Raw genomic sequence first — 135,596 nt, 5'->3', positions numbered from 1 at the left:
TTTGAAAAGTGTACACTTGCACAAGAAAACCCACTTTTGTAGGCTACAATGAATACAAAAGGATAGTAACTGGAGAAATGAATTTTCCACTGCCTTCTTGATGTACACCAGCTGAAATATTCTGTAGGAAATACCAATATGTATGACAGATTGCAATCTTTCTGAAGACACAAATCAAGTGACTAGGGTTAAGATTGGTCAATCAGTCTACATTCCTGAGTGTTTGTCATACCTTTGTCATTCAGATCTTTGCTCTTTCTCTCTCCCTTCAGAGATGTCACATGCCATCTGCCCTTCCCTAAAGTGCTTGCCTTTTGTTTGACCAGTCAGTTATTTACCAGCTCAGCCAAAAGGAGATAAATCTGTTATTTTCCTGCAACTAAAGAACGCAATATTGCAATCGCTTTTTAAAACTAACTTCTTAAAACTAGCACCTCTCCCATCCTCCCTGTATACTAAGATTTCAGCCCCACTTAACTTCCCATTAGACAAATATTTGTTCACCTGTAAGTATTTTAAGAGTACCTGAAATAGTTTTGTTAAGTGAAGCACAAAATGTCAAAGAATGACTAAGAGACTCAGGTAATACACATGTTCTGCTGTTGGTAATGCATGGCTACATAGTCATTTTGATAGTTTTAAAGAGTCCGAATAAATATTTGATATACACAAACTTTAGCAAAAGAGAAGTGGTTTTTTTCTGAAAACCTGGAACCATTGAGAACATTTGCTATTTATTATAGGTTATTGCACTATTTCATCAGTCTCAGTTAGGAAACGTATACTGGCATTTACATGGGGGTTACGTTCTAGGCCCCCACATGCATAAGTGTAAGTTGCATTAGTGGGGATCACCCTTTAAGAAGCCTCTAAATGCTTGTTTTTCCTCTGCTCTCCCTCCACAGAAGTATGTCTTCAACTAAAGTTTAAGCTCTGGGGCTGGCTGGAGGCTGACTGGCTGCGCTACCGCACATGTCAGCTGCTAGGCAGGGAGGCTGAGTAGCCTAACCAAAGCCCTCCGGTCTTTACAGGGCTGGTCTTCACAGGGCTTCCTCTGCCCTCACTGACATCCTCTTTGGGCTCTGGGGAGGGTCCTGTCACGAGCCACGATGACTCCAGTTCTCTCCCGCCATTTTCAGATTTGAATATTTTTATTTTTCTATTTCATGGCGCAGAGCTTCTATGTGGTCACATGTAAGTTGATCATACATAAACGGGGAGATGCCTGTATATTACTTGTGATTACCCATCCTCAAGTCAACACCACCGGTAATCCTTGTAATGAGACCCAGGGCCACAGTTCAAGATAGTTAAATGCATGTGGGGGAAAGATGCCTTCAGGTGTGCCCGAAATTATCACCACGTGTCTGTGCATATTATTTACCAGTCTGCTGAAATCATGAGATTCGTGCTCCCTTCTGGACGACCTTCCAACAGCCAGAGACAAAAGTGAGTAAAGCAACAAAGGCACATATTGCCCTTGTAAAGGTAAAAGGACCCCTGACCATTAGGTCCAGTCGTGACCGACTCTGGGGTTGCGGCGCTCATCTTGCTTTATTGGCCGAAGGAGCCGGCGTACAGCTTCCGGGTCATGTGGCCAGCATGACTAAGCTGCTTCTGGCGAACCAGAGCAGCACATGGAAACGCCGTTTACCTTCCCTCTGGAGTGGTACCTATTTATCTACTTGCACTTTTGGGTGTGCTTTCAAACTGCTAGGTTGGCAGGAGCAGGGACTGAGCAACGCGAGCTCACCCCGTCGCGGGGATTCGAACCGCCGACCTTCTGATCGGCGAATCCTAGGCTCTGTGGTTTAACCCACAGCGCCATCTGCGTCCCTATTGCCCTTGTACAGTTGTCTAATTTCTAGACACAATCTTCTTTATTATCCATCTATGCAAGCAAGCAAGAGGCATCCTAACACACCACTCAGAGTTGTTGTGAGGATAAAATAGTGAGGGGAATATGTATGCCATACGTACATAAATATGTAAGCCAGCCTGAGATCTTTGGAGGACATATAAAATGAAATAAATCTAGAGTTTGCACTGTCACCTACAGTATTACGGTAGCTGGTTGCTAAACTGGCAGAGAGTATCCTACACTATGACTCCCTCAGCAATTTATCTTCATGCAATGATCTCAAATACGTATAAAACGGCAGGCGAGACTGTTACACCAATTTTGTGCAGCATGCAGCAGAGTTCAAACAGCTTGGAGATAGATACCTTTTATTCTGTACGACAACTTGCTACCGTCTTCACAGTTAACCAAGTAGATGAGATGCTTTGAATGCATGAATAATTAAAAACTATTTAATGTGAACACAAATAAAAGGAGATGCAAGAGAACATTCCAGAAATGATTTGGAAATGCAGTTTAGATAGCAGAAGGGCAGCCTGCCAGAGAATGCCTAGATCAAGATGGAGTCTCAGATCTATTAACTTATTTTCATTTTATTCTGGAAAGTCTTTTTGAAAAATGGTTATTGAGTACAGTGGTACCTTGGGTTAAGTACTTAATTCGTCCCGGAGGTCCGTTCTTAACCTGAAACTGTTCTTAACCTGAAGCACCACTTTAGCTAATGGGGCCTTCCGCTGCTGCCGCGCCACCGGAGCACAATTTCTGTTCTCATCCTGAAGCAAAGTTCTTAACCCGAGGTACTATTTCTGGGTTAGAGGAGTTTGTACCCTGAAGTGTTATGTAACCCGAAGCGTATGTAACCCGAGGTACCACTATATTATATACACTCCTAATTTTAGTGCCCAAATATTTTCATAATATACATGTTCATGGCCAGTGGGCTACAATCTCTGGCCGACTCCCTGCTCTTTATAGAATTTGGTAAACAAACCATGGTTTAGTGTTACGTGTGTCTGAGGCTGTACCACTTCAGAGCTTCACATCACTGAATGCACATAGAAAATCTCCAAAAACTAGATGTCAGGCATAACACGAGTGTGGTAAATTTTGTACGGAGTTGTATTCAGTCATGTCAGCTTACACCTGCACTAGGCAGGGTGGTATAGACTAGGGGCTCAAGAGTAGGGAATCTGTGTCTCCCTCCATATATTGTTGGCCAGCCACTTCCAGCAGCCCCACTAGCATAGGCAGTAGTCAGAGTTATTGTCCAACAACATCTGGAGGGCAACATGGTCCATACCCTTCAACATTTCTCCGATGAAAATAGGGACATCCCATTCCATAATGATAATTTTACTATTTATATCCCACGCATCTTACTGGGTTGCCTCAGACACTCTGGGCAGCTTCCAGCATTTATATAAAAACATAATAAAGCATTAAACATTTTTTTAAAAATCCCTATAAAAGATTGCCTTCAAATGGCTTGGGAGTCGAATAACTGCATACCCTCCAAAATATCTCCAGTGAAAAGTGGGACATTCCAGGATCAAATCAGAAACCGGGACGGCTTCTCTAAATCAGGGATGTCCCTGGAACATAGGAACTTTTGAAGAATATATTCCGTCAATTGTAAAGACAATTTTGACTTTACATTTTATGCTCACGCTATGGCCAGCTAATCTATTATATAACTTTTCTCCTCAAAGGCAGGATAAACATTTCTTCAAAGTATTTCATTTCACTCCACAACAAAGCCCCTTGGGTCCTTTAAGGTGGAATGTGTTAATATTATGGGATTGCAAATGGAAACATTGCTACTAAAGATAGGTGGTTTGTTTTGAAGTAGCTGGCTTCTGTTCTACGTTAATAATAACGTTTCTAGGAGAGAGGGGGGAATGGATAAAAGCAGATTACCCCAGGGGAAATGTTTTGTATACATGAGGGTCTGTTTCTCATTTCCATCAAGCCTGCTGAGAGAAAACACTGCTGTGTCCGCAATCCCGGAGGTGTGGTTCCTGCTGAATATGCTTAGTCAAACCAGTAGAATCTGCTACTTAAGGAGCTCAACCAGCTTGGCAAAACCATTTCACCTCATGCATCATTTTGAAATAGAAGAAGCACCACCTTTTTTTCCCTATTGTCAACAAGACAAAGTCAAGGCTGGTTTACAATCAATCATGTTCTATTGTGGTCTCCAGCATATGGACCAGATATTCTTCTCCCATAGCTGTCAACATTTAAAGGAAATTCCCTTATTCTGAATAGGATTCTTCGCAAGAAAAGGGAAAAGTTGACAGATATGTCTTCTCCACTTCCACCAGGGATCAATAAAAGAGATCTGCAACCAATCTACTCCGTGTGGCAAGAACCCCAACATGGAGTGAATTAATACATTACGTGAAAGAAGGAACGTGTAGGCTTTTCCTAAGTCACTTGCGATTGTGAACAACCCCATTAAAAGTCAAATAAGAATTTTAAGGCCCAAATGGAAATAGAATAAATCCCAATTTGAGGCACAAAAAAACCTGTTCGTCTTGCTTGTGAAGGTAGTGGATCTGTAGATCATTGGTAGTGCTGTATGAATGGCATCAAGAATATTGGAAAGGCTATCTCATGTGGAGGATGGAGCAAGTTTTAAATTAAAAGAGGATTTTGATAGAACATTAGGACAGAGGAAGTTGCTAGCTGTTTGACAGTGGAACAGCTTTCCTCAGAAGGTGGTGGTCTCTCCTTCAGTAGAAGTTTTGAAGCAGTATATGGGTGACCAGCAATCAGGGATGTTGTAAAAGTAGATTTCCTGCTTCAGAAGGGGTTTGGATTAGAGTAGTTTTGAGGAACCTCCTGACATTATGAGCAGTATTCAACAAAGCCACCGCATTATTGCAAGGACTTCAAGTCCACACAATGGGGATCTCTTCAATCTGTTCTGGGTTTCCCCTCAGCCCTCTGGATATTATTATTGCTATTCTTATTGTTATGGTTATACATTTATTAAGCATCCTTCACCAACAGTTCCAGGTAAGGTTACAACAATCTAAAATTCAACGTTAAAACAAATCAGAGTCATGGGAATAGAGTGGATCCCCAAAACACATCTCAGAGGTCAAAGGCCAGGGTCAAGAGGTGTGTCTTCAGCATACAACAAAAGCTGTACAATGGAGGTGCCAGCCACACCTCTGTGGGGAAGGAAATTCCACAACCTAGGGCAGGCATAGGCACACTCGGCCCGCCAATTATTTTGGGACTACAACTCCCATCATCCCTGACCACTGGTCCTGTTAGCTAGGGATGATGGGAGTTGTAGTTCCAAAACATCTGGAGGGTCGAGTTTGCCTATGCCTGACCTAGGGGCTACCACAGAGAATGGTCACTCGCTGGCCTCTACCCTCCCCCACCCACAAATTTCTGCGGGTGGTGGAACTACCAAGCTGCCCCCACTTCACTGATCTTAATACTTGAGAGGGTCTGTATGGAAGGAAACATTCTTTGAGATATTTGGGGTCTAAGTCATGTAGGCCACTGATGTGAGCACCTTGAACTAAAGACTCTTTATGGACTAATACGTTGTAAGATAGAAATGTTATGTGACGGCTAATGTTACCTCTTGCACTAAATGGTTAGGAAACTTGAAAATGAGGTACATTTTCTGTGGCTTTTATGTGCAGTGTGCAGTGTGTGTGTGTGTGTGTGTGTGTGTGTGTGTGTGTGTAAATCTACATATAAAACAACACCCTTCTCTAGGAGGCCTAACTTGATTAAGCAAGCAACTGCAAAATAACTTCAAGTCTATTTCACCTTGAAGAACCAGAGGAAGTACTTCCTCAAACGTGAGTCAGTTTTTTAAAATAGGATGCAGCCTACTAGGAATTTATCTCCTCCACACCTACATAATAGAGCATTCAGAGTTCAGTCAAACCTGCTATTAATAACACATCACCACTGGATTTACTGATACACTCCTGCAGCCATTATACCAATGTAAACCAGTGATACAAACATGCTGCATTTGATAAAACCATGAAGTATACTTCAGCCATGTGTAATAACACCTCCAGCATTATCAATTACTTTTGGAAAGAGATGATATAAAAGGGATTGGGGGGTGGGGTTTAACCCTTGTTTTCTCCTGAAACTGCACTTCTACAGCTGCTTTTTCATTTGTGTTTGATTTCAGAATTTATCTCCATCATCACCACCATCACCACCATCACCATCATTAGGTACAGCGCCACCTGCGTCCCTAAATCACCATCATTATCATCATGTATCCATCTATATCCCGGGGGATGCAGGTGGCGCTGTGGTCTAAACCACAGAGCCTAGGGAATGTTAAATAAAAATGCACCTTTTAGGAAACTCTAGCTTCAGCAAATGTAAGTTAATGAAATGAAAATTAAGACACAAGAATTTAGAGGTAAAATAATGAAACAACTCTATTGTGTTTAATACAAAGCATATAAGAATTGGGTTATAGTAAAATTGAAATCAGGGAACATGATAAAATGGAAGATACAATAAGTTATGAAATAAGTTAACAAATTGCTGATGTTTTATATGACAGAGAATGCAGGGTTTGGAGGATGTGGGGGAGTCCTTTAGATCTGATGGAAAAAGAACATGGAAATTTGTTATTCTTCTATTCTATTTTCTTATAACTACCCTTTATTCTTTTTTCTGTATTTCTTAAAATCAATAAAAATATTATAAAAAAAAACAAAAAACCACAGAGCCTAGGGCTTGCTGATCAGAAGGTCGGAGGTTCGAATCCCCGCGACGGGGTGAGCTCCTGTTGCTTGGTCCCTGCTCCTGCCAACCTAGCAGTTCGAAAGCACATCAAAGTGCAATTAGATAAATAGGTACCACTCCAGCGGGAAGGTAAACGGCGTTTCCGTGCGCTGCTCTGGTTCGCCAGAAGCAGCTTAGTCATGCTGGCCACATGACTCGGAAGCTGTACGCCAGCTCCCTGGCCCAATAAAGCGAGATGAGCGCCGCAACCCCAGAGTCGGCTACGACTGGACTTAATGGTCAAGGGTCCCTTTACCTTACCTATTTATATCCCACCTTTTTCCCTGACAGGGTCTCAAGGTGGATTGCAGATAAAATCATTAAACATCTCCACAGCTTGACCAAAACTTATTTTCCAGAAAGTTTAAAGTGTGTTTGGAAATCCGTACTCTGCTTACATTCACAGCGAATAAGTAATATATCGGAGCGTAAAATAGGTAAATAAAACACAGCTTGGATATGCATGCTGCTTTAGAGATATAGAATTGATGCCTGAAGACATATGAAACATCATTAATGGCTAATGAAGCTGGATAATTATTTTAGTGAGGGAGCTCTGTACTTTGCGGTGACAGATTAGTGTGCAGGTCTGTTACGTTCCTCCTCAGAATCCACACCCAGCTCACGTGAAGTTCTACAAGGTGGTAAGAGTGGGCTCCCTTTTGCCGTTTACATCTTTCTTTTGTTCAGACTGGTAAATTAAGGCTGCTAGAAGTGTGACTATTACTGCTTGGATTGTAATGGGCATTGGGGGAGGTAGGACATGATAGCCTTTTCACTTGTGGCTCTGCTTCAGCCAAATTAAGCAACAACAACTGCTGGAAGAAAAAAAGAATGTAAAAGGCAGTCCATAATAATTTAAGTAGGTTGAATTGGACCCTATTTGCAAAATTTTACAGATGCGCTTTCAATTTCGCAAGATTCAATATACTGCCTTTGGCTGTACTTGAGGGTCGATTTCAAAAAAAATCTGCTCGAAAAACGATTGCCGGTATGTCCCTGTGGAGATGGCAGTGGCTCATGTGCTTCTGGCTTGCACTCTTTTATAAAGATTTGAGGAGTGATGGGTCGCTCAACCATTGATACTGTTTCCATTCTTTAAGCAGATCAATAATAAATAATAAAATTTTATTTATATCCCGCCCTCCCCAGCCAAAGCCGGGCTCAGAGCGGCTAACAACAGTAAAATAAATACAACATTCTAAAATCATTTCATTATAAAATTAATTCAAATCAGATTAATGGCAACCATTGGGCTAGAGTTCTGTGAGGATTGCCAAAGGAGGGGGTCAGGCTGTGCCCTGGCCAAAGGCCTGGTGGAACAGCTCTGTCTTGCAGGCCCTGCGGAAAGATGTTGATCAAGATCAACTTGATCGGGTGACAGCAAAAACTGCAAGGTTTTTAGCGGGCGCAATTAGAATAAGATCTATTATTTGATTATTGATGTAAACCTTCAAAATGTATTTTGTATAGTTAAGTTTCTACCTCTATCTTCAGTACATTTTATTTTATTGCAGTGGCCAGTGGCTGAGGCAAATAAAGATTCTTCTGATCTGATCTAAGTAGAGTGAACATTTGGAGTGTCTATGTGGATTTAAACACACACACACACATTTAACACTTATGCAGAAATGTGATGGAATGGTCCGAAGGAAGGGCCGACATGGAATGGAAATAGGAGGACACTAAACTGGTCTGTTCATCCCAGTGGCGTTTTTTACACCAACAAGGAATGAGAGCCAGGGCCACACAAGACAGTATGTTGAATGCACAAAAGCATTTGAGGCATCTTAAAAATTTACTTTGAGAACAGCCTTTGGGGAGCAGCGTGGTAGGAAGGTGAATTAGGATAAGGGCTACAGTATGTGGTAAAAGGTAAAGGGACCCCTGACCATTAGATCTAGTCGTGACCGACTCTGGGGTTGTGGCGCTCATCTCGCTTTATTGGCCATGGGCCAGCAGGACTAAGCCGCTTCTGGCGAACCAGAGCAGCGCACAGAAACGCCGTTTATCTTCCCGCTGGAGCAGTACCTATTTATCTACTTGCACTTTGACGTGCTTTCAAACTGCTAGGTGGGCAGGGGCAGGGACCGAGCAACGGGAGCTCACCCCGTCGTGGGGATTCAAACCGCCGACCTTCTGATCGGCAAGTCCTAGGCTCTGTGGTTTAACCCACAGCGCCATGTGGAGGTGGGTGTTATTGTATTGGAGCTGCCCAAGTGAATAGCAGATGAGTTGTGGTGTTGGGGATCAGAACGCAGGAGCAAAGGTTTAACCCCCTTCTCCACATGCCAAACTGCTCTTATTTTTAAAGTAAAGGCAAGAGTCTTTAATAAACACACACACACACACACACACACACAATAAATGCATACACACACTTTATACAAGGTTGGTAAAGCTGTAGCACTCCAGCTGTTGCTTGACTCCAACTCCCACCAGCCCAAGCCAGAACAGCTAATAGGGATGACGAGAGATGATCTACAACAAAATTTGAAGGGCCACAGGTTCTCAGCTGTTGAGGCAAGTACTGTACTGAGTAGCAGTCAAAACTATTTCATGATCCATTTAGAACTGCTCCGGCACATGATTGTCTTAAAAAGAGCAGAAAGCATTGTTACTGGTTTTTATCTGTCTGGGCAGAATGACACACCCTATCTGCAAGAAGCTGATTTGGCTACCATTTGCCACATTATGAAAATTAGTGGTTTTCTAGAGAACAGACAGGTGGAGAAGAAAACAAAACTCTACAATGGTTCAGAAATCACTCTATGGGTTGTGTACTAAATTATATCTCAAATGGAAAGTTCTTCAGAACCCTGTCAGTCACTCACACTTAGTGGGCAGCAGCCGTGGTCAGTTATGAGCCGCCATTTTAAATGTGCCACAATTCCCAAAAGCAACACGTTGGCAGCATTGTGAGACATGGTGGCTCACAGATCCAGTTGCCTGGTAGATGTTGTCACTAGGCCTTCAGCAGAATTGGATTTGAAAAGCAGTTTTTTTTTAATTCTACTTATCTACTTATCAAACCTTTATTAGGCATTATACAAATAAAACCATAAAAGAGAAAATAACATATAAAAGCCTTGAAATATATATAAAAAGGCTGCAGTTGGCTACATACATATATATATATATATACGTCTAGAATCAGTGGTTTTCCTTGTTAACCTTGTTTAATTCACTGGATGTAATTGGAGTCAATGATTGCTGGAAGGGTAGGAAAGGAAAAACAGGAAGTGGGTTAGAGAAGGTTTGAAGAGTGTTTTTATATATGTGCAGTGTAGATTACATTAATTTCCTAACAGTTCAGCATATAAAAGTAGCAGACCCTCCAAGTATCCCTATTTTCCAGGGACAGTTCCGGATTTACAGAAGCCATCCTGGTTTCCGATTTGATCCTGCAATGTCCTGCTTTTCCTTAAAAAGGTAAAGGTACCCCTGCCCGTACGGGCCAGTCTTGACAGACTCTAGGGTTGTGCACCCATCTCACTCTAGAGGCCGGGGGCCAGCGCTGTCCGCAGACACTTCCGGGTCACGTGGCCAGCGTGACAAGCTGCATCTGGCGAGCCAGCGCAGCACACGGAACGCCGTTTACCTTCCCGCTGGTGAGCGGTCCCTATTTATCTACTTGCACCCGGGGGTGCTTTCGAACTGCTAGGTTGGCAGGCGCTGGGACCGAGCAACAGGAGCGTACCCCGCCGCGGGGATTCGAACCGCCGACCTTTCGATCGGCAAGTCCTAGGTGCTGAGGCTTTAACCCACAGCGCCACCCGCGTCCCCCTGCTTTTCCTTAGGATATCCCTATTTTCACTGGAGAAATGTTGGAGGGTATGAAGTAGGGAATGAACAAAATGAAGAGATTAGTCTTCCTTTCTACTTTATGTTAGCTGAAATACAAGCAGCAGCACAAACAAGATATTTGACTGTGACGTGTTGTAGCTGTGAGTCAGAAGATGGAAACTGCAAACTTAACAAGATCAACACAATGTATGTCAGTCCCTTACTCCTTTTTGTCGTGCCTCAGCAGGACAGTTGGGAAAGAAAAACACTAAACCTCACATTTCAGTCATATGATTGATTGTTGCACAAGTCATACTTGCTATTCTTCACATTCTTTCAGATTGTAAGCTTCTTGAGAACAGGCACCTGGCTTTTACAAATAAAACCCTTCCACAATGGCCCACATTCATGGTATGGTGCAAATATAGGCCTAATAATTATTACATTCTCAGGGAAGGACTTATGACAGTCCTAAAGAGAGCTTTAAATGACACACACATTGATTCTACTTAAGTTGCACATTGGCCACAATAAGACTACAATAAATGTTACGTGTAAAACATATTCCAGGTAACATCTAAACATATTTCCCTAATGCTAAGATCCTCAAAGGATGCAGGTGGTGCTGTGGTCCACACCACTGAGCCTCTTGGGCTTGCCAATCAGAAGGTCGGCGGTTCAAATCCCTGCAACGGGGTGAGCTCCCGTTGTTCGGTCCCAGCTCCTGCCAACCTAGCAGGTCGAAAGCACACCAGTGCAAGTAGATAAATAGGTACCGCTCCGGCGGGAAGGTAAATGGTGTTTCCGTGCACTGCTCTGGTTTCGGAAGCGGCTTAGTTACGCTGGCCACATGACCCGGAAAAACTGCCTGCAGACAAACGCCAGCTCCCTCGGCCAGTAAAGCAAGATGAGTGCCACAACCCCAGAGTTGTTTGCGACTGGACTTAACTGTCAGGGGTCCTTTACCTTTACCTTTAAAATCCTAAAAAAAGAGAAGGAAGTTGAAACAAGGATTTTCTTTCCATCTTTTGAGGGGAGGGGTATTTGCTTATATCACCAACGTAACACCCTCAGTGAAGTAAGTTTGATTGTCCTAAGCTCATTTATTTATTTATTTATTGCCCAATATATAATTTCTTCCTCATTCACAAAATGAGAAAGCAAAACTATGAATACAATAAAGGGTCATTCATCTATCATCTGTTTTTCTGGAGAGGTCTTTAAACTGAACTTTATTAAAAAAAAATTAAGAGAAATCCTGAGCCATTTTGTACATCACACTTCTGGTCGCTTTACTCATTTTTAAAATACCACTTTGAAAAACTGTGGCTGGAAAATTATCTTTAAAATGATATAGAACAGGAGTACTGTTATGTACTGAAGTTCTCACCCTGGGCCAGCAGGAGGATACTGTAGATAGTTATGCAAATGAAGGATCGAAAAGTGACGTTCAGTGATTGGATAGTTTGTGTGCAAATGAAGGATCGAAAAGTGACATTCAGTGACTGGATAGTTTTAGAAAATGGCAACAGTTACATTGTTCTGGAGCTCTATATAAGCAGGCTGACTGAGCTCCTCAGTTAGTTCTGTTCCAGCTTACAATAAAGAGCTGCTTTGGAAGAACTGCTGTGTGGTCTGATATGTTTGCCCACAACTTAACACTGGCGAAGAGGATGGGATCGATGGACATCAGAGCACAGCCAGATGTGGCCAGCCTCTGAACTGAGCTGAATCACTGAGCTGAATCACTGAGCGAAATCACTGGACAGAACCAATTCAGAGCTGACTGTTCTGGCTAAGAGCACTGTGTTCCATCCATCGCCCTTCACGCCGGCATCGGAATCATGGCTTCACTTGTGCCTCTACCGCCGTTTGCGCCAGCCTCTGAATCATGGGACTCCTACCTCGCTCGGTTCGACTGCTACCTCCAAGCCAACGAGCTGACAGAAGTCTCAAAGGAGCGGAAGCGGGGCCTATTCCTCAGCCTCTGTGGGCCTCAGGTGTTTGAGACGGCCTGAGCATTGGTTGCGCCTGAAGCAGTCCAGGCAACACCATGGGACACAATCCAAGAGAAGCTCCGCAACCACTACGCACCAAAGCCGTCCAAGATTGCTGCCCGCCATGCGTTCTACCACCGGAACCAGGCAGAGGGGGAGTCAATCAACAACTACACCACCGCCCTGCGACAGGCTGCAATGCACTGTGAGTTCCGAGACTTAGACGATGCCCTGATGGATCGAATCGTCTGCGGGGTCCGGGACATCCATCTGCAACGGCGTCTCCTCGCCAAGCCAGACCTCACGCTACAGAAAGCCATTGAGGAGGCTGTGGCCTCAGAAGTTGCTGAACGCTCTGCCCAGGAAATCCGCAAGTCCAGCAGCCCGCGTCTTGCTAGGAAGCCAGTTCCAGTGCATCACGAAGAGGCCAGCAGTGATGAGGCATCCTCCAGAACTTAACAAGTACCAACATGAATAAAATGTTGGGGGGGCCAGGTAGGGCCCCACCCCACATAATCAATCACAATACAGCACCCTCATTTGAATAGCAATGCTCATCAACTCGGGGGGCAGCCCCCTCAAATATTTTCTTGAGGGAACCGAAGGGATCTCAGCCCCTAGGAGTTGGCTCCTATGATATAGAATATGCAAATTAAAAACGGTTCTGTAGGTTTGCCATTTTCATGGAACTACCTATTATTTTAAAGGTAGTTCTCACTAACAAATAGGAAGCTATTAAAAATGATTGCTACTGCAACAATGGTCTTTTGATTGAAAATGGTACTTCTTGGCAGGGATTGCAAGGTCCTCATGATGAAATCTGTCATAGTTTGATTTGCACATTCCTTTGCTGTGTGGCTTGTTTTGTGTGGCTGCGTGCAGTTGAACTTTTCTCAGTTCAAAGGTTAAAAAACAATTATAGCTAAGCTATGTGGAAATGTCACTGAGTTTAACAGGACTTAATCTCAGAAAACACCTTACCTATGTAGGCACAGGCCTGGACTAAACTGGAACGCTGATTTAAATAGGTATAAGGCGGCTTCCTTCTCTTGAAGACAGGAGAGGAACATCTATCTACCTATGGAGATACTTATATATAATAAACAAACAGGTCTTCAAAAGGGCCACATTGAGGACCTTTGAAAATCTAACTTTTCATGCTCTGCCAAAATATAGACCCTGCAAAGGAGCCAGACCACCTGGCTACCAGACCTCTGTCAAAACAAGCATATTCTGCCAGAAGAAGATTTCTTTTAAGTGCCGAATAAGATATGCCTTAGAATCCTAGAGTTGGAAGAGACCACAAGGGCCATCGAGTCCAACCCCCTGCCAAGCAGGAAACACCATCAGAGCACTCCTGACATATGGTTGTCAAGCCTCTGCTTAATTATTTTCCTTATAAGCAGTGGGTTTTATAAAATCAAGTAATTGCAAAATATCTTATTCCTAGAAGCAGCACTGCCATCCCACTGTGGATTTGTAGGGTGCAAGTAAGTATTAAAATGAACAAAGAAAAAAGAAATCTCGCTGCATTGAAAAATCATCTGACTTTTAGAAGACATTTGAAAGCAGCCTGCACAGGGAAATTTTCAATGTTTGATGTTTTACTGTGTTTGATCTTTAAATTTGTTGGAAGCCACCCAGAATGGCTGGGGCATCGCAGTCAAATGAGCAGCATGTAAATAAAATAATAATAATAATAATAATAATAATAATAATAATAATAGAACAACAACAGTGAGATTCCTGTCCAAAGATCCCTGGAAATTGAAACCGAGATCCCATACTGATAGGAACTACTGCTGAAAAAAGGAAGCTTAATCACAAATTACGTTTTATGCACTCATGAATGCAACACATACCATCTGCAGAAAGTAATCCTGGATTCTGCTGTCTGGTGATGGTGATTCACTCTGCATACTTAAGCAAAGTCACACCCTTCACTATCACTGCTGTTTCCAACTATGCAGAGTCAGCACTTTTGGAGGAAATTAACACAGACCTTGGCCAGAAATCATTGTATTTACACAAGAAGTCATTTCCTCTTCACACACTTAAAAAAAAAAGATGATTCAGCAGAGGAAACTCTTCAAAAACATGTTTGCATATGTTTGCACCTTTGTGTCTTCCAGAGTCTTCCTCTAGCGTGCACAAGCTATTTGTTCCCTTTCTGCTTGACTTACTTGCAATATCCGAATCACTACCAGAAGCAAATTACAGCCTTTATCCTAAATGTTCTAGGGATGGCTCACAAATCACGGCAGACTTTGGAAGAAAGGTGGAACATAAATGTAATGGTGGCTACCAGGTTGGCATGCCTGCAGGTTAAAAAAGCAGGCCATGCCTAAAGGATAGCCTACAGCAACCTCTTAATATAAAAACTGCAGGGAGTTATATAGTCCTGCAGAGTTCACAGCTGCTGCTAAAAAGTCAAGTTGTTGGAACCAACAGCTAGCAATGCTCAGTTTGCTGGTTTACACGAATGCAGCTAGGAAATGAGGAATGATGAAAAAGTTGCAACAGGCAACCATTTATTTGTAAAAAAACTTTAAAATTTTACTACAACAAAGATTAAGGAAAAACAGTATTAATATATATACATACATTGTATATGTATATACACATAATGTATCTTGTACAATTAAAATTACATGCTTTTCGGAACAGAAGAGTCTTGATCCCTCATACCAACTTCTCTGACCGCAAGAAATTCTTGCTTTCCTTAATTAAAATAAAAATCAAACTTTCAAGTATAAGAAATAAGCACACTAGTATCTGAAAGTGAAAAAAACATTTGCTTTGCACAAATGATCACTGTTAAGTACAGAGTAAATCTGTTTAGCTAACACTTGTATATGTGCCTTGGTGAACTTTACAACTGTGTAAAATCTTTACCTGAGATATGTGGAAAGAATGGAAGGTGCAAGTTCATGGCGTTTCAATTTTCAATTCCACTTCAACGGAAATAAAAACTGATAATGTCTTAATGTTTGTACTCGCACGGTATTCAACATGAGAGCTCTTCAGCAGAACAATTTTCATGTTACCAAGTATCTTAAACTCCAGAAAAACACAGAGGCAAGCACCAACCAGCATGCAGAGACAGTGAAATAGAGGTAGCCTTGTCTTATAGCTTCAACAGGATCACTTGATTTTAGCCACATTATCTTCTGCAAAAGGCACTCACTTTTTCATTTCTAAGTCTGGTGTTAAAACTGAAATATACTAGCATTGTTTTACAGGAAATGTTTTTTCGTTTTTTAAACAAGCACGATAAAAAAGGAGAGGACTTAGGAAACGAGCTTTGTATCACTACGTATGCTTCTTCTGTTTGGAAAAATGACTTTAAAAACCTTTAGGTACCGAAAAGCTAGAGTCCTCCCAGTTAAAACGCCAGTATTTAAGCAGCACGATGTATAATCAGAAACAAACTGTGAAATACCCAGAAATACACCAGCCTTTTATAACTAAAATAAGAGCAAGAGGTCACAGTAAAAAAATAAGATGATTGGTCACTTAAAAAGTGGTGCTGGGAGGCAGCGGCAACCCATGAATGTAGAAACTTATAAATACATACAAAACGGTCGTACTTAATCCTTTGTCGCTATCTGCTATTAGAAAAGTGTGTGCTTTCTCATGTTTGCTTTTACCGAGAGACAACTGAGCTAATTGAATTATAAGATGTCCCGCTGTTACAGCTTGAAGCATAGGCTTCTTGGCCATTCACATCTAAACTGACTCTAAACACAGAGGATGCTTTCATTAAAAAGTCAGCTGCATCTCTGCGTCCCAGTTCCCTCAGTTTAGACATTAGGGTGCCCACAGTACTTTCAGGGCTATTTCCCCATTCCTGAAGAAGAGCATAGGATGGGCTCGGGACAAAGTCATTCTGACTCCCATTGTTTGTATTATATTTCGCAACCAGATCAGGAAGGCCCAAGTTCATAGCAAGAAGGCACCAGTCCTTGCCCATGGGATCAGGTGGATCCAGAAGTCGACTCAGTTTCCTTCGTGTAAGCAGATTCAGATCAGACACGTGGATATCCATCCCCAAACTCCCCTGTGAATAGACATCTAGACACCCAAAGCACAGTATACTGCTAAAGCTTTCTTTGTAGCCACCCATGGTATTAGTCAATGAGGTCTCCTTTTGACTTTGTGCGCGGAAAAAATCTCTCGGGTGGTAGATCATTATTGGCTCATGGTGTTCCCTCAGCTGCTGAGGACTGAGATAGTGTTTGACTGTCAGGAGTCCTGGTAATGTTGTGGCCATCAGGTTATCAATCGTACTGCACACAGAGTCCAGGAACAAGCAGCATTTTATCTTCTCTGTTTCCAGGCCTCTAACTTGAACCTCAATACCCTGACCATTGTTCACAAGGAGGACAATGAGCTCAGCTCCACGGTTCACAATCTTTGATCCATTGATCCACAAGCGTATGTCTGCATCTCCCTCTGTGCTCTGTTGATGGATCCATCTACAAAGATTCACCTGAACTTTGTGGAATATCCCACAAGGCAGTGGGGTGAGGTGTTCCACAGGAACAATTCTAACACCACCATAAATCATAACTTCATCCTCCTCGTCAGCCCAAGACCTATGGAGGCTATCAGTCTTGATTAAAGCAGGAATGTCAATCATTGTTCCACTGCTGAGATCCCTGGCACAGATGTCCATAGCGTCCAAGATTTGGATGAGTTCTTCTATATCGCTATCTGGGACCAGGCGCTGGATGTCCTCTATGGTGTAACGGCCTCTGTAGTGATGGAGGGCCTTGGGGTTCTCCACGGACAGGAGTCTTCCAAGCACATTTGAGCACAGCCAGCGAGGATCTAGCAGAACAACATCTTGGACTGTCTCGCTTTGCATGATATTGATCTGTTGAACAGAAGAAAAGCCACAAGTCAAATCCAAATACGAGAGGAAGGAATAGTTTTGCAGACATCGCAACTTTAACTGTAAGAGGACTACAGGTTCTCATACGGTCCATTATCTACATCCAATGAAAAATGTGAATTTGAGAAAGGGAGGAGAGCTTCTCCTTGTGCTGGCATACAGCACTTAAAGGACAGGGCAGACCACAAGTTATGGCTGGGTATCAAGCTGAGCCAAAATCCATTCACCTCTTTTGATGGCCAAGCTGCAAAGAATGCAGAGTTACCGTATTTTTCGCTCTATAGGACACACTTTTTCCCCTCCAGAAATTAAGGGGAAATGTGTGTGCATCCTATAGAGCGAATGCAGGCTGCGCGGCTAAGCCCAAAGCCAGAACAGGGAGACGGAGCGCTGCGGAGAGCTCCGTATCGCTCTTCTAGCTTGGGGATGGCTGCGCGCAAAGCCTCTGCAGGGCAGCGGAGTGCCTTCACTCCGCTGTCCTGCAGAGGCTAGAAAGGCTGTTCCCAAGCCAGAATAGTGAGACGGAGCGCTCCGTCTCGCTCTTCTAGCTTGGGAACAGCTGCGCGCAAAGCCGCTGCCCTGTGGAGGCTACAAAGGCTGTCCCTGAAGCCAGAACAGCGAGGTGGTCTCGCTGTTCTAGCTTGGGGATGGTAGCCGCCTGAAGCCTCCAGAGCGCAGCGGGAGTTCCCGCTTTGGAGGCTTTGGGTGAATGCACCTTGAAAGCACCTTGTTTTAGAGGGGAAGAACAAGAAAAAAAAATTTCCCTGTTCTCCCCCTCCTATGGTGTATCCTATGGTCCAGTGAGTCCTATAGAGCGAAAAATACGGTACCTATAGAATTAAAATTGGATTAATGCAGTTTACTTACTTCTCCTATACTGTGTAGCTGCTGGGCAATGTGCCTCAGCTCATCTTCGCTTGCTAACGGGTTAAGCTGATCTTGCACATCATACACAAATTGCTGCAGTGACATGAGCTGGTTGGGTCCATTCACTTTTCTCCATGAAGGTAGCGTGGAGACGATTTTTTCGCACAAGTGTGTCATGGGTGGACATGTCTATGGAAAACATCAGATTGGACATTAGCTCTAATTTGAGAAGTTAAATTGTTATCTTTTCACTTAAAAAATATATATGCCATCAATCACTCATATCCTAGCAGGAACAGGCCCAGTGCGGTGGAACAGAGTCACAGAGCCGCACTTCTGAGACTGGTGTCTTAGCCAGATGGGCCTGTGGCAGGGCAGGTGTGATGCTACACAGACACAACACCAGAGCCAATCTGCAGCCGCCACTGGTGCATCTGCATAGTCTCTACCTGGCCAGGTAAGCTGAAGTACTGTGAGGGCTGGCTCCATGGCTCTGCCACACCTCACTGGATGCTGAAGAATAGAGCATTGATTCTATTTGGCCATGTATACTCCTCTATTGGTAATAATGCTAGAAGTGGAAGTTATTTCCATAACTGATGCAGCCCTGGCAGTACTGGCTTGCATGCTCATTCTGCTGAATGTGAAGGCTGTGCTATTCTGTCATTCCCATTTCAAGGCGATGCATTCTGTAAAGGAATACAAGAATGAAAGAAGCTATCAAATCACAGATTATGCTAAGTACTTAGTCATAGTCACTCCTGCTCCAGACATCATGTAAACTGTATTTTCTTTAAAAAAAAACAACAACCCCAAAGCAAACTGCGACAGCATAACTGTAACACTCATCCCTTTTATATTTGTAATGTGAAAGTATGTCACAGTACATTATCCTCAGTTTCTGACGAGACAGTTAACAAGCCTTTTCTTTTATATTACTAACATTTCATAAAGACAGCACAACGTGTTAGTATGGCTTGCATTAAATCTGTACTGGCATAAGCAGACAGGCTCTTGAAGTCTTTTTAATGGAAAAACCATGCAGTACCACGAACTTTCTGGAACATAACAAACCCCATTTCTTGGCACCATTTGCACAAGTTAACAGAATGAACTTCAAGTGCATGCATGTGCTGCAGAAAAAGAGCAGTGAAATGATCACTAGTTTAGCTGAGTGGTTCTGGCAAAGAAGGACCAGCTTTTCACCACAACATTATAATCTATGAAACACGTGAAAGCAGGAATCAACACACACTGCTTAAAAGGGGTTGCATTCTTCAGAATCCTGCCTCTGGTGAAAACTCATACTGAAACGAACTGTATATCTGATGCCTGTTTGACAGCAAGAAGCATTGTTAAATACTTATTCTGGGAATGAGAAACATTTTATACACCAAAAAAATCTGGTGGCAAACCCAGGAGTAGAAGAGTGTAAGAATTATGAAGCTGAGGAGAGATAGTTGATCTACACAGAAAAGTATGCTTCTGTATGTATACTATGTTTTGGTTTTTTTACAAAAAAAAAAACCCCACACAATTGGATGCCAGACAAATTCATCCCTTTTTCAAATTTGTTGGAAGTGAAAGCGGCTGAGTAAATAAGCACCACTATGGTATGCTGTGTAAAATATTGGACTAGGACCAGTGTTCAAACAACCACTCAGCCATAATACTCAGTACGTGACCTATGGCAACTCATGTGATATGAGAATAAAGTGGAATAGCTCATTTATTCCACCATGAGTTCCTTGGAGGAACGGCAAAGTATAAATGAAGAAAACAAAGATGACTCTCACTGTAAGGTTCAGAATGGTTTGGTCACATGGAATTCAAGTGGCCCAAAGCGTTTCAGTTCAACACTGCAGACACATGTTTAAAAACTTGCTATACTTCAATAAAATATTTATTAGGCCGTTTCTGCAGAATGAGACAAGGATATTTTCTATCTAAATTTACTTGCCCCCTTTTTTTTACAAGGCATAAGAAAGAGCTGAAAGAATTTATGGGCTCATGATCTATTTAATACTTCTTGCTCACCACCAGAGGGCACTCAGGCCAACAAATATAATTTATCCCATACAGACCTTGTTTGTACTTGAGCCATATTTCTAACTCTCTTCCTTCCTTCCTTCCCATACTTATAACCACAAGGCAACTTCATAATTCAAGGTGCACTCAAAATGGAAATACTCTCATGAGGCTTGGGCCAATGGATGTACTAAGAAGACGTGACTTACAGAAATAATTTGACTACGTAATTCTTGGAGGTGGTTGCGGAGAATCTTCATATCTTTAGAACCAGATGCCCCAGCATCCAAAATAAATAACCTGTCTAAAATGTGAAGGTCATTTCCAAACCTGAAAGGAAAAGAATAAAGAAACTATCATTTTACAGTACTGAATCCATCTTTTTCATTCTTATTCCATGTATTAATTGAAGCAGTTTGAGGAAGCAAGTTCTACTAGTATCACATATCTACTAAAAAACAACAACTTGTAACTTGATCCTATTTCTATATACTCAGATCCTTCCAAATTTAGTGGTGCTTATCCCACAGTAAGTGTGCATATTTTTGTGGTACACAGTGCCCTGGTTTAGTTGAAACTACGTTGACCCCCTCATGCATGAGGGAAGGAAATTGAGACCTTCCCACTTTCTATTTTGAATTAACTGCGGTTTCCCATTATGCCCGGACTTAGAAAGCTGTGGGTTACTCTAACTGTACTCACTTCAAACATGATCTGAAAACCATGGCTTCATGCTGCTTTGCTTGACTCAAGGGTTCAAAAAAAATAGAAAATGGACGTCTGTTCAAAATGGAAAGCAAGCAGATGCTTGTATGTGGAAGTAGGGAATGCCTGAGCTCAAGTTTGCTGTGGCACGTTTTCATAATGGAAATCCATTGTTTTAGAAAAACATAAAAAAAGAAAGATTGCCTAGGATTTTTACTGATTTTATATCTACTGATTTTTGTATTTTTTACTTTTGCTACAATAACTGCTTTTGTTTCTGATGTTTTTGATCTGTTTTATATTTGCTTTATGGTTCTCTTTGTTGTTGTCTAGTCGTGTCCGACTCTTCATGACCCTATGGACCAGAGCACACCAGGCACTCCTGTCTTCCACTGCTTCCCACAGTTTGAGAGCCAGTGTGGTGTAGTGGTTAAGAGCGGTAGTCTCGTAATCTGGGGAACTGGGTTCGCGTCTCCGCTCCTCCACATGCAGCTGCTGGGTGACCTTGGGCCAGTCACACTTCTTTGAAGTCTCTCACCTCACTCATCTCACAGGGTGTGTGTTGTGGGGGAGGAAGGGAAAGGAGGTTGTTAGTCGCTTTGAGACTCCTGAAGGGGAGTGAAAGGCGGGATATCAAATCCAAACTCTTCTTCCTCTTCTTCTTCTAGTCAAACTCATGCTGGTAGCTTCGAGAACACTATCCAACCATCTCGTCCTCTGTCATCCCCTTCTCCTTGTGCCCTCCATCTTTCTCAGCATCAGAGTCTTTTCCAGGGAGTCTTCTCTTCTCATGAGGTGGCCAAAGTATTGGAGCCTCAGCTTCAGGATCTATCTTTCCAGTGAGCACTCAGGGCTGATTTCCTTAAGAATGGATAGGTTTGATCTTCTTGCAGTCCATGGGACTCTCAAGAGTCTCCTCCAGCACCATAATTCACCATAATTCATAATGGTTCTCTTTAGTTAAAGATAAAAAAGGGAAGCCATTGTTTCCTTTCTGTATCTGAACCAGTCCAATGAAAGGTGTAGATTTTCTTTATTTGTATGCAAGTACAGCCTTTTCTTTTTTTAAAAAAAGTTTAGCTCAAGGTCTTAACATGCACACAAGTTTTATAATATATTAATTTCTTAGAAAAGCAATAGTTCCTTTTTAAAAAAATACAATCCCCCCGTCTTACCTGTTCCTGATTTCTTTCAGTAGAGATGTATCTTTGTCATACTGGAACTCTCCTCCAGCAGAACGCGGAAGATTGACAATGTCGGCATGAGTAGCCACCAGTGCAACATGGAGTGGGTTTTTTAGCTTTCCTCCAAATGCTTCAGGAGAAAAAAAAACACACAAGGAAGACTTTGAGGGGGAAAGCTTTCTCTTCTAATGGCATGGTTCAAATGTAACATTTTATGGTATGTTAAATTGTTATAATTAGTTGACCATTTGAACTTGGACCAGCAGCTTAACCACGGTTTGTTAACCATGACAAACCATACCTGTAAGCCATGGTTTGTTACTGGTCTATAAACTTTGGCTTAGCGTTATATGTGAACCTGGCGCTCAAGTCAGGGATTGATTAAATGTTTCCCCAAACTTAAGAGGCTGACTGTGGCTAGTGTGATTACATTCATAGCACAAAAAACAGACGTTCATCTTTCCAAAGCAAAATTGATGGTCCATGTCATAAAACAGAGACATATTACAAATCACAATAAATCTTTGTAAACCATCTATTTCGTTTCTAACAAAATATATATTTGGAGAAGGGGCAATGCTTTTTTTCAGCTATAGCTACTTTTTTAAAAGATCATCCATTGACCGCACTAGTCTACAATACTATGGGTGAGATTATTATAGGCAGGAAACAAACGATCTAAAAACATTCATACAGTGGTATGAATGCAAGTTTACAGTACTTACACAAACAAAGAATTCTCACATAAGTGAGAGTTAAGTAGGAAAGCCTGGGAGATACCATGAAAAAGAATGAGAGAGAAAGAGATACAAATGGGATATGAATGAGGTAAGAGCACTGAACACAAATTTGTACAGCCTGCTTGCTTATACATCATCTTGATAAGATGAAAGTATTTTGCCAAATTTCGGAAAATACTGAATTTTACTTTATTGCTATTACCTGTATTGTGGCACATACTCTAGAGGCAATACTACAAAAATCCGTATGAGCAAGGGCCATCATATGCTAAACACATACATTCTTCAAATGCAGAATACAGATAAGCATACTTCAGACTTCCATGGAACATAAGCATGCCCAATACAATCCTTGGTTTCTGTTTTGTGCTCTTTGTAAATTCTATGCAAATCTAAAGGTAAAGGGACCCCTGACCATTAGGTCCAGTCGTGGCCAACTCTGGGGTTGCGGCGCTCATCTCGCTTTATTGGCCGAGGGAGCTGGCTTACAGCTTTTGGGTCATGTGGCCAGCATGACTGAGCTGCTTCTGGCAAACCAGAGCAGTGCACGGAAATGCTGTTTACCTTCCCGCCGGAGCGGTACCTATTTATCGACTTGCACTTTGACGTGCTTTCGAACTGCTAGGTTGGCAGGAGCAGGGACCAAGCAATGGGAGCTCACCCTGTCGCGGGGATTCGAACCACCGACCTTCTGATCGGCAAGTCCTAAGCTCTGCGGTTTAACCCACAGCGCCACCCACGTCCCTATATAGCTGCCTTAGGCCTTCACTAAAAATGGGTATAGTGTCCTTTTAGTATTCATGTCTCTGAATACTAAAGTCCTAGGCTCTGTGGTTTAACCCACAGTGCCACCCATGTCCCACGTGCAAATCTAGAACACCCCAAATCCCTATATTGGTACCAGCGCAAATATGATCTGTATTCATTCTAATGTGTAGCAGATCATGTGCTTTGCATGCAGAAGGTCTATGTTCAATTCAGGTAGAACTGGGAGAGAGCACTGTCTCAAACTCCAGAGAGCCATTGGTAGCCAATAAAGACCAGTGGTGTTGTTAGATGACAACTCCCACCAGCTCTGACCATTGGCCATGCTTGCTCAGCAACATCTGGCAGGCCAAAGGTTCTCTACCTCGATGTAGACAATGCTGACCTAGATGGACCAATTAACTGATTCATCTTATATTCTTATATTCATAACAAGCACTATAGTCTTTGTTAAACTGTCAGTCCCATGATTGTTTAATTAATGGCTTTGTTGCACATTTCAGCAACTTTGCTGTTGACTAAGTGAAGACAGATATCATTACTTTGTTCTTCCCAAAAACTTCCACAGTAGGTGAAGAGTAATTTACCATAACGAAGCTAGATTTATGATGTTAGCTAAACCTATATATTTAATACTTCTCCAAAATATGGAGCAATTAAGTTCGTTGGCATACCCAACTTTAAAGCAACATGCCCAGTTAAAATATTTGACCAGTGATCTCATTTAAGAAGTGTATTGAACAGCAAAGAATTCTAAAAAGGTTAATTTGTATGAATCAAGGCAGTAGAGTCAAAAGAAGGATGGAATGGTTCAACACAGCTCTACAAAACCATGAAGAAATACTGCTTTCTCCCTCGCATGTTGAAGGGCTGGCAGAGATAAAGGACTTGTGGCATACCTATGGATTCTTCGACTGGAACAAGAGATTTTAGGAAACTAAGCCAAAAGGTCACTTGGTTCAACTGTATTTCATAGGGCTCTTCAAGATTAAAAAGTACAACGTGAATTGAGGTGGGATCATTTGCAGCAAAATAGTCGTAGCAGCAGAAATACACAGGATTCCCAGAGAATTCCCACACACTGAAATCACCAACTCCTGCAACAAGCAAATATATATTATCAAGACATTAAGTAGAACAAGTTTTACAGACATTTTTATTATTATTGTTGTTGTTGAAGTATACATAACAATCATTATTGTTATTATTATTAGCTATTATATTCAGAGACAGAGGCTACAATCCTGACCACAGCTACATTTACTGATTTCAAGGAACCAAGCCATGCATACTGGGTGCAAGACTGCAGTCAAAATTAGACAGGTTTACCCACTGAAGAAATTAAAGTCTTTTTTTTTACCACAGTGGGTCTTACACCAGAAGACAAACTTTTCTCCATAACTTTTCTGTAAAAACTATAGAAAACATGGCACAATACACCTACCACTAAAGCTGTAGTTTGTGCAGAAGTACACATTAAGACCACTGCAGAGAGTTAATTGCTAAAATATTAAATGAGTAATTTTACTAGTATTGTCTTGTTTGACAGAATCTGAAGCATACTATTACACAGGCATATTATTGTGCTATATAAAGTGTCAAAACAGGAGGTTTTCTTTTTTAAAAAATCAGAACAGGCCATTTTGTTTCACAAGACAGTAGAATAATAATGTATAATTGTAAACTCAGAGAGAGAGATTAGAATAGTCATAGTTCATTACTAACTGCCATTTTATGCAATACTTTATCATGCAATTTTTATTTTTTTAAATTTTCTGAAGCTGAGAGAAGCATATGTTTATTTCCTGTCCTGCAGAGAGTAATAGGCATTTTTACAAACTTCAATTAATAGGATTTATAAATAAATGCATCTCAGGAAGGCGGGAGCACTAGAAAAATACCTCAGCATTTTAAAAGGAATTGTAATTTCAGATATTAGTAGTTCAGAAATGTTATCTTTATTAATCTGGAGGATTTGAGCAAATACTTTGGCTAGTGTAATAATCTCAATCTGTATTTATAAACAGGATGTCAGGCTACAGTTGGAAGTGACAGTATGCTCATTCCAGGCTGGAATTTAAGCCCCAATGCATACTATCTATATGAATTCCTTCAAAAATTGTGACATTTTCCTAAGCTCATAATTTCTGTGACAAACCCCTGGCACTTTTGACAAATACTGTGTCCTGCAACGGTGGAGATGCAATCTATTCCTCCTTCTCATGGAATATTTGGCTGCTGTTTTTTGAAGCTTTGAAGAATAACGAGTAAGCATCTGAAATATCTACCCATTAGTACACCTGCAGGTTGGAATGACTTCAACCTTTCTTTGGGTACAGGTTGGCTGAATGAGAGCTTCTTAAACAGCAGTGAGTAAGCCCTGAGTAAGGACCTCACAATGTTTGTTCACCAGTGGCAGAGTGAATTCCTCAGACTACAGATACAATGCTCTTATCATGTCTGTTCAACCCTACATTGAATACCCTGGAGAAGACCGTCCCTCATATAAGGGTTTCTTTGCAGGCTGTAAAAGGGCCTATATCTCCTCAGACAGAGAATGGCTCTCTCCAGCTTGTATTCCTCATAGAGATGCTTGTACAGAACACACAGCAAGTTAAAGCACACTTCTGGGATTCCATCAACAAATGCAGCTCCTGCTGAAAATGTAATACCACCACTGGCTTTGGCCAATATCTCTTGGGTCTCAGAGGATTAGTGCTGGATTGAGACACTGACACTGAAGAAACTTTAAAATGGTAATGTTTTTTGAGATATTGTGTTGACATAGCAAATGTTACACCTTATTGCAAGCTATTATTGTGCTGGTAGAGAGTGTGAAATTAGGGATAAAGGTAAAGGAACCCCTGAACATTAGGTCCAGTGGTGACCGACTCTGGGGTTGTGGCGCTCATCTCACTTTATTGGCCGAGGGAGCCAGCGTTTGTCCGCAGACAGCTTCTGTGTCATGTGGCCAGCATGACTAAGCTGCTTCTGGGAACCAGAGCAGCGCACGGAAACACTGTTTACTTTCCCGCCAGAGCGGTACCTATTTATCTACTTGCACTTTGACGTGCTTTCGAACTGCTAAGTTGGCAGGAGCAGGGACCGAGCAACGGGAGCTCACCCCATTGCGGGGATTTGAACTGCCGACCTTCTGATCGGCAAGTCCTAGGCTCTGTGGTTTAACCCACAGTGCCACCTGCATCCCTGAAATTAGGGATAAAGCACTGATATACTTAAAGTGTGCCCCCTCTTAGAGAGGTTTGAAGGGTGGAAACTATAGGGGAGACCTATGTCTGTAGAATGCTCTCCCCAATGATGCTCATCTGTTTTCACTGCCAGGTTAACACTTTCTCATTCCCAGGACACTTGATGGAACATGATCCAGCTGTGCTCTGGGTTACAGATAATTTTTTGTTTGTTGCTTTTCTGTGGCGGCTGGCACTGTTCTATGTATTTTGTTTTTTGTTAATTTTTCATGGGTGTTTCAAACAATTTTGGATTTTTTCAACCCAATGTAAGCCACCTAGAGCTTGCTCTGTGCTTGGCAACTAACAAAATCAACCAATAAATCATTTAAGTGGATTTCAGACTGAAGCGTTTTTTGCACAAAGGACCCAATTAGTTACATTAAAAGAAGAGGATTCAAGTTCATGTTTTACCATTCAAATATGCATTCTGAACGTCAATGGCCTTGGTTGACTGGTCATCTGCTGAGCAGTGGGAATGGTGAGAGGGCGAGACGAAGACTTCCAACATCCCTTTGGTAAGGCCTGGCTCAAACATCATGCTCCGGCTTCTCACACTGACATTCTCACAGCCAGGATACAGATTTGTAATACTTACTGAAACTGGATCGCAGGAAGAAAAGGAGAAGGGCAAAAGAAGATTACAAACCTTGAATTTTTAAAAAGAGCATTGTTACAAAACCATGTGAACAGACCATTGTGGTAGTCTCCACAGAGCAGATTCAAGCGTTGGTGGCAAAAATAAGGCGCTGATGCTATCAGCAGCTGCCTGGAATATTCTCTTTTCAGGTATACAAGTACACAACAATCAATCACAACCAAAGCCCTCCTATCTCCTCTAGAGGTGAATCAGCAGTTCAGAACAGCACCTTGGTGCCAAAGGAGGTCATTCCCAGTTCACAGCTGGGTAGATTACATATGGTTGGAGACCTTCTTTTTTGAGGGGGTAGAGGCACTGGTACTTTACTTGTGAGAGCAATATTTCCCCCCTCACCAATTATTACTGCGGGGATCAATGATTTGAACAAGTATGTTATTACAGTGGTACCTCAGGTTAAGTACTTAATTCGTTCCGGAGGTCCGTACTTAACCTGAAACTGTTCTTAACCTGAAGCACCACTTTAGCTAATGGGGCCTCCCGCTGCCGCCACGCTGCTGAAGCACGATTTCTGTTCTCATCCTGAAGCAAAGTTCTTTACCTGAAGCACTATTTCTGGGTTAGCACAGTCTGTAACCTGAAGCGTATGTAACCTGAGGTACCACTGTATCTAAATATTAAGGAGACTACCTATAAAGCATCAATTTGAATAATAAATAGCAAAGCTGTATCTTTTCCAAGTGGAAGCATGCAGGAGCAGAGCCATTTCATTATCCGTAACTTTTTCAGGATTAACAGAAACCATGCAAATTTAGTAAATATGTATAATTAGTACTTTTGGTATTGAACTAGCCTCCTCTAGTGGTTGAAATAATTAAGGCACCCCTGACATTTCTGAAGGCGCAAGACCGCTTTGATCAACTTGGTGCCCTGTTTTTAGACTACGACTCGAATCAGCACCAGCCAGAACAGCCCTGGAGGGCACCCAGTTGGGGAAAGCTGAAATAAATATAAATACATATTTTAATGTGAAAAACAGTATTATCTTAACTGCACCTTTAGTGCCACACTGTAAAGCATTCTCATCCATCTGAACAGTGGTGCATCCACTCTTGTTAGAAACCAAGTGCTATGCTAGTGTACTACTGAAATATAAAATGTCAAGAGCCAAAAATGAATGGTGCAGACCATCACCACTCCCCAAGCAAAGCTCTGCCATTTTGTGGGTCTTTCCTTCTAAAAAAATCAAAACATTTCTTTCCAAGAGTTTAACACCTGCCATCTTTAAAGCTGGCATGCACCGTATTTTTCCATCTATAAGACGCCCCCATGTACAGTGGACGCTTGGGTTGTGAACGTGATCCGTGCGGGATGCACATTCGCAAGCAGCGTCTGCGCACGCGTGGGTAGCGATTCAGTGCATCTGTGCATGTGCAAAACGCAATTTAGCACTTCTATGCATGTGCAACTGCCAAAACTCGGAAATAACCCATTCTGGTACTTCTGGGTTTCGGCAGCCGCAACCAGAAAAAACGCAACCTGAGGTATAATTTTTGGGGACTCAATTTTAAGAAAATGAGGGGAGATGGCCCAAAGTTGTTGAGCTTCTCTCCCTACGCAGCTGCGGGCAGAAAACACTCCCTAGATCATTTCCCACATGCAGCGGCATCGGCTGGCTGGCGGGTGCATTGCTTCTCTCCCCCCCATGCCACTATCCGTGTATAAGACAACCCCTGTTTTTTACAGGATTTCTGAGTCAAAAAAACTCATCTAATACACACAAAAATACGGTATCTAGCCAGCCCCACCTTCCTGCAGGAAGGCTACTCTTCTGCCTTCTCCATCTTTGCGTGAAAAGTGATCATTGCATTACTGTAACTAGATTAGGCCCATCACGAACACCACAAATTAAAACAGTTGCTGTAAACTAGTAAGTTCACCCAATGCACTGAGGTAAAAAACAAGGACTATTAAGAGCAACAACATAAAAAGCCTTAAAATGGTACCTGATGGCTTATTAGATAAAGGTGAAGGGGGAAACCGGACAGAGTTTGTAGAGGAAAGCCTTGGTCTGCGCCTTCTGAAAAAGCTTCTCAGGAGCCCACACTTCAGAGACTCCACAAGAGTAGTTTTCCCAGATGCCGAGTGTCCAAAAAGCTTAAGTTTTATTCTCGGCTGCAGATTATGAGTAGGTCTAAGATGCTGGATGAAAAGTGCTCTGTGTGTATCCTATAAGGCGAAAGCAAAGAATAAAACAAACACGTAGTTGTGAAGAGAAACGCCAAACATCAAAATGCTTCTACTTCTTTAAGCATCCCATATTTTCCAGAGTAAAGCAGTTGTGCAGGAATTAGTATTCTGATTCAAGTAGCAGAAATATAACAAATGACGGGAGGGATAGGGGAGACAAAGCCCCATGGAACAAGGGGAAGCCTTTGTGCTAATGGGACAACTTTGCTGGATACGACCCTGCTTTCCTCTAGGGAAAAGGGAATGCTTTACCCTTTGGGGATTTTATTAAAATTAAAGTGATATCTGTTAATGAATTAATAACCATTACTAAAAATTATTTTTTTGATCTATTATTTTTTTCATAATATTTTAGGTTCAAGTGAAAAAGCGAAATAAAGTTCGATTCCTCACTCATCTCCTCACCTTTTTTAATCTTGTAAGCAGACTGGCTACGTGTTCGTGTTGCTCTGCTCTAGCCAGATCTTCTGCTGTTTTTCCATCCTGTTAGAAGACAAGTGATTAACTCCAATGACTTCTAGCCCACAAGAGAAAAATAGAAACAAAGATGTTCCAATATCCTCAGGGTGGTAAGAAAATAAATTATGTCAGAAGCAAATGGGTTAAAGGAAAGAAATAGCAAGGAGCTCCTAGCTGGAATCTCTATTTTGTTTTCTTTCTGTTCTTTTTTCTCTTAATGCTTCTTTTATAGAAGCATCCTGATATTACAGAAACACTTGAAGCATTTTTTTTTTACCCCTTTCAGCGTGATTGCTCCCATCTTTACAAAGAAACACGCAAAATGATTTTTCCAAGCCATGTGTTCCTAATACTGCATATGAACAATATGAATCTTTAAAATACAACTACGATGATCTGTTGGTGCTCATTTAAACAGGATGCAAGAAATCATGAATTGTGTTTATATAGCTATGAGAGGGGGAAATGAATTACTTGGTTACTTTGTCTATCATCTCTGGGAGGTCTTAGTGCAGGGAAGATGACAGCGCAGCTTTAAACAGCTTAAGCAAACTCAGGAGCAAATCTGTCTTCAGCATTCTGCTTTTGACTTTTAATTACCTACGTTTCATGAGTCAGCAGTTTGGTGTGGAAATGAAGTATAAGAAAAATTGCTTACTGCAGTAGCCTCTTAGGGCTGCATTCGTGCAACTGTTATACCTTGAGGACCTACCCAATCTGTATTTACAATCTTTTCTGAAACAGAACTGCATTTTCGATTTAAGCAAGGAGAGCTAATGCAGTCCTTCCGATAGTGTGTTAGCATGTCTTCAATTAAGACCACCAAGATCAAGAAAATACTGGAACTCAAAGTGGTTCTTTTCTGCTAACCATTTGAAGACACTGTGCTACCTCATCTATCCAAAACTATGCTTCCATAGTAACATATCCCTTAAGCTACTTAAATGAATGCACTTTATACCCATCCATTAAATAAAACACAAGTGTGGTGAAAGAATGAAAAAAGCAAACTCCCCTCCCCCCCCCAGTTTTTCAATACAACCTTAAGATGATGACCAAGTAGTAATTCTAATTGTTATTAGCTAGCGTGCATGCAAGTGTGGACATAGGTGGAGTTATTCTGGATTCTGGGTTCCAAGTAAAAAGTTAAAATCTTCAAAATGAGGCCACTTTATTTCCCTGCTCTGTAGTACAGTTCATGGAGATTCCTTTGAATATGTGAATTAGCTTTAAATCACTGCAAGTGCTGCAGGGGCGATGATGATGATGATGATGATGATGATGATGATAATAATAATATATTATTTGTACCCCACCCATCTGGCTGGGTTTCCCCAGCCACTCTGGGTGGCTTCCAACAAAGTTGAAAAATATAGGCACATAAATTGCACACGGGACGTGGGTGGCGCTGTGGGTTAAACCACAGAGCCTAGGACTTGCCGATCAGAAGGTTGGCGGTTCAAATCCCTGCGACGGGGTGAGCTCCCATTGCTCGGTCCCTGCTCCTGCCAACCTAGCAGTTCAAAAGCACATAAAAGTGCAAGTAGATAAATAGGTACCGCTCCGGCGGGAAGGTAAACGGTGTTTCCGTGCGCTGCACTGGTTTGCCAGAAGCGGCTTAGTCATGCTGGCCACATGACCCGGAAGCTGTAAGCCGGCTCCCTCAGCCAATAAGGTGAGATGAGCGCCGCAATTCCAGAGTCGGCCACGACTGGACCTAATGGTCAGGGGTCCCTTTACCTTTACCTATTATTTGTACCCCACCCATCTGGCTGGGTTTCCCCAGCCACTCTGGGCAGCTTCCAACAAAGATGAAAAACACAGGCACATAAATTGCACGCAAAAATTCTCTCTTTCTGGTTCTCTTCACAGCAATGTTGTGAGCCTATGACACAAAACTATTTGGCTTGCAGCAGGGGAGCCCTGACAACTATGCAGGTAGACCGAGGGGAGGGGCACACATTTTGGGTGCAAGCTCTATGCGCCTCCTGCAGAAAACCCCCACACGTTACTTAGTTAAAGTGCGGGCAATGATGTGTGTGAAAGCTATTTGGTTCTTCAAGAAGGTCAGTTTTAGGAACATTACTCAACCCTGGCGAGAGCTGAAAAGACAGCAGGTGGTGCTGATTGGAGGCAGTGGCGCAGATCCGTTGGGCAAGCAGTAATTGTTTTACAAGCTCACCTGCAAGCTTGCTGATCCATTCACTCTGCCTCCCACACATGCCAGTACACTGCGAATTATCCTTCTTATTTTTAGCATGAAAGCTTTCCAGAGGAACTAATTTCAAAAAGGCCTAAATATTGTATTTATAGGTTTTCAACACACATTGTCAGGGAAATAGCTAACATGTTACTGGAAATGAAATAGCTGTGTTCTTAGCAAGAATACTGTCGCTAACCGCGTTCCAAATTAATTTATTTTAGGCTTAGTGTCAGAAAAGCCTGTATATTGTGTGTAAGCTTGTATATTGTGTGTAAGCTTGTATATTGTGTGTAAGATTTTTAAAAAACCTAAGTGTCATAGCTCAGAAGCTCTTTTTGTGTGTGTGTGGGGGGGGGGAGAGATTTCAGAAACCTGCCAAACCCATATCCTAGGTCATACTTACAGAAGTTAACGCCTCCACATTTGCTCCACTTAGGCAAAGGTACCGGACAACATCGAGAATTCCATTGTTCGCTGCCAGATGTAAAGGTGTCCTACCATACTATAAAAGATAAAATAAGACTTCTGCTGAAACAATAATCCAGTCAAAATATTAAAATGTTGTGATTGGCTTGCAGACACAGACATGGTCTTGCACTCATTCCTCCTTCCATGCAGCTGAAAGGAGTCGTTTGGTGAACAGCAGTTTCCTGTTTTTTTCCAAACTAGGAATCAAAGTTTATCACTAACTGCGGCTAGTTTAAAGAAGTCTCATTTCCTGAACCATGGTTTGAAGTTAGCTTGTTTTGAAACTGGACCATATCGTATTAAACTACGATTCCTGGATAAAGTGGATTGTATTAAACTATGAGAGGGACACGGGTGGTGCTGTGGGTTAAACCACAGAGCCTAGGACTTGCCGATCAGAAGGTCAGCGGATCGAATCCCTGTGACGGGGTGAGCTCCCGTTGCTCGGTCCCTGTTCCTGCCAACTTAGCAGTTCGAAAGCACGTCAAAGTGCAAGTAGATAAATAGGTACCACTCCGGTGGGAAGGTAAATGGCGTTTCCATGTGCTGCTCTGGTACGCCAGAAGCGGCTTAGTCATGCTGGCCACATGACCCGGAAGCTGTACGCCAGCTCCCTCGGCCAGTAAAGCGAGATGAGCGCCGCAACCCCAGAGTTGTCCGCGACTGGACCTAATGGTCAGGGGTCCCTTTACCTTTATTAAACTATGATTCCTGGTTCAAATGAAGTGGGTAGCTGCAGTTAAGCAAAAATGAAAGGTTTCAAACTTCCTCTTGGCAATATGAGAGAAAGGAGAAGTGGGAGTTTGCAAGACCAAGGCTCCTTATGTGCAGCATTATATCTGAACAGGGTCATACTCTAGGAGCCTCTCAATATACCAGTTTGATATAATCATTCCTCTTGCAGTTTAGTGACTAAACCATTCAGCACACCGTAATCTAGCAAGGCGGTTTGTAACCCAAGAAGTGCACTCCCAAGGCTTAATCTTCAGCAGAAGCAAACAACTTTACAGTGGTCCCTACTCACTTTTTCCTCCTTAAAGAAACCTTTAAAACATCCATGAATCAGTGTTTAGAAACAACATCTGAAAGGAATGTTGAGGTCACAGTACTATAGTAATTCATCTTGCTGTTTGGAGAGGGGAACTATGGATTCACACTAAACACATTAAAGGAATTCCTACACTTGTTGACAACTTTTGTTTGAGGGCACTCTACTGCCCAGTCATGAATACTGCAGTACTAAAATCCTGGATATCTGCATTGTTTTATATATATATATATATATATATATATATATATATATATATATATGCCTGCATATATATATATATATATATATAGGTGCTGGAGGAGACTCTTATATATATATAGGTGCTGGAGGAGACTCTTGAGAGTCCCATGGACTGCAAGAAGATCAAACCTATCCATTCTTAAGGAAATCAGCCCTGAATGCTCACTGGAAGGACAGATCCTGAAGCTGAGGCTCCAATACTTTGGCCACCTCATGAGAAGAGAAGACTCCCTGGAAAAGACCCTGATGTTGGGAAAGATGGAGGGCACAAGGAGAAGGGGACGACAGAGGACGAGATGGTTGGACAGTGTTCTCAAAGCTACCAGCCCGAGTTTGACCAAACTGCAGGAGGCAGTGGAAGACAGAAGTGCCTGGCGTGCTCTGGTCCATGGGGTCACAAAGAGTCGGACACGACTAAACGACTAAACAACAACAACAAATTTTTATATATATATATATATATATATATATATATATATATATATATATATATAATTTGTTGTTGTTGTTTAGTCGTTTATATATATGATTTATATATATATATGATTCTGCTATGACTATATAATTTAGGGATGTCTATAGGAGTGCAGAAACACAAGTGTCTGTATATTTTAAAGCTTGTATTAAGGCTTCTAGAAGTTTTACTTTTAAAATATGAAGTTGTTGCAAATTACATACAAGTCTGTGTTCTTTTTGTAGGATAATTAGAACCATGTATGTTGTTAATTCTTCCATCATTTTTGTGAAATCCTGGCTTTACTGCCAGACACAGAATGAACATTTACTTGGTTAACACATTTTCTGTGCTCCTTCTGGGCAAAGCGGCTTAGTGATATCACCTTATCTGTGCTGCTGTAATTTCATCAAATATTATGACCTTTTAGAGCACATGCACAGTAATATTTCACCTTTCCTTAATTAATCTGGAGCAGCAGCAAAGAAAGAAAGTTAATAAGAGCTTGGTGGTTTGAGAACTACTTGCATTTATAACTCCTGGCATCTCCAGTCAAAGGATCTTCAACTGAAGAGCTGGGAAAAATATTTTCCCCAAACTCTGCAGAACCCTTGTCAGTTAGAGTAATCTCCACTAGGCTGAACAGATTATTTACCTGACACTATACAAGACAGTGACATATCCAATAAACTGCTTAATGTCATGTTTAAGGATCCAGAATGGATGCTTCATTAAGTCCATTATTCCTTGTCAAAAGATTTGATTGTGAAGATGATTTACAGTTAGAATGTTTTGTGCTCAAAATCGAACAGGCAAGTTGAATAAAATTCATGGCATCTAATGATGTCACAAAGCGAAAGAGCTTAAGGTGCAAACCACCAAACATGTGTAACGAAACTACTTGACCTCTTTAGATTTAGGGGTTTGCTTTTTTCCCCAGGGGGAAACTGGTGCCAAGCCACTGAGACCAGTAGAAGATTTTCAGCCATAAAGTCAAGCCTTTAGCTGTATTAACTCTGCTCCCCTGAAAACAGAATTTCTATCATGGTTCTGCATTTAATTGCTCAATCAGTCAGGATTAAGCTAACACAAGAGGGCAGAGGGCTTATTATCATAAGCTTTTTACTTGGCAGCTGGTGACACTTAAATTTAAAAATAATCCAAATAAATGATTGCACAGGGTCAGCCAAAAACCCACAACTTTCCATGGTGGGTTGTAGCACGGAAGGTCATGAAGGGTGTTTAGGTGGTCAGCCTGTAACTGCAATATTACAATGTTCCTTGAAAGGAATGCAAGGACTCTTGAATTGAACCGATTTGTGTCATATAAAAGCTGCATTATTCAAAATATCCTTCACTTCTGTAGCATTATAGAATCCAAGATTTGCCTCCCTCCCTACCTACCTGCCTACACACACACACACACACACACACACACACACACACACACACACACACAGTGTGTCAGCTTTAGGATCTCTAAAGCCATTGAAATTAGCACCAGGAAAAATCCTGAAGTTCTACAAACTCCTACATGGAAAGTCACAAGAGTCAAACCTGCTAAGTACTGTATTTCGCTTTCCCACATACTGCCGAGCCATTTTCACAAAGAAGTAACACCAACACCACAGAGGCATACAATGTTTTTGCAATGCAATTAACAGCAATCTTCTAATGCACAAAGGAACAAGAGTTGCTGAGATGTATTATTTACCAGCTGCATGGAAGCAAAATAAAACATGAGAAGCTGTCTAAGGGATCTAAGCCTTTCCACCTTAGGACCTAAAAGCATCCTTATGCCCACATGCTACCTATCACCAGTGCACCTTTTCCCCAGTTAATTACTAGTTTGCTTAATGCAGCAACTTTCTTGCTCGCTTCTGCTACCTCAGAAGCAGCTGAGCACTGCCAGAAGCTAAGTGGCCAACCTGCCAGGAGGTTGGTAGGCAACGTTGCTGAAAAACAGCTTGAAGGGGTCTATCTGCCTCTATAATGCCAGAACTGAAAACTGCACTGATAAATTTCTGATTGCACAAGAACAGTATGAAGAATTTTGTGTAAACTGGGACAACAGTGGTACCTCGGGTTAAGTACTTAATTTGTTCCGGAGGGCCGTTCTTAACCTGAAACGGTTCTTAACCTGAAGCACCACTTTAGTTAATGGGGCCTCTTGCTGTTGCTGCGCCACTGGAGCACGATTTCTGTTCTCATCCTGAAGCACTATTTCTGGGTTAGCGGAGTGTGTAACCTGAAGCATATGTAACCTGAGGTACCACTGTATGTCTCAAATTCAGATTCTCAGCAAATAAAATGAAGAGTGACTTAACCTGGCATGATGAAATAAAAATACAACTGAATTAATGAACATGTCTAGAAGATACAGTGGTACCTCAGCTTAAGAACACTCTTGTTTATCAATGATTCGGTTTACGAACTCCGCAAAACTGGAAGTAGTGTCCTGGTTTGCGAACTTTACCTCAGTCTCTGAACGATGGAAGGGCACCGGCAGCGGAAGGCCTCATTAGGGAAAGTGCGCCTCGGTTTTAAGAACTGTTTCAGTATAAGAACGGACTTCCGGAATGGATTAAGTTCGTAAACCGAGGTACCGCTATATAAGTATATTAGCTTAGTATGTGAAGAGACGAGGGATTCTCTGGATACAGAGGCTATTCAAGTAAAATAATATAAAATTCACCAAAGGACATGGGGGGTAGACAATCATGAGAACTACCTAATAGGTACTAATTACACTGAACAACGAGCATTCACACTTGAAATGGAACCACGAGCTGTAGAGAAATATCCCCTTTCCTCCCTCAGAGATTAGCAATTACGTTTTCGGTACTCAGAAAATGGGAGTTTTCATTTAATTGTAGCCTTTTTTGGGGGGAAAGAACTGTTTGATCCCTCTCAAGTGAAAACCTACTGTGCATTCAGTGCTGGAACAATTTGTCATCTGGAAAAGCCCTTAGTACAAACACTGTAGGGTTGCTGGGTGTTGTTTTTTTTTAAGTACCTTATTGGTTATATCGATGTTACAGTTTGCTTCACAGAGTGCCATCACAATGGGAATGTTTCCATCTTTGCAGGCCACATGGAGAGGAGTGTTCCCGTGTCTATCCTGGAAATCTATGGAGCATCCCTGTATGATAAGCATTTTAACCACTTCCATCTGACATCTTCGGACTGCAAGATGAAGGGCTATGTGTCCGTCCTAAATACACACACACACAAAAAAGAATGACCAGCTATTTCTTGTATTGCAAACAAAATCAGTAACTGTTTTTAAAACATGTTTCTATCAGAAGCAAATACAATAATATTCAGTCATTTTGAGCACCACAGAGCTCCTTTTGGGCTTTGTGGAACCTGATAACTTCCTAGTTAAGTCAGTGTCTGCAGTTGGATGCAACACTAAACCGTGGTTTAAAATTACTAGAACAAGATTAACCTCCCTCTGGACTGCTGTGCTCCCTCTGTCCTCACATGACTGTGAGGAGGCACATTACTGTGATGCGACTGGAATCTTCCATTTCAGATTAACTGCCATTTGGTGTGTCAACTGAACTCTAAAGTATGGTTAATGTCAACTATGTATATAAACCAGCTTAATAACCCATTAACCAAAGTTAAGATTAATCACACTTTAGAGGTTTCAGAAGGCATCCTAAACTGTAGTTAATTCTAAAGAGGAAACCAGATGCTTCCATTCTTCCTTGTGGAAAACCAAAGAAGGAGGGAAATGCAGGAACAAGAGGCTAGGATTGTTCTTGTATGCTAAATTATCACTTTACTTCTGAACCAGCCCACTGTGGTCCAGTGGGCTGTGGGCTGGATTGTAGAGGAATGTTCTTAATGCCCTGCTTGACCATGAAGCCCATTTGATGATCTGGGGTCATCAACTTCAGAGTTGCGGTTAGGATAAAATGGCAATCACCATAGGTTTTCAACCGTGACCACCTTGGCCTGAGGTACAAATGGTTTTGTTCCACAAAAAGTTACATCCTTTCCTGCCTTGTTTGGGACCCAAATGAAAAAAAGAAATGTTCTAGATAAATGAAAGAGTAGAGTTAAATAGCACAGCTTAGCCCATGTACATTTCCCTGGTACTGAAAGCTACTCCCTTACAGGTGTCAAGAAAAAGACCAAACAGGAACTTCAAAACTACCTCATGAAAAACTAGTTCTGTTTAATTAGCTGCACATTCAGTTAGCATTGTGCAGTGCTTAAAAGGTTATGGGGAAATTTCTATATGAATCTATCACAGACAAAACCACTTGAATTTCTCCACTTTCCACAATGATTCTTTTGCTGTAAGCACAGTACAGATGCAGAGAATTGCAAGTAAGTCTCACAATGAAAACTCTTAAACTGCAAAAGAAACAGCTATTTAAAGAAACCCTGAATTTCTAGTAAGAGAGATAGAATTGCATTTTTCTTCTTCAGTACGTCTTGATGATAATGAATACTGCTGAGTTTGTACTCATTGTGACACTTCTAAGCAGTAAGCGGAGCTTTGCTGGAGAGACTCTAACCTCATATATTGGAAAGAGACCTTTTTGGTAAACGGAGGACTCACAAATACACTAGAGTTTCCTGGATTTCAGATACTTAAAAGTTGGAAATAAAAGATACATTTGCTTGCTCCTGGTATATGGGAAAGCATCTCTGAATTATTCAAAAAGGGGGCCCAAATCTAGGGTTATTGCCAAAGACTTTTACATTTTTGAATTTGTTTCTTATACTGTTCTATTGCTCTATGTCTTAGAAGTAATTCACATTGAATTCAATGCAGCTTACTCCCAGGTAAGTGGGAAAAGGACTGAAGCTTGAACTTCTTATTCAGCTAAAAATGCCTTGTTTCTCTCCCCACTTTGCCTTTTAAGTGTCTCTCTGATTGATAAAGAACCAAACAGAGCTCCTGCTGCAGGCAGGACAGAGGGCTCTGACCATGGATGAGAGCCCATCAATCCAGACTATGGATTATCCTTTCATAGGGTCAAACTGGAGTTGGAGTTGGATCAATCAATCTTCAAAGACTGGATGCGGACAAGGAAGAAACTGCAAACTTCTAGTAATCTATCTGTATGCTGAGCATCGTATATTTTCACCATCTTATTTCTACTTCAAGTATTTAATAAAAATTAAAAAGTCTTGCTATCATTTGGGGTGTTCTGGTTATTTTCAGTAAAACATGGAAGAGCCTTATGTCTCCCAAAATGAACAGCTGAACCACAAAGGAGATCACTATACCGTTATATGAAATAAGCATAGTAAATGCAATTAATTAATTTTTCATAGTGCTGTATCCTACTTCTTAAGACAGCCTTCATTTAATGATTAACAATGACATGCAATATCCAAACAAGTTATGAAAGCTATTTAAAGCTCTTCTCTACTATTCAAAACCTTTATAGACAATTTCTTGCTAAATGCGACTCAATTCAACCATAACTAACCTTGTCAGTTGCATCAAGGTCAGCGCCATGCTCCGCCAAGCATTCCACAATATCATGGTAACCTCTAGCCGAGGCTGTCAAGAGTGGAGTTTCCCCTTCCTTATTTTTAACATTCACATTGCAGCCTGCCTTGCAGAGAGCTTTGGCAACAAGGTAGTATCCATGCCAAGCGGCACAGTGCAAAGGAGTTTCTTCTTCCTATAAAATAATTTTGCAAGATTACTATTAACAAAGCTGACATTATCCTTAAACAACACTTCCAATTTTGACTCAATAAATCTAACTCCTAGGCAAATGTTGCAATCCCATTAAAAGGTTATTAACAGGATGTTCTTCATATTTGTTAATTAGTGCCCTTTAATGCATCAAGCAGGCATAGTGGCCCATGCGCTGGGGTCGATATCTGAAGGAGGAAGCACACACAAGTAGGAGATTTGTGCATAGGCTTCATTCATGCAGATGTCCTTGTCATGATCTCCAACAACAGTGTCCTCCAGCTCCCCAATCGACATGCGGCAGACTTGTGGAACTGCAAATTCTATTAGTTTCATATCTATAGATCACAAACAATCCCAAGAGTTAATTCCCCCATCAACAAACACTGAAAAGAATATTATTACTACTACCATGATTAAATTGGATGATATCACTAGTAATACATGCAGTGAATGTATTAGTGGCCTGCCTCAAGGGATACAGGGTAAATTCCACATAGCACAGCTATGAATGGAATAGGGAAGGGGGACTCTTTATAAAAAGGGGGGAAAGCTTATCATTTATTTGCAGAATTTTTACTTAGGACCAGATAGCAATTTATTAAATCAGCAATGACTATATTTGTGATTGACTGGGTCAGATATGCTTCTCTACCAAGTTGGCAATTGTAATACATTCACAGAAACATTCAGTGAGAATAAACAAGCCTTTTCAATCCATTTTTAATATTTAGGGTTGGTGATTAGTTGGTGAAGGTCCAAAGTTCAGAAGTAGAGCACATGGTTTGCATCTTCAGCTAGGCCTGGGAAGGACTGCTGTCTGAAACACTGGGAAGCTGCATGCTGTTACGTAATCTTGCTATATTTATAGTACTGAAATGTGGCTTTTTGGTATGTTATATTTTGTTTTGCTTTGTTACTATGAAATCGTTTTGTAGCTTGTTAGAAATGCATCCCTGTTTCTTTGCTGTAAAGCCACCTGGAGCAGGCTTTCTTGTGGAAAAGTGTCAGACAAATAAAATGAATGAATGAATGAAAGAAATCTGCTACTAGTACGTGCGTAAGAATGGACTACAGGCCTCATTAGGTGGTTGTCAACTAGGTTTTACTCACAGTAGACTCATAGAAACTGGAACGTTAGGCCCACTAATTTCTACTCTAATTAAAAAACCCGCATGGTAATTTCAAGTACTGAATGGGAAGGAATCCTGGTTTTGCTTAGCAGCAGAAAAAGGCTTAATCTCTACTACTCACCTTATCTTGAAAATTTGGATTTGAGCCAATGCTACACAAGACTTGAACCACATCAACGTGACCATACCGAGATGCCACATGGAGTGCAGTTTCTCCAGACTGAGAAGAAGACAAAACACACATGCCACACTGTTGAATACAGTGGTACCTCGGGTTACATACGCTTCAGGTTACATATGCTTCAGGTTACAGACTCCGCTAACCCAGAAATATTACCTCGGGTTAAGAACTTTGCTTCCGGATGAGAACAGAAATTGTGCAGCAGTGGCAGGAGGCCCCATTAGCTAAAGTGGTGCTTCAGGTTAAGAACAGTTTCAGGTTAAGAACAGACCTCCAGAACGAATTAAGTTCTTAACCCAAGGTACCACTGTACTCCCAACATCATGGATTATATTGGTTAATATAAATACTGGATGGGAACAATCTATAGAGAGAGGTTTGCCCTTTTTCTCCTATGCCAGTTCCAAAGGAAAAAAACCCAAGCAGCAATAATATGAATAATACAAATAAACATAAATGTTCTGCTTTGGAGCTTGTTGTGGGCTACTGCTGGCTGGAAAATAGCTTGGGGTAGCATTACCTACAGGCACCCACACTGACTGGTGGAGAACCCACACCAGCACGTCAACAGATGGCTATCTCTGGCACATACTAACCTTACTCTAACAGAAAACTTCAGGAGTTAGCATAGAACAAGTACTTTAACAGAATTAATTCCTTCCAGTAGCACCTTAAAGACCAACTAAGTCAGTTCTTGGTATGAGCTTTCGTGTGCATGCACACTTCTTCAGGTATCTGAAGAAGTGTGCATGCACACGAAAGCTCATACCAAGAACTGACTTAGTTGGTCTTTAAGGTGCTACTGGAAGGAATTTTTGTTTTGTTTTGACTATGGCAGACCAACACGGCTACCTATCTGTAACTGGAACAGAATTAATGCTATTTAATTTTTAGAAACACTGTAGCCTGCCCTAAACCTGAGCACTGGATGGGTCAGGCTGCATTCACATACACATTTATTTCAGAGTAGGTCCTACTGAAAGGGATGCGGGTGGCACTGTGGTCTAAACCACTGAGCCTCTTGGACTTGCCAATCAGAAGGTTGGCAGTTCAAATCCCCGTGACGGGGTGCGCTCCCGTTACTCGGTCCCTGCCAACCTAGCAGTTTGAAAGCACGCCACAAAGTGCAAGTAGATAAATAGGTACGGGAAGGTAAACGGCGTTTTTGTGTGCTGCTCTGGTTTGCCAGAAGCGGCTTTGTCATGCTGGCCACATGACCCGGAAAAACTGTCTGCGGACAAACGCCAGCTCCCTAGGCCTGTAAAGTGAGATGGGCGCCGCAACCCCAGAGTCATCTGCGACTGGACTCAACTGTCGGGGGTCCTTTACCTTTACCTTTCTTAGGTCCCACTGAAGTCAGTGGGGGTTATTTCTGAGTAGAGAAGCTATACGATGGCACCACAAGGCTATCTAAAATAGAAGTTCTAAAATAATGCTCCAACAGATTTAAAAGTTTGCCCTTACCTTGTCTCTAACATCCAAAGGACATTTATTTAGATGGAGGAATTTCAGAGTTTCGACGTGACCATGTCGAGATGCCCAGTAGATTGCATTAGATCCTGCCTGTCCAAAATATTTGATGATGGCAATCAATAAAACCATAAGCAAATTGCAGCAACATATCCCAACATATTTAAGATAAATGTTACACGATGAGGATAATTATCAAGATCTAACAAATCACCTTTCCAAAGCGGAAACATTTTGTTTAGGTATTCATTCAAATAAAATGAATTCATATGGGTATTAACTTGCTGATACTAATGAAAGGGTGAGAAATGCAATTGCTCTTTGCCAAATTTAGAATATGACTGACTGAGCTGCAGGAATGATTTCAATCTATAATCTTCATTTACAACAATGTAAACAAATGTTCATGGGACGCGGGTGATGCTGTAGGTTAAACCACAAAGCCTAGGGCTTGCCGATCAGAAGGTAGGCAGTTTGAATCCCCATGATGGGGTGAGCTCCCGTTGCTCGGTCCCTGCTCCTGCCAACCTAGCAGTTTGAAAGCACGTCAAAGTGCAAGTAGATAAATAGGTACCGCTCCAGCGGGAAGGTAAACGGCGTTTCTGTGTGCTGGTTCGCCAGAAGTGGCTTAGTCATGCTGGCCACATGACCAGGAAGCTGTACGCAGGATCCCTCGGCCAATAAAGAGAGATGAGCGCCGCAACCCCAGAGTTGTCCGTGACTGGACCTAATGGTCAGGGGTCCCTTTACCTTTACCTAAACAAATGTTCAATCGGTTTCCTTCTAAAATGCACTGCAAATAAGTAACACATTTAGATACCAATCTAAACAATTGTCTCACCTTATCTTGGACATCAATACGGGCACCTCGCTTTAGGAATAACTGAAGCATTTGAATATTTCCACATCCAGCAGCAATCAGAAATGGAGGTGTCCCATGCTGCAATAAACAAACTGTTAAAAACTGATCACTTTTCTCAGTAATAATAATTTATTATTTATATCCCACCCATCTGGCTGGGTCTCAAGAGATTATGGGACAGAACAGCATACATATATAGCTAGTTGATAGTCTCTGATTTAATTTTTTAACAGATTTTATTATATATGAAGACAAGATTGTAAACCGCTTTGATTTTTTAATGATATTTATAAATACATATAAATGTTTTAGCTGATGCAAAATCTGTGTACGAAGAGTAAGCGTCTGCTTTTGTAGAGCTGTGTCAAAATCGCTCTGAAAGCAGATACATTTAACAAACATGCAAAAATGCAATGCAATGAGTTTCTGAGAAAGATTTAGAGTGGGTCTGGTGCACCATGTACAATAGCTCTCTGTGTGTAACAAAACCTATACCAAACATGCAGTGTCTTTATTTTTAATTATTAGGATTATTGTTTTCATAATGTAGTGAGAGACAGCACTGCTAAATTTAGCTTTGTGAACATTGTGTAAGTTTCAAAAAGGATATTGACAAATCATGAAAAACCAATTCACTGGAGCGATGCAAAGACAATGAAAGATTCAGAAGATAAATAATGATTTAAGAATAAAGGCACTGAGTATTTTAATTATACAGAAAAGCAAGTTTTTCAGGGCTGGATGTACACTGCCGGTTTTCAATGAAAAGGAAGAGGAACAGCTAACTATGCAACACCTCATTCTCACAGCAACAACCATCCATTCTACTCACTTGTGTAGGTAGCACTAGGAACCTCCCTCCCAGGGCCACCCAATGAGAGGCAGAAATGGTAGCTTTTTGGGTTTTTTTGGAGGGGAGGCCTAAACTGCATACAACAGCCTTAGATTTTCCTTCTTCTCCACTCATCACTGCTAGCAAATCTGGGCAAGGACATCAAGAATGGAAGTAACTGTCTATAGATGTTGTGGTATTTCTCAAAACGGGTGTTAAAACCTAGATTATATAAATTATATAAATTGATATAAATTATCAAGTGGGAGAGATAGGTCCTTGTCCACACATGCAAATAAAAAATGCCAAAGAAAACTGTGTCCTCTGTAACCTTCCCAGGAAGATTTTCCTGAATTGATATTGGAATGCTCACGAGTTTTTGGGCTGATCTTTGTTTATCAGTAAAAATGATAGCTTCTTCTTCTTTAGCTGCTAAATCTATACAACAACAGCATACCTTATTAGGTTGATTGACATCATAATTGGTCAAAGAGCCCAGAAGGTGCTGGAGACCAGGAACGTTGTCATCATTGATGGCATGAATGATGGCTTTCATTACAAATGAATCTTCCTCGTCCTTATAAATTAACCAGAAAGTAGATGGGAAGGGAAAGGCAAGAGAAAAGAAGTTATTAGCTTTGAGAGGGAGGAGGGTATGGAAAGGAAATAAACTCTTCAGCAGCAATATATTGTCATTTCACAGTATGACTGCCATTCCCAATGGGTAACAAGCTGTTATAACATTTGCTTAAATTCTGGAGGTAATTTACTTTCTCTAATAAGAGTCTCCTTTTTTATGCATCAGCACATATCTTTGACCCTGATTTAAAAGAGCTCTATTATGCATTTCACAATTCATTTTTTGAAAGCTACATCAACATAAAAACAGGAATAAGAAGCATCTATTTCCCAAGAACGACATCTTGAAGCAGAAGAGTGCTATAAATTACTCCTATCTAGAGTTTATAAAGTTTTAAACCACAGTGGCACGAGGCTACAATTCTGCTGGGAGCAATGGTTTTGCAATGGTTTTTGCAATGGTTACGATTTCTGATTCAACATTAAAAAATAACAACACATCAATAAGCAGAGATTTTATTTACAAAAATGTGGAAGTTAGCAAAGTGAGATAAAGAGTGTAAGACAGATAGACTTGCCACTCTGCAGAATTTTTAATACCTAAGGACTTTTAATTCTGAGGGGAGAAATGTTTGCATGATACTTATTAAAACTAGTATAGTGGTACCTCAGTTTAAGAACAGCTGTTTACGAATGATCTGATTTACAAACTCCGCAAAACCGGAAGTAGTGTCCTGGTTTGTGAACTTTACCTCGGTCTAAGAACGGAATCCGAATGGTGGAAGGGCACCGGTGGTGGGAGGCATCGTTAGGGAAAGCGCGCCTTGGTTTAAGAACGGTTTCAGTTTAAGAATGGACTTCTAGAATGGATTAAGTTCGTAAACCGAGGTACCACTGTATTTAAGAACACATTTCATAAAGTACAGAATCAAACTTCTAAAAAGAAATCTACAGGATTTATGCACCTCCAAGTGTAAATCAGAAAGACTCAAAACAGATAACGTACCTGCTTTCATGTGAAAGAATAGAAAGGAAGTGTTGCTGGTTTAAGCTAAACACGCTATACATTATGATGTCTAAATTAAGAACAGCTGTTTCAACTATGGTTTATTAGAGCAAACCAAAACCAAATATCACAATCTGAGCCTGGTTTGTTTCAAAAAACCATAGTTCAAAGTAACCACCCTGTTGCTTAGTATAGACATGGTGAGAAGCTAAAGCAAGTTTAAAACCAGGAAGCAAATGCTTCCAGTTTCTGCATTGTGGAAACTAAAATATGGTTTAGCCTTAAAACCAAAAACTATGGGTGTTACTCGTGTTTTACTCAGCAGACCCACTGAAATTAATGGGTCTAACAGTTATGTTTATTAATTTTAATGGGTCTATTCTAAGTAACATTTAGTTGGACATCCCTATCTGAGAACCACTGTGGTGTAGTTGTTAGTGTGTTGGACAAGGACCTGGAGGAGTCCAGGGTTCAAATCCTGACTCAGCCATGAAGTTCACTGGGTGACCTAGGGCCAGCCACTGCCTCCCAGCCTAACCTACCTCACAAAGTTGTTGTGGGGATTAAATGAGAAGGGACAGAAAACTTGAGCCCCTTGGAGAAAAAGGTGATATATACATGCAACAAATAAACAATATTTTGTGTGATAAACTATAACTTATGATAAACTTTTGTGGACACACATACTGGGTGTTCAACATGGAGTTCACAGCCTGTGGAGTAATGTACATGAATTATGTATCTGGCATGGGTTCACAAATCTGGGTTCTGAGTGCAACGCAGCAGCTGGTCTTGGGAGTTGTACAAGACTTTCCCCTGGTCCTGGGCTTTCCTACAAATCTATAGTCATGCTGCCTGCCGACATCTTATTGGGAATGGCCGAATCTCTTCTCATATCCCTTGGCCAGCTACACGGTTACACTAAAGCAAATAAGGTGGCCACACCTCTCAACTGTATCACACTGATGGCAGCTCAGACAAGCGGAAGGGGGCAAATCTTTTTACACTTTGGTACCCCAATGTCCGCCAGCCAAGCCACTGCTGTAATTAAGGTGATCCGTATGAAGAAGGGAGACAAAATGCCAGCCCAATTTTCTGCTTGATACCTGCTGTTCTCCTCTATCTACTTGAGAGACTTCTGGCTTGTTTCTAGATTTAACCCATTAGTGGTGCTCAAATAGCATTGCAATGAATTAGCTTCGTCCAGAAATATGGAAAGCAGAACTGACTGAGCAAAATTTAGTCATCTATCTTAAATTAGATTACAGGTATTGTCCACATATTGTCTTTTGTCTGTATTTATTGCTCAGTTCCTTGGGATCAATTTGAAACGCCTGCAAGGGACATTACAGTTCCAATTACTGCAGTTCAGAAGATGTTATATTCTATGTTAACCCCCATACTCCCAAGTATTTACTTACCAGAGTGTCATCGCTCCTAGCCACGCTCATGTTACTTCTGGACAAAAAGGATCTTGATAATCTTTGGCATAGCGATATTAAACGTACTGATTGCTTTTGTAAGAGAAGAGACAAATATTTATGTGAAACCATAAAAACTCATTAGAGGAAACATTTCTGATACGAGTTCAGTTCGGCAAGCAATACTGCTTAACTGTTAGTAGTTGAAATCAAGCTAAGTCTCTAAGGTCTGTATTTTTATATAGTCCATTTGCCTCAAGATAATAGTATGGTTACACACTCCATACTTCCCTGAGCATTCCAGGGGTCATGCTCTAAAATATAGTGTCCTATAGATGAAAGAGGCTGCAGACTCACAATGTATCTGCAATAGTTGTTCAGCAGGATTGCTACAGAGGGCAGCAAAAAGATTTGCTCCTACATGAATTTTGCAGGAAGGAAGTGCAGACACCCTGACAGTAGTTTCCAGTCCAGGTTAAGTCCTGCTAAAACCTTTATTCCCCCTGCCCTTGTTGTATCCAAATTGAACCGCCAACTCTCTCCATTTCTTCCCACTTTACCTTGCAGAACGATCCTCTCAGATCTGATTCCCTATAGACAAATTGCCCATCCAAAATATAAAATAAAACAGTGTCGTCTGATGGTGAGTTAGCCAATGGGACCCCCTCCAGATGTTGCTGGACTTCAATTCCCATCAGCCCCAGAAAGCACAGCTGGTGGTCCAGGATGATGATTATAGTCCAACAACTTCTAGAGCAGGTTTCCTCAACCTCGGCCCTCCAGATGTCTTCGGCCTACATCTCCCATGATCCCTAGCTAGCAGGACCAGTGGTCAGGGATGATGGGAATTGTAGTCTCAAAACATCTGGAGGGCCGAGGTTCAGGAAGCCTGTTCTAGAGGACACCATTACAGGCAACTCCCCGGTTGTGTGGGGATTGTGTTCCGGGTCATTGTGCACTTGTGTGAAATCACATGTAATCAGAACACCCATTGAAAAAGCCTGCAAACACCACACTCTGTCCCCGCCTCGCCTCTTTTGGTGACATTTTCAGGTCACTTTTTGGTCTGGAATGATGCAGTTGCACACATATCAGACACACCTAAAATGGTCACTGCCTGTATTTCCCACTGAAGAAAGATCCACTGATCATCAGTGAATGATTGCTAATAAGCATATTAATAAAACAGGGTTGCCAAGCAGCAACACAACCAATATTACCATGTTAGTACTATGTGGCATATGGTTCAACGTGCCACTGTGGAATACTGCATTTGGAGAGGCATCTAATTTTTGAGGGCTTCTGTCATATGGTGAATATGACAAGGCATACTGGACATTAAGTATCTGCCACTGAAAACTGATGTGGCCAAATAACCTTGGAATGCCTTATTATCACATTAGAAAGTCTTGTGAGAGTCAGATCTAGGACAAATTTGGGATCTATTTTTATAGGGTTGAATTCATCAACAGCCGCATCTGCCTTGCATTTGCTGATCTTGATTCCAAGAAGGAGTTCTTTTCTTTGGTTGGACTTATTTGCTAACTCTCTCCCTACTAACAGTTATTATACTCTGATGATAATTATGTACACGTTTCCATATCTCTTTCTTTCAAGTTATCCTACGTGTCTCTTTTTCACAGTTTGCAAGAAAATCCTTGCTGCTCTTAGTTCCTCCTGCTCTTCTTTCATTTCTCAAGATACGCTGGAAATACTATATGATGCTCAGCTGTAATGCCCTGTACCAATTTCACTCTAAAAGTCTAACAAATATAGAATGGAGAATGAAAATGATGGACTATGCAGAACTCGATAGACTGACTGGAAGGATCCAAAATCAACAAGATCAGAGATTTACAGAAGATTGGAAGAAATTTACAGAGTATATACAAAAATTAAGTGATAATCAGATAACGTTTGTAAGTTTTAATGGAGCTCTGTGAAAAGAAATGTTAGAATATTATTAGTTAGAAATGTGGAAGAAGTAAAGTTATGAAGGAATCTCAGACAGGTTGAGGGAAGTCAAAAAAGAGAAATGGGATGTAATTAAGATGTATGAATTGTATAATTTTGTATTGGAAAATGAATAAAAATATTATAAAAAAATAAAAATAAAAGTCTAACAAATATACAAGAAGTTTAAGACTGAACTAAACCAAATCATTTAAGGACCAGATGAAGCTCTCAATAGCTTTCATGTGTTAATATATACTGGCTATGTTGACATGCCATGTTAATCTTTAACCATTCATTCCCATTTGCTCCTTTACTCCTGGCCCAGTTGTGCTGGGGACAATAACCCAGGATGAGCCGTGGGTACCCTCATGCTGCTTGTTTCATGTTAGAGCATAGTTAAGCATCATGATTTCATGTGACCCGCTGTTACATGTACTTATTCCAAAGTCAAAGAACAATAGTTACTATAAAGAACTGTTAGGTCTTACTTTCCATTTCCTTCGTGCTGCGAACTTTTTGAATTTTTCCATATTCACGGCAGATGCTTTTCTACTAAGTGCTTGAAGGGTATCCTTCGGCTGTGAGAAAATTAAAACAACACTTTGAAATGCTATATCCTTCACAATGAAGAAGAATGAAGAAGATATTGCCTTCTACAGGGGCAAAAGAAAGAGGTAAAACTAATATAATAATCTATGCATTGCACACTAACCTTAATCCATGGGTGCTGCAAGCTGTCTTGAATTGTCATTCTCTTCCTTTTAAAGGAGAAAAAAAGTATTTCATTTCATTTATTACTTTTATGGTCTGTATTTTCTTCAAAGGCCTCAAAAAGGCATATACGTACCCCTATTTTTATTCTCACAACAATTCTGTAAGGTAGGTTAGGCTGAGGAATGGGGAGTGGCCCATGGTCAGTTTCAAAGATTAAAGGTAAAGGGACCCCTGACCCATTAGGTCCAGTCGTGACCGACTCTGGGGTTGCGGCGCTCATTTCGCTCTATAGGCCGAGGGAGCCGGCGTACAGTTTCCAGGTCATGTGGCCAGCATGACAAAGCTGCTTCTGGCGAACCAGAGCAGCGCACGGAAATGCCGTTTACCTTCCCATCGGAGCGGTACCTATTTATCTACTTGCACTTTGATGTGCTTTCGAACTGCTAGGTTGGCAGGAGCAGGGACCGAGCAACGGGAGTTCACCCCATTGCGGGGATTCGAACCGCCAACCTTCTGATCGGCAAGTCCGAGGCTCTGTGGTTTAACCCACAGAGCCACCCGCGTCCGTTTCATAGATTAGTGGACACTTAAACGTTATGTCTTCCTGGTTCCAGCCGGAGATTCTGAACATTACACTAGACTGGTTCTAACATATTCTTCATGTGGTTACTTCCACTACGTATTTATACAGCACTGAAAACATGCTAGAACTACCGTATTTTTCGCTCTATAAAATGCACTTTTTCCCTCCTAAAAAATAAGGGGAAGTGTGTGTGTGTGTGTGTGTGTGTGTGTGTGTGTGTTATGGGGTGAATGCAGGCTGCGTTGCTTTCGCTGAAGCCAGAACAGCAAGAGGGATTGCTGCGCAGCAATCCCTCTTGCTGTTCTGGCTTCAGGGATAGCCGCACAAAGCCTCTTCAACAACATTTGATTCAGAAATTTTTTTTTGCTTGTTTTCCTCCTCTAAAAACTAGGTGTGTCTTATGGTCAGGTGAGTCTTACAGAGCGAAAAATACAGTAATAAATAAGCAGATGCAAATTGTATAAAGTGGTGGTGGTAAGGGCAGCAAACTTGACAGTCTAGATCAACAAAACAGGGAAGATCTCCTTCACTTTGAAAGGGATAAGGTTAACTACCAACTAATCCTGTTTGCTTGAACTTGGTATCACAAAATGAATCCTGGAAGAAACCTACTTTGGATCCTTGATTAGTAGTCTTCTTATAAAATCTTTCGCTAAAGCACTGGTGCTACTGAAGAATTCCTCCTCAAAGTCATAATTCACTGCAGACACATTGGCTAATGTTTCTTGTTTCGTCTCTCCAAGAAACGGCGATGCACCACTCAGACTGCAAAAAATAAGTTTGGTCACAATGATATAGTATGACTCCAGGACAAAAGGTTTGGTTCCAGGATTGAGTTTTAAAAGTGATTCTGAAGCTCATCCCAATAGCTTAAGTAAGGCCTCCACTATCTTCTCACAGTGACTGCAACTCTCAGAATTTACATATTTTTGCTTTTCATCATTTATGCTGACTGCATGGAAAAACGCACACTATTAAATAAAATAAAATAAAATAAAATAAAATAAAATAAAAATGTTCCCATATAGAGGAACATAATAATAAATCGTAACATTGAAAATAAGGACAGCAACAAATTATATTTGTAATCAGTAGTTTGAAGCATATATTTGGAAAATAATGTACCGCTATATAAAACATGGGCCTGGATAGATTAGTAACCTTGTCTATAACTTTGTGGAGTTGATTTAATAACCAAATGGGTAAAACAAAGTGATTTAGAGTGTTAATACTTACAGAATATACGTTATTACACCAATACTCCTGAAAAAAGAAAGGGTGTCTATCACTATTCAAAAAGACACAAAAAAATTACAAAACGTTCAAGTGCAGAAGAATTGTGAACTTACCACATATCTGCCTCAAGGCCCAGCGGTTCATAATTTACTATTTCAGGAGCTAAGAGACAAAGCAGAAGCTTTAGTCTATAGCAGAGCAGTTTGACACGAAACGATATATTTTTTTCAGCTATGAAGTATACATACCACAAGAGTAGGGTCTAGAAAGAGCAAATGGGAAAAGCAGATTTTCCAACAGGAATCATCTGTACATTAGTTTACAAGCTGCATTAGTTCACACAAATGCAGATCCACAAACATTTTATCGTTAGTTTATTTTACAATTCATCCTATCACAACCTCACCCTCTTTTAAACTTTTTATGAAACTGATTCAGACTGTTCTGTAAGATATTTATTCATTATGATCCCTTGTATTTGAAAACAACACATTCCATGTATATACTATATACATGGAATGTATACTATATATACTATTGCCAGAAGTATTCATGTTCCCAAAATATATGCAGGGCTGATTTTCAAGACTGTCCAGAAACTTCAGCTGGCCAGGATCATCTCACCAGAACTAAAAATTGCGACATACCCAATTTGTATCTGGAGAGATGTCAAAGTTTTTAACTTATAAAACTATATGCATTAGTTTGGGATGCTTCCATAGGAATCTGTGCATCAGATTTGGGAACGACCTGCCTTCAGTGATTAGATGCAGAGTGGAATCATCCTGGAGGGGGTGCTATTTTCCCAGGAGGAAAAGGTCAGAGGAGCTTTGGATCAAGTTTACTGTGCGATCTGCACATGCCTACCCCATGTCATTCCACTAAACTGATTTCCTTCTCTCCTTTTGCCACTGCTGTTTTTGTTATGTACTGAAGTTCTCACCCTGGGCTAGCAGGGGGATACTGTAGATAGTTATGCAAATAAGGAATCAAAAGTGACATTAAGTGATTGGATAGTTTTAGAAAATTGTTACATTTACGTTGTACTGGAGCTCTATATAAGCAGGCTGACTGAACCCTTCAGTTCAGTTCTGTTCTGGCCTCTGAATAAACAAGAGCTGTTTGAAGAATCGCTGTGTCGTCTGATATGTTCACCCACAACTTAACAATTTTACTGCTACTTTGTCTGTGGTTTTGTTAGGGATTTTAGTTATAAAGCAATCATGTAAATACAAAATTGCTTTTTTATTTTAAAAGTATTGTTTTAAGTTGTTTTTACCATCTTATCCACCTTACAAGCTTTATATTGAAAGGCAGGACATAAACTTTTCAAATTAAAAATATATACAGTATATAAAATGTCCAGGCAGAAAATCATGACTTCCACACAGAGAAAGGAAAGGGCGTTAAATTTGCAAATATTCAAATTCAAATTAGTTTGAATGCAGGTAAATATTACCTACCTAGAAACAGTGTTCAAGAGGATGGGCAACATTTAAAGAGAACTTGTAAAGACTGAACACATGAAATGATCACCACTGCTCACATATGAAATGGAGCCCTAAGCAATACTGACATGTACATATCAAACTGCCTAACAATAATGTGTTTGGCCCTCTGAGAGGCTTATGTTTTTCCTAACATATAAAACACTACCACCCACTCTCGTACCATTTTCTTCTTTTATTTCTGCTTGATGAACATGTACATGTTCAATATTATTTCTTTGTTAATCTCTCTTACACTTGTCATTGTCCCCTGTTCTGCTCTCTTAACATACGGAAACATACAAGCCCCCGGATTCTGCTTTTAATGTTTTCTTGACTGTTCCTAGTTTAGTTTATGGGATATAAGTCACTTTAACTCCTTTGGTCTTGTGTGCAATGTTTTTGTGTGGTTATCTATGTTTATTATCTTCATGACATTTTTTTCTTGAATTAATTTTAGAAATATTCCTTCTCCTCCTGCTGTTCAATAACACCCCCTCCCCCAATTATTCAAATGCCTGGTGTCTTTGCTTTATGTTAACCTGAAGATTTCCCCTTTGTCACAGCCCTTGTTCTATGCTCTCCCCATTTTCTTATTTCGATATGGAAACAACTTTGCTTTCTATGGTTTATTTATACAATGCTTCCTTCTGTCTTCCTTCCCTAAACTCTACAGTAGGAATGTTCTACATTGTTATTGGTATTTCAACATATTTTCCCAGTCATTATGGAGTCTATTTTAAAAACTTGCATTAGTTCCCAACAGTTTCCTCCCTCATGTGGACTATTTTTAGTGCCTGGAAGGAACTTAAAATAAAACATCCATTTTTTCCTTCTCGCCGTCTTTGCTTTATATGTTGCTACATGCAAAGAGATAAATGAACACTCTTTTATGCATTAAATTAACAGCTATTCCTTTTATTCAATCTACGCACTTTTGTCAACAGCTTTTCCTTTCCACAGAATTTCTATTTTTGCATTAATACTCATCCACCTTGCTTAAATTCCTGTATCTTTTTTCTAATATGAACCACTTGCTGGTCTCTGAACTTTTCTTTTTCAATCACAAGTGTCTTGTTTCCTTCCTCCTTTAGTGGCACAATGTTTTTCATCTGTGTTCTTTTTATAATTTGGTTATCTCTCACTTTTTCTGTATTTGTTTATCTTCCCTTTGACTACTGCCTATCAGGCTACTATATTTCCCCCTTCAGTCTCAGGAACTGGCCTGTAGCTCAGTCTGTACCCTTTTCACATATTCTAAAATGGGTGGGAGCAATTTCTTTTAAGAGATCTATATATTCCACACATGCTTTAGAACAACTAGAATAAAAACAATAAACCAGCATACAACCAACTAAAGAAAAAATAAGCAAAAAAGAGCAGCAGCAGCCGGACAGTAATACTAAAAAAAAAGCTTTGGACAAATTTATTTTTATTTAACAAAATTTATATACCACTTCATGGTAGCAAAACATCCAAATGGTTTTCAAGAATCAGAATTATAGAGTTGGAAGGGAACACAAGGATCCTCTAGTCCAAGGGTCAGCAAACTTTTTCAGCAGGGGGCCGGTTCACTGTCCCTCAGACCTTGTGGGGGGCCGGACTATATTTTTTGGGGGTAAATGAATGAATTCCTATGCCCCACAAATAACCCAGAGATGCATTTTAAATAAAAGCACACATTCTAGTAATGTAAATACACCAGGCAGGCCCCAAAAATAACCTAGAGATGCATTTTAAATAAAAGCACACATTCTAGTAATGTAAAAACACCAGGCAGGCCCCAAAAATAACCTAGAGATGCATTTTAAATAAAAGGACACATTCTACTCATTTAGAAGGCAACCGGGCCAGATCCGGACCCCTGGCCTTAGTTTGCCTACCCATGCTCTAGTCCAACCCCTGAAATGGAGGAATCTTTTGCTCAGTCTCACAACCTTGAGAGTCTCACGCTCTCTACCGACTGAACTGTATTAAAAGTCAAATAAAAACAGTTACAAACAATAACATTAAAATATATTTAAAATCAAGGGTAAAAAAGATTAAAAACATCAAGATCTACATGTCTGAATAAGCGTGCCTAAACAAAAATGTCTTAAGCGTTTCAAATTATCCATTTAAAATGGGTGCCAGGATACCATAAATGCTGATCAGATGTCATTAAAAGCTTAGGGCTTTTCCTGGGAAGCTGCAATAAACGTGCAAGGTGAACATACCTAGAGAGAGAGTATTCCATAATTTGGGCACCACCACTGAAATGGACCTCTCTCTGGTAGCCACCCTTCCAACCTCAAAAACCAAAGGAACCAAGGTTTTAGTTGATGGTTATCTGGTAGAAAAGAATCTCCCAGATACCCTGATTCCAGGCCGTTTAGGTTTTTAAAGGCCAAAACCAGCACCTTGAATTGAACTCAACAATGAACTAGCAGCCAGTGAAGTTCTCCAAATCACTGAAGTATACTTGTGGTGCTGACTCAATCTTGCTACCATGCTCTAAACTAGCTGTAATTTCTGGATGTTCTTCCAGAGCGGCCCCATGACACCATGACACATGACACCAAACCTGGATGTTTTTGGAGAACGGGTACAAGAAACATAGGCCACCTGAGTATCCCGCAGCAAAGCAGGGACAAGGAGAACTCAGAGAATGGAGACCTGATTCTCATGAAGCTCAACCCCATCCAGAATAGGCTGAATACCACTTCCCTGGACTGATAAATCATTCATCACTGTCTTTATCTGGATTGAGCTTCTATTTGTTAGCTCTCATCCAGCCCATTACTGATTCCAGATACCAGCTGATACCATGCCAACACCTGGGTCAGATATAAAAGAGAAACACAGCTGGGTGTCATCAGCAGATTCCTGTAAACCTCTCTTGATATTTCTTTTGATGAGTAAGCAGGATATAAATATTTTTAAATAAATAAAGGGTCTCCCACCTGGCACCAGGAATGAGCTCCAGGTTACCAGGCATTTGCAAATGGGTAGAACTGTTTCTTATTTTCAGTTTTGAAGTCAGGCCATCCATCTGTCACAAATTTCTAAGATGGGCATATGGGGACAGGAGGGCTGGGAAAATGTGTGTGAACTTGTAATGGATGTTCCTTTATTTGCATGGCAAATGAGAAAACTGGGAGAAGTACACACTACAGTATCGTCCTAGGTAAATTCTTTTGCTGTGCGATCTGAACAGGTTGTTGTTTGCCCATCCACTGCCCCTGTTCTCAGCACAGACAGTACTGGCGAGAGACGGAGTAGACTGAAGTTTCCAGCTCATGTGGAAAATGGAGGTCAGTTCTGCTTTGGCTATAAGAACCAGTCCACTTCAGCACTGTCATGCAAACACACCACAACAGCTAAACAGGGAAGTACAACACTCACCAACAAATTCAGGCGTCCCAAAAATGTTCTTAAACTCATTACTAAAGTCTATTTTATGCGCTAAGCCGAAGTCAATGATCTTGATACGAGGCTTTGGTACATTTCTATCCAGCAGCATTATGTTCTCAGGCTTTGAAGAAAAAAAGATTGGTTGCGTGTGAGCAGTTGCAAAACACAGGAACAATTTGGGAAAATAATCTCTTCCTGACAAGTAAAACTCATATGCTCTCAGCACCACACTCAACGGAAATAGCCCCATGGCTGTGAAAACACATTGGTTCCTCACACTGAATCCTGACTTCACACAGGGTTCCCAGATGATGATTTATTATATCCAAACATCATAATATAATGGTGGGTCCTGCACAGAACAGCTGCAAGATTCACATTTGTTCTTTACAAAATCAGGAGTATTCCTAAGTACTTAAAATAATTGAGGAAGACCCATAAAAACACACATTTGCACATGCTAATTTGTATATACAAATGCAAGTTTGGAAATAAACATCACAGCAGCAAGCTAATTTATTTCTCATCCAAATGACCCTAAGTAAAATAAATTCTTCAATTAATTTGAGCCCCCCCATCTACCCTAAATCAGCAAGTCTTTAATTAAGTTCTCCTCAATTCATTTTCCACATCCAGTTCAAAACCAGAGTCTTCCTTCAATTAATAATTACTCACATTCATTAATCATTAGGTCTGGTTTGGCACTGAGACCGCACAGGTTCTTTCAGGCGGGCAAAATGAGTAGACTAGTAGGTAGGGGCACAAAATATTTTAGGAAATAGTGCAGAAGCCCCAGGGCATGCTCCGCCACCACCATGATACTCCTTTCAATAGCTACCTTTCACATAAATAATGGGGATTTTTAATATGCTATCCAAGTTCTAAGCGTTGCTTTAGGCACTATTCCCCAAACTTAAAATCTATCCAACATACCTTGAGATCAAAGTGTGCAATTTGCAGAGAGTGCAGATAGTTAACACCATTGAGGATTTGCTTGAGAAATTCCGTGGCCTCCTCTTCAGACAGAGATTCCTTTTCCGCTAAAAAATCAAAGAGCTCCCCTCCTGCAACACTGTGAGAATAGGAGCAGCAGTTATTGACTTTAGCCTATTGATTTTTTTTTTTTCAGCTTAAGGACTTTGTACAGCCATATTAAGAAAGGCAATCCATTCTTAAAAGCTTCCTGCACAGGATATGAACACGCTTGTTTTTGTTTTTTAAATTACAATTCAAATGTTTAATTCAGTCTGCCATGTAACAATGCATGCTTGAAAATTCTAGGCACCTAGAAAATTGACGATTGCCTCTGAAGAATTGTTCTGGTATACTGAACTATTTTTCTGGCTTTATTATCATAGGTTGTACTTTAATTTATGAAAATCAATGAGGTTCATACATTGTTTTGGATGACAGGAAGTGGGAGTATTAGCAAGTCTCCGGTGGCAGGAGAGAAATAGCAATATTATATGCAACTATTGATTTTAAAGCAGAACACAGAAAAGTCACACATTGTTTCCCCATAACTCTATAAACGTTGTCTCCTGCCATCTCCCAACCATTTCCATACTTTGGTTATAATTTTCAGTGCGGCAGCAAACTTTATTTTAAATATTTCTGTGTACCCTTTGCCTGCATAAAGACTACATTTAAAAATTTCTCAAATATTTTGATTGTAAAATCTGTCAAGAAACTCTTACAAATGAATGTGTACACGCATAGTCCTTTTTCCATCCATCACTTTCTGTGATGATGAATAGCACCTGACAATCACAGTATACTGGCTCACCATCACATCTTTTCGTTCTATACAAAATTGAATCGCGACACTCTCTGAAAACAACGGAGCAATGTTCTTGGTTTTTTTGTTCCAAATGTTACTTCTTTGTGTCCTCATCAACATTATTAGCAACAAATATTAAGCGACAAAGGCGGATTTTAAAATGAAACATTGATGAAAACATCCTTGCCTCTTACCACTGTCTTTATCATATTTATTACTTATTTATATATCTCCTTCCCATTCACCAAGTGCTCTCAAAGCAACAACTAACCCATAAAAAAAAGAAACTCTTTTTATGCCTTAACCAATCTTTAGAAGGCAAGCGAGAGGAGGCCAACTAGATGGTTTTCCTTGTGGAGATCCACAACACAGAGATGGAAAAGACCTTACCTATAAGTGTATATAAATTGGAAAGGTCTGAATGGAAATCAGTCTCTTCCCTCAAGGAACCTGGTTTTAGGCTGTCTGTGGCTTTAAAAATTAACACCATTACTTTTTATTGTGCCTGCAAACTAACTTGTAGGCAGTCAAGCTTCAAGAGGCACAATATGTGCTCTGTGATCAGACCCAGATAACAGTGTCGCTGCATCATTCCGAACAAGCTGAACTATTCCAGCCTTCCAAAAGTAGCCTTATACAGAACATAGTATGCAAGCCAATCTGGAAGCTACCAAAGTATGTATAAAACAGCCAAGCCCGTATTTCTATTTACTTTAAAGCTCTAAACCAATTGTAGTACTGTCAGGGGTAATCATGGGTACCTTCATGTCACCACTGGGGTGTTGTGCAGGCATTAAAACAGCCCAAAGACAAAGTGCCATTGGTGAGATGTATCTGGAAAGTCCCATAACAGGTTGTGAAGGCAACAGCCTCCTCTGCTGTTTGTCCCACACTCCATCTTCCCTGCAAGGAACCACTAGCATACTGTACCTGGCACAAAAATCTCAACAATGGCCTTATCTTTCACTATCTGAGGCAGTGAATTCCATAATGATTTCTTGTTCATATGAAGAGATGTAGAGATGAAGAGATACAACCCACACGCAATCACTGTCCTATGGCTGGCTGAGGTGTTTCCCCCCCACTCTTTTTATGTTAAAAATGTGGCTGACATATTTACAGTGGACCCTCGAGTTATATACTTCTCTGGATACATCATCTTCAGGCTGCGAAAGCGGCAAACCCAGAAGTATTTTTCCGGGTTTTGCTGCTCACGCATGCGCAGAAGCACTCTGTGTGCCACGCGTGTGCGCAGAAGCAGCGCCTCTGGTTATGGATTTTTCAGGGTGCATATGGACCCCCGGAACGAATTAAATCCGTATCCAGAGGGTCCACTGTATTGTATTTTTGTTGTGTTTATAAACTTGCTTACAGTATTTGATGTACTGTACATTGGCAAGAGAAATTATTTTATGAGGCAGCTAATATATATATGAGTAAATGCAACATGCCCTTTATGTGCAATCAATTCTACTTTATAGCATAGCTGTGATCATACATTTGCATGTATGTAGGGGAATATGGCGTGCTCCGGTCCATGGGGTCACGAAGAGTCGGACACGACTAAACAACAACAAGAGGGGAATATGAAAATTTCATGTGAAAGGCAGGCATGCATATGGGCGTCCCAAGGATGTACAGAGTGTTGCTTTCCCTAGCAATCTGAACTAGTCCTGAGTGACCATCAGTCGCAGAGCATTATTAATTATTATTGCTTATGCAGCTGCATCATTTTTAAGCAGCTAGAGAGACGCGCTCATACCCAGAAGAGCTTAGTCTAAAACTGGACAGAAGACACAAGGAGGGTAAAGGGTTGCAGACCAAGATTAAAAATACTCCAAATGTCAATCCATATAATACTCAATTCAGTTCTCTGCCCTCCACTCAACTTTGAATAGCTCAAGAATCCAAATATCCCACTCGTTAGGGCCATTCACTGAATATCCTTTCACAAATCTGTGGCCTCCAGGTCTGATGGACTACAACTTTCACCATTCCTGAGCACTGGTCATACTGGCTGGGGCTGATGGGAGTTGCAGTCCAATAACACCTGGAGAACCACAGATCCCCCATCCCTAATTTTACAGAATATAATTTCATTTTAAAGTTTGCTAGTATGACAATAGCCCATGCTACTTTCATTTTCTACTGCAGAAGTTTGCTTCGTCCAAGATACATTACCTTTGAATCTCTACATCATACGCTTATTATGAATAGCTGCACTGTATAAAGGTTGCTATTTATGTTAAGTGTATAATGTATACCCTGCACCTGTGGCTCCTAGAAGCAGTGAGCATGCAACAGTGGCCACACACAAGGAAATGGCTTTGATTGGTCAGCTAAACCTGGAGAGGGTAGTCTATGGGACTTCCCCTGCATGCGAAGAAAGGCTGTGGCGGATTGAGCAGTCAAGACCAACAGTGGGTCCAACGGTCAAGAAGGCACATGTTGTAGAGGGAACTGAGGGGCAAATGCGCCTTGTCAACCTGGGAAGGTAGCCCATCTAGGAAAAGGAAAGCTCTGATCCTAAACCTCTGCTGCCTTGCAGCTATACTCATTCATGAGAAGGGTTTTGGCAGCGAATCTGGAGGAAAAAAATCTGTATCTGCTAAGGAGTAAACTCCACACAAATCCAGAGTGGGATCCCAAAGACGATTGGATGGTGTCTCATACGCCTCATTTCAGCAACTCGTTTCTGCAGCCAAGCTAGTATCAAATGTACTGTTCTGCTTCCCTTTTGACCACAACAGTGAAGCTAAGTGTGGGGCCACCCAGGACCTCCATACACATTGCCCAGGCTTGCACCCCAGAGAGGTCACTTCAGTGCTGCTAAAGCAGCAAAAACAACATGGGAGGCAGGCGCTGTGATTCTCCAACAGTTTGCCTTCACCCCCAGAGGCACACTTCATAGTCTCTTGAGACAGATAGATGCGAACAATAAAGACTGTACATACCGGTACTACAGAAAAACAACTTAATAGATACAATTAAAGCAAGACAGTAATGGACATAACCTATGGTTGGATTAGAGGGGATTGGAGTAGTATTGAAGAAATGAAGAGAGGAGGAAGAAAAAAATTAGCGGTAGCCATGGGCAGCAAACAACCTTTGCTTCTCAATGTGAAATGCAGGAAAGGTGAAACCATTGTAAATGGGCAGGCATTTCATCAAATAGGCTAGAAGCATGAAAAAAAAAAAGCCTACATCTAAGAGGTTTACCTAAGCAGGGTAACTGCTAACACATCCCACATTTCAGTGCACTGCTGCTTTGTGATTCATTATAATGCCACAGCATGCACCAAGTTAAGCTTGAGCAGTTTATTCACCTTAATGGAACTAAAAAGCAAATTATGAAATTAAAATGTGAATAATCTCCATTTCACCCAGATGAAGCCAGTGGAATGTTTAAAATTCTGTTTTCAGAAGTTCACTTCTTGAACATCTGCTATAAATATTTCTGAAAAGAAATGCAGCACAGCAAAATGGTGCTAATTAGTTGATGATTAACTTGTCCTTTGAAGAAATAACTTGTCCCCTACATTAGCCGCCATATTTTTTCCACACAGGAGATTTTATTTGCAGTATATTTATGACAACAGCTGAGGGCAAGTCTAATTGATTATTTTCCTTCTGGTTCTCTAATAGGGATTACTGAGTAAATTCTGCATAGCTCCTTAAAGAACTGCATGCTCTTGAACTCTGATTAGCAGAACATTATAGTGAGTGCCACCCACAGTCTCTAAATACTTCTAACGAACATAGCATATAATTACATTAAATTCAGATCATGTATGAACCCTGCAGCTTTCTCATTCAGCAGCAGAAAAGTAACCTTTCCAATGCAATTTCTCCAATTCATACCTGAAAGTTTATACTGACTGCTTCCCAAAGCATAAAATAACACAAAGATCACACTAAGCAAACAGCAGACACTAGTAGTCACTGGCACATGCTGTAAGGATAAACAACTATAGAACCAACATTTCAGCAACCTAACATTTCCTTTTTGTTCTAGTTTCATCCTTAACATAAAACATTTTCCAGAAACAAGCTCTTTGAGAATTGCTTTTTCTGACATGTTGGTTAATCTCTTGTATGGAAGAAGCACCAGCAACCAAGACCAGAACTCTGATTACTGTATTGGAGGTAGAAGCAACAAGAAGCCATGGCAGAGTTGGTTTTTCTGAGACCTATAAACCCAGAGCAAAACAGCTGCAAACCCAATAAAACCCCTCAGTATTTAACACACAAGAAAGCTGTATCTACAGTACTCCCTCTCTGGATCACAAGAGGTAATTATATTTTTATGCATGCATAAGGAGTTTACAAATGGAATCAACAGAAAACATACATGTGGAGTTGGCTATAGGTTCTAGTGCAAGGTTTAACTGAGAGTCTTCAAGAAGATCAAGCACTGTGTTTAACAGTAAAAAAAGAAGATGCGTGCAGTCAACACTTCCATCCTCTGGGAGGAAAAATATATCACACAGCACTAGAAAATAATTATTTTTCAAAAGAAGCAAACAACTCTTTCGCAAGCTTTGGGATTAAATGCTACATCCCATAAGATATAATTATAGATTTTAAACAGCAACCTTGAAACAGATTAGCTTCAAAAACCAGCATCATCATTCCTTAATGAGCTAGTAGCATTGTACTTACATGCCTTTATTAATGAACTGATTAAATAATTAAGGCACCAGCTAAATAGTTATTGTCCCATGGAGCATTTTAAGCCCAGTGCATTTAACAAAATTAAAATGGCCTACACTGGAAATGGAGAGTAAATCAGAACAAAACAGAGATTAGCCTGATTGGTTTTGCTATTGGGGAACCTATCCTTTTTCACTGATCATTCATGGTGAAAAATGAGGCCTGAACATTTAGTTAATAGCTTTTTTCTTGCTTGATGAGATAGAAAAGCAAAGAGTGATAAAGTTGGCATAGGCGCCGACTTTAGCCCAAGATTGAGGGGGGTTCAGCAGGTGTCACGTGTTTGTGACATCATGTACAAGATGTTGCTTCATCAGGAGGGGGCCAAGCATGGACCCGGTGCAGCATGGCTTCAATGGCCAGCAGCTCCTCCTCTCTGGCTCTCAGGAGGAGCCAGTCACAGAAGCCACACCGAAATCAGCTTCTTCTGCCCTCTCAGGACTGCGTGCACTCTCATGTTAAATGTGTATCCTTTTCAGATTCATCCTATGTATACTGAACACTAGATGAAATCCCTGCCCCCATGGGGCTCAGCAGCATTAACTAGTTAACTAGCAGTGTTAACTAACTGACTAACTAAGTCAGCTAAGCAGCGTTAACTAACAAGAAGGAATAAATTATAGGGAAATATTCAGCAACAGCAGACCAGATGTCCGACAGTTAACCTTTATTGAAAATTGTATTTTTAAATGAGTAAGTTTGAAAAATGGATGGTTCAAGTTTCCAGCCTGACTCCCCAAACTAAATGAGTTCGTTTTTCATGCATTTGAGATATTTACTTAACAGTGCTTCGTTTCTGTCAGGAGCCAGTACCAGGAGCAAATCAGCAATAAAAAAATACCACTGGTGTCAGAGGATTCTTTATTCAAAGAAACCAAATCAGTGTAGGCCTAGTGATCATACTTGCAAGGACTAAAGGTCCCTGCTTTCCCACCGCTATGTTAGGCTCCTCCCTCTGTGCCTTCCCCAGCAGCCTAAGGCTCCTTCGCTTTGTCTCCCTTTGCTCCGCCCTCTTCATTTCTCTGTGTGTCCTGGGAGACCAGAGAGGAAGGGAGATGGCCGCAGCAGGAAGCACAGACCCCTTGATTTTACAGCAGCCTGCTTCATCTCTGTCCCCTCTCCTCTCCTGCCACTGAGTCTGGAAGGCTCTCTGCCCAGCCTCTTCCTGCTCACTAAACTCTGTTGCCTCTTCAGCTTCTGACTCCTCCTTCTCCCATCTGCTCCCTCTGACCATGCATTGATGGAGCAAAAGAGTGCTTCTATTGCTCCACCAACAAGCAAAATGCAAGAAACTGGAAGCTGGGGGCAGAGAAACCTAATTGCCACATGTAGGTAAAAATGACAGGGATTTCCACTTCACCACTCAGTTTGATTCTCTTGTTTTCTCACTGTTCAACTCTCAAATCACTGATCTGCTGTAAAACAAAATAAATTTTCTAACTCACCTCTGTGCACACACACACACACCACAATTCTTTTTCACAATTCTACCACCCAGAACTACCACCTTCAATCTGCAGGGTTATAATTGTTACTTCAATAACATTTCACAGAAGTACTTTCCTGCCCTTTTCCCAGCTCCATTCGCTAGCTTCTCTCAAAAAGCTGCAGGTTTTTTATTAAGATCCGTACCACGGTTTTTTCCAGCACAAACTGACAGAAAGTTGCATTTCCAAAAACATACATTTCTGATTTTCAGAAACTGCCCCATCCCCTAAAAAGCAATTTCGAAACTACTTACAGTTCAAGAATAAGAATTACATCCATTTTACTTTCATAAACATCGTGCAGAGTAATCACATTAGGATGCTGGATTTCCTTCAATATGTTTACTTCTCGTTCAATGTCTTCTCGAGTCACTCCTCGGCGGCTGGATTTTGTTCTCCGTTTCTTGATGAATTTTGCAGCATACTGTGCCCCAGTGCTCTTCTCTCGACATTTCCTTACTACTGCAAACTGTCCACTAAGAAACACAAGACAGTAGGAAAGGTATTTGTTAGGTATAGTACAAAAATATTTTCTATTGCTACACACAATAGAAATGACAAAAATTCGGCAGTGGTATATGCAAATTTGCGTTAGTATTGGAAAACTGATAAAAAATTATTCGGCAAAAAAGAAAGAAAAGACAAAAATTAAATATGAAAGGAACACAGAAATGTGCTCATACCTGGTGACACCCCGGTCCATTTAGCTCACTTGGTGCTATCTACGGATTCAACCAATGGGCTGTGAGCTTCCCCCAATACAACCACTCATTTAAAAAGAAATAAATCCCTAACTGCAATGTGGAAAAAGTTTGGGGGATGGGGAATCACCAGAAAAGCAATTTAGCACTAATTAAAATAGGCTTTGAAATGCTGCTCATAACAAAGGTTAGAGTGAATGTGTACCAAACTGATACCACCTTTTTGATACGTCACTGCCAGAGTCAAAACCCTGACGTTTAAACAAAATAGAGCAAGGTTTTAAGGTGGAATCCAGTGTAGCACCAAGTCTCTCATTCCATCAGCACAATTATTTATCCATGCACAGTGGTGCCTCGCAAGACGAAATTAATCCGTTCCGCGAGTCTCTTCGTCTAGCGGTTTTTTCGTCTTGTGATGCAAGCCCATTGACGGCTTAGCGGGTTAGCGCTATTAGCAGCTTTTAGCGGCTTATCGGCTTAGCGGATAAGCAGATAAGCGGCTTAGAAAAAGGGGGGGGGGGAAAAACCCGCAGGAACTCGCAAGACATTTTCGTCTTGCGAAGCAAGCCCATAGGAAATTCGTTTAGCGAAGCACCTCCAAAACGGAAAACCCTTTCGTCTAGCAGGTTTTCCGTCTTGCGAGGCATTCGTCTTGCGGGGCACCACTGTACAAGGGAGCACCCTCTCACTCAGTGGAAATCCTTGCACTGAATACCACCCTTAAGAGCATCTATACCTGTGGATAGTGCACCCAATCTTCTAGGGATGAATCCTAAGGAAAATACAGGATGCTGACCATTCGATGCCCCAACGTCCCATAACGAGCACAGTAAGCCTGCAACTTGCTCTCACTTTACTTAGGGGATTGACACCTGCAACCTTACATGAGTGAGGTGGGGGAAATAAATAAATGGAGAACTGGGAGAACCCACTGCCCTCCGTGCCCCATTTATTTACAGTCATGGCAAAAAGAAAGTACACCTTCTTTGAATTCTGTGGCTTTACATATAAGGACATAATCACCTGTTCCTTAGCAGGTCTTAAAATTAGGTAAATACAACTTCAGATGAACAACAACAAAAACAAAAACTAATAATAATAATAATAATAATAATAATAATAATAATTTATTTGTATCCTGCCCTCCCGGCCTAAGCCGGGCTCAGAGCAGCTAACAACAAGTAAAAATAGCACAATGTACAGTGGTACCTCAGGTTAAGTATTTAATTTGTTCCGGAGGTCTGTTCTTAACCTGAAACTGTTCTTAACCTGAAGCACTACTTTAGCTAATGGGGCCTCCCGCTGCTGCTGCACGATTTCTGTTCTCGTCCTGAAGCAAAGTTCTTAACCCGAGGTAATATTTCTGGGTTAGCGGAGTCTGTAACATGAAGCATATGTAACCTGAAGCATATGTAACCCGAGGTACCACTGTACAGTGGTGCCCCGCAAGATGAATGCCTCGCAAAACGAAAAACCCGCTAGACAAAAGGGTTTTCCGTTTTGGAGGCGCTTCGCAAGACAAATTTCCCTATGGGCTTGCTTCGCAAGACGAAAATGTCTTGCGAGTTTTTCCGACTTTTCCCCCCTTCCCCCCCCTTTTTCTAAGCCGCTAAGCCGCTAAAAGCCGCTAAGCCACTAATAGCGCTAATCCGCTAATGGGCTTGCTTCGCAAGACGAAAAAACCACTAGACGAAGAGACTCGCGGAACGGATTCTTTTCGTCTTGCGAGGCACCACTGTACATAAAACCACAAAGTAAATTAATTCTAAAATCAATTCAGAATCAAATTAATTGCAACCATTGGGTTAGAGTTCTATGAGGATTACAGAAGGAGAGAGGGGGTCAGACTGTGCCCTGGCCAAAGGCCAGGCGGAACAGCTCCGTCTTGCAGGCCCTGCGGAAAGATGTCAAGTCCCGCAGGGCCCTAGTCTCTTGTGGCAGAGTGTTCCACCAGATCGGGGCCATGGCCGAAAAAGCCCTGGCTCTGGTTGAGGCCAGCCTAACCACCCTGTGGCCCGGAATCTCCAATATGTTTTTATTTGAAGACCTTATGGTACTCTGTGGGACATATCAGGAGAGGTGGTCCCGTAGGTACGAGGGTCCTAGGCAGACCCAGTGTCTGCCTTTGCAAGCGGACCCCTAGAACCAAACCCTTGCAAACGCAGTGGGCCCACTGTAAATGAATGAAGCGTGGTAATTCCACATTAAATGCCCAGTGTGGAAGCATCCCATGATAACCAAAACTCCAACGTAAAGAAGACTGTTATTTCATTTGAAGGGTGTATTTCATTTGAATTCAGTGTAACCGGTACAGCGATTTAGTTACATGTTGATATAAATTTCAAAGGTGTCTAAGATCTTCCTTTGTTCATAAGCAACAGCAACCCAGGGGGCAACCATTTTGTAGATGAGCTCAATGACTGAGCTGCAAAATAAGCGTTCAGGTGGTCCCCTAAGGTTCCTTGGACCTAAGTTGTTCCAGGTTTTGTGAGTTAATACACAAACCTTGAACCTGACTTAGCAGGAGATATTTGTAAATATTATGGAAAATTTGACATTATTTACTGCATATGCCCATTTCCCAGTGTTAATTTGTTTTTGTAATGAAGAAATATCAACAATATATATTACTGATTCATACAATTAAGGACTTGTGGGATTTTTATTACTATATAAGAGAGCTGAAATAAGAGAGCTTTCCATGGGTTTTTGTGAGCTGAAGTGTGGGAAGAAATCCTGAAAGCCATTTTGCTAAAAATTAACTACAACATTAGTGTGCTCTCATTTCATTACTATGCCTTGTCACAGCTGCCCGTGCTGCAAATACAGGAAACACTCTGCAGGTTTCAAAAGTATAATGCCAAGTGTCATAGGTTTTATTAGAATTGAAGAGATAATTTAAATAATAAAATAATAATAATAATAATGCCTAGCACTCTACTTCAATAATATTAACTAGCGTATATAATTCCGCTCATGGGAGAATATCAGTTGAAGACAGTGAGAATCACAATGAAAGCACTTTGCAAGAATAAGTGCTGTCTTTTAATAACAGTGATTTGTTTGTGATCCTGCAATTCTCTTTGAATTGGTGGATAATTGCTACTCTAAATCTCCTCTGTTCAAGGTGCTTGGCATCGGCCTATACAAGTGTTGTAGGCGTAATGATTTTTCAACCATCTTTCTGACCAGTTAGCATATCATCTGACAGATAAAATTGTGTTTTAGCATTTAGACCAGGAAATCATAAGCTGCTGCTTAAAACAAAGAGTGGGGAGGAAGGAGGAGGTGAAGAGGGAATTCACAAATTTACGTAAACGGGCTCTGCGTCCCAGCCCTCTTGTTGCTCTCCAGCACGGATACGGGGCACATATAAAGGATTACTAATTAGCACAACATGGGCAACAGTAACTCCCACTCCAGACCAACTTCCTTCTCTTTATAGAAAAAGACAAAAAGAATCAGACATTGGAATGTTTATAAAGCTATTACTACTAGATGAAATTATAGTAAGTTGTATTTATCATTTCCACCCCCTGCACTGTAATTAATTTAGAAATTCCGTAAGACTTTACAATACCAGTTTGTTAGAAGAAATTTCCCTGGACAAAAAATTTAAGCCTATATGTCTTAAAGGAAGATGAAGTCCCATCAGTTAAATGGATTTGATTGTATTTAGTTCTGTGCTTCATGGTCCGGACGATACTCAGAAGTTGCTTGCCCACTGAGGTGGATCCACAACACTACCTTTCTTGCAGCAAAATCAGTGCCCTTACTGAGAGGGTTAAGATGGGACAGGAGGTCTGCATGGTGTAGGCAACAGGGACACCGGACTGATCCTGCTGGTGTGTGCACACAGCGCTGACCTTCCTGTCTCCTCACCCTTCCCAGTAAGGGGCAGTGAGTCTACTGACAGGAGGCTGGAGGAGGTGCAATATGGGGCATATTTTTTGAGTTTTTGGGTTTATGTCTCTGGAAAATTATTATGTCTCATTTCTTAGGAGGAGGGGAACAATGAAGACAGGCAAATGCACACAGATCAGTCTTGACCAAATAGAGATTAATCTGTTAAGCGACAATGGAAAAGCTATTGTTCTGCGAATAGAACTTTAGCAATAAAGATGGTAAGGGACCTCTTTCAAACCCTTCAATTTAAAGCCACAGTTTTCTTAAAAACAGATGATACTGTCATTTCTTTTTTCTTCATTTTTTTGTCAACTGTGTGAAAGGCGAAAATTAACAGAGGCAGCTGGAACTTAGGGAAGTTGAAAAAGGAAAATGCTAAGAAGTCAATTCATGATATATTCATAGAATGTATCACTCCCCCCCCCCCCCCCGGGAGATATACACAAGATTTCCCCTTATTAAAAACACTCGCTAGTCTAGTAATATTTACAAAATGAACAAATATTTTAAAACCGGTTTACACTGTGTCCCACATCTGTCTGAAAGGAGGACAAAAAATCCCAACACAATGATAAGATAATACAAAATAAATGCAGCTGAAATTGAAAATGAACAAATTAAGTGACATGCTGGATTAAAAAAAAACAGCAGAAGCCTCTGTACACAAATATGCTTTGACAGAGGTGCCGAAAAAGTATAAATAGTTTTGGCTTAGTTTGGAGGGAAGGTGATTCAACATATGGGATAGCACCATAGTAAAGGCTCTCCCCCTGGTTGTACCACAGCTTCATTCTCTTTATGATCCAGTGCAGATGCACAACTGCCAATCTCTTAAACATGCTTTATGGGGTGGGCTTGGCTTGTGAGCTACCTTCCCTTCTGTCTGACTTCTCCATTCTAGCACCAACTCATCCCTCCTTTCCAAACATTAAACATGATATAGTGTTACATCTAAATTGGCACCAACAGCATTAGCTAGAACTAACCAGAATTTGAAAAACAAAATAAAAAACAGCTTAAATCTTCATTTAAAGCTCTGGTTAGTAGTACTAAGGTAGTGTACAGACTGTCTTCCCCAACCTCACATCCTCCAGGTGTTTTTGACTACAACCATCATCAGCTAGTATGGCCATTGGCCAAGGATGATGGAAGTTGTAGTCCTAAACATCTGGAAGGCACCAGGTTGAGGAAGTCTGATGTAGCCTTCAGTTTGTGTTGGTGTGAAGTCTGGCTAACACTTACAAGAGAAGGAGGATTAATATGGAAGAAGGGAGGGTGTGCACAAATGCCCCAACTCATTCTCTTGACCATGGGATCAGCATGGTTGAGGGATTGTCAATATTACATCTGTACGGAGCCTATACATTCAGGCGATGTATCCATAAGCTCAGTTATGTTTGAACCTATTTCAACATACAAATCATGCTTTGTAAGGGACAGACAAATCAGGACATCAACCACAGTCTGAAGCTGGTTTGCAAACCAGTTTCTGCTGCTGACATATGTGATAGGAATTTTATGGTCTTAGATATATGGCAACGTTCATAACCACACGTACATAGATCAGCACAGGAAAGCCAACCTGGAACCATTTTGATTCCTAAACTGAGCAAATGTTTCTCTGCATGGTCAAAATGGAAAAGTCTCCCCATTGTCTCTTTCCTCACAAATCCTGTCTTAAGGACACATTTAAGATACAAGGTGTGAGCCTGTGACCTGGCTCAGGAAATAAGTATTTTACCACTACAAAAGAATGGCCAGGCTCCCCAGGAAATCCAATCAAGTAACCTGCCAGACAGGAGATAAACAAGGACAAGAGAAAAACAACATTTAAATTTCTGTGATGTAGGTGGGATGTATCTGAGGGGTGGTCTTAGGTTACACCCCTTCTGTGATGTATGCATAATGTTTCTGGGGGTGGTCTTGATCTACAGGGTGGCAATTTCAATAGTCTTTATAAGGCCTTGCAGGCCATTGTTCTGGGTCCTCTTCCTCTCCTGCGTGTGAGGGGAGCACCCTGTTGCAACAGATCAATAAAGATCAAGCTTACTAGCTGCTTTGCTTCTCAATATTCTCTGGTTGGCCTCTGTTATTTTCTCCTACCAATAGGGAACCTATGTAAGGACTCTATATGGGCTCTTGGATACCCCATAAGAGAAAAGGGCATATTTTTATTTACAACAGATGGCGACCACGCACGAAGGGACTTTTGGTTACCCGGATTCTGGAAGCGAGGAAGGACTGGTTATCCAGCGCGCACCAGGCAGTTTGCCAGGAGGAATAGCCAGTCTTCCATCGATCCCAGGGTCTGGAAATAACTGGAGGTTCAGCGGGGCTAACCAGAGGAAGCAACGCTTGATCAGGCCGGCCTTAAACAACCAGTCAAGAGATCGTGGGATCACCAGGAACAGCGCATGCGGAAGTGAGTATTAAGTAGGAAACACGGGTAGTGGGTTGGGTTCTCTAAACCACAGCAACCAAAATTCTTTAACTCTTCCTTTTCCCTTCAAATCTAAACTTTCTATTTTTTTCCTCATCTAAAAATTGCCTTCTCCTCCTTTCTGTCCCCTTAATTTCAACACCAGCCCTAGCCCTTCGGAGTATGCCCAGGCAAAAGTTGTGTGTGACTTCTTTCATTTCCCTTCTACAGTCTATATGCTGACCTATTCCTTCGGAGTTTTGCCCAGAAAAAAGGTCATGCTTTTTCTTCTGTACTGAAAACTATAACTGCCAGGTGCAGCCGCACCTCTGCCATGGCGATCTTTGTTAGAGATGACCTGTGAGCAGAGAAAGCAGGGGCACCTGATTCCTTTCTTTCTTTGTCATTTCTGAGTCCCAATCTGGCACTGCGCTACGCAAGCGTCCAGTAGGAAACTCTCAGGTTAGATTGTAAGAGGCAGGAGGTTGCTGTGGGCTCCCTGGCTGAGAAATGACCAAAGGGGGGGTTTGAGATCGCTGACCGCACTGTTAGCTTAGTAGCCAGGAAAGGCCAACAGCTGTACCAGCCTAGTAAGTCAGGCCAGACGAACGGCGGTGTGTCACAGTACTAATTCTCGGAGTGAATTCACAAATCGAAATTAGAGCCACGCTTCTCAATCTCAATGGGCTACTACAGAGACACAAAGTGAAGAACTCAAGAAGTTTTGTGCCACACATGTAACAAGATTCGGAAATGCTGTTCTAGATACTGCAGGAATGAGTGTGCACTAAATAATCAAATACAAGAATCCTTGCATAATATTCATGTTGAGCAGGATGTAAGGAAGGTGTAGTAAAAGTATTAAGGGATGTGTCATAAATCTCTAGATTAATTTGCTGGAATTTTAATGCTGCCTGATGCCCAAGGCTATGAATTATAACACACCAAAAAGCCAATATGAAAACATTAAAAGCATTGTCCTAAAAAAAACAAAACCCACTTACGAACTAATCTTATGTTAGTTGTATCCACCTTGTGAAAGTGATAGAAAGCAGAGTTTAAGTGCAAGTAATAATGAACAAACAAACAAACAAACAAGCGCTTCAAATTGCACATGTAAAACACTAACTGGTGCTATTTAATCTGTTTATATTGCAGTAATTCTTACTGATAATCTGGCCAATACATTTTATATTAAATATCAGACAGGTACATATTGTGAATGACAGATTGTGGAACATTCCCTAATCAGAACAAACTGGTTGCCTAGTTTGATAACCTAGAACACACTGTAAACATGTAACATCTGATAATAACAATAATTTCACGACCTGCTTTTTTCCAGTGGGGGGAATTCCTACAGTAGGAGGGTTTACTCCTACAAGCTTTACTGCAACTTGTTGCCCATGAGAAAGAGAAAGAAAGAAAGAGTTTGTGTGAGTGAGAATGAATCTCGTAAGGAATCTGTACACCTTTTCACCACCACTGGGCCTGTGAGGGTCTTTGCAACTATGATTAAGCATTTTGCTGACTAAAATCACTCGCATTCAGCCAGTGAATGTTAAACTGGGCTTGTTAAACTGTAGGAACTTTGTTTTGTTTTACAGCTTTTGCCTTTATATTGATGCTTTTATTGAAAGTCACCTTAATCTTAAGCCAAGAAGGAGTGCTAACACAAACATTGCCGTAGCTAGATAAATAAATGGAGCACACTCATTTGTTTACTTTTTCTCACACACCTTCCTAAAGAGACAATAGCCCTGGTAGACAGTGTATGAAAAAGAGCAACTGATGTTGCTCGCAAGCCCTGCTGTTTGGAACTTTTAACACACGAACGCACACACAGAGAGATTCGAGGCAGATCAAATTTCCAAAGTTGATCAAAGAAACATTCACCTCAGCAACATGACCACAAGTAAAGTCAGTTCTGATGTCAGAAATAGAAATTAGAAAGCCAGCATTTTACGGTCAGTGTATGGAATTAGTTCCTTGAATAGTAGGCTGTGATCTACCAGTGGGCCTTGTGCCAGAGACTGTCAGGTGCCTCCTCACCTGCTTGTTGTCCTCAAGCCTTTTGGTTGGACCATTGCCAGCACCAGGCAACTCCTTTGCATGCAGACGGCCAGGAAACAGAGGGGTTTGTGGGGAAGAGGATAGAAGGAATATGTTCCTCCTCTAAGGGATGGAGAAGGTATTGAAGATAGGTAAAGGTAAAAGTCCAGTTGACTGACTCTGGGGTTGCGGCGCTCATCTCGCTTTATTGGCAAAGGGAGCCGGCGTACAGCTTCCAGGTCATGTGGCCAGCAGGACTAAGCACTTCTAGCAAACCAGAGCAGCACACGGAAACGCCGTTTACCTTCCCACCGGAGCGGTACCTAGTTATCTACTTGCACTTTTGACGTGCTTTTGAACTGCTAGGTTCGAACTGCAGGGACCGAGCAACGGGAGCTCACCTCGTCACAGGGATTCGAACCGCCAACCTTCCAATCCAAGCCCTAGGCTCTGTGGTTTAACCCACAGCACCACCCGTGTCCCTACTGAAGATAATACAGTATAGGAAAGTACAGTACAGTACAGTACAGAAAGGAAGGGAATTGAAGGAAAGCTATCATAGGAGGAAGAAGTGAATGTAAAATGAACAGGGAAGAGCAATGAAAGAAATTTGCCATTTGGGGGGAAAAGGTATAAGTTGAATGTGAGAAGGAAATTACAAGAGCTTGGTAAAAATACTTTGAAAGGGATGTGGGGTTGGGAAGGAAAATACCAACAAAAATGCCTTCTCCATTTATGAATCTGTGGATTCTACCTAAAACGAGTAGAGGCAAAATTCTCACCACAGCCTTCCTGACTTGAGGAAATGGACAGGTGCTTATTTCTCAATAAATATGCATAAATTGCTCAGATAATTTAACTATGCCCAGCCACATGACCATCTATCTGTGCCTTTGGCAATAAGACTAATACATTACAAACTGCAGTGAAACTACTGTTGTGCTGTGAATGGCCACAATTGGTGTAATTTTCACCATTTGTATTTTCTGTATTTCATTTCCTCCTTGACCTCCCTGTTCACAATTCCTACTGATCCACAACTGTGTCTGTATATACCCCTGTAGCTCTTCATACATCTGATGCAGTGGCCAGTGTTAGAAACTGAGATATGAAAGCAAGGAGCTAAATGGCACCTTAAACCGAGATTGTGGGTGCAATAACGGAATGTCTAAGCACACTTTTTTTTATAACAATACAAAGCTGAAAATGAATAAACTGCAGCTAAAATAAAATGTTAATTTTTCACATGGTCTAGTCCTTCCCTTGCCCTCCCCACTAATATTCTCAAGAGGGTCTCTTCTCTAGTCTTCAAAGTAGCTGGAAATGGGGAGGCAGAAAAAGGTCCTCCTTTCCTTCCACTCTGCAGTTTTAATATGAAATCTTAGGTGCAGTACTGTGCCCAGAGCTCAGAAACTGCTCACGCTAATGAAACTCCCTGTCGCAAAATGCGCCTAGAACAATGGGAGTTTTGAACACTGGCAGTGGATTGTAGTCCATAAACGTTTATTCAATAATAAGTGTGTATGTCTTTAACATGCCAAAAATGTTGTTTTTGCTGCAGGAAACTATTACAGCTAAGCCTCTGGAAATTGTTGTTAAAGCTTCTCTGTTCCCTTTTTTTTACATCCTCTTTCCGTTTCCTGTATCTCGTAAGAACTTCAGCATATATGTTTCTTCCAGATTATCATCTGTGTGTGCTTCAAGACCAGGCAGCTCCTAGGAGCTCACCAAACATTGGTCTTCTGTTGTAAGCTACATGTTGAATTTCAATTAACTTCCTACACCAGGGGTCAGAAAACTTTTTCAGCAGCGTGCTGGTCCTCTGTCCCTCAGACCTTGTGGGGGCCCGAACTATATTTTTTGGGGGGAAATGAATGAATTCCTATGCCCCACATTCTACTCGTGTGAAAACATGCTGATTCCCGGACCGTCCGTGGGCCGGATTTAGAAGGCAATTGGGCCAGATCCGGCCCCTGGGTCTTAGTTTGCCTACCCATGTCCTACACTTTTAAAGTGTACAGTATATATCTTGCTGTGCTTCATACATACTCACAAGCATTACCTAGTTATGTAAAGAGGGGACATGCAATGTTAAAAGCCATTTCTTAATTTGTGCTCGGTCAGTGCCACTGTGCAATTTGATAGCGCATTTAAAATCAACATTTTTTGCATTTGAGCTAGAACACTTTCAGTTAAATATATTTAATGGCAAGACCCACACAAACTAATGGACTGGTTAAGCAAGCAACTAAAATGACACTGCCAAGAAAAACATGAGTGAAGGTGTGTGGAGGTACATAGCAATTCACATAATGCAGCCCTCCGAAAGAAAGAAAAATGCTCAAGCACTGGGCACAGTTCCACTTACGTTTATCAAATCTGAAAGAGGTGTGTATTTTCTACAAGGACTGTAGACTCCTGCTTAAAGGTTTTTCTGTCCAACAAAAAAACAACTGCCTCGGCTCTCACTCATAGGTGCAGTACTCAGACCTTTGGCCTAGTTATTACCATAGGTTTAATCCAAAATTCACTACACAGTCTAAATATCAATCTGGTAACAAGGTGCACACTTAGCAGATTAATACTAAGGTCTAAGTAGATGGCTTGGTGTTAAGGTAAGACATTATCCCAACACTTAACACACACATACTGAGCTCCCCTTTTGAAGAGCAGGCACAGTCTTACATGCAGATCATTGATCCACAGGACTGGGCAAGCAGGCAGGAACATCTTTGAGTAAGCAGAGTTTATTCACACCACCACAGCCAGCAGCACTGTGTCCTTGAAGATGGAGGCAAGGTTGACTGTGCCAGTTCACTGTTCAACCTAGGCTCAGGTGCCTACCTGGGATGGAAGTGCTTTGCTAGCAGTAGGTGAGACAGGGGCTAATTTGGACACTCCCCAGTTGGCGCCTGGGACAGCCAATGTCTCTGAGGTGGGGCTTTCTCCTGACAAGCTGCTCAGCCCCTCCCCAGCATCCTGATGGGTACCTCCCAAGCTCCTTCAGACCAGCCCTGCCAAGAAGTCCTCTCCCAGGAGTCACGATGCAGGCAGCCCAGTGTGCACTAACTAAAAAACTTAGGCAACTTTTAGACTTCATGAACATGTAGACTTCATGTACAGAAATAGGTTAGTTGCCTAACAGGTCATTTCCTAATCTCATTATACGTTGTTTGCCTCTATTATACAAAGCAATAGATAAAAGCACAGCAAGACTCACTTTTGCTTTCACCATAAGGTACACCAAACTAAAAATGTAAAGCAAGTCTGACTGAAAGCAAATTTGACTGTGGATTTTCCAGAAAGCAAATTATCAGTGTACAATTACAATGCATTACTGTTAATAATATTCCTAAGAACAACAATTGCATAAACCATCATGGAAGGGAAATTAATGTCTACTAAAAGTATTGCTTGCATAAAAGAAGGAGAAAAATTTCTGAATCATCCTATATTTATTTTAATAGACATACATGCATAATTGTATTTGTATGCTGCATTTCCATAATTCAAACCATGCTCAAGGCAGCTTACAACATGTAAAAAATACATAATTCTAAATGCTACAAAAGTAATCACGAACAATAAATAAAACATCAAAAAATACACAACCAAATTGAAATTCCCATATAAATCATAATATTTTTTTAAAAAAGAAAATAAACAATTAATATCAATAACAGCAACAACCCCTCCCCAAATAAAACTCCCTAAACAATATCGAACATAAGAGTCTGGACATACAAGGAGCATAAATAAAAGAAAATAAGGCAAGTATTATTTAGGGATTAAGACTTCCAACTTGAAGTCATGGCAATTACCCTGTTGTATTGACACCAACAATGAGAGACAGATAAGACAACTAAATGCATAAAATGGAAAATAAACTCGACATTATTTCCTTTAAGCAACAGGACTTTCACTCTGAAGCAAGTCAGCAACAATATATTTAATTTAATTAACTGATTTAATTCATACACACGTAAATTTAATAATTTTTATTTAAACGTAAGGAATTATAAAAGTTCTACAAGAAAGAACAAGTAAGCTCATCAATTATTATCCTGTTACAAATGGAGGGGAGACAAATAAATGACACATCAACTACGCTGCAAGAAGGCAGAATAAAAAGGAACCATAAACCATAATAAGGTTCAAGAAGATAATAGTAGTACACTACTAGAAACTATTTTTCTTTTAGAAAAAATATTCTTACCATTAAGTCAATTATATCAATTCCATCTTTTACGCAAGTGCATTTAAGACGGCTCAAAATCTTTTTAAAAGGGTTTTTTTTACACAATGCAATCACATCCCATGCAAGGGATTTTTTCCAGAGGCAGCGTATATATGCATAATCGCATGCAGCCCAAAGCTGCTGGTAGACAAGAGAGGGAACCTTCGCATGGAGGACTTCTGGTGACTCTGATGCCTTTTCTCACTCCTCCATACATGATACCAGCACTGAGAGGGCCGTAGCAGCTTGTTTTCCTTCCTCTCCAAGGTATCACAGCAAGGAGGAGAGAGTAGGGAATGGAAACCAGCCTCCCTTAGTTCCAAGACAAGTGGGGAAGAGGTGGAGGCAGACAGAAGAAGAAACCCCATTCCGTTCTCTTCAACCGTAGAAGGGAGGAGAGGCAGGCAGAAGCTGCAGTTCCATTTCAGAGGCATTCCAGCTTTTCTCTTGAAATGTAAGATGAGAAAAAAGTGTCTTGCCCAGCACATCTAGTGTGTCTTCTCTCACCATCAAATCATCACCAGAAATAGCCTATTCCCTGGATAACAGTTGCCATGTCAGGTGGTGTGGCTTCCAAGCATGCTGGAATCTCATTATAACAGATTAAACGGAAGCATACTGCGTTGCTTACTTATGTTAATCACTGGGAGCTGTCTGTCCTGCAGACAGATTTTTTGAGCCCTTCTCTCCATTTGTGGCATGCAGCAATGAATGGCATTTTATGGATTAAGCTCAGAAATGGACCTCGATAGGAAAAAAAATCTGAGGTGATATCCACTGTAGACCCAATGGAAATCAATTTCCTTGATTACGGTAGGTCTTCTCCCAAGTATGGCTGATGTTGTGTATCTCCCTTGGTGACCTTATGTATAAAATATCACTCCTTTCATGCAAATTTACTAGCTAATAATAGGCAGTCATAGTTGACTAAGAATGAGGGAGAGAGAGAGATGATGAAAGCTTGAAATGAAGATAAGCGTATCTGTGTCTCTCTCTTCTCCTGAGATTTCAATTTAAGATTAAACACACAAATACTGATAATCCAGCTTTATTGTATTCTGCATTTGGAGCTTTGCTAAAGAAGTGTGCTAAATATAAGCAGTATACAGCTGTCCTGAACTTGAAACAAAAATATGCAGAGTTTTACAGAGATAAGGTTTCCCACTGCCACCTTAGCGCTCAGAAAATTAAATGCAGGAGTCTTTAAAAGAATGAATTTAGGGAATTCTCTTCCCTCATCATCAATAAAATCACATCTTTAAACAGCTGGTCCAAATGGGATGACAACTCAATTTATTGTGAAGTGGAAGGCGACAGTAGTACTTTTTCTTTTTTTTCAGAAATTTAAGAATAGTAAGTAACCCTGATGTTTGTAGAATGGTTAGCATTGGTGTTCCAAATATTATCAAACCTCCTTAACCTGTATAAGGTTATTTAATGAAATGACTGATTAGCCTAGAATTGTTGTTATTTCAAACCATGGTTTTGAAGACTGATATAAAATGTTTGAATTTCTTTCGTTTCTCCATTAATTGGGGACACTGTGGTTAGCATTAACCAGGACTGACTTGGAAATGGAAGAGTGCAAAAGCCTGTGGCACATTCTTGGTCCTTCAAACTTGGCATATTGGGATCATGATGCTCAATGACTCTTAAACCAGGCTCAAGTCAGAAAACCATAGTTTCCTGCTTTTCAAACAAGACACAGAAAGACCTGAGATCATGTGCTACTTCCTCACCTTTAGCATAGCAGGAGAATGGAAGCTTGTATTTCCAATACAGCTCTCTGTTCTGTCTTATATCAGGAAGTATTGTTTGTTTAAACCAGTGTTTCCCAAACTTGGGTCTCCAGTTGTTTTTGGTCTACAACCCCCCCCCCCAGCTAGCAAGACCAGTGGTCAGGAATGATGGGAATTGTAGTCTGAAAACAACTTGAGACCCAACCCAAGTTGGGGAAACACCTGCTTAAACCCTAGTTAGGAAAAACAAACCAGGATGAGAAATGAGAGTTTGATATTTGGTGGTAGGAAACATCCTATGGAGATTCAGTCACTCCTCTTGGTGTGTTGTGCTCATATGTTGTGGTGGTGGTAGGAATCTCCAGTTATTTATTTACTTAGTAAGTCTAAACCCACAAAGTAGAAAAACTAAGCAGCCTACTTGGTAAAATAATTACTTTTATTTCAGGTACTGGAAAAATAAAATAAAATAAAAATACATACTTAGAATAATAGAATCATATTTGGAAGGGACCAAAGGGTCATCTAGTCCAACCCCCTGCCACAACCTTCAGAGGGAGTCCGTTCCACTATTGAAAACTTCTTAATGTCAGAAAGTTCTTCTTGATGTTTAGTCGGAATCTCCTTTATTGTAATTTGAAGCCACTGGTTCATGTCCTACCCTCCAGAGCAGGAGAAAACAAGCTTGCTCCATCTTCCATGCGACAGTCGTTTAGATATTTGAAGATGGCTATAATATCTCCTCTGGGTCTCCTCTTTACCAGACTAAACATACCCAGCTCCTTCAATCTTTCCTCATAAGACTTGGTTTCTAGACCCTTGATTGTCTTAGTTGCCCTCCTCTGCACACATTCCAACTTGTAAACATCCTTCTAAAGTTGTGGTGCCCATAACTGGACACAGTATTCCAGATGTAGTCTGATCAAGGCAGAATAGAGTGGTATTACTTCTCTTAATGGGACTTGGGTGGCGATGTGGGTTAAACCACAGAGCCTAGGGCTTTCCAATCAGAACGTCTTCAGTTCAAATTCCCGCGATGGGGTGAGCTCCCATTCCTCGGTCCCTGCTCCTGCCAACCTAGCAGTTCGAAAGCACGTCAAAGTGCAAGTAGATAAATAGGTACCACTCCGGCAGGAAGGTAAATGGTGTTTCCGTGCGCTGCTCTGGTTCGCCAGAAGCGGCTTAGTCCTGCTGGCCACATGACCCGGAAGCTGTACGTCGGCTCCCTCAGCCAGTAAAGCGAGATGAGCGGTGCAACCCCAGAGTCGGTCACGACTGGACCTAATGGTCAGGGGTCCCTTTACCTTTACCTTACTTCTCTTAATCTGGACACCATACCTCTGTTGATGCAGCCTAGAATAGCATTAGCACTTGCATTATACCTACCTAGTTATCAAATAGGAAGGGGCCACAAGCTTGTATTGTATTTTTAAAGCATGCAACTAAAAACAACAACACCCACTCGCCATTCTCTACCTCTTTTCCCTTTTCTTCCTAATGTAACACTGATGTCTCACAACAAATGAAACTGATCTGTAGAAAACGTAACTTGAAAAGAAGAGACATGGCACATACTTTTGTAAACCAGGAAATCTTTAATAAAAATATATTTAAAAACAAACAAACAATACTCCAGCATTAGGCATCATCCAGCTACCTTGCATGGAAACAGCAGCAACAAATAACAAAAAGAATTTGCAGCCATATTCCTAACAAGCTTTGAGAATGGTAAAATTTAATACCTAATGCCTGTTTCTCAGTTAAAGACACTAAAAGAGAGCGACCTTACTAGTAATTTTATTCTAGCCATAAACTCAGTTGCTTCAAGGCTACTGAAGACACTGAAGTTATTTTCCAAATTCCTAAATGTATCTGTTCTTGGGATAAGACTGTTGCTAGGAGGATACATAGCGATTCACAATATATTCCCAAGGAAAATACAGCATCTTTGTGTGCTTTGAAAATGGGGGTATGTGGATGTTGACCACCATGTTGATATGCTGCTGTTACTCTCTAAGACATCCATAGGAATTCTCCAATTCAGACGACTATATTCACATTATGAGGAACGGCTAAGGGAGCTGGGCATGTTTAGCCTGGAGAAGAGGAGGTTAAGGGGTGATATGATAGCCATGTTCAAATATATAAAAGGATGTCACATAGAGGAGGGAGAAAGGTTGTTTTCTGCTGCTCCAGAGAAGCGGACACGGAGCAATGGTTCCAAACTACAAGAAAGAAGATTCCACCTAAACATTAGGAAGAACTTCCTGACAGTAATAGCTGTATGACAGTGGAATTTGCTGCCAAGGAGTGTGGTGGAGTCTCCTTCTTTGGAGGTCTTTAAGCAGAGGCTTGACAACCATATGTCAGGAGTGCTCTGATGGTGTTTCCTGCTTGGCAGGGGGTTGGACTCGATGGCCCTTGTGGTCTCTTCCAACTCTAGGATTCTATGATTCTACTGTACAATAATCTGTTTATGGAATTAGTTTTCTCTTTTAAGCAAAAAATTCATTGTTATTGTTCTCTAAGCAGGTCATTAATGACCTCTGCAAACTGGAAAATGATGGAATTGTAAATGGCATGCACTTTATATTGGCTCCATGTACTGCTCAATGCTATGAATGCAAAATTTGAAGTTGAGGTACAATTCCCAAAGTGGACATTAGTTTAACACCATCAGGAATCAGTACACTACTGAATTACCCCTGGTTGAACACAGGTACTTTAGAGAACTGACTGTAAAAACAGGACAAATCATACTAGAAAAGAGAATACAGTTCCAAAGTACAGCAGACGTGCTATGCTGGAGCTGAGGGTGGTGTGGTAGGGGACACATATGGGTCAACCGAATAGATCATGTTACAGCCATCACAACAGAAATAATTTCCCCGCAGAATGTATGCACTAGTCTTGGACAGAAAGATGTGTGTATGTGTGTCTGAAGGGATGGCGATGCTTTGGAAATTGGTGCTGGAGAAGACAGCTGAGAGAATGTTGTTAAGCAGGCAAGTAATCAACTATTTGAACTCCATAGGTAAAGGTAAAGGGATCCCTGACCGTTAGGTCCAGTCGCAGATGATTCTGTAGTTGTGGTGCTCATCTTGCTTTACTGGCCGAGGGAGCCGACGTACAGCTTCCGGATCATGTGGGCAGCATGAGTAAGCCGCTTCTGGCAAACAAGAGCAGCGCACGAAAATGCCATTTACCTTCCCGTCGGAGTGGTACCTATTTATCTACTTGCACTTTGACATGCTTTTGAACTGCTAGATTGGCAGGATCAGGGCCTGAGCAACGGGAGCTCACCCCGTCGCAGGGATTCGAACTGCCGACCTTCTGATCGGCAAACCCTAGGCTCAGTGATTTAACCCACAGCACCACCCATGTCCCTTTGCCAGTGTGGTGTAGTGGTTAAGAGCGGTAGTCACGTAATCTGGGGAGCCGGGTTCGCGTCTCCGCTCCTCCACATGCAGCTGCTGGGTGACCTTGGGCCAGTCACACTTATTTGAAGTCTCTCAGCCCCACTCACCTCACAGAGTGTTTGTTGTGGGGGAGGAAGGGAAAGGAGATTGTTGGCCGCTTTGAGACTCCTGAAGGGGAGTGAAAGGCGGGATATCAAATCCAAACTCTTCTTCTTCTTCTTCCTTTGAACTCCATAAAAGGTAAAGGTACCCCTGATCGTTAGGTCCAGTTGCGAACGACTCTGGGGTTGCACGCTCATCTCGCTCTATAGGCCGAGGGAGCCGGCGTTTGTCCACAAACAGCTTCCATAGTTCATAGCAGTATCCAAATTACAAAGTGGTGCCACAAATAAAGTCATTCTGCCAGCAGTCACACACGGGAGATCTACTGTATTTGGGACAGTGTCCTAGAACTCTGCTGAGAGGCAGGTGAACTGAAAGGCAACATAGCACAAGGACAGAACTTTGCACAGCAAGTTATATTTGCACTCAAATTTGGTTTCTAACCTGTCACGGTATATGAACCAACTCTGTTGAGAAGTTACTGGACTTAACTGAGGACTACTTGCCAGGAATACTAGCTAATATTTTAATCTTCTTTCTTTAGATTTAAGTCTCCTAAATTAAATTTATTTATATCCGTTATGGGGGAGAAATACTTGTCTGATAGCTGAATTTTAGGCATAAGTCGGAAGTCATCCTCCTCCAAGCACATCTATTTAGCCATTATTGTTTGCAAGGCCTGTTTCATCTACTTTTACTCTACAACTGTCAATTCATTTGCTCAATTTACTCTGCATTTGATCAGAGGATATACTGTGCACTCCAAAAAACGTTGTGGCAAACAATGATAGGAAACATGAAAGAAAGTGGTGGGAAATCTAACAGCTGTAACTTAGATCTCCTACTGATGCTAATTCACTAACTAAAAAGCACAACTTTAAAAAAAGAATTTATGGCTAGAGGCCTAGCTGATTAGATGTAGGGAACAACTGTGATCACATGGAACTAAGCAATTAGGTCAAAGCCTGCTCTTTAAATTGAGACAGATGAAGGTCAAGGAATGCATGAATGGAGACAAAAGAAGATTTATTCTGTCCTCAGAAGTTATACAAGACTTCCAGCAAATAATAATTAGAACTTTTGAAACTTTATGTAAGTAACAGATACAGTTTTGTCCTAGAACATATAAAATAAAATACACTTAAGATTTCCCAGTAAGCCAGGAACTGACAAACCAGTACTCAAGCAGTCATATGCCAATTCCTCATAGCTAATGTTTTCTGAACATGGATGCACTAATTTTTTTTTAGTGGCTATTAAAATCAAAGAAAGAAATTTCCCGCGTACATATATGGTTGATGTGCCTATTTTTCTAGCTACTGAATGATGATGATGATAATTTATCAATAAGGCTTACTTCCAAGTAAGCAGGCTTAGAACTGCAGCCTTAGAGACTAGATAAGGATGCTCTGAGACATGATGCAGAATGCATCCACTGGTCCATTCACTGGTGGATTTATCAAACCCTTCATACTGTGGAGTAGAATATGATTTCTTTCAGCCACAGCAAGCAGAGGAGGTGGGTGAGGGATGAGATGAAGGAACACAGGCTGTACACAGTGCCTCAGATCAAAGAAACCATGGAGTTCCTACACATCACCATTTCAGTACAAGGGCATGGGACTAGGGTAATAAGCATGCTATAATGGGGTCAGAACAGCATACCTAAACACTTTTGTAGGAAGAAGATTAATGTAGGATCTTGACGCAGATGGTTCTGAGGACCCGTGAATCATGAGAATTTGTGAGGGATAGCAAATTCATGGGACTTATGAGGGGTTTTTTTTAAAAAAAAAATTATTAGAGTTTCACAACATGGTGCAGTATAACACATCAAACAAACACGAATATAACAAACAAAACTAAGAAAACACAGTTAGACAATCTAAATGGCAATAAAAGGGAGTTAAATAATGGTGGGGTAGAACATTGTGCCAACATAACTGAGTCCCTCTAAAAGGAGTTTTGAGATCACGACGGTACCAGTCCCCTTTCTACCTTGCTAAGAGAAAAGAAAAGAAGGGGAATTAAATAGATTAAAAACTCTTATGGTTTCAGAGCTCTCAAGCACTTAACTGCACACTTCAGTCATAAACACTGTCTTGAGAACTAGCATTGGGACACGGTTCATATTTTCTTTGTGGCGCTGCCAATACAAATGAAAACACACATACAGACAAGTGGATCGTTTCTTCCCCCCACCCTCAAACATTCCATAGGGGACAATCAGAACAAATGCCACAACATTCCCAAGGCAACTCTAGCTTATAATACTTGTTTCAGAAGATGCTATAGCATCTTCTTGTTTTCTTCTGAAAACAAGAAACAAGCACAGCAAGATTAATTCCTCTAGCAAATGCCAAGTAACATTGTTATGGTTAAAAGGGGTTTGGGGTTTGTTTGTTTGTTTTTTGCTACACAACTATTTTTTCAACAACATATCATGATTAAAGGTAAAGGTAAAGGGACTCCGACATTTAAGTCCAGTCACAAATGACTCTGGGGTTGCAGCACTCATCTCACCTTAATGGCTGATAGAGCCAATGTTTGTCCATAGACAGTTTTTCCGGGTTATGTGGCCAGCGTGTCTAAGCCGCTTCTGGCGAAACCAGAGCAGCGCACAGAAACGCCGTTTACCTTCCCACCGGAGCAGTACCTGTTTATCTACTTGTACTTTGATGTGCTTTCAAACTGCTAGGTTGGCAGGAGCAGGGACCGAGCAACAGGAGCTCACCCAGTTGCGGGTACTCGAACCGCCAACCTTCCAAACGGCAAGCCCTAGGCTCAGTGGTTTAGACCACAGCGTCACCCTCATCCCATATCATGGTTAGGTCCCATTTATTAACACTTGCAGTAGTAGTATGGATCAATTATCAGTTGGAAAAGGCCAAGAGGCTGACCCTGTCCATGAATTCATACTATTCAAATGTATTACTGCTGCAGCAGGTGCATGTAAACTGGGCCTTATGCATGATGAATTTTTTATGTGATAAAACCCAATTTTTGAAATCCAGGTCTCTTTTAGACAAACAGAGCACATAATAGTCCTTTCAGCAACCTAGTGTTTAGAACTGGGAATTCAGTTGCTTTCAGAGTGTTTCTGCCTAGCAGTTTGGCAGACCCTCTACCTGCCATTAACTTTCAGGTGTCACAGTAAACCATAGTTATTTACTGTGCAAGACCTAGTCATGTCCACTACCTCCTTGCTAGTGCTGGGGAGAAAGAAACCATGGCCTTTGGGCTTAGTATTAGATTGTAACCAGGGTTTGTTTCTATAGATTGTTTTGGTCATACAAGCTACGATTAGGAAGCCAATAAAAGCCTAGGCTATACCTTGTGACTTTTTTCTGAGTGAAACAAACCAAACTCTTTGTCTTGGACACAACACTAAACTGAGAATTCTGATCTGATTCTTCCTAGAACAATACATCTTTAACTATAGTTTATCATGATGTTCATGACTGTTGCTATCGTCTCATTCCTAATGAGTCCCAAAAGGGAGCGTAGTATGAAGGAATCTAGCACCAGAACTAGCACACTGTACAGGTGTACCATCAAGATCTCTCCTTGCTGAACAGGTAACAATATTAAGAAATCAAGTGGAAATGTGGATGGGCCCCTAAATGGCTTTAAAAGAGCATTGGACAAATTCATAAAGCATTAGGCTATCCACAGCTACTACCCACAGTTGCTATGTTCTACCTCCACTGTTGGAGGCAGTTTGCCTCTGAGTATCACGGGTCAAGAGAGAGCCACTGCGCTTGGGTCCTGCTTATGAGCTTTCCACATATATGTGGTTGGCCACTGCAAGAACAGAACGCTAGACGAGCCCTGGTGCCAATACGGCTAGATGCTTCTTATGCTAACTCAGCCTCCAACATATGAAGGGCTGCAAGAACTGTGATGTGATGGAAGTAGTGTTCTTCCTGGCACCATCCCCATGAGGTGTTAATCAGGGGGACGGAGATTGATAAAAAATGCCTGAGTACTTTCTGGGCTCACCTACAAGTCCCAATCAAACAGGAATTCTACAACTACAATGCCCAGGTACGACATCTACCCCTCCTCAAGTATAACTCCCACTCCCACACTTAGTATGACTTGCAAAACCCTATATACGAGTGCTCAGAAGCAAGTCCTACATGTTCCATAGGATTTACTCCCAGGAAAACACATGCACAATTGCAACTTTGATTTCAGCCTGCTTCACAGCCTCTTTGCAATCCTCCTCCAAATATTTGGAAGGCAAGGCAGCTCATTGTTCATCTGGAGAGTAGAACAGTGGGAAGGGAGGTTAAAATAAATGGCTTTGAGTGTGTCAATCAAGCTGAAAAGCAGCCTTTTCCCTAGATGATTTAACATCACTGATTTAAAAATCAATCCACCCAACCTCAAGCCTGTTTTTAAATCATTTTTCTCAGCCAACTGCTGAAACTGGAAGCCAGCCCAACTTTTGGTGGGGAGGCAGAAGAGTTGTAGGGGAGGAATGCCAGACATGGGTTTTAAGCAGCCTTATCTCCTGCATGCCCACTGCTTTTTTCCTACAAATGCCATCTCTGCCGTCCCCCCTCCCCCCCCCCATGCATCTTGGCAAACAAAGAACTGGAAACACAAGTTTGCCAAGATAACGTTAAGGTTTTTAAAGCAAGAATGTATTTTAATTACAGACAGTTACAGACACAGTTTAGTCTACTGTTTCGAAAAATCTATACAGTATAGCAAATAGTATGGAACTGAGATGGGGAGAGACATTTAATTTTCACGTGGCCCCTAGAAATTTATTTTGTGTTCCTCCCTTTACTTTAGTCCCAGGTCCAGTACTGTATCAATTTTCCTTTTATGTTCTAAGTATTATGGGCAGAGCACAGGGCACTGTGATAAAAAGGCAGGTAAAATAGCATCAGTGAAGTACCGTAACAGGGCAGGCAATACAGAAATTTGGGCTAAGTGTTGCTGGGGTAGCAGATATGGGTTGTCCACAGCTGTAAATCAACTGAGATATGATTTATCATTATTATTTGACTTGCATTTAAAAACAGAACTGCTGTAAAAGCTTTTCTAACACATTTGATGGGGGCGGGGCACAATAAATTGTGCCTAAGTGTGGTTGAAATGTTATATTCAAACAGATTCAAAGGTTTACAAATCTGTATCTAACATGTTTTCTCCATGGCACCACTCTAGTTATGGACTTCCCTCTCAGCTTTGAGCTATCCAGTCCCAGTACTGTTTTGATTTAGGAGACAGCTTAAGACTCATTTATTTTTGCAGGTCTTTGGGTCAAAGTGGAAGTGGCCCTGCTGGTTTAATAGCATCTGTTCACTGATTGCTGGTTGCTGCTGTTATTTCATGGTTTTTTGTTGGCTTTCTTCCCTTCTTCTATTTCTCGTGAATTTACTACTTGATAGCCACCCCAGGCTGTTTGATAAAAGGGTTCATTAATTATGGTGAGTTGCAATAAGAAATTATTTTTATTAGAATACTTGTAGATTTTAAAAGATGGCAATTCATATTGCTAAACTTAGTATGCAAGCCCACTTCAAAACCTAGATTCCGATTTGCAAATCATATTTTGTTAATTTGGTGAACCCATACCACAGGTAAGTTGATTTGAGTCAGTGGTTGCATTTGAGCTCAAGGATAAAACCTGATGATCTACATCTCATACACTCCCTCAGTCTCTCCAATGCCGCTACTAGAAGAAGTTAGGAAGCTTTAGAATTTAGCATGTCGAAACCTTGACAAACTCTGATTAATCTTAACTATAGTTTGTTTGAAACAAACTGTGGTTTTTGAAGTTGGCTTGTTTTCCAGCGAACCATAATTTCTGCTAACCAGAGTTTAGGGTTCATATATAATACTTTAATGTGGTTAGTCAAAAATGGAAGCTAATGCCTTAGATCTCTGCCTTGCACCCAATGGCTCATTCCCATCACAGTGAACCACAGCTTACTGTGATGTCCAAATGCAACCAGTGTCAAGGCAGCAAAAGTTGTATTGAATAGCAAAGCTCTCATCCCCTTAAGCAGATAAAACAGGACGTTACTAGAGGAAGGGTTGTTGCACAACTCTGTCACCTAGCTAGTCTGCATAGTATATTCCTTCTTTTTTAAAAGGCATCTCCAAACATATTAGAATGGATCTGCATGCATCAGGCTGTGGGCCTGCAATTTCACCAAGCATTTAGCTTAATATAAGCACTTCAAACACAATCTTATTTCGTAAGCCTCTTATTTACCACTCACTGTATTAAAACACACAGAACAGCTGAAGCCAAGAGCCAACTGAAAGGTGCACTGCTATGAGTGTTTATTCCAACAAAGTTGAAAGTTCCATGGTTACTTACTCTATACAACATACCAAAGTAGGACTCAAATAGTTGTAGCTACTAAGTATTTGCTCTGTGAGATAACATCCAATTCCTGGAATAGGGACTCATATATGGGTGTACATTCCATCAAAGATAAAGATTTTTTAAAGTGCTAACAGCTTTCAACTTCAATGAAATCATTGGGAGTTTCTGAACTCTTTCTGGACTAAAGTATACTCTGATTTTTCTCCCCTGGTGGTACTCAAAAGTGCAGAACTAGCACCTTTTTTTCCTAGGAAAAAAAAAACACTGGTGGTGCCTAATAAAGTAAATAAAATTCCTAGGTAGGTGTGCGAGGGCACGATCCAAAGGCATCCCAGTTGCTGACTTGCACACCACCAGCTCCAGCAAAGCAAAGGCAACAACTTCCGAAATGCGGAGGGGAAAGAATCAAAGGTCTGCCTTGGCAGGAACTCAGCAACCCACGCCAAGAAGTGAGGGAAGCAGCTCAGACCCAAGAAGCCGCTCTCACTTCATTTCCCTCCCTTGCCGTCCATGCGTGCCTCTTGCGTTTGTGAGGCAATGTGGCAAGAGACTCTCCTAGGCCTTCCAGAGAGGCAGAGCGGAGAGGGATCGTTTCTTTTGGGGAGGGAGAAAGCCAAGAGGAAAAACTAATGAAGTGCAATTGGGATGGAATAGTAATTGGAGATGTTAAATCAAACAAATCTATTTAGGGGCAGGATCCTGCCATCTGCCTTCTGCAAAATGGATACAACTGTGCTCAGTGGTTAGTGGGTTTGAGTTCCATGTTGGGTTTAAGATTCCTGCACAGAAGGGGGCTATATTAAATGATCTCATGGTCACTTTCAACTCTACAATTCTGTGATTCTGTAAACTTTCTAGCACCTAATTTAAGCTGTCATGGGGGCAATGCATTGGAGTTCAGGCCCCACCTCTGCCTTGTATTCAGTCTGCCTCCTTACGTTACTTATGTGCGTTTAGCTGAACACAGTGTTTGCAGCAATGACCAGTGAAATACCTCTGAAAAACTGTCAAACAAGGTTCATTGGCAACTGCGTTCCCATTTGCCTGCAGCAACTGTATTCAGAGATTGAGAGAAGGAACCTGCGCATTAAATGTGCAGTTGTATGAGACTTGTCTGTATACATGAGAGACATGAGAGCACTCTTGCAGTTTCAACTTTTTTGTTTTTTAATGTGTTTTCCCCCCTATATGCAGGGCAGGTCTTTGTAAAACTAAGCCACCTTCATGAGGATTAAGTTTTTTGACTGTTTCAATCAGGAGCAATGAAAAAAGTTTCAGAAGAATGAAGCACTGTGGCAACCACATACACAAAGTCCTTGAAACAACAAAGTATAATAAAAGAACTGCAGAATTGTTTATTTAAAATGCACAGGCACACTGCTTGCAACCGCAAGAGAACTAAACAGAAACAGGCTTGTATTTGCTTGCATTTCATAATCATTTCTACCGAAATCTGCTTTGGTCTTCTGAAATTGCATGATGAGCCGATTGCTTAAAGCATCTGTTTAAAAGATAAGCAAGGGAGTACTTATCTTAGTTTTAAGTTTGGTATTTTAATGGAGATGTGACTAGTGAATATTTTACATTCCAATCTTAAATATTTTTAACCGGGCATCTCATTGATTTTGATAGAACTACTCTCAAGGTGACAAATATAAGGCCTGATTCATAGTTACTGCCGCCCACATATGAAAACATTTGGGTAATTACTTGAGTACAGCTCCACAAAGCAAGGCATTTGTGTGAAGGGGCTTCCAGGCCATATGGCAAGTATTCAGGACACTCTGTCTCGCTGGTTTAAAACAGGTAATTATGTTGCAGCCTTTGCCTATTTGGCTGTGGGTTCAAATCTCCTATCATTCTGTTTACTGATTTAAAAAAAGAGATAGGGTACCTACTTCTCAGTTACAAGCATCCTGAGTTAAAGGATCTCACATACCTTTGAGGTCTTCTGCTAGTCAGAATAGACTACACTGGATCAGATGGTCCAGTGATTTGACTCAGTATAGAGCTGTAATTTAATTCCTTAATTAACATAATCCAGTCCAGAGAGCTTTCTAAAACAGCACACAAATGAACATGCTAGATTCCAACTTAACTAGAAATCATTTGCAACTTATTTGCTACACTACGTATTTTCTCCATGGTGCATTATTTTTATTTTGCTTTGGTAGCACCCAGTGTTTGAAATTCCCCAAGCACCAGGCATGTTTTGCTACTGATGCAGATCCAACTGCAACTACGTGGAGATTGCTGGGCGCCAGGTTGGTAACTGACCTCTCTATCGAGCCAGCTGACTCGTGTGGCAAAAGTGGAGCTTCTTGTGCTTCCATATGAATCAGGAGCCCCTAACCCAGAACATAACCTCCGTACAAATCGGGGTTTGCCTGCGTTCGGAAACATACTTCCTCCACCTGCAGAGGCACAACATTGCTATCGTGGCTAGTAGCCCCTGAAAGGTTTGTCCTCTATGTATTTGACCAAGGTTCATTTACAAGCATCCAAGTTGATGGCCATCACCACCTCCCACAGCAGCAGAGCTTCCTAGTTTAACTACACACTGCATTAAAGAAGTACTGTATTTTTTGCTCTATAAAGACTCACTTTTTCCCTCCTAAAAAGTAAGGGGAAATGTGTGTGCGTCTTATGGAGCGAATGCAGGCTGCGCAGCTATCCCAGAAGCCAGAACAGCAAGAGGGATTGCTGCTTTCACTGCGCAGAGATCCCTCTTGCTGTTCTGGCTTCTGAGATTCAGAATATTATTTTTCTTGTTTTCCTCATCCAAAAACTTGTGGTCTTATAGAGCAAAAAATACGGTACTTTATCTGTCAACAAAACTTTTCTGTCCACTTTCTCCATGCCATGCATAATTTCATATGCTTCTATCATGCCACCTCCAAGTCCCAAATGCCGTGACATTGCAAATGCTATAATCCTCCCAATTAGTTCTGATCAGTATTCTGTGGAAGGATGCATTTCTTTATTCACTTACTGGGAACAAGTCCCACTGAGCTCAGTGGGGCTAACTTCCAAGCAGACATGCCACAGGCTTGCACTGTTAGTGACTACCTGTTAAGATGATACTTGGGAATCATCAGTACTGATGCAATCTGCACAAAAAGAAGCACTGCCCATAGTAAAATGGGAGAACATCCATGTTTAAATTTAAGCTGAATTATGGGAGCGCTACTTTTGTTTTCCCATCAGCCACTGTATGACGATTGCCAGAAAGAAATTTAAAGGTCACTGAATTAAAAGCGATCAACTGTTTTACTGTACGTTTTAGGGAGAAATGGATTCCCCCATAACATGTCGAGGTACAGAATTTAGCTTTTATACACTAAATAGTGCACATTCAAATCACAATTATTGAAGGGACACTGTTCCCCATCTCCCCTCCCCCCCCAAAACCCCAAGTTTACAGCATTGAAATAAAAGGCTGCAGCATCAGATTTCTATTTTTGTATAACAATTTTGTATGATACACACATCACTGGTAAAAGTAAACTCATTTAAGCAAGCACAAAAATCAAGATGGAAGCCAACACAAATGCTTTTTTTCCAAGTGTGAGAGCCCCTTCATCCACAGGGCAGGATCACAGTATAGACGTTGGTCAAGCCACTAGCTCAGTTTAGATGTAATGCCAAACAAGAGTTTGGTGAATAGGAACATCTCTATAGGTTTAAATAAATGCATGTTCTCTCTTTGCATGCAAGTTCCCTCCATCCACTTACTACTTTTTGCTAACCATAGCTTGCCATGATGTCCAAAATGGTACACCATGGTTAGTGCTAATCTCTAAACTACTGTTTGCAGACCCACACCAAATCATGGTATGGAGGTCAGTGGCTCAACTTAATCTTCCCCACAGAGTTGTTGTGATGGTAAAAGGTAAAGGTAAAGGTACCCCTGCCCGTACGGGCCAGTCTTGACAGACTCTGGGGTTGTGTGCCCATCTCACTTAAGAGGCCAGGGGCCAGCGCTGTCCAGAGACACTTCCGGGTCACGTGGCCAGCGTGACAAAGCCGCTTCTGGCGAACCAGAGCAGCGCACGGAAACACCATTTACCTTCCTGCCGGAGTGGTACCTATTTATCTACTTGCACTTTGACGTGCTTTCGAACTGCTAGGTTGGCAGGCGCTGGGACCGAGCAATGGGAGCGCACCCCGCCGCGGGGATTCGAACCACCGACCTTTCGATCGGCAAGCCCTAGGCGTTGAGGCTTTAACCCACAGCGCCACCCGTGTCCCTGTTGTGATGGTAGTGAAGAATAATAAAACACTTAGAAGATTCACCATAGTGTGAAGTTAAATTTCACCCTATCTGTGCAAGTGTATTTGCTTGCTAGAGAACCCTCCCATTTCTACTCTGGCGGTTCACCCAACCATTTTGGGGGTTCAGGGGAAAAGCCTTATTGTGCAACGCCTCTGCTTACAGAGTTTGTTAGGTAAATCCTACCCTTAGCGTACTGCAGAGTGCTATACTGCAAAGCACCAATAGTTCACCTAGTTTTTAAATTTAAAAATTAGCAATACCTTAAAAGATAAAACGCAAGCAGCAAACACAACACACAGTAAAAAGCACACACTTCATTTAGCAATTAAGCTAGGAGATTTAAAACCAAAAGCAAACTATAATCTCTAGTCAATGGTCTGGGTTTTCCAGCACAAAGCTGTGGCATAGACACAGCATTCTGTAGTATTCAACTAACAAGCTTTATGGAGACCGTGTTAAATCTACACTGCTTAATGACTATAAATCTCTTGATCTGACATTTGACTGGAATGGAATAATTGAACTCTGATACCTTGAAACCGATCGATCTCCACTGGATTGAAAACAAATGCTAGAAATTATCTGTATTCAGCCACCCTCATACTTAAAGAACCAAGCTGAATAAATTATTAATATTGCATGCTAGTATTAATATTGCAAACTGGTTTGAATTCTTCCACATAAACTAATAATTCACTACTGTTATCATCAGAACTTAGTGTGCATACAAAACCCACCCGCCTATGCAAACCACTTTTGCAATCAACATAAAAATATACATATAAGTATCAACTGCAATGTTTCAATCCTCCAGCCTTACATACAGAAGAAAATCACTTTAGCTTAGAATCACCTTTCTACGCAATGTCATCTGAGTACATATATGTATGCAAGGAGACACCTCTCTATGAAACACTAATAGCGATGCCAAGTGTAACACATTTTGCTTCTGGCTTACATATTAACTCTTATAAGGCGCACAGGCTCTAAAATATACCACAGAGCATTCCTTAATCTGAGGCATATAAACAGCTCACTGGGCTGCATTAGCAGCAAATGAATTTACACTCCAATCCAACACAGTCTGCTCATTTTTCCTGCTTTCTCCAACAGCACGGCTGGATTCTCTTCCTCCACAGACCCTCTGATATCTGGTCCTTCCCCGGGGACCATCTTATTGATACAGGCCCACACCTCGCATGCACTTTTCCTTCCAACAAGTACGGTACCTTCCAAGTTCCTCCCCGATCTCATAGTGATCATCCAGGTTCTCTTGCCTGAAGACAGTCATGATAGCTGCCACTCCTCAGAAAGGAAAACAACACGCCGCCTTTCAACTCATCACATCCCTGGTAAAATCCTCCAGCATTTTGCGGCTGCAATCCCTGAAGAAACAGAGGTGGGGACGGGGAAGGGGAAAGACAGTTGTTTAATTAAAACGCCTGCGTTTGCCAGAGGGGTGTGGTTATCCGCACACTGCAACATGCACCCAACCCGCACCGCTTAACGCCAAATGTCTCCGGTAGCAGCAGCGGCGGCGGCGGCGATCCCGGTTTGAGAATCGCCGTGCGGATCAGCCCGCGCGCGGCCTTGCGCTGCTCAACTTTGCTCTCCAGGAACCTCTGGGACTGCGCTGCCGATTCGCCTCACGGCAAATGGAAGGCGCCGCTCCTTCCCCGGCCTCCCGTCCATAGATAGGAGAGGGGCTCTCCCTCGCCTCCCCCCAAAGCTGCAAAATGAGAAACGCGCCGGCCTGTGGGAGGGAAGGGGCGGGGGGAGAACCGACGCACGTTTCCCGGATCGAGCCCCTCCGCGGGCGAGAGCGCCAAGCGCAGCCCCGCCAACCAGCGCCCAAGCGCGGCGCCTCACCTTTCGCTGGCCGAGAAAGCCGGAGCAGCGGCGCGAGCAGCCACCATTTCCACCTCAGGAAGGCGCCTCCGAGCCGCCCGGGCGCCACATTCCTCCGCGACTCCCCCTCCGTTACCCGGTCAACTAGGACGTGCAACCGGGAGGAGCCTTCGCAGCTGCTGCTCCTACGACACGGTTTAAAAGGCGCCTGCCTCAGAGGAGCCCCCGTCCATCTCGGGAGGCAGCCAGCGCCGGTCTGCCCAGGTTGCTTCCCGGGGCGCGGGGACCCTTCCGCCTTTCCCTTTCCCCCCCTCGGTGCTTGCACGAGGAGGCCTCCTCTCCCCCCACGCAGCGGCGCCGGAGAAGGAGGGAAGCGGCCAGCAGCTCGGCTCAACTAACCGAGGGGAGGGAGCGGCGGAGGGAGGGAGGGAGAAAAGGAAGGAAGCCCTCCGCCTCGCCGCGCTACGCTGTGGCGGCGGCTGCAGCTGCAGGGGGAGGAGCGCGCGCCCCGGAGTTCTCCTTTGGCGCAGCGACCCTCTTCCCGGGTTGGGGCAGCCCGAGAGAGAGAGAGAGAGAGAGAGAGAGAGAGAGAGAGAGAGAGAGAGAGAGAACCCGCCCCCTCCTCTTCCTCCTCCTCCTCTCCAGACGTGCAGCGCTCGCTTTCTCTCGCGCCGGCGACTCACCGGCCGCACTGGCTGCAGGCGGCGACAATCGGCCCCCGCCGACGTCCTCGCTCCGGGGAGAGCCGAGCAAGGCAGGAGAAGGACTCCGGCCAGCGGCCAATGGGAAGGCAGCTGCACGCGGCGCTCAACCCCCCCCCTCCTTCTCCTCTCCTGACCTGCGCTCGGCGGCGGCGGCGAAGGGGCGGGGAGCCCGGCGCGCGGACGCAGGCGCGCAACGCGGCCGTACAGGTGTCAAGAGCTGCGCGCCTGCGGGAGGGGGGGGGCGCTTGGGCCGCCCGAGGGTTCGCCTCGGTTTGCCCAGCGGGGAGGAGGAGGCGCTTAGGCCCGCTGCCGCACCTGCCGTGCCCTTTGGAGTGGCTTCGACGGCCAGGCAGCTGGGCGCAATGGCTCCGCTTGGGATTAATCGACGGCGAGAGGGCAAAGTGCTAAAGCAACAACCTCAGATATGCAGGTGACACAACCTTGATGGCAGAAAGTGAGGAGGAATTGAAGAACCTTTTAATGAGGGTGAAAGAGCGCAAAATATGGTCTGAAGCTCAACATCAGAAAAACGAAGATCATGGCCACTGGTCCCATCACCTCCTGGCAAATAGAAGGGGAAGAAACGGAGGCGCAGTGAGAGATTTTACTTTCTTGGGCTCCATGATCACTGCAGATGGTGACAGCAGTCACGAAATTAAAAGACGCCTGCTTCTTGGGAGAAAAGCAATGACAAACCTAGACAGCATCTTAAAAAGCAGAGACATCACCTTGCCAAGAAAGGTCCGTATAGTTAAAGCTATGGTTTCCCCAGTAGTGATGTATGGAAATGAGAGCTGGACCATAAAGAAGGCTGATCGCCAAAGAACTGATGCTTTTGAATTCTGGTGCTGGAGGAGACTCTTGAGAGTCCCATGGACTGCAAGAAGCTCAAACCTCTCCATTCTGAAGGAAATCAGCCCTGAGTGCTCACTGGAAGGACAGATCCTGAAGCTGAGGCTCCAGTACTTTGGCCACCTCATGAGAAGAGAAGACTCCCTGGAAAAGACCCTGATGTTGGGAAAGATGGAGGGGAGAAGGGGACGACAGAGGACGAGATGGTTGGACAGTGTTCTCAAAGCTACCAGCATGAGTTTGACCAAACTGCAGGAGGCAGTGGAAGACAGGAGTGCCTGGCATGCTCTGGTCCAGGGGGTCACGAAGAGTTGGACATGACTAAACGACTAAACAACAACAACAACATTGTGACTTCAGGCATGCAGGAGCTGGAGCCTGTGGTTGAGAAGAGGCTCCAAATCGCAGCCCTCTCTGCAGCTTGCCCTTTCAAGCTATGCTCTCTGGCCTAATAAGCAAGATAAGCTTATTAGATAAGATAAAGAACTGTATTAAAATGGATTGTCTTGTAGCTGCAGCAGGTTAAGAAACATGAAACTTCCTGGAACATAAAAGGTGAACAATAGCAAAACTGGAACAACTCACATAGTTTTTTTGTTTACTTTCACAAAAGTCTTTTGGGGGGGGCAGAAAGTATTGTAATGTGTGCTGTAGATGAGCCTTTCCAAAAGTGTGACTGACTGCAGAAGGCCTAAAATGATTTAAAATTGGCTGAGATAATGTGTGTTGGGGAAGATAGCAGAAGGTGCTAGTTTAAGTCTACTACTGTGCAAGGGACTGCTATTTATAGACTTTAAGATTTACAGCAACACCTACAAAACCAAATTAAAATACTGTAAATTTCCCCATCCTTCTGACGGTTTATCTGTAATCACAACAAGTGAGTCCAAATAGGTCTTGCAGTGCTTCTGAAAGATGCTCTACCCTCAGCTTCAAAGAGTATCTGAAGAGAAGGAGTTGCATAATCAGGGGATGACTCTTATCTACATACCTTGCTAAATTTGCCTGAAAAGGGATACTGATAGGACTCTACCACTGGCTGATTTCAGATAACTAGCATCATTGCTCAGCATAGGGAAAGAAGTGATTGGTTAAGTTTTTGTTGTTGTTAGTCTGAAGCCTTTTAGCTGTGTATTGGTCAAAACCAGCGGTTTACATTCTTTTTAGAAGCAGACACTGGAAGAATGTTGCCAGTGATCGATTGCCATTAGGAGGAGATGGGCTGATTTGCTCAGCACCAAAGACGAAACTCATATTAAAAGGACATTACTGTTCAAAATATGTATGTTAATTTAGTTTGGATGAATTTCCAGAGGGATATCTGTGTAAATCTAATGCAGAAAAAGAAACAACATAAATTGAGCCCTGCTGAATCCTGCCAGAGGTGAATCTTACCCAGTATTATGTCCTCACAGTTGCCAACGTGATGACTGTGAGAAGCCCGCAAGCAGATATTGAACGCATCAGCAGTTTCTCCACCTATAATTCCTAGTAGCTGGTATACTGAGGTTATACTTACTCGTGAGAAAGGTTTTGGGAGTAAACCTCAAGGAAAAATCCCTACTTGCTGCCTAGTGGGGCATCTTCAGGAGAAGAAAAGGTTAAGGAGCAAATCCTACACAAATCCAAAGTGAAGTCCCAAAGACGGTTGAATAGCATCTTGTATGCCTCCTTCCGGCAGCCAAGCTGGTGCCAGAAGTATTGCTCTGCTTACCTTGGACTGCATCAGTGAGGCTGAGTGGAGGATCTTGTTGTCTGGGCTGCCCAGGACCTCCACACACACGGTGCCCAGCCTTGCGTCCTGGAGAGGTCACGTCAGTGCCACTAATGCAGCAAAAACAACCAATGCAAGAGGCAGCAGTTATGAGTTACCAGTCTCTGCAGCCACAGCAGGCGTTGTGATTTCCCAGCAGTTTGCCTTCAGTCCCAGAGGCACACTCCATTGTATCTTGAGAAAGACAGATACCAACAAAACTGCCTCCAACAGTGGAACATGTCTCATGGGCTAGTAACCATTGATACCCTTGCCCTTCATGAATTTATCTAATCCCCCTTTAAAGCCATCCAAGTTGGTTGGAATCACTTCCTTTTGTAGGAGCAAATTCCAATCTAACTGTGTTCAACGTGAAGAAGAAAGAGCCTTGTATTACTCTGAAGGCTAATGCATTTGATTACAAGGTTTCTAAGGTTAAGATCAAAACTATATCCACATTGAGTTTTCAGTTAATGTGAACTGTGATCAATTTGAGTAAAACAAATCCTGTATCCTGCTCCTGTTACATATTGACAGTACTGAAATTTAAATTGCCAAAACAAAACCAAGAGAACTGCCTAGAATTAGATATAGCTTGCTTCACCAGCTGGCTTATATAATATGATGAAACTCTTGGGATGACTCAGGATTGAAGAAAGGAAACCAAACGGAGGCAGTTTGGAAAACAAAATACATTCCTAATTATACAGAAATGTTGCAGTACTTATTAAATTTCACACTTTATTACCAAGATGAAAAATGTGATTTTTTTTTACTCATTAGTAAGTAAAAAGTAAGCATTAGATGATGATTCTACAGTGCTACTAAATGTTTTTTACCCATTCAATCCAGTTCTATCTTGCCCATTTCTTTTCATGATTGGGATTGTGATTCCACGATGCTACTAAACGTTTTTGTACCCATTTAATCCAGTATTATCTTACCTATTTCCTTTCATGCTTGAGACAAGTTTTCAGGTCATACGCAACCCCAAAGGAGCATAAAACCTACTGCAGATGAGCAGCTTTTAATTTTTGTGTGAACTCTTTTATCTCATCAAAAATGCTGACCATCAAAGGTCAAGGGAAGTACAACAATCACATAAGGTATGTCTTCATACACAAGGAACCCCAGTTGTCTAATGGCTGGTGTGTAGGTGTACATATTTTGTCTCTCCAGGACTCAGTTTATCTGAACTGATAATTTGGGTAATTCTGGGTGTGGGATACAGCATGATTAAGAACAGTCGTAATGTAGTCTTTCTCATCCCAAGGAATATGGGATCTATGGCTCCCAACTTCCTCCACATAAACTTGATAAATAATATGAAGTCGTGAATAATAAAGATGGTGGAAGAGAGAACTAATTTGATGTAGCTGAATGAGGTGAACAGGTTGGATTTCTCCTTGTGCAAGTACCCAGGGTACATTTTGTCTGGCATTGATTGTGTTTTTTATGTATTTTTCTCTAAGGACAAGTTTAACATTCTGCTAAGATGCTAGACAGCATCTTAAAAAGTAGAGACATCACATTGCCAACAATGGTCCCTATAGTAAAAGCTATGGTTTTCCCAGTAGTGATGTATGGAAGTGAGAGCTGGACCATAAAGAAAGCTGATTGCCGAAGAATTGATGCTTTTGAATTATGGTGCTGGAGGAGACTCTTGAGGGTCCCATGGACTGCAAGAAGATCAAACCTCTCCGTTCTGAAGGAAATCAGAGTTGCTCACTGAAAGGACAGATCCTGAAGTTGAGGCTCCAATACTTTGGCCACCTCATGAGAAGAGAAGACTCCCTGGAAAAGACCCTGATGTTGGGAAAGATGGAGGGCACAAGGAGAAGGGGGTGACAGAGGACAAGATGGTTGGACAGTGTTCTCGGAGCTACCAGCATGAGTTTGACCAAACTGCGGGAGGCAGTGGAAGACAGAAGTGCCTGGCGTGCTCTGGTCCATGGGGTCACGAAGAGTCGGACACGACTAAATGACTAAACAACAATAACAAGTTTAGCAACTTCCCAGGGAGCTAGCAGATTCTATGATCAAATAGATAGAGGTGATCTTACACCGGGTGTTTGAAGCATTCTTGCTTACGTCCTCTGACATTCATGCCAAGGTCATCTGGCTTAGGACTGTTGGGAATTCCATTCCACCCTTGCTGCAGATATGTGGGATTGTTACATGTCACATGTCTGTTTACATTCCAGCACAGATTGCTGGAGTCCCATGAGCGGAACATCCACTCTGTATTGCTTTTGTTTTCTCTCTCTCCGAGAGAGTATAGTATAGTATAGTATAGTATAGTCCGACAAGGACTTCATGGCTGTCATAGCTTCCAATGAGTTGTCCTAGGTTATAATGGGAATATTAAAAAGTTTAAAAGTTCAAGCTTTAGATTTACTTTTCAGTATTAGGCAGACTCCATTAATCTAAAATTATTAGTGACATTGATATAAGGACGTTGTTACAGATAAGACAGCTACCTAATCAAGGTTGTTTACCTCTGCAAGGATGGTAAACTAATTGGGTTGGTCTGTCACAGGGATCCTAATGTAACTCTAATATATTCTATAATTATCATGGTGGGGTTACTAATGGAGAATGGAAAGAAGTTCTGTGGATACCCTAATCAAACTGTGAACATAGTTCCTTAAATTTAGCAAAGAGAAATGCTGTTGCAACCCACACCCGCCCCCCACTAACGTGAATACCATTCTGTATCTGCTAACATGGGCCACCACGTTCTTCAATAGCTGGAAGTTTCCAAATCTTTTTCAGATGCAGCTCCAGGCAGAGTGCATTACAAGAGTGTAATCTGGAGGTTGCCAGAGCATGAATGACAGCCACCAGTCTCTGTATTCAGGAAGACAGTGTAGCATTGCGTACAGCTGCATTCTGATGGCACAGAAGCTGCGAATGATGAAGTATTATTGCAAAATCTGTGTGTCTTGCCCGGAGCATTATCTGGATTTAAGACCATCTGGGAACCGTAAAGTTAGCCACTTAAGAGCAGAAGAGCAGGGTTACAAGAGCAACAACCAACTGCAGCCATTCAAAATCCAGACAGTTAATCTGCTAGGCTATCACTTGAGAACAACTCTGTTGGATTTTGTAGAGGGTAATCTTCATTGCCTGAAATTTGCTAGTTGTTCATTAGGGCAAAGAGAGACAAGTTATTAGAATTATATGGCCATATTTATTTTAGCAATAAAATATATTCTGTTATTGTGCCATCATTTGTCAGGGTCAATTAAAAATTTACTGTATTGAATTGAGATGTAGAAAAACTATATTTTCTCCCTAGCAATAAATTGTTGATCTTGTTTGAGGCAAATAATGGCTAAAGCACTAAACTGGAAGTCAATAAGTAATGCCTTTGCAATTAAATTGGTATCTTCTATTTGAAGGGTCTCTCTCTCTCTCTGTATTGTGCAATGGCAACCCATAATTATTCCAACTCTAGGGTTGGGTGCCGATAGCACCTACACTGAATATCACAAGCATTAATGATACTGTTCACATAGTAAGAGACATAAATTCATCTAATGGTTCAGACCACGCTTGTTTCACTTCCTTAAGTGTTCCTGGACATATTTAAGGGAGAAAGTTTTAAGTGGTCTTAAAAGTTGTATTACTACTGGGTACAAGTATAGATTAGTTTACTATCAACTGCATGATTATGTGCAATGTGTTTAATCTGCCACAGTTCCAAATAATGCAGAAATTATGCAGAGCAGTTGGCTGTAATCACTGTTGCTGTCCTGGGATCTCCTTGCTACCAGAGGCTGTGTCAGTGCTGGTTTATTCCATTCCACAATATTGTTCTTCCTCTCCAGTTTCACTGCGTCACAAAAATAATACTGTATGAGGATATCCTTTGGTAACCTGCTATATCCTGCTGGCTTGTTAAATGCTGTAATAAACAAGCAGGAAGGAAAACAGGCTCATCAGGCTTGATTCTAGAAAAGCTAAGTACTCCAAATTATCAGGTATGGCAACAACCCAAAAGGCTGGGCAAGTATAGCAAATTAAAATAAGCATTAATTATCATTCATTGTATTTCTTAAGCAGTAGTTTTCTAGTATCCAGACGTACTCATTTCCCATCCTCAAATAACTTCCTTCTAGATGTGTGCATTAAATATCCTGCTTCAGCTGCCTTAGCATAGCTTTGACATACAACATGATATAAACCAAAATCTCTCTCTGTGGATTTATTATCTTTCTTGAACTCTCATGACATTCTATCACACTCTAGTATGAGACCCTGAGAAGGGCTATCAAAATATTGGGGTTCAATCTGGATATAACTGGAAGGGGGAGGTGTAAGATCTGCTGGGATTACCAGAACAGGGAACAGGTTTAATTGTTCTGCAACAGTATGATCTTGAAGTTTCCAAAGCAAGGATCACATTGGCTAGCCTATCTATCTCTTGAGATAGTGCCTTTAATAGTTATATGTACGATGCAAAGGAGATAGAAGCACCGTGCATAAATAAACAAAGCATCACTTTTTTAAGGAGAACATAATCAAATACCCTGGAATCAGTAGCCTAAGCCACTGGCATATTTCACAGAGGGGCACTGCAAAAAGGAAGAAAACCAAAGTCCTCCTTAGCTATAAGAACACCAACTAATGGAAAATGCTAATTTTCACAGTACAGCTCACAAAGGAGGGCAACTGTTGTTACAAAGGACATGGCAGCTATGTGTGGAGTTTTCACTTCCCTCCCTCTGGTAAGTTTCTCAATTTATCTTCTGTTCTGACATCAGGATGCACATTTCCCCCACCCAGCCCTGAACCAATGGCAGCCAATGATGGGAAGCAGGAATGGGTAAATGCATAGGATGAGTTCCATTGCTTGTTACAAGGACTTATGATGGGCTTGCTGCTTTTAATCATGCACAGGTCTGCTATCCCTGGGTAAACAGACAATATTCTTCCCTCCTTGCTAAAAATGCAAGGGGCCAATATTACCCCACTTGCTGATAATCAAGGAGGCTTAACCTTCTAAAAGTAAAAGCCAAAGAGGAGAAAATTGTGTTGCTTTGTTGGCTAACAACCAAATCACAAAAGCAGCTGTAGTGCAAAGCCAATATTTATGTGACTGTTTGCCTGTTATTTGTATGTAAAGATGACTGTGTAAATTGAGCATAAGTGATACTGAAGAGGGTTGTAAATCATTTGCCTAGTTGAGATAATGGGACCTTTATTTCCGTGGACCATGCCAGGCATAAAGGCTTTCAGCCAGACTGGATTCCCTGTAATTAATAAAAGGCATTGTAATGAATCAAACACAATACTAGAACAGTTGGGAATTGAAGGTGGCAACAAAACATTATCATAGCTTGCTCATTTGGGGATACATATCTGTATGTCCTTGAATGGTTTATACACTTACCGTAGGCACTGGGGAGAGAAATCCTATGCACATTTTGCAGGAAGTAATGGCCACTGAATTCTGTGTGATGTTCTTTAGGGTAAATTTAATGGAGGCTCACGCAGTATATTACCTTCCTATAGAGTTCAGTATTGCAAGGTTTCTGTGCTTTTTGCTAAGGAATAGCATTGCTGTTTGTCAACTTTGTTCGGTAAAATAAATCTTTCTTATTTGTTCATCTTCTGCCTGAGTCTCCAAGTAGCTAAATTTACTCTCACACAAAACTAAAAGATAACCCATGACAGTATTGTAGAGGGGGTCCACCGCAAAACATCACAAGAACAATGCCACAATAGCATAGCAAGACAATGACACAACAGCAATTTCATAATAACGTAGCAAAAGCAATAATGTAGTGACAATTTCATAATAACATAACAAAACAAAAATAAAACATGCAAAAATCCACATTTCAATACTAAATATAACCAGGTTACTTAAACAACATGCAGCATCTAATAGCAAAAATAAAAAAAGGAGCTTCACAGTTTCACCTTAGTCCTAGAAACACCCCTCCCATGATGTTGCTCATCCATGGACATCAGTTTAATGTGCAGCAGGTGAAGAAGAGCCATCCAAAATGTGACACAGGGCAAGAGCTTAGGCAATCCTCCTTGCTCCAAGGACAGGACCTATTTACAAGCCCATTTTATCTGAGTAAACATCAGTTCAGCAACCTTAGATTTATTAATTTTCTCCGTTCATTTAATTTGAAGCGAAACACCGAAACCTTGCACATTAGGAAGCTGAATGTAATTCTGCATGAATATAACAGTTCCTTTTCTGTTTTGATACCAGACAGCCACAAAATGTTTTGGAATACACTGTCTTGGTTCTGTTGCCTTTTCTGCATTATCTAGTAAGGCAGGCCATTTAGCATTTGTTGCCATGGATGCTGAACAGCATAATGAACTGTTTGGGAGCTTTTCTCTTTTTTTTTTTTTTAAAAAAGGCTGCAACCCTGCCCACATAGACTATGTTTAAATTCCATCAGCTTCACACTGTGCTTCCAAAGCTGCTTTACATAACTCCAAACTATACATGAAGGTGGCAGATAAACCCCTGGATTTTCATGTGTAAAGTGGGAGTGTATTTTGAAAGGCTAAAGAATCACAGGGGAGAGGGATGTTAATCCATCTTCTGACCAGTAGTCTTATTCCTGAATCCTGAAATCTATTCCTCTGCCCCCACATTGGTGTGTTTTGCAGGTGTAATCTGCAACATGTTGACATAATAGTACAGTAGTGGTGGGTTTGTATCAGACCATCCACCCATCATTCTGTTTCATTAGTTCTGTGAAGCTTCCTGAAACCACATCATTGCACTCTTGCACTATAGCACAAGAGAAGTGGGATACAAAACTCACAGCCAGAACACTTGTGTTATAAAAAGTTATATGATTTCAGCAGGAAGTTACAGGACAGGCAGCAATGGGTATGGCTGCACCAAACCTTTTGCAGATGCAAAGCAGAAAACATCCATCTCTGCCATAGTGTCATTCCTGGTCCCAACACATGCACTTGCCATTTTAAAGCAATTTAACCCAGTTCTAGGTATCATCACAATACCTCAGACTCCAGCTGAACTTGCCTTCTTTGTGATGAGTCCCAAAGTGTGTTCATCGGAAAACAGGACACTGACATTCTTTGCCGTTTTTAAACACATGTCAGATAATGGACGGTGGAAGAGCACTGTTGCTGAACAAGGAAACGGTGCCACTTGGAAACACACAAATAACTATGAAAAATAACTTTTCCCAACACTTGGTCTTTCATAAGTGATGCAGAGTTAACTTGATGGACCAGAGGATCTGGTCTCGAGAATGTTATTAGCAAGGGTAAAAACACCAAGCTTAAATTATACATTTTTTCAGTCATTTATTTGCTTTTTGCAGGCAGTTGCATTTAGATCAGAAGTCTCAGGACCAGGAGAATAAGCCACTTGGTCTGTAATGACATCAAGAGTACAGGTCTGGGTTATAGGTAGCAGTTGTTGTTTAGTCGTTTAGTCGTGTCCGACTCTTCGTGACCCCATGGACCAGAGCATGCCAGGCACTCCTGTTTTCCACTGCCACCCACAGTTTGGTCAAACTCATGCTGGTAGCTTCAAGAACACTGTCCAACCATCTCATCCTCTGTCGCCCCCTTCTCCTTGTGCCCTCCATCTTTCCCAACATCAGGGTCTTTTCCAGGGAGTCTTCTCTTCTCATGAGGTGGCCAAAGTACTGGAGCCTCAGCTTCAGGATCTGTCCTTCCAGTGAGCACTCAGGGCTGATTTTCTTCAGAATGGAGAGGTTTGATCTTCTTGCAGTCTGTGGGACGCTCAAGAGTCTCCTCCAGCACCAGAAATCAAAAGCATCCATTCTTCAGTGATCAGCCTTCTTGATGGTCCAGCTCTCACTTCACTACTGGGAAAATCATAGCTTTAACTCTACGGGCCTTTGTTGGCAAGGTGATGTCTCATGTCCAATGAACCATAATATAATGTTCTTCCTTTCATTTAAACAGCAAACCGTATGAAGGTCTCATTTTACCAGAAGATTAGACAATTTAATGGTGGACAAGGCTACCAATGGCTCCTGGCTACAATGGCTGTGTTCTACCTCCACTCTCAGAGGCACGATGCCTTTGAATACCAGCTGGGCAGAGTGTTGTTGTGTCCCTGTGTTGCTTGCAGGCTTCCTGTATGCATCTGGTTGGCCAGGATGCTAGCTTAAATGGGCCACTGGTGGATCTAGCAGACTCTTCTTATGTTCTTATGTTTGAAATGGATTACAGCCATCATTTATCCATTATATCACAATGTGTTATGTTGAAGCATATTATTTATATTTTCTATATATGGGACTAAGGGTTCATAGTGCTTCCATACACCCGTGTCTATCCCAAGGTCAGCTTCTATCATTCTGTTGTTCTCGGCAGTGGCTCGCCCGAGAGATTGTGATTCAGCCAGTTCAATAAGGATATGTGTATCATTATTCAGTCAAGAAGATCTGAGGCACAAGAAGTACCTTGCTCAAAATTAATGTATCCATTACATCTACAGAAAGGAAGGAACAGCCCTGCAGACTTTCAAAAAACGCTGCAGTGGCTTCCTAATTTAAAAAACTGCAAGATAGACTCATTCAAAGTCTATCACATGCTTGTAGGTTTATTTACATTCATCTTGTTTTATGTAAATTACCTTATCTTACCTTTATAAGCAGAAGGTGTTGCCTCTGTGTTTCTGGCAAAAAGCTCAGAGACAGCTCAAGCTATTAGAACCCGCAACGTGTCATTTAAAAACCTACTGAATAGCCATGCTCTGGCACTGCTTAATTTATTATCAAATTGCCTGTGAATCTCAGAATTCAGACTCAACAAATTATAATTAGAATCAAAGATTTCTACATCACTATGATCCAGCTGCCTGGATTTCAGCTCGCAAAGACCATCTGTGAAAACAGATAGCCTGATACAAGCCCAGAGACTTTTGTTGTCTTAACCTTTTCCCTGCCACATCCTTACATGTTCTGTGGTCAGGGGACCTTGCAAGCCTTTGTTTGACTGGGGTCAGGCTGGCAGTGTTGCATTTGGCCCAGATCTATTTTCCTTGCCCTTCCCCACCCAGCTGCTGCTGCAGCTTTGAATGAGTGAATGCAGGGAAGGCAGTGAGAGATTTTACTTTCTTGGGCTCCATGATCCCTGCAGATGGTGACAGCAGTCACAGAATTAAAAGATGCCTGCTTCTTGGGAGAAAAGCAATGACAAACCTAGACAGCATCTTAAAAAGCAAAGACACCACCTTGCCAACAAAGGTCTGTATAGTTAAAGCTATGGTTTTCCCTGTAGTGATGTATGGAAGTGAGAGCTGGACCATAAAGAAGGCTGATCGCAGAAGAATTGATGCTTTTGAATTCTGGTGCTGGAGGAGACTCTTGAGAGTCCCATGGACTGCAAGAAGACCAAACCTATTCATTCTTAAGGAAATCAGCTATGAGTGCTCACTGGAAGGACAGATCCTGAAGCTGAGGCTCCACTACTTTGGCCACCTCATGAGAAGAGAAGACTCCCTGGAAAAGACCCTGATGTTGGGAAAGATGGAGGGCACAAGGAGAAGGGGACGACAGAGGATGAGATGGTTGGACAGTGTTCTTGAAGCTACCAACATAAGTTTGACCAAACTGCGGGAAGCAGTGGAAGACAGGAGTGCCTGGCGTGCTCTGGTCCATGGGGTCACGAAGAGTCGGACACGACTAAATGACTAAACAACAACAAAAGGGAAATTGTTAGGACATAGTTTATTGCAACGCATACATAAGCCCCATGGAGGATTTAGCAGTGATGGCTGGTGCCTATTACAGGCTGCCATATGTCCCAGACATTACTGGGATTTCAAAGGCGGAAGTGACATTCGGGGTGGATTTCCGGAAGGCGGCAATTTGTCCTGGAACTTCAGCATGCAACAAAATTGGTGTTTTCTGTAATTGTGGGGTCTGTATAAAAACGGTTTTTGAGGTGTCCTGGTTTTTTAAAAATGCTGTATGGCAATCCTTGGGACTGGTAGGGTGGAAAATGTGGAGCCTAAATGTGGGGAGAGCGAGAGCCAATAAGAGGCAGAGCCAACTAATTCTAGTTTTGTCTCCATCCTTCTCCCTGCTGAATTCTACATAGGCCGTGCCACCCCCAGGAGGCAGGTAAGGACTGGCTGAAGCCAGAATGAGATTTGTGGGCTTTCCCCATTATCTCCAATAGAGCAGCTTCCACTAGTATTTAGCAAGGGAATTCTGTAATTCCTAAGTAAATAACTGGGTCATACAGTTATTAACTGGGTTTTCACTGTGGTTTTCATATGTGCATGTCACAGTAGTCAAGAGTCATGACAGATTAGCTCAAACATAAAATCAGCACCTGACTGGAATTAAATGCAGCTAAAAAGAAGAAGACATGATCACTTGAGGGTTACATTTTAAAAAGAAAAATAGCTTTGTGAGTGTACATTTTGTCCTGTTCCAGTAGCAGAATATGAAAGGCAGATTTATTTTCAAATTCTGGAGCTCTGGAAATAACATGTCTGAAACCAAAATGTATGATAACTGCTTTTGCAGCACCCAGCTACCCCCACTAACCAGCCAAAGATTTCCAAAAACTGCCCTGTGCAGCTGTTAGCTAAATGCTTCTTGCATGGTCTTAAATTAGCACATGAATGCACTATTTTCTGTGAGTATTTACCCACATCCCTTGGTATTTCCTAAAGTAAACACTCATGTATATGAAATGACAAGGATCAAATCTATGCAAACAGTGTCACCAAGACATTTTAGAGATATTATAATCATGTGTGGCATATTTCACAGACATACACTCCACCTGTCTATCTTGCACACAAAGGCACAGATCAGATTAAAATATCTGGAGCATGATATTTACACACAGAGAGCTGTTGCGCTTCTTTCCACTTGGAACAGAAGTACCCTCATATGCGAACACAGTTTGGACTGAGGAAACTGACGTGTGGATAAGAGGCTGCATGGATCCCACCACGTACCGTATTTTTTGCTCTATAAGACTCATTTTTCCCCTCCTAAAAAGTAAGGGGAAACGTGTGTGCGTCTTATGGAGTGAATTCAGGCTGCACAGCTATCCCAGAAGCCAGAACAGCAAGAGGGATTGCTGCTTTCACTGCGCAGCGATCCCTCTTGCTGTTCTGGCTTCTGAGATTCAGAATATTTTTTTCCTTGTTTTCCTCCTCCAAAAACTAGGTGCGTCTTGTGGTCTGGTGCGTCTTATAGAGCGAAAAATACGGTAATTGGGCAAGGAGTCTCTAGACAAAATTTGCAATGGGACACAAGGGCCTCTAACTCCTTACCGTCAGGAGTTTCCGGCTCTTTAACAATCCTGTCTTCTCCTGAAATGGTGCTGCAGTTCCCCACCCATGTCCCCTGAGCCTTGCTAAGGTCTTCTGTCTCTAAATGTCCTGGGGGCCTGTCACCTGCATTTACAGTGTGCATGTGGCAGCAAGCCTTCCTGCTGTCACTTAGCATCACACGAAAGAGCTTTCAAAACCTGACCACTGGAGCAGAAAATAGCTATGCTTTCTATGTGGCTAATGCCCTCTTCCCCCTCATTTGACTAGGATTTTTAAATATAGGTCATTCTCATCCTTTGTCACAAAAACTTTAAAAAAATATGGGTAAAATATGGGTAAAAATATATATGGGTGCAGCAGTCCATTTGAACTCTTAAGGTGGGTGTAAAAGATTGTACTTCATAGTCTCATTCTCCCTTCTCTCTTTTTAGTTTTGTCTCTTGCATTTCTTGTTTTTGTTTTGCTTTTTAAATATGACACCATGCATGATTGTAATATGCTAGCTGTAAGTGACTTCTGGGCAGTTTCTGTAGGCTGGAAAAATAGTTAAAAGCTTTAACTAATTTAATGAATAATGCTTCAAATTCAAAGTCATTTATCATAGAGTGGTAAATTGGCCATCAGTCAGCTGCCAATGGATAGGATAACTTCCCCTCAACATGGTACCTTCCAGATGTTTTTCCCTGCAATTCACAGCATTCCTGACTATTTGCAGTGCTGGCTAGGACTGATGGGAGTTGTAGTCCAAATCATCTGGGGGGCATTAGGCTGTGGAAAATTGGACTAGGACATGCACCTATTCATAAAGTCATGGAATACTTCGCTATCTTGCCACCTCCCGTTTCCTGTCACTTATTAGGGATGCGGGTGGCGCTGTGGGTTAAACCACAGAGCCTAGGACTTGCCGAAGAGAAGGTCAGCGATTCGAATCCCTGCGACGGGGTGAGCTCCCGTTGCTTGGTCCCTGCTCCTGCCAACCTAGCAGTTCGAAAGCACTTCATAGTGCAAGTAGATAAATAGGTACCACTCTGGCGGGAAGGTAAACGGCGTGGTTCGCCAGAAGCAGCTTAGTCATGCTGGCCACATGACCCAGAAGCTGTACGCCGGCTCCCTCGGCCAATAAAGCAAGATGAGTGCCACAACCCCAGAGTCGGTCATGACTGGACCTAATGGTCAGGGGTCCCTTTACCTTTACCTATTAGTAGCTTACAGTACAATCCTATACATGCCCACTTGGAAGTAATTCAGTGGGGCTTACTCCTAAAAACTGGGTCTAGCATTGGAGCCTTAAGGGTTTTTTTAAACAATTGAAGAAGTTTTTTTCAGCTGTTTGACAGTGGAACTGACTCCATTGGGAGGTTGTAGACTTTCTTCCTTGGAGGTTTTTAAGCAGAGGTTGGGTGGCCATCTGTCATGGATGCTTTAGCTGAGATTCCTGCATTGCAGGGGGCTGGACTAGATGACCCCTGGGGTCCCTTCCAACTCTACAATTCTGTGATTCTATTCATAGAGTTGTATGGTATAATAAACTAGAATATATGGTGCAAAAGAAAGGCTGAAATCCTGTGCCCAGTTTTATATGCTATGGCTCCTTGGTATTCAAGATATGTTCCAGGGAACTTGAGATTCCTTGGAAGCCTTTCAGTAGTTCCTATATGAGAAGATCAGAAGTGATGGACAAGTTCCCCCAGAAGGCAGCTTTTCTGTCTTTATTGATCTCTCCCTTCAGCTTGAAGATGTAAGACGTATATTCTAGCTCACATTCTCCATTCTAAGAAGAGTAATTGTGATGCTCAAGTAGATTTATCAACTGTGGTGGAAGAAATTCCAGAAGATCCCCCCCCAAAAAAAACTGACAGTGAATTTCTACCCAATTTGACCCCTTCAGCTCACCTTTAAACCCCAGGGAGAGTGAGTGGTGGGTCTCCCCAGAGTCAACCTCCGGGGCCATGTCTGTCCCCCTCCCAAACTACTTGTATTCTCCCTCCCTGCAGCTAGGTAGTTGACGTGCCACCTTCATAGTGAAATAATTGAAATTAAATGCTTTCTTCAGCCCAAACATCACAGCGACTGATACCAAGAAGCATCAGCACACTTAGGGATCCACAGAGTATTCGCAGTTTGCATAACAGAACTCAGTAGCACAGCATTTTGGCTAATCTACGTTTATTAATGTGTGATATTTTAGTGTATTTTTGGTTTCTGTGGAAGCCGCCCACAGTATCTGGGGAAACCCAGCCAGATGGGTGGGGTACAAATAATAAATTATCATCATCATCATCATCATCATCATCATCATCATTATTTGCATATAATACACTCAGAGAATTCTGCCTTAGCTCCTTTCTCTTTCTCATCAGACAGCAAAGAGAGAGAAATAAAGGACAATAGCCCCACTTCACAGAACACAGTAACACCCAAACATCCTGTCTCCTTCACTTCCCACACTGTGGAATGGAAACATACACCGTCATGTGATAGACAACAATCCTATGACTGCAAACACGGAGCAGGAATCCTAACAGTTTTTAGCTGAAAGCTGGGTTGGCTTGTCCTTGCCTTCCTTCCTTTTAAATTTGTATTTGAGCCGGCCTCTTGCTCTTCTTAGCAGATCTGGGTTCTTTTTTTAAGCAGTCAAGAGAATCTGCACAGGCCATGTGAATGTTCAGCTGCACCTGCACCTCAGTCTTCACTACACTATTTCTCATCCTGTTTCTGTCCTTGGACTTTATTTATGAAAACTTTCTCACATTAGATCCAGGAATGGAAAGCGTGAAAGAGACTAGCTTGTTTACCTCTGCCCTCTGGCATTCATCTGCAAAATCTCCCCTCATCTCTGATTTATATTCTGCTCCTTCAAGATCATCTCATCCCTTGTTTGTTGCAAAGCGCAGAAGAAGTCATCGTACAGCTTGCCAATGTCTATCTCAATGTGGAGTGCTGTAGCAAGAGACTCTAAAGCTGTCCATTTCATGTCATTGTGAAGTGAGAGCACTGACATCTGTTTTTATAAGTGATGTTTCAACACCATACAATTTTTCCAGGTATTCAGCGCACCATGTCAAGGATTTCCATCAGCTTGTGCAGAAAGTAAGCAAAACAAAGAAGCGGGGATTTGTGTTCTTCCTCGCTGAATGCTGAACACACAATCTGAAACCCCCCTCTGACAAAAAGTATGCCCTCACTGTTGGCTGGCATGGTAGTATGAGTTCAATAGCACATAGAAGTGACAGCTACCTTGCTGGCATGTGCCTAAGCACACCTTTGTATTCTGGTTATACAAAGTCAAAAAAGGACACAAGCGAGTCTATCCTATTGACTGAGGAGGAAAGCACACTGTTTACTTTGAGGGCAAATCTTCCTACATCAAATTTCAAAGCCTTCATCTCATGTTTGACACAACTGTGGATTATATGACATTTGCATCTGACTTGTACCAGATGCTGATAGCCTTGATAGCTTTATCCACTGTGAAGTTGTCTAATCCTCTTCAGGAGATGCAACCATTCCTTGTGGTAGCAAATTTTGTACTGTGCACTTCCTTTCTGTCTGTCTTGAAACTCCCACACTTCAGCTTTAACTTAACTGAATGGCCAGTTTTATGGAGAGGGAGAAAAAACCTATGTCCAAGTTTTCCACACTGTACACAATTTTATTCATGTTAGCTCCTCCCCTACACTCCAAGCCAAAATCTCCTCATTGGAGAGCTGCTTCAGCCCCTTGGTCACTTTGGTTGACCTTTTATGCCTTAGGACATGCCGAATCTGTGGAGTTTTGTGGCAGATATGCAGTGGTTCTGCAGCAGACAAGGGAATCTACTGTACCCTGAAGGTAGACAATTTTAAGAACTGTTTATTTGAAGACACCTGGCTTAAATGGATGCAGCTATAGCTCAGATACAGGACTACAGCTGTACTTCCTGATCCAAATTGTTGTGCTCTCTAGTGCTTCCCTGTTCAGCTTTGTACATTCCTTTGAAGCATGCCATTTCACATTTTGAAAGAGGAGGCAAGTTTTGCAGCAAGGCTGGAAGGCCTTCCTCTCCAGCATCTAGACAACATTAAACTGTACAACAATCAATACAGACAACATAAGTTAATTTGTTGCACAATTTGCTGCACAACCTTTTATGCTAGAGATCGTTGTTCCTAAGAAACAGAGCTCTGAAATGAAGAGGGAGATGCAGAGTTCCCCTGCTAACTACTGTCCCAACAGATTCTCATGTTGGGTGTGATGGGGCTGCCTCTGCCACTGAAATGGAAGTAGGAGCATTTCAGAGCTCCCACTCCTGCAAGGGACTCTTGGATCCTGGCACTATTGTTTAAAGGCAACTTTAATGGAAGGTGCACAGAGCTTGCAGCAAGCAGTTCATTGTATTAGTTATTTCATATTTTAGTGCTTGGCCATAAACATATGGTCCTCCTGATGTTGCGCTTCGAGACCCCCAACCACCCCCCAAAAATGAAGACACAGTGACACGGGATTTTAGTTTAAGTTACTGGGCAAAATTTAAGCCACAACTTTGTTGAATACAGAATGGAGTGGTATTGGTTTAGGCGTCGGAATCATCCAAATTATATCAGACTCCCACCCGCATCGCGGGGAATCTGATAAAAGGGTGAAACACCTCCAGAGGGAGCCCCGCCGATGTGAACTAACTCGAGCTCCCCCTGATGCCCCTGTGGGGTCCTGGTATGGCCCTAGCCCCTACCACAGGGTTTTGGACAAGACCCAGGCCATCCCCTGATTCCTTTAACGGAATACCCTTGAGCTTGGAGGGGCAGGTGATGGCCTCCCCTCCCCTCCCCACATATTGCTGATCCAATGCCTAACCTCCAAACCATACAAAGTTGTGATGATTGCTATGTGGTAGACGAAAACCAAATGGCTCTGCCAATCTGTCAGATGGAAAAATTCCTACCAGGCCCCCATTGCAAAACAGGCGACCAACAGCGTCCATAGCAAGGCCAATGCACCAGATAAAGGGGTGGGCAGGCGGGTGACCTGCTGTGCGAAGGAAAAGAGGCCCATCAAACATCGCACAGGGATTAAATAATGTTTCTTGGCCACCCCCCAAGCCAAACTATTGGCTTTAAGGACCAAGTGACCATGAAATGACCAACTGGAGTGGAACAGGGTATAGCCCTGCCCACACCAGGAGGTGGGAGATCCTGGGGGCCCAAGCGCAATGCATACTCTCCTTGAAGAAGATCCGATTTACTGGACTCCTGGCACCCATCAGCTACAGCCAGTACGACTAATGGTTAGGGATGATTGGAGTTGTAGTCTATCAATGTCTGTAGGGCCACAGGCTCCCCATTCGTGCTCCCCAAAATCAGCATGAGAGTTGCTTTTTTCCACCACCCTTTTCTCACATAGTTAAATTTAAAAAATAATAATACTGGAAGTTCTTGTTTCCAACATGCAGGTATAGATCGTGGTGACATGAATGCATGCTCAGAGGCTCTCTCTCCTCACATGATTTTGTCACATGTCCTGGCTATGAACAGTGGCGTAGTGTGGGTTGTCAGCACCCGGGGCAAGGCAAGTAATTTGCACCCCCTAACCCATGGATTTGCGCCCCCTAACCCGTGGATTTGCACCCCCTAACCCTAACCCCCAGATGTTGCGCCCAGTGTGGCCGGCCCCCCCTGCACCCCCATGCTACGCCACTGGGTATGAACTATTCAACTGGAAACAGGTTGTGTGCTAAACTTACAATTTTCAGGTGTTGATTACATGGCTCAGATTAGTAGCTGGGTACTAAGTACACTTGCTGATCCTCAGCTTCAGCCCTCTGCTTAAACATTGTAAAATTAATGATCAATCTAGCATTGACATCAAACATCTCTAGGCATCTGAACAAGTCCTAGGAATTATAATCATCACACATTTCCAAGGAGGACACTAATATAAAACCATGTAATGCCATCATTAGGATGAAGATATGGAACAGAACACAGAGCACCATGCTTGCCTGTGGCTCCACTTTCCAGCTATGAGAATGTATGACTCATAGTGCTCCTGCACAGGATTACAAACATTGTATGAAATGTTGAATATAATTGGTGGCATCTTTGCCACTGCAGAAGGTCTTGCCGATGACAAATGAAGGATTTTTGCTCATTCTATGTGGCATCAATTCTGCCTCACTTGAAATGTTTAAGAAATGTGCCATCCTTATAATCGGTCTTTATTTAGTCGGACAAAGTTGTGCTTAATATTTCATATGCTTTTATTTGAGATATCGTACCTGAACCTTGAAGTGAAAGCAGAAGTCATTGCTTTACGTGCAAATCAGAATTCCCACACTCAAAGCATATTGAAATGGGGCAATTGTTCAGCATTGCCAGCGTTTTAGCCTGTTAAACAAAGACCTTTTTTGCATTATAAAAGTAGCTCATCTAATGAAAAATGAATGTCTCCTCTTAGCTAAAATTTAATGCGCTGCTTTATGCATGTCTCTTGTGCACATTAATTTATATTAGGTCTTTTGTAATCACACACAGCCTGGAAGTCTAAAGAGATGTAAAAGAACCAGATGGTACGAAGAGTTCTTATTGCTTGTCCATTTAAACCTACTTACTATTAAATGGCGGTCTGAGAACAGTGCAAATCAATACTAATGTGAGCCTTTTTTATAACTTGGCAGCATTTATTCCTCACTATAAGCTGACTTGCTCCTTCAATGCACTTTCAGAAGTTTCTTAATGGATGTAATAGAATCTAATTAAACAATATCCAATACGGATATTCAGTGTGACATAATTAGCAGCATATCTGAGTGAGTTTTCTTACTCCTATAATAGCTGAAAAGGCACTGCTTAGTCTCTGCTAGGGAGGCGGCAAACAGTGCATTTTACATCCAAGGTTGGGCTAAAATTGCATCATCATCCTACATATGCTGACTCAGAAGTAAGTCCCATTATGTACAATGGGACTGACTTCTGCGTAAACAAGCATATAACTGTACTTTTATGTCTGGTCCCACCTTGGCTGCAAAAATGCAGCCAGATTTATGAAAAAGATCCATGTGTTTTGTTACATGCCACCGCCTCTCTGAACGGTGAGAGATTGCAAGGGTTCCAGGCTCTTACCTGGGATTTGGTTTCCTTGGGATGAAGGCCAGCGGAGACTGTGGTGTCATTAGGAGAGATGGTTTTATCTGCACATATATATGACCCGAGCCTAAGATGGGGGAGCTCACAACATTAACAGAACTTGCTCCTTCATTAGTACAGCCTTAGCATAACCTATCCATTCTGAAGGAAATCAGCCCTGAGTGCTCACTGGAAGGACAGATCCTGAAGCTGAGGCTCCAATACTTTGGCCACCTCATGAGAAGAGAAGACTCCCTGGAAAAGACCCTGATGTTGGGAAAGATGGAGGGCCCAAGGAGAAGGGGACGACAGAGGACGAGATGGTGGGACAGTGTTCTCAAAGCTACCAACATGAGTTTGACTAAACTGCGGGAGGCAGTGGAAGACAGAAGTGCCTGGCGTGCTCTGGTCCATGGGGTCACGAAGAGTCGGACACGACTAAACGACTAAACAACAACAACAAAGCATGTCTCTGTCTCTCTACCTGCTGTCTTGCTCAGCTGATACACAACTTACTTTGGCTCTTGTCCTTCTAACTATCAGCCAGGTGAGAAGAGGAAAGGCTTACCCATTTGTTCAGAAGGCACCACCCCTTCTTTGGTTATGCTAATCATGATGCTCAACTATTTTGGTGCTCAACTATTTACAACCATTGCCTAGACAAGGGGACTGGGATTGGCAAGCTTGTGCTGATACTTTCTACCCCCTCAGACTCCCACTATCCTCCTTCATGGTTCCCCCCTGCCCCAGTTAATTTTCTTATGCTGCAGCCTTGGACTTCCATGGGTTTATTTGTGTACTGTATTTATAGATCACATTTCCTGCAAGGAGCTCAAAGTGGTATACATAGTCCTTCTTCTCCCGATTTTATTCTTGCAACAAGAATAAGGCTGAGAGTGAGTGATTGGCCAGTGAGCTACATGGCTGAGTGGGGATTCAAACCCTGGTCTCCCAGGTCTTAGTCCAACACTCAAACCACCACGCCACACTGGTTCTTATGTGGAAGGCTGAGCTCATATGGAGCTGAGGCAGCAGAACAGAGATGGTGGCTCCAAAGATGATGCTGGACTCTGGTTAGAAAAGGACTATGGAACTTTGTTACAATATATGATTACGGCTGCGTGTCGTTTATATGCACAAAGATGGAAGGACATATTATTACCAACAATGGGAGAATGGCTGTTAAAACTAGCAGGCTTAGCTGAGAAAAGTCATTGCTAACATTTGTTAAAGACTGGAAACCCCTCGTAGACTTTGCGTGAAAAAGAAAAAGAAATAATGATATCTGAATTTGAGGACTGAATATGTTTGTTTATAGAAAGTGGCTTAGTTGGGTGTTATAATGATTGGATGAAGTGAATATTGGGGGTTTTTTTTAATAGCGGACGGTTGAAGAATAGGAAGTTCTTTATTTTCTGAATCTTATTTTTCTATCTGTCTCTTTTAACCTCTTTTCTACTGTTTCTTTCTTTTTCTTTCTCTATCTCCCCTCCCCCGTTGCATTTTTATCATATTTAGGTAAAATTAATGGTTTGGTTTAAAAAATGGAAAAAGATATTAACTTTTGTATCTTCCTCTATGAACCTTAATAACATTTATTTAAAAATAAATAAAATGATGCCGGACTCCCAACTCCTTTCAACCCTGACCATTGGCTTCTGGCTGGGCTTGGTGGATATTGGAGTCCAGCAATATCTTTATATCCACAGGTTCCACATACCTATTGACTATGCATACCTAAAACAAGCTCATTGCAAACCATATCATGCTAATTTGTCTCAAAATGGTTTTTGTAGCCAATTACCTGGTTTTGATCCAATAAATATATAAAAAATAATATATATATAAAAAATAAAATAAAATATATATATAAAAGGATGTCACATAGAGGAGGGAGAAAGGTTGTTTTCTGCTGCTCCAGAGAAGCGGACACGGAGCAATGGATCCAAACTACAAGAAAGAAGATTCCACCTAAACGTTAGGAAGAACTTCCTGACAGTAAGAGCTGTTCGACAGTGGAATTTGCTGCCAAGGAGTGTGGTGGAGTCTCCTTCTTTGGAGGTCTTTAAGCAGAGGCTTGACAGCCATATGTCAGGAGTGCTCTGATGGTGTTTCCTGCTTGGCAGGGCGTTGGACTCGATGGCCCTTGTGGTCTCTTCCAACTCTATGATTCTATGATTCTATGAAATTTTAATTGCGCTCAGATTTTCATGCATTTACTGCATTGTTGTCTTTATTCTTTATCCTGAATATGTCAGTTTAGACAAAATAGCGTACACATGTAACCTGTTTTCCTACCCAGTTCCGTATAGGTATTTCCCTTCTTATTGCTGCATTAATCTCAACCTTCCTCTTTCCTTTCCCAACTCCGCCTGCTTCCCCTGTCGCCCACATGTGTGGAGATCTTTTTCTATTCTTCACTTGTAATGAAAAACTCCTTTCAGTAGAAATAGACCATTTTAAAAAACAGAGGACGTGGAAACACTGGGAAGCAAGGAGTAAATTGCTTTTGCTGTGTGTTGTGGGATGCTGGAAACAAACTCAAAATGAAGGGAGAGAACAAAGTATTGCTAGACTAATTGTACAGGCTCTTTCTTAAGTGCTGAAATGCTAACTCCAAATCTTTTCAACCACAGAGTATATTTTGCCCCCCCTTCGGAACTAATTCAGTTCCTTGGCTTGAAGGGTATATTTTCTCCTGGTACATTGGAGATTTCTGCCCCCCCCCTAATCCTGTAGAGATATCAAATGCTGGTGAACGAGGGAGGCAGAGGCACACTGTGTAAATGCAGTAGTATTTCATCTCAAGAGAACAAGATTCAGCTTCAAACATTAAACTGCCTTGGCAGAATCATTCTAATAGATGTTGGTTCTCATCTCATCATCAATAGGGAGAGCACCCCTCAATTATACGTGAAAAGTATTCCTAAGGATTCCTTTGAACTTGGATCGCTGAAGAGGTATTTTGCAAAATACCTCCCTTTTAACAAATCCAAAATCCATTTCATTCCCTACTGCCCTGCTGTATAGCTAGCTAGCTACATGCTACACTCCTCCCCCAAATTTAAACCTCGTATATAGTTAGCTACTGGGGAATATGGTGGCAGGAACATTATTGACAGACTGAAGAACGAGTGGGAGTTGATTGCACATTGCTGAAAACCTGAAAGAAAGCCAGTTTGATATAATTTCACTGGGAATCTATTGCTATAGCAACAAAGAACATTTTTTAGGAGAAGGTTCCAGTTCAAAAGAATCACAAAAGCATAATTAAACCCTCTTTTAAAGTTGCTGGTTTATAGTCTTATTAATTCAAATATCTGGAGTGGGGGAGCTATTTCTTGTTCTTTGGCATCAAAGCTAAAGGATCTCTGCCAAAAAGTTTTTTTCTCTCTTTTTAAATGTTATTTACTTGGAAGCCAGACACAGCGTGGACAGAGCTCTGTTGCCACCTTCAATTTGTTTTCTGCAAGACGACAGTTATTCCTTGGCAAGGCTATGAAGTTTGAGAACCAAAGCAATGTTCTTAAAAACACTTGTGCGCACACATACATGCCAATGTAGCAAAGCAAATGTTATTCAGTCTATACGGTTGCATACATGCTAACTGATGCTTCACAGGTAAGATTCACCTTCTGTTGTTTGGGCAGGGCAGTCCCTCCCCCTACCTGGCCAGTCCCCTGGCAACATCTCCCCTGGCAGGATTGGGCGATTGGCTGAGGTAGGCAGAGACCTCCAGGTATTCAGCCTGGGGAGGGCAAAGCCAGCCCATACTACTGGGAGCCGCACTGGGATCTGGTGAGCTGCGTGCGACCACACTAAAGGTGACCCCCATTTGATGTGGGGAGCGGTCATTGGAGCAGGAAAATGTAGTTTTTCCTCAATTGGGAATCGGTCATACTCTTCCTTATCCGCTTGGACTACTGCAACACGCTCTACATGGGGCTACCTTTGAAGGTGACCCGGAAACTGCAATTAATCCAGAATGTGGCAGCTAGACTGGTGACTGGGAGTGGCCACCGGGAACACATAACACCTGTTCTGAGAGATCTGCATTGGCTCCCAGTACGTTTCCGAGCACAATTCAAAGTGTTGGTGCTGACCTTTAAAGCCCTAAACGGCCTCGGTCCTGTATACCTGAAGGAGCGTCTCCACGCCCATCATTCTGCCCGGACACTGAGGGCCAGCGCCGAGGGCCTTCTGGCGGTTCCCTCATTGCGAGAAGTGAGGTTACAGGGAACCAAGCAGGGGGCCTTCTTGGTAGTGGCACCCACCCTGTGGAACACCCTCCCTTCAGATGTGAAGGAAATAAGCAACTATCCTATCTTTAAAAGACATCTAAAGGCTGTTCCCTGTTCAGGGAAGTTTTTAATATTTAACGCTGTACTGTTTTTAACACTTGATTGGGAGCCGCCCAGAGTGGCTGGGGAGACTCAGCCAGATGGGCGGAGTATAAATAATAAATTATTATTATTATATAAGTTGCTTTCAATCTCGATTGATTCTAGATACTGACATCCAGAATGGCAAAAATGATAATAGTTCTAGACTGTGTGTGTACTATTTTAGAAAAACAAGTTCTTGGTCTGTATTAATTCTAGGATAAAATGTTATGTGTACACCGGCTATCTCTACCTATGCTTAAGGATAAGCAGGGTTTTATATGAGCCACAGCTTAGACCTAGAACAAGATTGGCCCAGGGAAATAATAATAAGGAACAATAAGTAATGGTGTGGAATAGCTGCAGAGTGCATAAGAACATGCACAATGATGCTTTTAAATGAAAATTGAGGGATATATGTTTTCTGCGGAATTGAGAGCTGTGCGAAAAGCAACAATGCAGCAGTGTGCAGGGAAGACACACCCACAGTTAGGAAGACAGATAGGGCATTGGCCCTCAGTAGCACAGCTGGTCACACAGGAGCTGAACGGAACTGGCTTGCTTGCCATGATGCAATTCAACACCAACCCAACAAATGTGACATGCCCTATCTGTTCCTCTGCTGTTGCAAAACGAATACAGAGCGGAAATGTCAGCCAGAGGACAATGGGTGGATGGACAAAAATGCTCAACTTGCACGTAAATTTGGATCACGATTCTTAAATAAAGAGGCCACGGGACATGTTGGGCCAGATTGGAATGATGACTGAGATGGACAGGCCATTCATCACAGGCATATTTCTTCCGTGTTATGGATGATAATGATACTGACCCAGAACACTCAGAAACCAACGAAACATGCCTTATGTGTTGTTTAGCAATTTCAATGTATGTCTTTAATCAGTGGCGTAGCGTGGGGGGTGCAGGGGGGGCCGGCCGCACTGGGCGCAACATCTGGGGGGTAGGGTTAGGGGGCGCAAATCCACGGGTTAGGGGGCGCAAATTACTTGCCTTGCCCCGGGTGCTGACAACCCACGCTACGCCACTGTCTTTAATCCTTATTGTAAAAGGTTGGGGTGGAGTTCTGTAAATGGAGTCTGGCTTATGGAACAGAAGGCTCTCAGCTCCCATTAAAGCTATGCACCCCCAAAAGACTGCTTTAAGAGCTTGAGCGCCACCATTGGGGTGAGGGGGAATCTACTCCCCTCTTGTCTGCAAAAGCTCTGCTTGATGCAAGGCCTTCTATGAATAGGCTCCCTCCATTCGTGGAAGGGAACCTGGATCCATGTTTCTAGCATTTCATCGCTTGTTACAGCTTAACAAAGAAAAGCATTGCATTAAACATGTTGCAGTAATCCATACGTTATATGCAGGGCTGCCGCTGATGACGGTTTGGAAACTTCAGCTAGTGCAGAATCCATCAGCCAATTTGCCCACCAAAGCAAGATGGTTTGAGCATATTACACTGATCCCGGTCCGACTGCACTGGCTACTATTAGTTTCCGGGCCCAATTCAAAGTGCTGGTTTTAACATATAAAGCCTTTTGGCTCAGGACTGCAATACCTCAAGGACTGCCTCTTTCCATATGAACCTACCCGGACCCTGAGATCATCTTCTGAGGGCCTTCTTCATGTGCCTCCTCCTTGAGAGGTCCGGAGGGTGGCAACACGAGAACGGGGCCTTCTCTGCAGTGGCTCCCTCTCTGTGGGCAGTTCGCCTGGCACCTTCATTATACACCTTTAGGCACCAGGCAAAAACATTCCTTTTTAACCAGGCCTTTGGTTGATTTGATTGACAACCTATGCCCTTTTAAAATGTGGTTCTTTTTGGGTTGTGTGTGTTATTGGTTGATGATGATTATATATTGTGGTTTTATATTTTGATTTTGTTCTGTGAACTGCCCTGAGACCTCTGGGTATAGGGAGGTATATAAATTAAATAATTAAATTAAATTAAATTAAATTACATATTGCAAGGTAAATATGCAAACTTTGTCAGTATTTCTTGCCTTCAATGTAAAATGGCATTTTCCTGGAAAGCGTAAAGGTTATCATGAATAAGCGTTGTAAATTGCAATCCCACGTATCTTTAGCATATGAAACAGCTCTTTGAGATTCAGGTAGGTAGATAAATAGACCCAGAGCCTGGACTGTCAGAGCAAAGGGACTGACAGGCCAGCCGGCCTCTGAACAAGGGAGACTCCTCTGAGATTTCATTAGAGCAGGTGCAAAAGCAGCAGTTCCACAGCTGGTTTCAGACTGCGCACACAGAGAATACCTTAAATGCACTGGCCTGTAAAGCTGCAGCTGTTTCCTATTTGCTTTCTGTGGGCACTGTCAGTGATTACCACAACTGTGATCATGAAGGCTAATTACATATCATTTAATTTTTTTACCTTTACGTTGGAAGAACTGGACTTAATCATGGCTAACCTGGTGGCCCTTAGGCAAAGGGCTTCTGCAATGGTCTTGCATCATGTTAAGACCTAGGGCTTGCTGATCAGAAGGTCAGCAGTTCGAATCCCCACGACGGGGTGAGCTCCCGCTGCTCAGTCCCCGCTCCTGCCCACCTAGCAGTTCGAAAGCACGTCAAAGTGCAAGTAGATAAATAGGTACCGCTCCGGCGGGAAGATAAATGGTGTTTCTGTGCATTGCTCTGGTTTGCCAGAAGCAGCTTAGTCATGCTGGCCACATGACCCAATAAAGCCAATAAAGCGAGATGAGCGCCGCAACCCCAGGGTCGTTCATGACTGGACCTAAGGTCAGAGGTACCTTTACCCTTATGTTAAAGGGATGGTCACATCCTATGTGAGCCTATCAAACGCTATCCTGATCGTACCTGAAACCTTTGCGTCTTCCCATCTTCCAAGGTTAGGAGATGACTGGAGAAGAGGGGCTTTTCAATTTTGGGGAAAGGGTTGCAGCTCAGAGGCAGAACACCTGATATGCATGCAGAAGGTTCCACGTTCAGTCCCTGGCATCTCCAGTGAGGACTGAGAATGTAGAAAAGCTGCCAGTTTCTGTAGACAATATTGAGGTAGATGGAGTAGTTGTTTGAATTGGTATAAGGCAGCTTCTTGTGCTCCTATTTGTAGCACTTAGAATTAAATCTGACGCCTTTTTTCAACAAGCTGGAGAACTTTTTTAGTTGCCAAGGCATTCCATAACCTCAGCTGATTTTATCCAATTATTTTTATGGTTTGAATGGTTCTTACCGCTCTCATCTGGTTTTCTTGCTTCTGCTGAGTTACCGTATTTTTCGTCCCATAGGGCGCACCGGCCCATAGGACGCACCTAGTTTTTTTGGGGGGGAAACAAAGGAAATTTCCCCCCCCTTTATTCTCCCCCACAAAACCAAGTCGGGGAATCCAAACAAGGTCGGGGAACAGCAGGATGGCGGCGCTGCGCCTCCCTGCTGTCCCCCGAGCTTGTGGGGCTGCCTGATGTATGCCTGGCGCGTGAGGCGCTCTGCTTCAGGGCGCCCCGCGCGCCGGGCAGCAGGTTGCTGTCCGCAGCCTAGGGAGCCCTGTGGGAACTCTCGCGGGCTCCCCAGGCTTGCTGATAGCTTCCTGAAGCCTGGAGAGCGAGAGGGGTCGGTGCGCACCGACCCCTCTTGCTCTCCAAGCTTCAGTGAAAGCCTGTATTCGCCCTATAGGACGCACACAGATTTCCCCCTCATTTTTGGAGGGGAAAAAGTGCGTCCTATAGTGCGAAAAATACGGTAATTACAAACATATTTTTTTATTCTGAGTTCTGTACTGGATATTCTTTTGTTCAGAGCTACCCTGAGAAATTTTAGCAACATGGGGTACAAATGGTTTAAATAAATGAACAAACAAACATTCGGTCAGATTACCATGACAACTGCAGAATCATCTTAAATGCACCAGTGTAATGACAGTTGCGGCCCTGGCTAGAGGGTTAATTGTAGTCACCTCCAGTTGTGACAGTAGGGCAGGGTAATTTAGAAGGAAGATTTCAATATACCCTGCCATGGAGGTGCCCTCATTTCTCGAATAAAAGGATTATCAGTATAGAGCAGCAATATTTGAAAACAATAAACTTGATTGTATGTGTGTTTGTATTTTATAAGGTGCCTAAAGCTTTATAGACACTGTACAAAAAATTAAAAAATGTCAGAGGCCCTGCCCTCAGGCTTACAATCTAAAAGATACAACACAAAGGGAAAGGAAGATAGCCCCATACAGCTGTACCCCTCCTATAGGTCACTTATGATGTTAACTTTTACTGAAATATTTTGTGAGGCCCCTGTCTCAATATGTATGTCACTGGTACGCAGGCTGAGACCCTACCTGCCCGCGGACTGTCTTGCCAGAGTGGTGCATGCTCTGGTTATCTCCCGCTTGGACTACTGCAATGCGTTCTACGTGGGGCAACCTTTGAAGGTGACCCAGAAACTACAACTAATCCAGAATGCGACAGCTAGACTGGTGACTGGGAGCGGCCGCCGAGACCACATAACACTAGTCATGAAAGACTTACACTGGCTCCCAGTATGTTTCCGAGCACAATTCAAAGTGTTGGTGCTGAAGGAGTATACCTGAAGGAGCGTCTCCACCCCCATCGTTCTGCCCGGACACTGAGGTCCAGTGCCGAAGGCCTTCTGGCGGTTCCCTCATTGCGAGAAGCCAAGTTACAGGGAACCAGGCAGAGGGTCTTCTCGGTAGTGGCGCCCGCCCTGTGGAATGCCCTCCCATCAGATGTCAAAGAGAAAAACAACTACTTGACATTTAGAAGACATCTGAAGGCAGCTCTGTTCAGGGAAGTTTTTAATGTGTGACATTTTAGTGTTTTTTGGGTCTCTGTGGAAGCCGCCCAGAGTGGCTGGGGAAACCCAGCCAGATGGGCAGGGTACAAATAAATAATAATAATAATAATAATAATAATAATAATAATAATAATAATTACTGGACATTTCACACCAAGTTCAGGGGCAGGACTGTGGTTCAGTGGTTAGAGCAGCTGCTTTGCATGCAGACGGTCTCAGGCTTAATCCCTGGCACCTCCAGGTAGGACAGGGAGAGACCTCAGCCTAAAACCCTGGAGAGCTGCTGCAGACAATACAGTGGTACCTCCGGTTGCGGACGGGATTCGTTCTGGAGGTCCGGTCAGATCCCAAGGTTTCCATAATCTGAGGAGCGTTTCTGTGCATGCGCGCATGGCGAAACCCAGTCAAATACTTCCGGGTTTGCCGCTTTCGCATCCTGAAGTTTACGTAACCAGAGGGTTACATAACCGGAGGTAGCACTGTACTGAGCTAGATGGATCAGTGTTCTGACTCATATAAGGCAGATACCTGTGTTCCTTTTTTCCAAACAATAGACAATATTAACAAAAATCAATCCTGTTTCCAGTCTAAAAACTTGCGTGAGGGGGTGTCCACATGATTTAGAGGTTAGTGGGTGCTGCACAGCTGACCATACATTTAAGATATGGGGACACTGCGCACATAGGCTATCCCTCTGAAGAGATCAGAATATAAAGACAGGATACTGGGTAAAGCTCATGACTTAAGGGCAAAGAAACCCCGCTGCCCCTTGACTGACTGAACATCTCTTCACACAAGTAACGTCTGAAGGGAAGTACTCTTGCAGTCAGCATACAAGGGAGATGTTCTTATAATCCACATCACGAATGATCTATTATAAAGAAGAAAGAGGAGGGACCTGTGTTGAATAGAGCAGACTAATAAGGCCTGGTTCTCATGTTCCTTGCCAAGAGGAATAAATCACATTATTTCCATCTTTTGGAAATCTGTCTGGCTGCTTCATCAATGCTTCATACGATTCTTACATATTCACAGAGTATTCCTGGGCTGCCGGAAAAAGATTTTATTGAGTTGGTGAACTCTACATTTCAGATGGCAGGGCTGCAATATACGAAAAGAGGGTGATTCCTTTTTTTGCTTGACAAAACAGGGATTGTCTATATTGTCTTGTATTTGTAGCAGTGAAGATGGATTGGTTGGGCAGCTGTGATGGTACATGGAATGTTCATGGCTATTCCATCTGCTGAGGGAACAGACTTCTCAGTAAGTTGTGGAGGACTGGTCGTGAGATAAAGAAAAGTTGCCTGTCTTGTTGCAGTTGAAACCTCACACGGACCCTAGGAGCAGGAATAGTTTTGTGGGGAAGGCTGAGGACCAGAAGAGGTCCCAGAATGTAGTGAAGCTAAAAGGCAGGAAGCCCAGCGATAAAGCAGATGAACATAGGATACAATGGATGAAAAAAAAAAAAAGAAAGAAATCTGAGGAATATACAGGGAGGGCTTGAGAAAAAAGGCAGAGAGGTTAGAATTCACATAGCAGTTTAGTCTAACCAGCTAGTTCTTTGGTTGTAGGCTTCTACTGTAGATATAAAACAATTCATGCTTTTTTCTATAGGATGCACAAAGACGAAAAGCATGCTCCATTTTTATTGTGTCTTTCAGTATTTATCTGAACAGTAAGTGTAAGATGTACAGGCCTGCTATCCTGCCTCTCTTTAGATTATTATTATTATTATTATTATTATTATTATTATTATTATTATTATTTCTTTTAGATGCAGCACCAACAGCAGATGGTCACATTACTTTCACCTGCCATGAAGTGTTTACCAGCAATTCCAAAGGCAAAATCAGTTTACAGCTCTTGCAAATCTCTTTTCTCTCTGTAAATGTCTTTGATTATTAACTGAGGACATAGCACACCTGCTGTTCTCCTGTTGTACAAGCAACCGGAAAAAATAGTTTGCCACTCTTCTATGGACTGAACTGCAAGTTGTACCCTCTGACTTACGCCATTAGTTGGGTTGTACTTTGTGATCTAATCGGTGCTATTTCATTCCCCAAGTAGGCTCAAATAAATATTGATTTAGTTGCATTGATGTTTGTTAGCCAACTGTGTTGTAGGCGGCTTCTGCTTTTTAAACAGAGGCCTATGGTTGAGCATAAGATTAAAGGATCAAGAGGAATGAAAGGTATGCCTGAACGAAAGATAACATCTCCCTAAAAGTCAGCAAATGTTTTTCCTTCACTTCCTCTCTGAGAACCACATTTTCTCTCACCTTTGTGCCGCAAGCCAGGAGAGAGCAAGCATGTTTCTGCCACGAGGCAAGTTTCGCTAGGCTATATATGGTACAGTTCAGTAGGAGAAAGTATCAAATGCAGAGGAAAATGAATTTCAGGAGCATGGGGACATGTTCTCTCATACATGTTTTTTTTATTCAAAATTAAAACAAGACATATTATCCAAAAACACATCATCCTTGTCCCCCCCCCATTTTCCCTCCCTCCCCCCCCACAACCCCCACCCCACCCCCAATTTCCCTCAGTTCCAGTCTTTGGTTTCTCTAAGAATGCTGTTTTCTGCATGTCACAAAGTTGTATAGATCCTCAAACTATTTAGCTGATTATTATCAATAAAAGGTTTATGAATGTTTATTCAAAGCCTGCCAAGGAGTCCAGTTCACTTTGTTGCATCTTTTGATACTTTGTAAAGGGTCCCCATTCATCCTTAAAGTCACAGTTATCCTTGTCCCGTAGCTTATATGTCAGTTTTGCCAGTTCTGCATAGTCCATCAATTTTTCTTGCCATGATTCTTTAGTTGGGGTTTCTTCAGTCTTCCATCCTTGTGCGACCAGAACTCTCGCGGCCGCTGTCGCATGCATGTAGATGTTTTTCAACTTTTTTGGGCAGGTCCTCTCATACATGTTTTTACCTCTGTCTGGTGAGCGGATCATTAGGTCTTCCCACTGCTGAGCAATATGGTGCACAGATCTGCATGTTTATCTGCTGAGAAATTCCTAAATGATACTGCCTTATGTGAGGGCAATGACCGTTAGGAATGCTGGAGAATTCCAAGAGAAACAGGAGCAGAAATTGCCAGTGTTTGCTTATCAATATCTGGAACAAAAACCAATCCAGTTAATACAATTATTCATTGTTGTTGAGAAGAGTAAGCAGAGGTGTTTAATTAATATCATTGATAAAAATGAGAGTTAAAAACAAGTGAATCAAAACAAATATGAAATTCAAAATATGCATAGAAATAAAACCAGCAGTTATAATATACACTGTAAAGTAAAATTACGTGTTATAATAAGATGCCAGCTTTATTTATTTGGGTAGCCTCCTTGCCTAAACAGCACAACAAAGTTGCTCTTGGAAGAGAAGCTGTTCCAGCCTCTTCCTTGGAAGCATATATAGACCTTTAAAAAAAAATGTTTTATATTGTGAAGGAGATAAAATAGGCTTTCTTTTGTATTTTGGTGGTTTTGAAACATTTAAAGCAAATACTATAAATAGGGAGGTGATGGTGATCTTTTCAAGAGCAGATGGTTCTCTCCTGCCTAATGTGGGAGTTGACTTCTGTGCAACTGTTAGGTTTTTTGTTTTCTATTGCAGTTGAGATATCTGGGAGTGCACTGCTGCAAGAAAAAAGCTTCCCCAAATTCTGCAGCTTTTCATTAAAGTATTTGTCAAATAATCAGAAGTTGTCATTTTGGATCACAAATCTCAATTTCTGAACATTTGAAATACAATACAGTATTTGAATTAAAAACATTATTAGGGGTTGAAACTTAGATTTCACAATCATACCTTTATAAAAAGCAAACCGAGAGCCCCAAACATGAAGTTTGTCAAAACTCAGAAAATATATACTCAAATGTACAAAAATATCTTTTTGATAATATTTGGATTTCTAAATCGAAATTACAAGCGTAGTATTTCTCTGCAGATTTCAGTCCTACATTTCCTTTTGCCAATTGTTCAGATATGTGAGTTTTCAAAGGAGGCAACTGTTAAAGTTAATGCAGGGAGAAAATGCCAACAGTTAAACAAGGCAGCGTTGCAAAACATATATGGCACCTAGAAGTCCCCCCACCCCACAGTGGTGTAAATTCAAGAGAAAGAAAGAGAAAATATTATTGAAAAGGAACCCTAAGGTTTGATTAAGCAATAATTTTTCTAAAACTACATACGGATGTTTGCTGGATTAATCTACAAGTAATTCCAGGCTAGGATTATGCAACATTTGTCCAAGGCACTGGAGAAATAAATAAATCCAGCAATAGCTCTAGTTGTGCCACGTTCTGGGGTTTGATGTTACTGAAATTGCCAATGCAATAAATGGTTGAGCTGGAAGAATCTGCATGTGTGTACTCTATGTCCAATAATGACAGGAATGTATTAAGGGTTTTTACCATACTTATCTTGTAAATGCATAGCTGTCAACTTACAGATTTGAAAATAAGGGACCAGCAGCCTTGAAAATAAGGGACCAGCAACCAAAATAAGGGACCTGCAGCCTCACCTGTTCCAGGCACTCCAGTCTTCCTGTCCTCCTGCAGTCTGGTCAAACTCATGCTGGTAGCTTCGAGAACACTGTCCAACCAACTTTGTAACCAGAGGTTCAACTAAATAGAATCACATGCACCACAAGGCCTATGCAGCCTCAACTTAAGATGGCTCCCTGGCCTGGCTTTGCACTGCAAAGTTTCCAGCAGCACGTGCAACAAAATGGCGTCCAGCATTCAAAAACCCCTTCAGCTTGCATTAACTAGCCACACACAAGGCATGCAAGCTCCACCCCCCAGTCGTTCTTAGACTTCTTATTGGGTGAGCACCACAGCCAAGCAACACAGTTGGAGCCTCCCTCCTCCCTAGCCGGCAGGGAGGGAGGGAGAGGAGCTGCTTCCTTTGAAATTTAAGGGACATTTAAGGGACATCCATTAATAAGGGACAGCAGCGGGACATGTCGCTGGAATAAGGGACTGTCCTTTCAAATAAGGGACACTTGACAGCTATGTGTAAATGTATAAGATGCTGTTTAGCATGAAACTCCTAAGGCAATGCAGAAAACTCCCACAAATTTAGGAGTAACTGCGCAATGGCTCTATCTTCTGTAGAAATGCCAGTAGATACACAACAAGCTATACCAGGTGGAATCTCTTCTTTTATGCAACGGTTAAAGGTTCCAAAGGCCTGTCTCCTTTTCATACGGTCACCAACAGGCCCTCAGGAATTTTAGCAGATATCTGTAGTCCTCACGACGATGGAGAAATGCTTGGAAGTGGGCTAAGATAGTAATAGCCACCAACTTGAATATCTTCAAAAAGGGTTTAGGCAAATTCATGGAGGTTGTCAGTGGGTACTACCCATGACTGCTGTGTAGTCCCTTCACAATGAGAGGTGGTATGCCTCTGACCTGCGTATCACAAATAGCTGTTTGTAGCTGACTACGGTGAGATCGTGGGACATGGGTGGTGCTGTGGGTTAAACCACAGAGCCTAGGACTTGCCGATCAGAAGGTCGGTGGTTCAAATCCCTGTGACAGGGTCAGCTCCCATTGCTCGGTCCCACCTCCTGCCCACCTAGCAGTTCGAAAGCACGTCCAAGTGCAAGTAGATAAATAGGTACCACTCCGGCGGGAAGGTAAACGGCGTTTCCATGCGCTGCTCTGGTTCGCCAGAAGCGGCTTAGTCATGCTGGTCACATGACCCGGAAGCTGTACGCTGGCTCCCTCGGCCAGTAAAGCGAGATGAGTGCAGCAACCCCAGAGTCGGTCATGACTGGACCTAATGGTCAGGGGTCCCTTTACCTTTACCTTTCCAGTGAGATCAGGAGACTAGATCAGGGGTCAGCAACCTTTTTCAGCCGTCTCTCAGACCATGTGGTGGACTGGACTATATTTTTTTGGGGGGGGGAATGAACGAATTCCTATGCCCCACAAATAACCCAGAGATGCATTTTCAAGAAAGACACATTCTACTCATGTAAAAATACGCTGATTCCCGAATCGTCCGCAGGCTGGACTGAGAAGGCAATTGGGCAGCATCCAGCCCACAGGCCTTAGGTTGCTTATCCCTGGACTAGATGGTCTATTAGGCTGATTCTACAGGGTTGTTCTTATATAACATCCAACTTTCTTATTTCCCATAGTTACTGACCATTTTCTGCCTTTCATCCCCCAATATCGCACCATATATTTTAGTCACTTTTGTCTCTCTCTCACACACACATACATACACCCCCCATATTTTTCGCTCTATAAGACGCACCAGACCACAAGACACACCTAGTTTTGGGAGGAGGAAAACAAGAAAAAAAATATTCTGAATCTCAGAAGCCAGAACAGCAACAGGGATCGCTGCGCAGTGAAAGCAGCAATCCCTCTTGCTGTTCTGGCTTCTGGGATAGCTGCGCAGCCTGCATTCGCTCCATAAGACGCACACACATTTCCCCTTACTTTTTAGGAGGGAAAAAGTGAGTCCTATAGAGCAAAAAATACGGTAATTTATCATTTTCAGTTTTATACATTTCAATAATTTTACAATCATTCTATCCAGTGCTTTCCCCCCTAATAATAATGTTTAGGGGTATTCTCATTTTCCGACTCATATTGAAATACTGCCCCTCAATGAGGCCAAACTTAGATTCACAAAATGTTTAGGGGTATGTGTACCCCTGTGCGGGACGCGGGTGGCGCTGTGGGTTAAAGCCTCAGCACCTAGGACTTGCCGATCGAAAGGCCGGCGGTTCGAATCCCCGCGGCGGGGTGCGCTCCTGTTGCTCGGTCCCAGCGCCTGCCAACCTAGCAGTTCAAAAGCACCCCGGGTGCAAGTAGATAAATAGGGACCGCTTACTAGCGGGAAGGTAAACAGCGTTCCGTGTGCTGCGCTGGCTTGCCAGATGCAGCTTGTCACGCTGGCCACGTGACCCGGAAGTGTCTGCGGACAGCGCTGGCCCCCCGGCCTATAGAGTGAGATGAGCACACAACCCTAGAGTCTGTCAAGACTGGCCCGTACGGGCAGGGGTACCTTTACCTTTTACCTGTACCCCTGTGCTCCGCCCCCGAAAAAAGCACTGATTCTAACATTTCAAAACTTCCTTCCTTCTCCCTCTTTCTGCAGTTCCTTAAATTTATTTTTAATATTTCCTGCATATCCAAATTAACTAAAATTGCTCATTTATTCATCTACTTTAAATATATACTCTTATAAAACTGCAGGTTATTACAACAATCCCGCCAATGTTCTTACCTGTTTACAGTTTGTTTGTAAATATTCAATAAACCATTTCTATTCTTTTATAAAAGGTTGGTATCTTGAATTCTTATTTTTCCAGTAAGTTTCGCCATTTCTGCATATTCCACAAGTTTTTGTATCCATTCTTCCTTTGCTGGGACTTCTTCTTCTTTCCATTTTGGGGCGAGTAACATTCTTGCCGCTGTAGTCACCTACGTGAATAAATTTCAATACAGTTTGGGTCGTTCTGTCCCTATAATTCCCAAAAGGAATTTTTTGACCTTATTCCACGCTGCCTAATACATGGCCATCAATTGATGACAGATATGCAATCAAAGCTAAATCTCTGGATTGAATGTTTTGAATGTTTTGAAATCATTACGCTTACTCGGGAGTCGGAGTGCCCACTCTACAGCTAAGCCTTCCTTCTGCAGCCCTAACCTGGCCTTCTCTGGGGTTCCCTGGAAGCAGTCAGCTTTGTGTGGGCAGGTGGAGTCCCCCCAACCCCAGGCGACCCCCGAGCGGAATAATGACTCAAGACAACGTGCTGTGTGTTAAGTTGTGGGTGAACATATCAGACGACACAGCAATTCTTCAAACAGCTCTTGTTTATTCACAGGCCAGAACAGAACTGAACTGAAGGGTTCAGCCAGCCTGCTTATATAGAGCTCCAGAACAACATAATTGTAACAACTTTCTGTAACTATCCAATCACTGAACGTCACTTTCGATCCCTTATTTGCATATGTGGACCTGAACTATCTACAGTATCCCCCTGCTGGCCCAGGGTGAGAACTTCAGTACATAACACTATGGGATTAAAATTGGCCACAACTTTATTAAGTTTCAGATGTAGGGAGACCTTGGCTAAGGCATTGGGCGTTTATCCTTCCCAGTCCCCAGCCGGGGATCTGGGAGACATCAAGGTTATCCAGAATGTGTGGGGATTGGGCAGGCTCTGGAGAACATATATTCAAGCAGAGAGCCTGTCCCCATTTCTCCGCTGTCACAGGGGAGAGCAATGACAACCTCTTGGTGTATGGCCAATGCCTCCCCTCAAGACCCCTTTGCTACGGGGAAGGCAAAACCTGCCAATGCAGGAAAATTCCTTTCCGGCCCTTCAACAGCAACCATGACATAGCAGCGCCTGAGTACCTGTGGAGAAGAGGTCAACCTGCAAAAGAAGGCTTAACTGAGGGAGGGCAGGGTGGGAGAAGCTCTGGAGCCAACTGACACTTCACAGGTAAGCTTCACCTTCTGTTGTGTGGGCAGGGCGGTCCCTCCCCCTACCTGTCCAATCCCCTGGCAACGCCTGCCCAGGCGGGATTGGGTGATTGGCCG

At 42.1% G+C, this 135,596-nt stretch overlaps 1 protein-coding gene across 1 annotated transcript; it reads right to left on the bottom strand.

Moving 5' to 3' along the window:
- Positions 1 to 14,935: 14,935 nt before the first annotated feature.
- DAPK1 (death associated protein kinase 1) lies at positions 14,936 to 105,106 on the bottom strand. The gene is made up of 27 exons (XM_083701889.1): positions 101,460 to 105,106; positions 96,172 to 100,949; positions 95,532 to 95,687; positions 65,351 to 65,572; positions 58,050 to 58,188; positions 57,108 to 57,237; positions 52,350 to 52,398; positions 52,237 to 52,263; positions 51,613 to 51,765; positions 50,416 to 50,461; positions 50,192 to 50,281; positions 47,748 to 47,840; positions 45,199 to 45,318; positions 43,889 to 43,987; positions 43,042 to 43,140; positions 41,518 to 41,616; positions 40,049 to 40,246; positions 37,606 to 37,803; positions 32,780 to 32,878; positions 30,120 to 30,197; positions 29,471 to 29,693; positions 27,281 to 27,469; positions 24,518 to 24,715; positions 22,105 to 22,243; positions 20,434 to 20,554; positions 18,197 to 18,385; positions 14,936 to 17,311 (listed from the first exon to the last, which is right to left on the bottom strand). Exons 3-27 carry the CDS (start codon positions 95,591 to 95,593, stop codon positions 16,079 to 16,081), a joined length of 4,293 nt encoding a protein of 1,430 aa, XP_083558015.1. The 5' UTR covers positions 95,594 to 95,687; positions 96,172 to 100,949; positions 101,460 to 105,106; the 3' UTR covers positions 14,936 to 16,078.
- Between the last annotated feature and the right edge of the window lie 30,490 nt (positions 105,107 to 135,596).

Source organism: Podarcis gaigeae, assembly GCF_964106915.1.
Source record: "Podarcis gaigeae genome assembly, chromosome: 11".
Taxonomy (NCBI): Eukaryota; Metazoa; Chordata; class Lepidosauria; order Squamata; family Lacertidae; genus Podarcis; species Podarcis gaigeae.
The sequence above is the reverse complement of the archived record's forward strand: the minus strand, read 5'-3'. Positions and strand labels throughout refer to the sequence as shown.

Excerpts from the sequence above, each read along its gene's own strand:
- DAPK1 (XM_083701889.1), bottom strand. The coding sequence starts at position 95,593 with ATGACTGTCTTCAGGCAAGAGAACCTGGATGATCACTATGAGATCGGG. Across the intron at positions 52,399-57,107 it reads TGGGACGCCTGAATTTGTTG|CTCCTGAAATAGTAAATTAT; the intron begins GTGAGTGTTGTA and ends TTTGTCTCTTAG. Across the intron at positions 27,470-29,470 it reads TTTATCTAATAAGCCATCAG|TTTCAGTAAGTATTACAAAT; the intron begins GTACCATTTTAA and ends CCTGCGATCCAG.